This window comes from Mirounga angustirostris, unplaced genomic scaffold (assembly GCF_029215605.1).
Source record: "Mirounga angustirostris isolate CCGP_5_RB_7025 unplaced genomic scaffold, mMirAng1.0.hap1 SCAF_12, whole genome shotgun sequence".
Lineage (NCBI taxonomy): Eukaryota > Metazoa > Chordata > Mammalia > Carnivora > Phocidae > Mirounga > Mirounga angustirostris.
The window spans coordinates 51,971,321-52,115,499 of NW_026991720.1; the positions used below are offsets into that span (position 1 = coordinate 51,971,321).

A 144,179-nucleotide genomic window follows, 5' to 3' on the forward strand; every position below is an offset into this window, starting at 1 on the left:
TGACCTCTTAGGCACATTCTTCTTGTTTTGAGTTAAAATTTAAAAAAAAAATATACCACTAAAGTAATATATTTTTCATGGTTTTGTTTTTGCCTAAGACAAAATTCTCCTGACTCTTCCATTTTAAATAGTCATGTTACATAGAAACAAAGAGTAGATTGGTGGTTGTCAAAGGCTAGAGGCTGGGGAAAACGGGGAGATGCTGGTCAAAGGGTACAAACTTCCAGTTGTAAGATGAATAAGTTCTGGGCCTGTAATGTACAGCAGGGTGACTATAGTTAACAATACTGTATTGTAGTCTTGAAAGTTGCTGAGAGAGTAGATCTCAGATGTTCTCGCCACACACACACACAAAAGGTAACCATGTGAGGTGAAGGATGTGTTAACTAACGTTATTGTGGCAACCATTTCATAATATATGTATATTAAATCATCACATAGTACATCTTGAACTTACACAATCTTATATGTCAACTATATATCAATAAAACTGGAAAAAAATCATCATGTTACCTAGCTAATTTCCAGCTGACTCTAACAGAAATATAGTTGAGCTAAATCTTTCTTAAAGTTCCTTAAATTTAATATTATGGGGAAAATGTTCATGCTTTATAATGTTCAACTGGCATTTTAATAAGCTTATTTGCAAGAAGGTAAATGCATTTTAATAGTTAATATAGAATTGTGCCTACAGATATCAGAGATTAACAAAGATGAGTAGGGAGGGTCTGGAATATGCTGACTTTCATAAAGAAGTTTAAAAACATTTCCCTTTTGAAACAGAATTTTCTCAGGCATTTTCCTGGCACTTTGCTGTTAAAATATAAATGGTTATGTGTAATGGTTAACTGCAGACTGTTATTGTTGGAAATTATTTTTATATGCACAAATTGTGATGGAAAGGAGAGTGGATTGCAAACATAAATTTGTGTTTTGGTTTTATTCTGACTTAGAAGGCAGACTTAACTTAAATTGTCTTCTATATCATCTCACCACCAGAAAAAGGGAAGTGAAGTCAGGCGAAAAATTGCTGGTCTTCTTGCAGAAAGGAAACAAATATGTAAGTATACATAGGCAGCCTTCAGTCTCTCTCTCTACTCAGCCCATCCTATGCACAGTCCTGATTTAGCATTAGTAAAATATTATGATGTCATTCTCCTAAGTCTCAACTCTGGCTGTATGTTAGAACACTTGGAAGGCTTTTAAAATAAACCTATTTCCAGGCCCCACCCTCCAGTTTTCTGGTTTATTTGGTGTGGGTGTGGTTTGTGCATTGGTATTTTTGAAAGGCATCCTAAGTAATTCTAAGGAGCAGACAGGAAGCCACTAGGCAAGAAGACAGAATCTGAACACTTGCATTTGCCTTTAAGGCAAATTTTCTATTACCCCCCGCTCCCGCCCCCCCCCCCCCCAGCTTGTTAAGCGCTGGCCCGCTCAAGTAGCCTCCCATGCCCTATGAATATTACTTGAGCTTCCCCTCTTCTATTCCTTTTTCAGGCATTCCAAGAGTTTCTTCCTCACACATTTTTTTCTGATTCAAATTCCTGCCCATTTTTCAAGATTCAGCTCAGTTTTTACCTTTTCCATGAAGCCTTCCCTGACTGCCTTTGACGAGAGGTCTTGCTCCCTCTTCTGAACTCACAAAGCAGTTATTGTCTAGAAAATCACCATATGCCTTCTCTTCTACTTTAAGTAGATGAATCTCACTTTTTTTTTTTTTAAAGATTTTATTTATTTACTTGACAGAGAGAGAGACAGCGAGAGAGGGAACACAAGCAGGGGGATTGGGAGAGGGAGAAGCAGGCTTCCGGCTGAGCAGGGAGCCCGATGCGGGCGGGGCTCGATCCCAGGACCCTGAGATCATGACCTGAGCCGAAGGCAGACGCTTACCGACTGAGCCACCCAGGCGCCCCTAGAGGGAGAAGCAGGCTTCCCACCAAGCAGGGAGCCCGATGTGGGGCTCCATCCCAGGACTCTGGGATCATGACCTGAGCTGAAGGCAGACGCTTAACGACTGAGCCACCCATCTCACTTTTTATGTTTGTTATCCAGCTACTTACTCTTCTATCTTAGGCTTCTAGCATTACTTTGTATCTTTGACAAGCTTTATGTCTTGCACAGTGGAGGAAGTCAGTTGATATTTCCCCTCCCATCCTCACTTCCACAGGTGTGGTTCAGGCCTTCGTTTCTCCTGGAGTCTTGCCCTGGTCCTACTGTGCCTTTCTGACAGCAAACTCTTTGGCTCTTTAAATCAGGCCAACGCATCAGTAGCTCACATGGCCGAGGGCCAATAAAACTAACTGTATGCTTGTACTCTGATCGTTCTTGCTCTCTTCCTATTTTTTACTCTAGATCACCCATTGGCTTCCTTTTCCCCTCTGTCCCCTCATTCTTCTACTCCCTATTTTGCCAGGACTTGATGGCAAAATTCAGTTTCTCAGGTTTTGACCTCTTGTGTTCTCTAAAATGTCAGAGTATAACATACTTTCTGGATCTTTCTGTCCCTAATTCCTTTGGGCAAACACTTCCCCTGGCCAGGCTCTGGCCCCGCTGACCTAACTTATTCTGCCAGCACCCTGGTCTGATCTGTCAAGATTCCCCTCAAAGAGAACAGACACTCTATACGCTGTCTTTAGGATTCTCACCCTTTGGAAGAGAGCTGATTGAGTTGTCCACAGATTAAAAGCTTCTGTTGGTCCCTCATTGCCTGCAGAATAGGGTCTAAACCTGAGATGTCCAATATGGCAGTGATTTATATCTAGATAAAAAAGTGAGTTTCTGGGGGCGCCTGGGTGGCTCAGGCGTTAAGCGTCTGCCTTCGGCTCAGGTCGTGATCCCAGGGTCCTGGGATCGAGCCCCGCATCGGGCTCCTGCTCGGCGGGAGACCTGCTTCTCCCTCTCCCACTCCCCCTGCTTGTGTTCCCTCTCTCACTGTGTCTCTCTCTGTCAAAAAAAAAAAAAAAAGTGAGTTTCTGATGTCAGAACAATCTGGCTGTGACATCTGTCATCCCCTTGATTGCTAGGGTTGGTTTGGCTGATCTGTCTGGCTGGGTCGGTGTCCCCTTCCTCCCTCACGGTTCCATGTGTTCCCCTCCCAAAGCGGAACATAGGTTGAAGAGGACAGCTTGCCCTGATAGAGGAAGATCATTCTTCCAGTAGCTGCGCTCCCCTGCTAGAACCTACAAACAAGCTCTCAAGGTCCATTTATAAGAGAAGGTAGGGTAGTCAAGCTTCTACGATTCCAGACACATCCCAATGAGGCCCTGCAGGTGGCAGTCTGCCTTTCTTTAAAAAACAAAAAAAATTTCCTCAGCTATGTCATGTTGTAAGTGGCTGATGGCTATCATATCGGACAACACAAAGACAGAACTTTTCCATCATTGCAGAAAGCTCTGTTGAACAGTGTTCTTCTAAATCCCTTAGTGTAGCTCATGAGGCCTTTTACAATCTCATCTCAACCTTGTGCTCTACCTTAATTTTTGGCTGCTACTTACCTTCAGTCCCACCCACTTTCTCAATGTTCCCCAACCCCTCAGTGCCCTTTTATAACTCGATGCCTTTGAACACGCTGTTCCTTTTTACTGAAATGCCCTTTGGCTTTGTTTTCTGGCAAACTCCTATTTACCTTTTAAGATCCAACTCAAACATTACTTTTCTTGTGAAATTCCTTGACCTTCCTAAACACAATAATTTCTTCCTTTGTGTTTCCCTTGCTCATTGAACCTAGCTCTATTGCCCTATCACTGTATTTTGTTATTATTTGCTGATAAATTTGGCTATGCTCTTGGAAAGGAGATGCTGACTGCTCTAATGGTTACCTGAAATTGTTTGCTTGAAGCCTGTTTGATATCAAGTATTTTCTTATGTATGTGCTTGTTATTCATGTATTTGGCATGTTTAAAAAGATCGTTTGGCGCTTGCTTTAAAGTCCTTCCCCCTTCTGGATAAACCCAGAATGACTTCCTGTCTTCCAGGGTGAAGTCCATTTCTCTTCTAATTAATTCTGACTGCACTTGAGACGGATATGATAGGAGGAGTTGACAAGGTCAAAAACAGAGGGACCATATATGTAGGAGCTGGTTCAGATGTGCTCAGGTTCCGGTAGCGACACAAAATATTTAGCATGTGTTTGGGAGAAGAGTAGGGAGGGACTATAGAGAAAATAAAAACAGCCCATGGAACGAAAGTTGGGGAGTTGTGCTTGACTTTTTCCAGGCCAAGGCCAAAAGCAATGTATAGTAAGGTGGGAAGAGGTTTCTATGACCATTTTGCAAAAATGTACATTTTTTTCCCCTCCTGGTATTTATTAAGATTTTAATAAATTCTTGTGACTCGAATTACTGGGAAGTAAATCCTCCTGACCAAGAAATTAAAATATGTTAGTTTATCTTCCGTGATTATGGTTAATATCACTCCGAAAGGCTTATTGTCTTCTGAGACGGCTGTAAATCCTATTGGCTCCGGATCTGAGAGACGCTAACAGATCACTCTTCACTAGCCCTGCCGCAAATCCTACGGTCAATCATTTTCTCTTTGGCGCCCCGACCACGCCCAGGGCTCCGACCACGCCCATCCAAGTCGCCCTCCCGCCCACCTCTTGGCTCCGCCCCAGGCCTAGCAGAGGAAGGTTCTTATTGGTGAAGAAGTTGTTCTGGTCCCGCCTCAGGGCACGGCGATAGGCCGAACCGGAGTGGGGCGGTGGTGGTTGGCTGCCTGGGGACGGGTCCCTAGCCGTGCCTGTCAGAGTGGCTGGCGGCAGTGGCGGCTCTCGGGGCTGGGTTGTCAGTCAGTGAGCAGAGGGGGAAGATGGCTCGCTGGGACCCGTTCTGTTAGGAAGAAGGGGGGCAGGTGGTGCTGCTACTCGGGAGAAAGCAGATCAGCCGCTGTCGCTGTCGCTGCGAGTCAGACAAGTCGAGGTTCTGGAGGTGGAGCTCGGGGAGCCGCTCTGGTGAGTCCGACCGAGCGACCCACGCCGGGCCCCCAGGGTGGCCGGCGACCGATAACTTTTTTGTCAGGGAGGAGCCGGGGCGAGGCGGCGGCGGGGAGGGGACCAGGACTTTGTCCCCGGGGCGGCGCCTTCGTTGGGGGTAACGGCTCCCTCGCGAGGCGCCGCGGGTGGGCGCGAGAAGGCGCTGGGCGCTAGGGGCGTCCGAGGGGCCGGAGCAGCCGGGTTGGTGAGCGGGCTGCGGCCGGCGGCTGCTCGCCCCGAAGTTGGGCGCAGCCCGTTTGCTGCCTGGGCGGCGGCAGCTTTGTGCGCCTGGACTCGGGTCTTTCTCTTCCCCAGCAAGGAGCAGTCCAGACTCCGGGCGTGCCCAGGGTGCAGCCGCCTCGGCCGGACACGCAGCCCCTCTGCGGGGGCCCCCCACCGCCATCCCGCCGCAGCTCATGCTCCGGCCTGGCCTCTCCCACTCCAGGGAGGTTACCGCTATCCGTCTAGTCTAGTGACCAAAATGGTCACCGTCGACCCCCTTCCCCCCTCATTTTTAAAAGCAGCGTTCGCCTGGGTCTTTGGTGTCTCTCGTAGGGCGGTGAGATTCAGAAAGCGGCTACGATTCCTTCCTTGGTTATTACACTGGAGATCCGCTCTTCAGCGCTTGCTCCCTTCTATGAGTTATTCCTCTCCCGAGGCTGATTTTTAACGTACTCGGGAATCGTCGGGGTTTTGTCTGAAAATGGTTGCATTAAAAGACCCCAAGTTTGCACGCTTCAGCAAAACTGCGTATCCGCCCGTCAGCGTGCACAATTGTGCTCTGTACCCCTGAGTTTAGGCATTCCTGAAAGATTTTAATTTTGCCCTAGTGGTTTCATCCTGCACAGGATCGGGTCTCTGATAAATACACTATCACACGCCCGGCAGCGTCCGCGCTCTCCAGGTAGGGGGAGTTTGTTCCACAGGCAGCTAGCTACTAATTTCAGAGACCGTACGATAGGCAGTAGGACCAAGCTGTCCTTTTGCAAATTATTTGTCCTTTGGGTCACACAGTAGTTTTGGGAGCCGATATGCCACCTCTTTGGTTCATGTAACACTTGACAGTTTGAGATTTTCAGCTTTTAAAATCTTATTTGCATAGAGCCATAAGGATCGGCGTAACCTTGAGTCAATGTGATAGACCCAGGAGGGTTGTTTTCCATAAGAACATTTTCCTAACACCCAGACTGGCTGGCCCTCCCTCCGATTTCTAAGCATCTTTTCTTTGGGTTAATACATTTTAAGGTTTACAAGATGAATATTGGTCCCAAACACCTTTTTTTTTTTTTTTTTTTTTTTTTTTGAAGTGCAGGGAAAGGCAAGAAAGAAAAAATTTAGGATCTGCTTGGCCAATAGTAGCTTTAAAGTCATTTATTCAAATAATTCATTTACATAAAGTGGCTAAAGGGAAAACTATCATATATTTAGATTAAAAAATTCTGGATTTGGCTTATTTTATTCTTTTTAGATTTACTATTATTATCATAGAGGGATTATAAAACCTCTTAATTATCAACATTAACAGTACTTGGATATAGACACCCAGATAAGGTGTTGGTTAGGTCAGTATGTTATTCCTGCTATGCTTTCTTTGTTGTGTTTCTATTTTATGAAATCTGACCTTGGTTGCATTTCTTAGAGTGGTGTTGTTTTGACAGAGTTCAAACATACAGTCACCTCTGTTTTATTCAGGATCCTGTTGTGTGATATTTATTTTGTAATGAATATTTAAAATCTTTGAGGGCACCTGGGTGGCTCAGTTGGTTAAACGACTGCCTTCGGCTCAGGTCATGATCCTGGAGTCCCGGGATCGAGTCCCGCATCGGGCTCCCTGCTCAGCAGGGAGTCTGCTTCTCCCTCTGACCCTCCTCCCTCTCATGCTCTCTGTCTCTCATTCTCTCTCTCTCAAATAAATAAATAAAATCTTTAAAAAAAAAATCTTTGAAAAATGTTAGTATCAGTACCATTTGGGGGTATCAAGTTTACATTTTGTAAATAATTGAAATTATGTCAAACATATATTTATTTTGCACTGTCCCAGGCTGAATAAGTTCTAAGGTAGAAATGAGTGTCATAGTTCTTGTCATCAAGAAATTTACTCTCTGATGTACAAGACAGATCAAGTAAGTGTTATAATACCATGTAATAAATGTGAATAGAGATATGCCTAGTGTAGTAAGGGAGCTGCAGAGTAGGAGATGGCTAAATCAGTTTGGATGAGGTAGAGTCAGGAGCACACAGTACAGTTTTGAAATATAATTTAGCCAAGTGCAGGAGGTTAGTAACTTTCCAAGAGGAGAATAAGTGAGAAGGCAAGGAGGCATGAGAAACTATGGCAGTTTAGAGAAGTCATTGTCAATGACAAAGTCAATAATAACATTGACATTAACATGACTTGAATGCAGGGGTTAGATAAGGAAATGGTGGAAGATGAGAATAGTGAGGGTGGTAGAGCTCCAGACCAGGGCATGGTTTCCTTGGCTACAGGGATTGGATTGAAGGTGATGAGTAAGAAGCCATTTAATGAATTTTTGTTTGAGACTCTCACCCTGGCAGAGTGAGGTAGAATCTGATAGGTCTTGTCACCTTTGGGAAGAAAGGAGGAGGAATCAGGACCCTGAGGATTTTACTTGGTTCTAGTAATTGGAAGTGAGGGAAGATGGAGGGAAGATGATAAGTTCTCTTTGGGGTTTTTTGAATTTGAAGAAGCTGTGGAGCGTTCAGGTGAAGATGTCAATTAGATGTTTGGATCCACGGGCATGGAACTTGTAAAGGAAATCAGGATTACAGGGCAGATTGGGGGTTGAATTGAAGCTGTATTGATTTGGTTATACTGAATACAATACAATTGGTCATACTGATTTGGTTATATTGAAATGATTCAGGGAACGCTTTTAGTATGATCAAAGCTGGAGAACAGAGTGATAAAAAGCAGAAATGGGTAGAAAAATAGTGTGAAAGAGAAGAGTAGTAGTTAGAAAGGTAGGAGGAACATTAAGAAAGATGCTAAGGAAGGAGAGAATTTCAAACAGAGATGGAATGGTTCAACAATTTTGATGCTGTAAGAGGTGTCAAGTAAGGAGAGGACTCTAGGGACAAGGGAATTGGTCAGGATTCCAAAGGTGACTTTAACAAGTACAGTTTTTTGTTTTTTTTTTTTTAAAGATTTTATTGATTTGACAGAGAGAGACACAGCGAGAGAGGGAACACAAGCAGGGGGAGTGGGAGAGGGAGAAGCAGGCTTCCCTGCGGAGCAGGGAGCCCGATGCGGGACTTGATCCCAGGATCCTGGGATCATGACCTGAGCTGAAGGCAGACGCTTAATGACTGAGCCACCCTGGCGCCCCACAAGTACAGTTTTAACTGAGTAGAGGTTCAGAGGGCAGTTGTTGGAAGACTGAGAAAGAATGGGTGATGATAAAGTAGACATACTTGAGTGAGGCATTTCAAGAAAACTGAAGAAGGAAGAGAATGATAGCTATAGAGCAGTGGTTCTCATTCCTAGCAGTACATTTACAATTATCTGGGGAGCATTTAAGAATCTTGATCTCCAGGGGAAAGCCCATCCCAATTTGGGGTTGAGGTGGAACCTAGGCATTATATTTATTTCAACAGCTTTGTTGTAATATAATGGGCATGTAATAAACTACATGTATTTAAAGTGTGCAATTTAATGTTTGACATAGGTTTTCATTTGTAAAACTATCACTGCAATCAAAATAACGAACATATCCATCACCTCCAAAAGTTTCCTTATGTCCCTTTGTAATTTCTCCCTCTCATCCTCAGGAAACCACTGATTACTTTTTGTTACTATAGATTAGTTGCACAGGTATATATATTAAAGTTCCCTTATCAAGTTTGAAGTACTCAAAAAAAAATTAGAGAGCATCTTAATATGTGGAAATGGATGCCACTCTGGAAAACTCCTTAAATGGAGGCTGGGACCCCTGGCATCACCATGTAATGCTTTGTCATTTTTTGGAAGGGAGCAGATGGAATTAACAGTTTGACTATTGCTTGTTATTGAGAGCCAAGTACTGCCAGAGTCTTTCTGGTCCTGTTGAAGTTAGGCTGCATGTCTGCACTGAGGAAAGAGAATATTTAACATTTGAAAATCATCTTTATGCTCAGAAGAAATCCTGTTTGCTTGCCCTTTGGATATATGCTTTTTAAATACATTGGAGGATAAAATCATTGCTCTGTCTCCATATGAGACTGAGAAGAGTTGTGATTAGAAGTTGTCAAAGGCCCACACTTTGTATCCTGAGAAAGGTAATATTTATATTCCCCTCCCTCCCTCCCTCCCTCCCTTCCTTTCTTCCTCCCCTCCCCCCCCCCTTCTTTTTCTTTTCTCTTCTTTCTTTCTTTCTTTCTTTCTTTCTTTCTTTCTTTCTTTCTTTCTTTCTTTCTTTCTTTCTTTCTTCTCAGTATTTGGATGTATTTAAAAGTTGAGCTCTGCCAGTTCTGATGTCCAGGGCTATTCTTAACTTTTGATTCTTACCTTTGACAGGGGGCCGAAAGCAGAATGGTTAATTCTAAATATTATTGGACATTGTACTTGATCATAAATAAACGTGGAGCAAAAACTTTTGTCTGATTTCTAAAGTTCTGAAAATTTCTTTCATTGTGATTAGAGTATCAAAGTATGATCTGACCTAGACAGTAGGCATCCCTCATTTTGGTGCAGCCTAAAATCAATGTTAGCATGATTTTAGATACTATTGTTACTATAGTGACAGCAATTTTGTAAACATCCTGTATTTTCCTAATTATTAATTAGGATATAATAACTGTAGGAAATTTGGAAAATTTAGGAATGCATAAATGATAAATAACATTTCTGATGCCTCCACCCAGAGATAATTATTAACACATTAGTGAATATCTTTATAAGTTCTTTTTAATGGGTATTTACTTTTTTTTAACAAAAAGAAACCATACTGTATGTACTATGTTTTTGTTTTTTGTACATGCTGTTTTGTTACTAGCTTATTTTCACTTAATTGAATGAATGCTTATCTGAGTCAATAAAATATTATTTTATGGCAAAACATCATTTTAAATCTATGGTTAATATTCTAGAATATGGATTTACTATCATTTATTTCCATTGTTGAAGATTTAAGCTCTTTCCAGTAATTATGAATGAATAGTATAGCAGTTAGCTTGAGAGATTAATCATTGCCCATATCTTTATTTCCTTATGATAAATTCTGACATCAAAAGATATGCATATTTTAATTATTTTTAATAAATAGTAATAGATTGCTTTCCAGAAAGGCTTAATATTCATTTTTTGGGTTATGCTTGAGAATGCTGGCAGTTTCTCCATTTTCAGCACTATGAATTAAAAAACTGCCATTTGACATGAAAAGTTGTATCTTCTATATTTTTAAATTTCATTGATTATTAGTGACATATATATATGCATATATATATATGTGATTGTTTTCCTAGGATTAGTGATATATGTAGATATATACATATATATGAGTTTTTTCCTAGGCTTTCTATTCTGCTTCATGGGGCTGTTTATTTTTTGCTCCAGTAATTTCAAACAGTCTTAATTTATTGTAACTTTTTAATGTATCTTACTATATGGTTGTGTGAATTCCTCTTATTGTTCTCAAAACATTTTTAGCATTTCTCATATATTTCTTTTTTCAGATTACCTTTAATTCAATTTATTAAGATCTCAAAAAATCCCCAGTGGAATTTCAAATTAATTTTTTTGAGATAGGTGTGATATCTTTACAATATTTTCATCATTTCATTTTATAAAAATTATTTTCTTATTTTTTTATTAAATGAACTCTACCCCAACATTGGGCTTGAACTCACAGTTCTGAGACCAAGAGTCACACGCTCTACTGACTGAGCCAGCCAGGTGCCCCCAAGTCATTTTTAAATGACTCAGTGTTTTATAGTTTTCTTCATGTGGTTCTGCCTATTTTTAAAGTAAGTTTTTGATATTTTAAAAATTGCTATTGCCAATGGAATCTCTCTTCATTGTATTTTAAAGAGGATTGCATCTTCCCAATGGAACACAGAAGTTGGTGATTTAGGTATACTGTTTTCTAACTGATCATTATGAAATTCTTAATTCTATAGTTTTTTTTAAGATTGTTTAAATTTATTTATTTGAGAGAGAGAGAGTACACATCAGTGTGGGGATGAGGAGCAGAAGGAGGGAGAGAGAATCTCAGGCAAACTCCCTGCTGAGCAGGGAGCCAGATGTGGGGCTCCATTCCAGGACCTTGAGATCATGACCTGAGCCGAAGTCAAGAGTTGGATGCTCAACTGACTGAGTCACCCAGGTGCCTCTTAATACTTAGGTTTTTATTGGATTTTGTAATACAGCAGTTATAGCATTTGTAAATGATGATAATTTTGTCTTGCCAATATTTAATCCTTATTTCTTGTTTTACATTAAATTTCTAGAGTAATGTTAAATTATATTAGTGAATAGTGAGCATCTTTGGCTTGTTTCTCATTTGAGTGAGAATTCCTTTAGTGTTTCACAGTTATGTATTCTTTCTGACAACTTTTCATTTTTTAGCATGTTAAAAAAATAGTCTTCCTTAATTCCTTTTTGGAATTGAGATTTAATTGGAAGAAGATACTGAATTTGATCACATACCCTCGTGATGTACGTTGAGGTGATCATATGGTTTTTCTTCTTTTACCTATTGGTTGATGAATTATGGTAGAGGACTTCCTAGTAGATTTCACCAAACAATTGCTGTCTTTGGAGTAAAGGCAACTTGGTAATAGCATACGTCTTTAAAGTAGTGCAAGATTTGATTGCTATGTCAGATTGTCTTTAGTATTCCTCTTATATTATCTTTTTCAGGTTTTAAGTTTCTGAATGTACTAGCTTTGCAAAATAAAAAAAGGGAGAGGGGCACCTGGGTGGCCCAATCAGTTAAGCTTCTGATTCTTGATTTCAGCTCAGGTCATGATCTCAGGGTGGTGAGATCGAGCCCCACATCCAGCTCCCCACTCAGTGGGGAGTCTACTAGAGATTCTCTCCCTCTCCTTCTCCCCCTTCCCCCCATGCATGCTCTCTCTCTCAAATAAATAAATAAATCTTTAAAAAGAGAGAGAGTGAGAGATAGAGAAGCTTTCCATCTTTTTATATGCTCTGACAATTAATCTCTTCCTTAAGGCCTGAAACAGTTTAGCTATAAAAATATCTAGGCCTTTTGGATTGAATACAGTTTATTGAGATTTTCATATGTGCTACTTTCTAAGTACTTTGCATAATTTCATTTAATCTGTGTACAACTTTGAGATATAAGTATTATTATCCTTACTCTACAGATAAAGAAACTGAGACTCAAAGAGGTTAAAATACTTGTTCAAGATCAGCAACTAGTTAGTAGTAGAGAGTTCAAGCTGAATTCCTCTCTGATGCCATAGCTCATGTTTTTAATTAGTACCCTAATTTTTCCTTAATCATACTCTTTCCTTATTCTCAGTTACTGAGAAATAAATTTAATTATTTTATTTGAATGTCTTATTGTTTTCCTTTTTGCCCAATTAATTTCAGTTTTTTGTAACCCTATCATAATTACTACTGGTCTGTTCTATGTGATATCATATTTTAACAAATACATCCAAGTATGGTTATGGTAGAAGATCCCAGAATGGGAATGGGATGATAAATGTATAATGTACTTTATATAATTTACATTTTAATTTATTGGGAATTCAAGGTCAATTTGCATTCCTGAATCCTGTTTGTACCTTGTAAAGAATGTTAAGTGCAACACAGATAAAATTTCCAGAAGTTGGGGAAATAGTACTTTTCCATTTTCGTTTAAATATTTGTCATTATTGAGGCTTGCATCAGGATAACCTTTTAGTAGTAAATGTTAAGTGGTTTTTGTTTGGTGTTTGTTTTCCTGAACAAAGAGTCTTTTGATTAACTGATGAACATTAGTTGCTTTCTCCTATAAATGCATAAGGATTCGTTCAGTTATTTGTACTTGACTTAATGAAAACATTGTATTTGAGTTCTTAAACTGTAACTATGAAAATTATTTGAGGCTTCAGCTATTGGAAAATTTACATTTACTCTTTTATAGAATGATGTTTAGGCTTGGAAATTTGAGAGAATAATGTAAGCCTTAAAAGTGCTTAAATTGGGCAAGCAATTATGAGCTGTATTTTTTTAAAAAGATTTTTTAAAAAAATTTTGAGAGAGAGAGAGAGAGAGCAAGAGCATGAACCATGGGGAAGGGCAGAGGGAGCGGGACAAGCAGACTCCCTGCTGAGCAGGGAGCCCGACATGGGGCTTGATCCCAGGACCCTGGGATCATGACCTGAGCCGAAGGCAGACGCTTAACTGACTGAGCCACCCAGGTGCCCCTTATGAACTCTATTTTAATCTTTTTGAGCTTGCCTGGGTTTTTTTCCCTTTCAAATGTAAAGAATTAATTTAGTTAGGGTGTTGATTCTAATCAACGTACACATCCTGTACTCCCCACCTCTGCCCATGGGGGTATAAAAAGTTGCCAGTCTGACCTCTTTAAACTTTCCAGGTATATATATTCCCTTTTGAACTAAAAGTTCAATGTTCCTGCTGATTCGTTAATCCGTAGATATTACTGTGGTGGATGGAGTGGCAACATAGCCCCCCAAGCAGTACTTAGTAGTGTAGAAGAGGGAGAGACCATTTTGGGAAATTATGAATCTTCAAGTGGGTCCTGATAAGGGAATGGAAGGGAAGGTAGAAGTATTTAGAACTGGGTTGGAGAGAGAAGTGTCTAAGTAGGGAAGGTAGAAATGTGCATATCAAACGGACTGTTCAAGAAGTACAGAAAGTCAGAATGGTTATGTGGGTGATAGAACCAGAATATTGAGGACAGTGAAGTCTTAGAGTTTTGGAAAGGAAGATATTTGTGGCAAGGTTAAAGAGAAAGAATATTGAGAAAAAAAAAAAAACCCAATAGCTTTGTCATTTCTAAGGTGATGGAAAGTATATGATGAGAACCAAATACATACTGTAAAGGGGGTTAAGGAATAAATTGGTGGTGAAATAATTGGAGGCAGTGGCAGTAGATTAGGCTACTAAATCAGAAAGTTAATCGATGAAGAATAAATAAGGATGGAAGTAGCTGGAAAGCATTAGAATCTAATGAAGTCTCCCTCCTGTCCAGCCCTGCAGTCTCACCCCTTTTAGGAACCATAAGCTTCTGAAATGCATTCTCAATTGTCCAATTTATAAATATTTTGTTAGTAATAATTAGAGCTATTATTATTGAGCATCTATGGTGTGCCAGTGCTTTATTTGTATTATTTTTATCCCTAAAACTTCCCTGTGATGTAGACGTTATCAGTCCTTTTCACAGTGGTGACATTGAGATTGGCAAGTTTAAGTATTTTGCTGGAAAGTGAGCACGAGTTTTTTGGACTCTTTGTTGTGCCATGTTGCTTTTTCTATTTATTGAGCTGTGTTAAAACATTAGAGGGGAAGGGTGGAAAAGGACCATAAGGTATGATTACTCTCTGAATAGAAAGGAGTGGAGGAGAAATTTTAGCTATGCTCGCTGTAATTTGTGTTAACTGCATTTTGTATTTAAAATGTTTTATAAAAGGATTCCTTTAAAAATTTTATTTATTTATTTGACAGAGAGACAGAGAGAGAGAAAGAGAGAGAGAGCACAAGCAGGGGAGAGTGGCAGAGGGAGAGGAAGAAGCAGGCTCCCCACTGAGCAAGGAGCCGCATGCAGGGCTCGATCCCAGGATCCTGGGATCATGACCTGAGCTGAAGGCAGACACTTAACCAACTGAGCTACCCAGGCATCCCCCCCCCTTTTTAAAAATATTTGATTTATCTATTTGAGAGAGAGAGCATGTGAGAGCACAAGTAGGGGAGAGGGGCAAAGGCAAAGGGAGAAGCATGGGGCTCCAACCCAGGACCCCAGGATTATGATCTGAGCCAAAGGCAGACACTTAACCAACTGAGCCACTCAGGCGCCCCGAAAGGATTCCTTTCAATAAGCTTCTCTACCATATGTATAACATTTAATTTTTAACAAGTCCCTTTTTTTGGGAAGATGAAGGGCTTTTTTTTTAATCCATATGATGATAGGTTGAGGGGAAAGGAAGTTCAACAGGCCAAGAAAGGTAAGGGTAAAACTTACTCTTTTCACTAACAGAACGTCAGATATGCTTCATAGGTGTGTTTTAGGTAGCACCTCAGGAAGGAAATGGTGTTGAGCTGGTCCCTGAAGTAATCAGGGCAGATACTTTTCATGTCAACAGATTATAAAGCTCCAGAGTTCAGTTATATAATGTGATTTATGGCACTTGGAGTCCATCAGTCAGGAATTGGTTATTGGTGAAAGGGTCCAAATAGGTGTTTAGTTTTCTGTTATAAATCCTTTCTTCAAAAACAATGCATAATTGTGAAAGAAATGCTTAAACTACTTTAGGGATTCTAAACATTCTTACAGGACTTTCAAGTATTTGGGGAGGAACCAAGATAGAAATTTTTGTTGTACTACTTTTAGTTTCATATTCAGTGGCAAAGCAACATCTAAGTTATATTTTGTTATACTCATATAAAACTTAATATTATTGAAAACTTTATTTTTTAAAAATGTATAATTCAGCTTCTGCTAAAACGAAGTGACTGTTAACCCAGTTAATATGAATCAGCATGATCATACTGAACTATTTATTGCTGCTTTGCTCCCTATAATTTTTAAACCAAGATAAACAACTATTTTAATAAGATCTACTGAGTTTCTGACTGAGAAGAATCAAGCAGAATTTTGTAGTACAGTCAAGATCTGTTGGTTTTATTATTATGGCCGTGCTAGTACACATTACCGTCATTAACTGTGCTTACTTGCATTTTCTCTTTGCACCCTCCCTTTGCCCCCATCATTTTTGAATTGAACATCTGAGCCTCTATTGGCAGACTTTATTAATGGTTGAGAGTTTCATTCCAGTTTACGAAAGGGCAGTGACTCACTCTAAGACATCAACTCAACCCACAAGTCAACTGGAATTTGGTTCTCTTAACATTTCTCTCTTCCTTTGTTCCCAACATCAGAGCAGGGAAAACTGCCATTTAGAATGCAAAAAGCTTTAAAGAAATTAAAGTAGAGCTATGCTTTGGAAAGTGTATTTCTGTATGCTATAATTTTGGGGAAAGAGAGAGGAAAAAGGGGCAAATGATAGCAGAATGATTGCAAGATAAAATTTACATTGGGCTTTCTTTCACATTCTTCCCCGTTTCCTCATAACATTTGTTTTTATTTTATTTGCATATACCCTGATTTGCCTTGCTTTATTTCAAAAGGGATTAAAGGACACTCACTCTTGCTATGTTTTAGGTTTAACTTGTCTCCCCTAGTGCACCATGAATCCCTCAAGTCAGGGACTATGTCATAATTCAGTTTTGTAAACCTAGCATCTGGGACATAGTAGACATTCAGTAGTTTATGAATAAATGGATGATATTTAAACACCTCTAGTACAAAAAAAGAGAGTGCGATTACTTGCTACAACCCTAGTTTATAGCAGCTGAATAAACTGCATCATGGGCTGAATCATGTCTCCTGCCCCCTTTTTTATGCGTTGAAGCCCTAATACCCAGGACCTCAGAATGTAACCATAATTGGAGATGGTGTCTTTATAGAGGGAATTAAGGTAAAATGAGGTAATCAGGGTGGGCCCCAATCCAATATTACTGGTGTCCTTATAAGAGGAAATTGGGACAGGACTTGCACAGACTGAAGATGATATGAAAACACAGGGAGAATATGACTACAAGCCAGGGAGGAAGGCCTGGAACAGATCCTTTCCTTATGACTCTCAGTAGGAATCAACCCTGCTGACACCTTGAGCTTGGACTTCTAGCCTCCAGAAAATGTGAGAAAATAAATTTCTTTTGTTTAGGCCACTGTCTGGTACGTTGTTACAGCAACCCTAGCAAACTAATATGGGTGACTTTTCTGCTTGGATGTAGCAAAATCCCAAATAGCCTTAATGTACATATCCCCAAGGAACAGTTTGCAGTGCTCAGTGCCAAAACCTTAAAACTTTTATACACTTCCCCCAGGCAAGACATGGGAGAGAGAAATTTGGATGGCTCAATGGAGAAAGTAATAACTATTCGTCCCTTTTCATTGCCCCCCACAGTACAGCCAATGGCAAACAGCTGGCTGATTCTTTAGTTCAATTGAATTTGTTTGGTTTGGCAAAGAGAAAGTGTTTATGGGGTATTTGTGTTCTTAAGTGTTCAAGGGCCTCTGCCAATAGACCTGGTTGCTTTTTCAAAGTAGAAACTGGAAGAAGAAGACTGAATAAAATACTTTTTAATACAATGTTGATTTGAACTAATTGCTTGTACATAATCTTAGCAACATTACTTTGCCTGTTTTATAATCAATAGGCTCAGAGCAGTGTATCTTTTGGCTCATGCCTATTGCTTTGAAAGTTGCCATACCCTCTGATCATCAACCAATTATACTGAGTTGCCTCAGTTATTTTCAGCATTTTTCACCACATGCTTTAGCCATAAGCTAGATAGATATGCATTTTTTGCCTTTTTAAAAAATTGGACTATATATTAAATAGTGCTGTGTTTAGTCAACTCCCTTATAGTGTTTTGAGATACTTTGCTGAAAGAGAAAAATTTTGAACATATACAAAAGTAGAACACTTGCTCTTTCATCGTTTGGAAGCAGTTATCAGAGTTCTGAGAACAGGGAAAACTAAATTAACTAGTAAACTGTGTGTCACCCTGCTAAAGATGATTTTGCTTAGCATCCCATAATGCTGTGTGTGTCCATCAGTAGTAAATTCTGGCCAATGAGCTATATGTGTATATGTGCTGCCAAAGTGAGCATTGCTATATGCGTAAGTTGAAAGGGGCTCAGGGAAGGAAGTCTCCTTAAAAGAAAGGAGGAGGACATCCTCTTCCCTCCTTAACCTTTTTCCTGGAATGTGAGTAGGATAGCTATGGTTGCCATCTTGAAATGTGAAGTAGCCTTGAGGATGGAAGCAATTTTGCTAGGATAGTAGAACAAAACTGACAGCTGTGCCACCATATCAGCCCTGGTTGCCAGCCTCTTCCCACTCATTTTTAATGAGAAGGAAATAAACTTTATCTTGTTTAAGATTTTACTATAATATGCACTTAATTAGTTTCTAACCAATAAAATCACTTAAATTATAGTAATTAAAATAGTGTGGTAGAGATGCAGGAATAATCAAAAAGATCATTGAAATAGAGTCCAGAAACAGACCCAAGTATGTGACAATTTAATTTATATTAAATGTATCAATTCTTACCTGTGGGAAATGATTGAATAAATGGTGTTGACATAACTGGTTATTCATTTGGGGAGAATAGGTTAGATTCACACTGGGTGTGTATATATATAAAAAATCCAGAAGTATTAATGATTTATCACATAAAAAATAAAACTGTAATAACTCTAGAGGAAAACATTGGAGAACATTTTTATGAAGCAAAATTCAGTATTAATAAAGGAAATGATTATCAGACTTGATTATGTAAAAGCGTAAAACTTTCTATACAGTGAAAATACCAAAAACAAAACTAAAAGACAAAACTGGGAAAATATTTATAACATTTAAAAAAGGTAGTCTGTGATAAGCTCTATAAATACATTTATTTGTTTTTATTTATTGAAAATCAATTTAATTAACATATAGTATATTATTAGTTTCAGAGGTAGGGTTTAGTGATTCATCAGTTGCATATAACCAGCAGTGTTCATTACATCAAGTGCCCTTCTTAATGGCCATCACCCAGTTACCCAATCCCCCCCCACCCAACTCCCCTCCAGCAACCCTCAGTTTGTTTCCCATAGTTCAGGGTCTCTTATGGTTTGTCTCCCTCTCTGATTTCATCTTATTTTATTTTTCCTTCCCTTCCCCTATGTTCATCTGTTTCGTTTCTTAAATTCCACATATGAGTGAAATCATATGGTATTTGTCTTTCTCTGACTGACTTATTTCACTTAGCATAATACCCTCTAGTTCCATCCACATCATTGCAAATGACAAGATTTCATTCTTTTTGATGGCTGAGTAATATTCCATCATCTATATATACCACATCGTCTTTATCCATTCATCAATTGATGGACATCTGGGCTCTTTCCATAGTTTGGCTATTGTGGACATTGCTGCTATAAACATTGGGGTGCATGTGCCTCTTCGAATCACCATGCTCGTATCCTTTGGATAAATACCTAGTAGTGCAATTGCTGGGTTATAGGATAGCTCTGTTTTTAACTTTTGAGGCACCTCCACATTGTTTTCCAGAGTGGTTGTACCAGTTCGCATTCCCACCAACAGTGCAAGAGGGTTCCCCTTTTTCCACATTCTCACCAACACCTGTTGTTTCTTGTATTGTTAATTTTAGCCAGTCTGACAGGTATGAGGTGATAGCTCATTGTAGTTTTGATTTGTATCTCCCTGATGCCAGTGATGTCTGTTTTATGTCTTCCTTGGAGAAATGTCTGTTCATGTCTTTTGCCCATTTCTTGATTGGATTATTTGTTCTTTGGGTGTTGAGTTTGATAAGTTCTTTATAGAGTCTGGATATTAGCCCTTTATCTGATAAGACATTTGCAAATATCTTCTCCCATTCTGTCCATTGTCTTTTGGTTTTGTCGACTGTTTCCATTGCTGGGCAAAAGCTTTTTATCTTGATGAAGTTCCAATAGTTTATTTTTGCTTTTGTTTCCCTTGACTTTGAAGACATGGTTAGCAGGAAGTTGCTGCGGTTGAGGTCACAGAAATTGCTGCCTGTGTTCTCTAGGATTTTGATGGATTCCTTCTCACATTTAGGTCTTCAGCCATTTTGAGTTTATTTTTGTGTATGGTGTAAGGAAATGGTCCAGTTTTCCCAACACCATTTGTTGAAGAGACTGTCTTTTTTTCCATTGGATATTCTTTCCTGCTTTGTCAAAGATGAGGTGACCATAGAGTTGGGGGTCCATTTCTGGGTTCTCTGTTCTGTTCCATTGACCTATATGTCTGTTTTTTTGTGCCAGTACCATACTCTCTTGATGATACAGCTCTGTATTAGAGCTTAAAGTCTGGAATTGTGATGACACCAGGTTTAGTTTTCTTTTCAACATTTCTTTGGCTATTCTGGGTCTTCTCTGGTTCCATACCAATTTTAGGATTGTTTGTTCCAGCTCTGTGAAAAATGTTGATGATATTTTGATAGGGATTGCATTGAATATGTAGATTCATTGGGTGGGGTGGGGGCGTGGAGAGGGGAGGGAGAGGGGTCTTGCCAGGCTTCTGCCTTTTGCTGGGCCCCTGCTCTAACAGTGGTCGCCCTACCATGCCAGGGTTTGTTGTTTATGGCAACACTGAGCAGAAAGCCAGCGCCTAGACTCAAGAGTTTTCAGTCAGCTTTCCTGCTCTGATGCTTGGGAACTCTGCCTCAATCAGGCACCCCTGTTCTTTTTGTGACCCTGGGGATCCTGAGACCACACTGTCCCACCTGGGATTCTGCCCTGCTTAGCCATCCGAGCACCTTTAGGCCAGGGGTGTCTCCAACTGTAGCAGGCTTCTAAAAGTTCTGATTTTGCACTCCACTCCTTATCATACTTTCCAGTAGCATCCTTACGCAAGCTCTCTCCCCCACCCCGGGTTTATATTCTAATATATTGCCCTGGATTCATGTCTCTGCACCTCCTACCTTGCAAAAAGTGGTTGCTTTTCTATTTATAGAATTGCAGTGATTCTTTTCTCAGATCTCCAACTGATTTCACAAGTGTTCAGAATGATGTGATAACTAGCTGAATTCCAGGGACCAGATGAAATGAGTGTCCCCTACTCCTCCACCATCTTAACTCCTCACCTACATATAAATTTAAAGGAAAAAAATAGGCAAAGTATAAGTAGGCAATTCATAGAAGAGGAAATAGAAGTAATAAACATTTGAAAAGATTTTCAAAGAAATGCAAGTGGAAGTCTGCACTGTAGCTTTTTTGGCCCATAAAATTGGCAATAATTTAAAAGATTAATAATATCTACAATTGGTTAGGGTGTAGGGAAATGAGCACTTTCATCTATTCTTAGTGGAAGTATAACATGATATAACCTTTATGGAGGGCAATTAAATTTCAATTACAAGTAACCTTTGATCCAGCATCCTGAGTCTATCCTATAGAAGTACTTGCAGAGATAAAAGAAAGTTTATCACAGCATTGTTTAAATAGTGAAAATTAGAAACAACCATTTTAAAGGACTGGAAAAAAAATTTCAAAATGGGTAATAACCCATAACTTAGTAGATTTAGCTAAAATTGTAATATTCAGAAGTTGTTTTTTTTTTTCCCCGAAAGAGACCAATTTCTCTATATATGTTCTATGGTATATTAGTTATCTGTTGCTGTGTGACAAATTACCCCAAAACTTAGTAGCTTAAAAATAACACAGATTTATTATTCTTGTGATTTTATGGCTTCTGGGTTCAGCTGGGCAGTTCTGCCTCTGTAGAGCTGAAATCAGTTTAGCTGAAATCACTTGTACAGCTGTATTCCTCTGGGAGCTTACATGAGGCTGAAATGCCCAAGATGGCCTCCTCATCTTCCAAGATTTTTCTCCATGTGGCTTCTTAGCCACATGTCTATCCCTGAGCTTTTATAGCATGGTGGCTTCCTTCTAAGAGAAAGTATTTCTAGAGGACATGTCCCAGGTGCAAGAACTTATTAAAACCTCTGCTGGAATCATGCTTGTTAAAGTCCTTTGGCCAAAACAGGTCACATTGCCAAAGCCCAGTATCAATGTGGGCGAGGACTGCATGAAAGTGTAAATAGTAGAAGGGGTTGTTTGTTGAAGGCCATAAATATAGTGGTGATAGTCTACCACACATGGAAAAAATAAAGGTAAAAAGATAAAGTCTTAGTAGAGAGTGATTCCTTTTTTTGGGGGGGTGAAAAAATCAAAACACAAATTGACTATCGTATTATATCAAATTGAATGTAGGTGGAGTTATGAGGATCCAGCTGTGTCCTATTAAAAATAAGACATTAAAGAAATTTATATAAATGTGAAACAAAACCACTCTGCTCAATAACTTTGTAGGAAAATCGTTATATTTATTTATTTATGATTATTTTTTATTTGAGTATAGTTGACACACAATGTAACATTAGTTTCAGGTGTATAACTTAGTGATTTGACAAGTTTATACACTATGCTGTGTTCGCTGCAAGTGTAGCTACCATCTCTCCCTTACATTGCTGTCACAGTATCATTGACTATATTCCTTATGCCGTGCTTTTTATACCCATGATTTATTCATGAAAGAGTGTTATTTTTAATAAAAATATGTTACTATCTTGACATGTACTGGGTTTATTGTAACAAGTGTTTAAAGTTTTGTCATTAAAAATTTCAAATATGATAAGTATCAGTAAATATAACCACCATAGACAAAAGCTGTTTGGGATTCTCAGTAATTTTTAAGAGTAAAGAATTTTCATAACTGTTGCTTATATAGTATATGCATGGAAAAGAATTTGAAATAACACACAATAGTACAACAGTGCTTTCTTATGAAGAGTGGGACAGCAGCAGTGAGAAAGATGACATTTCTTTTAATTATGTGGAAAAGATGTAAGTGTGGCAATTTTTAAAATCTCCGGTATATAAAAATATTAGTGGAGATGGGACATTAATAGTCCACCAAAGTGTTTATAGTTTTTTGTTTGTTTTGTTTTCTTTTTTAATAGAAATTTTATAATTCTTTTAGTTGCATAATAAGCAGAACCCTTGTTTTACCCTCTACATTGCTGATTTTGTATATTTCGGATGCTTTTATCGTGATTCTAGCACTTGTAATTATTCCCCTGGAAAATATAGGGTGCTACCTTGATTCAATTTCCCCCTCATCTGTCTTCCTCACTTCCTTTGCCATCTGGATTACAGACACAGACCATATCTTCCTGTTCTTTGCTACTAGTACAAAGTGATAGACACAGTTTGCATTCTACTCAGTAGGCACTCAGGGCTTATTGAATTATTAATGTTGCAATTTTAATACATAGTAATATTTACTTTTTGCATAAATAAAAATATGCAATAAATTATCCACATGACCTCCCATCCTATGTCTGTTTTTGCCTAGTCTTGTTCTCTTTCTTTGTTCCCTCTCTGGCCCTGCCTGGCCTATAGTCTGGATAAATGGTGTGAGCTAGACAGTAAACAGGGGATGAATAATAAATTTGCCAACTTGAGGTCCTGCTTTACTAAATACATAAAAAAGCATTACTAAGCACCATACTACTTAATAAATATAGTTTATTTATATAGTATCATGAATATTGATATTGTATCATGAATATTGATATTGTATCATGAATATTGATATTGAATGCTTAATGAATGGTATTAAGTTTTATAGTTTGAAATGTTTATACTTATCTCTTAAAATCTGTCAACACAATTTTATAATTTGTGTCTTAGTTATCAGAGTTTCATGGATTTTGATTTACTGAGGTAATACTTGAATCATTTAGTATATACTATATATTTTGTTAAAGATGCTACGCACATTTTGGAAAATCTTCAAATATGGGGGCGCTAACTGCTTCATATTTTGGAAAATCTTATTTTAGCCAATAATTGCTCTTATAGACTTCTATCCAATACTAAATGTAAAATCATTTAATTTGTGATACTTTTATTTTTAATGAAATGCATAACATATTAATGGACTATTCAGAATTCTTATAAAATTCTAGTAAGAGATTTTCTGAGCCAAGATCAATCAGTTAATCGCTAAAGCAATCCATCAGATGATGCTGTTGTGGCTCACAGGTACAGTGCCATAGTCCTCTTCTGACAGTTTGCTTTGCCAACCCATATACTTCATCAGCATGGGCCCTGAGTTTTTCCTGGGTAGGTTTTAACAAGTACAGAAGTAAAAGGAAGATATGGTAGAGAGGAAAAGAATAGGCAAGGACATGAAGGTTGGAATGGCATGATGTATTTTGGAGAAGAGCAATAAGTAAAATTTAGATAAGTAAATTACGGCTGTATTATAAGGGGAGCTTGAGGTGGAAGATCTGATAGAAATGATGTGGAAGAGTGTCATAGTATGTTTCTGGAGAAAAGCAGTGTTTTAGGAAGATTAGTCTGGTGGTAATGTGCATTGTACACTGGAGAAGACACAGAATCAGGAAGGCTGTGTGAACTGAGTATACTGAGGCAATACAGCCTCTGACTGAGGGTGTGGCTGTAGAGATGAAGAGCAGATGGTAAATTTGACAGACATATGAAGGATGAAGTGTATTCCTTTTTTTTTTTTTTTTAAAGATTTTATTTATTTACTTGAGAGAGAGAATGAGATAGAGCATGAGAGGGGGGAGGGTCAGAGGGAGAAGCAGACTCCCTGCTGAGCAGGGAGCCCAATGAGGGACTCGATCCCGGGACTCCAGGATCATGACCTGAGAGCGAAGGCAGTCGCTTAACCAACTGAGCCACCCAGGCGCCCTGAAGTGTATTCCTTTATTCAACAAATATTTATTAAATACTTATGTATATATTTATACTTCTGATATCTGGATTGAACTTTGCTGATAACTACACCACATTTTATTTATTTATTTATTTATTTATTTGAGAGAGAGTGAGAGTGAGAGAGATCAGAGAAGGAGAGGGAGAAGCAGACTCCCTGCCGAGCAAGGAGCCCGATGCAGGGCTTCATCCCAGGACCCTGGGATCATGACCTGAGTTGAAGGCAGACGTTTAACCGACTGAGCCACCCAGGCACCTCAACACCACATTTTAAACTTTAAAATTATGTACATTGGTGGTGAAGTTCTTAACATTTCTCTTTTCTGGTGATTTGTAATTTAAAAAAATTTTTTTATTTTTATTTTTTTTAATTAAAGATTTATTTATTTATTTATTTGAGAGAGAGAGTGAGAGAGAGAAAGAGCACAAGACGGGGGAGCGGGAGAGGGAGAAGCAGACTCCCTGCTGAGCAGGGAGCCCAATGCGGGACTCGATCCCGGGACTCCAGGGTCATGACCTGAGCCGAAGGCAGTCACTTAACCAACTGAGCCACCCAGGTGCCCTTTTTTTTTTTTTTAAAGATAATTTTTTTTTTTATTTTTAAGTAGGCTCCATGCCCAGCGTGGAGCCCAGTGCAGGGCTTGAACTCATGACCCTGAGATTGAGACCTGAGCTGACATCAAGAGTTGGATGCTTAACTGACTGAGGCACCCAGGTGCCCCTCGTGATTTGTAATTTTAAAAATAATTACCTTTATAGACCTTTTTAAAATAAATAGTAAACATTTTTTTCCTAATCTTCCAAAATAATTTGTACTTTGTTTGATTAAATACATTGGAAGGCAGCTACTTGATATATCTGGCAAGGAAATGGACCTTTCTTAATGAGAGTGCTTTATTTTTTAAAAAAATTTTAGAAGATTTTTTATTTACTTTTTTGAGAGAGAGAGAGAGCGCGCACAAGCAGGGGGAGGGGCAGAGGGAGAGAGAGGGGAAGGTGACTCCCCACTGAGCCAGAGCCTGATGTGGACCCCAAGATCATGACCTGAGCCAAAGTCAGTTGCTTAACCGACTGAGCCACCCAGGCACCCTGAGAGTGCTTTATTTTTTGAAAAATCTTACATTAATATTTGTGAATGATTAAGAATGTTCTAGTGCTTACAAAAGTCCTTTCTTTACAGTCTTGTAATGCCAGCATCACTTTGTGCCATACTTTTAATATCTTGTGGGTCTGATTTCCACATCAAGTAATACTTAAAGTAGGTTGTTAGTTTAAAAAAAGCTGGAAAGTTCTTTAAGTTCAAGGTCATTTTCTCTGGTAAAGCCAATAACATGAAATGTATATGTATCCACTCAAAGAGCCAAATTAATTATCCTTATAATATAAAAGAACATTTTCTTTAAGTAATATAGATAATACATAATAGTTTGCATGTTGGAATATAAATATAAGGGCATTATGAGGCAATGGAGGTAAATCATCATGTTATAAATAGTTTACTTCTTAGTTTGCTGATGGGAAAGTCAGACTTGAAAATTTAAACTTGCTGGTGTTGTCTCCATTTACAACAAGCAAAAATACTTTTGTCGAATTACCTTTGTAACTTTAAAGTTACTGCCTACATCACTGCTTTTATTTTTCTCTCCGTTAGCTCCCAATGGAAGCCTGGGCTTTCAGTGATTCCATTCCTTTGGAATTAAATTGTTTTCTATTTTGTCTTCCTGAACATTCATCAGATTCTTTGTTGTAATTCTTATATACTTGTATTGCTTTTCTCTTTGATATTTCTCCTGTTTTCTATTTCAGAGATTTCTATTTCATTGGCCCAATTGGAACCTTTCTCAGCCTAGACCCCTATTTCTTCTCTATACTAAACATTAAAAAAGGCTTTTCACCATGAATATTTACTTAGTTTTGGGCCTCCTATACTTAGCCTATGTCCACTTTGGGAAAAGTCATTTATTGTTATTGCACTCATAATTACTTCATACATGGGTAGCTTTACAATGATCTCTAGCCCTGATTCCTTACTTTTTCTTTAGTACAAAATTCCTTGCATTCAGGATGACTTATTGCATACCATAATGTCAGCTACCATCGAGGGCTAATTAATAAGGTAAATATTATATTAAAAACTCAGAGTAGAATTCAGGGCCCAAACTAGTAAGGATTCAAAAGTTTGTTCATTTATTCATTCAATGGGCAAATATTTATGAACCTGTTATGTGAGAGCCAATTTAAAAAGGCCAATTGTAACTTAGATTTTTAAGAATTGATTGGGTCAGTATGAAAAAGGTCTTGGGGTTTAGCTAACTCTAAGCATAAAATGAACTCTTTCTGTGAGACTTGATTGCTAAGGAAAGTTAAAAAATTTGAGGCTTTCCTGATTAAAATGTTGTGCCTCATATTCAGTTAGATTTCTCCTGGGATATTATATTTATAGTAGATACTAGATATGTTTACTGTTTCTACCCATGCACAGCCCCTTCTAGATAAATCTGTATCTACATGAGTCTATATCATTGATCTCAACCCATTGGACCCAGGGGAGGTATCTGTTCCACAGATGGCCAATCCCTAGGCTGGCTAGTGAGTTGTAGTCAGGATCAAAGTAAGGATCTGGCGCAATCAGAGATTTATCTAAAGAATTTAGATTTTGGAAATTGAGAAATATACAGGTTTGGGTGCAAAGGAGAGTGTGAGCCTGGAGCAGAAAGATCATGATAGTTAGGACTAGAATAGCCATAATGGACCATAGGCAGGATGAGTAAGTTAGGAAGCCATTCAGCAAATAAAGAATGGCACTGAGAAAATCAGAGAAATGAAAATAGACTGATTGCCTTTAGAAGATAAGGATTTAAGTTATAATTTCTAGTTTTAGGTTCAATTTCCTTAAGCCCCTTTTGTGCTACAGTTCTGACCCTTGGATTTCTGCAGGATTCCTTTTTTTTAAACTAGCATCCAAATAGCCTTGACTAAGATAACGTGCAATTTATTGACAAATTAGATTTCTTTTAGGTAAGAGCAGGCAAGATGGTGAGATCTCTGGGAACCCCATCACTGAGATATGAGCACTTTTTTTTTTTTTTTAAAGATTCCATTTATTTATTTGACACAGAGAGACACAGCGAGAGAGGGAACACAAGCAGGGGGAATGGGAGAGGGAGAAGCAGGCTTCCTGCAGAGCAGGGAGCCTGACGTGGGGCTCGATCCCAGAACCCCGGGATCATGACCCGAGCCATAGGCAGATGCCCAACGACTGAGCCACCCAGGTGCCCTGAGATATGAGCACTTCTTTTTGACATTAACATAACACTTGCCTCAGTGGTTCAACATTATTTTTAAGTGTTCTGTTTTATGCTGTGGTTTGTGATGGGTTTTATGACCTCTGGCTTTCTGACAGAGTGAAAATGTGTTTCTTGGTAGTTTTATTATACAGTTACCATTTCTGTAGTCTTTATCTTTCCGCCCACCTTTTATAGAATGGTAGAGTTTATAAGCTCTCAGTATTTAGGATTATTCAGTTTAAAGGCATTTTACATAGAATTGTGCTCTGAATTTTGCCATCAAATTAATGAAAATTATGCCTTTGGAAAATAGCAACACTATGAAACTAACCTATATTAATCCTATGCTTTGAGATATGGGTATTGGACATACGGGTTTTGTGGTCTTCTATATATATCCCTATCTGACATTAAGATAGTACATTATCTGAAAATGTCTAACAATATAATAACATTTTACTAAACTTTCTTTTGAATAATTTATATATGGATGTGGGATGAGCAGGGACTTTAAGACTCTTTTAGATTATCCCCTAATTTTCTTTTTTTTTTTAAAGATTTTTTAATTTACTCATTTGAGAGACAGTAGGAGTGAGAACATTAGCGGGGGTGGGTTAGAGGGAGAGAGTGAAGCAGATACCCTGCTGAGCATGGAGCCTGATGTGGGGCTGGATCCCAGGACCCCGAGATCATGACCTGAGCTGAAGGCAGACACTTAACCGACTGAGCCACCCAGGTGCTCCTATCCCCTAATTTTCATGAGAGTTTTACTTAAAAATTTCTAGACAGATGAAAGATCTATCACTGTCTTAAAGAATTTTGGAAATTTTATGTTTTCTCTCAGGAGCCTATTTTATTTTGAAGTTCTCAATAATAAGAGTTATTAATTAGTCTGCCAACCTGAATATACCTTAGTGTGTCATTTGACTTTAAAAATTTATATTATATTAATTGTCTCAAAATTTGCAAATATCTTACACTATAAAGCAGAAAATCAGGTGGAAACCTCATTTTTCTTAACTGAAAGTTTCAATGGAATCATTGACATCTCAGGAAAATTTTGAGGTGCTCGCATCAGGATATGTGCAAAATAAGATTGTTTATACCTAATGAATAAAAGTAAATTTTTAGTATAGTGGCAACTGTGATAGTTATTATGATATATTGGTTTCATTGATTAAGCATAGCATTTATGATAGGGTGATTATTAGTCAGTGAGTTTTGTTTCTCCAAACTTTGAATTCTAGCTAACCAGTGCACAATATCTGCCATTATTAACAATAGGATCAGGCAAAAAAGTATACATACGTGGCATATAATCACATTTATTGAACATTCATAGGTTATGTCCTACTTACAATAGATTTTACTACCGTAAAAATGTAATTTCAGAGAAAAATCTAATTCCTTGATGGCAGGAACCATGTTTTGATCAACCTAATATTCTCTGATAGGAGTTGCACTAAAAAGGCATACCCTAAATGTTTGATTAAGACAGTATTTTGGTTACTCATTGCTGCCTAACAAACCATCCTCAAACTTAATGTGTTCAAACAGCAAATATTTTTTACATCTCACAAATCTGAGGTTGACTAAATTTAACTTGGCAGGTCTTCTGCTCTATGTTGTCAGCTGAAGCTGCAGTCATCTGGAGACTTGACTTGGCTGGAATGTGCAAAATGGCCAATCACATGGCTGGTACTTTGTGCAAACTCTCAGCTGGTGGCTTAGCAGTGGCCTCTGTTCTTTTCCGCGTAGACTTTCATGGTAGTTTGGGCTTCTTACAGTGTGGTGGCCTGATTCCAACTGCATGAAAGTGGAAGGGGCATGTTTCTTAAGGCCTATCCTCAAAGTTTTACAGTATTTGTTCATTGCATTCTTTTAGTCAAAGCAACTCATAGGGCCAGTCCAGATACCAAATTGGTTGTTGACAAATAGTTTTTTTCTAACTTCTGTTATTTCAGTTCAATCAAATATCCTTTCCCTAGATAAAATATTCTCTTGAAGTCCTAGAGGATTTGAGAAGAACAGGAAGATGGAAATAGGAAATGAGAAGAGGGATTGCTATATTTCTTCTAATTGTCCTAGTTTTTCCAACAGAAACAAACTGAAGAGTCTGATCTCCTTTTGAAGATTTATTTATTTATTTATTTATTTAGAGACAGTGAGTGGGGGAAGGGGCAGAGGGAGAGGGAGAGAAATCCCCAAGCAGATTCTCTGCTCAGCGTGGAGCCTGACAGCCCTGTCCCAGGACTCAAAGATCATGATCTGAGCTGAAACCAAGAGTTGGCCGCTCAACTGACTGAGCCACCCAGGCACCCCTGAACATCTACTTTCAATTCTTTGGGGTATATTCCTGGGAGTGGAATTGCTAGATCATTTGGTAATTCTGTGTTTAAATTTTTAAGAATTGCTAAACTGTTTTCCATAGTGGCTAAATCTTTTTACTTTCCCTCGGGCAGTGTACAAGGGTTATAATTCCTCTACATGCTTGCCAACACTTGTTATTTTACTTTTTGAAAGAAAAGTTGTTATGGCATATTTGAAAGTTGCTAAGAGAGTAGATCTTAAAAGTTCTCATGTTACAAAAATTTTTTTCGTAGCTACTAATGGTGATGGATGTTAACTAGATTTATTGCAGTGATCATTTCACAATATATACAAATATTGAGTGATTATGTTGTATACCTGAAACGAATATAATGTTATATGTCAGTTATACCTCAAAAAATTATTCTTTTTTGTCCTCATGGGTAGGAAGTGGTGTCTCATTGTGGTTTTGATTTGCATTTCCCCAAAGACTAAAGATAGTGAGCATCTTTTCTTAGACTTGTTGGCCATTTGTATATTCTATTTAGAGAAATGTCTATTCAGCTCCCTTTCCATTTTTAAATTTGGTTGTATGCCTTTTTTCTTATTGTTGTTGTTGAGTTGTAAGAGTTCTTTATATATTCTGGACACTAGATCTTTATCTGATACATGATTTGCAAATATTTTCTCTCATTCTTGGGGTTGTCTTTTCACTTTTTGATAATGCCCTTTGATGCACAAAAATTTTAAATTTTGATGAAGTCTGTTCTTTTCTTTGGTTGCTCTTACTTTTAGTGTCATATATAAGTTATTACCAAAAACAAGATAATGAAAATTAACCCCAGTGTTTTCTTCCAAGAACTTTACAGTTTTAGCTTTTATATTTATTTTTGTAAATAAATATACTTATATATATACTTTTATATATACGTATCTCCATTCCCAACAGCTTCCTTCCCAGGCTTTTTTTTTTTTTTTTTTAAAGATTTTATTTATTTGAGAGAGAGACAGAGAGACAGCACACACTATCAGGTGCCCCCCCTTCCCAGGCTTTTCAGTCTGGCTGTTGCTTGTCCTGACTGTTATCTCTAGTTCCAGGCTGCTATGGCCCAACGCTTTTGCCTTTAAATGCTTCCAGCATATGCCACCCAGGAAGCTGCCCTAGCCCAGGAGATATCACCATATATTGGGCAAAACAAAGGCAACCCTTTGCACCAGTCTTTTAAGGAGCCACCAGAGAGGTTGAAGCTGTTATAGTTCTTTGAGAATAAGATCTCTATTGCTTTCTGTGTCACTAGCAACCTGTACCAAGAATTCAGGCTTCTCTGTCTTCATGGCCACTGCTGATCTGAGAAGTTTGGAATTGAAGATGAGCAATTTAAAATGTCCCAGTGCTTGCTTACCACAATGCAGCAGCTTCCTTCTTCACCAATCTTTCCCCAGTCTTACAGGTTTTTGACTAGATTAGAGAGTTCTACAAGAGTTGATTTGACAGTTTTTGGCAGTGTATTAGTTGTTTTTATGGAGAGATAGAGCTCTGAAATTCTCTACTCCTCCATTTTTGGTGACATTATTTCTGTACTATTTTTTGCAATTTCCTATAAATCTATGAGTATTTCAAAATAAGAAGTTTTAAAAATTATCCTAATTCCCTGACCTCCTAAGGGAACAAGCCATGATAAGCTCATAGAAAAATAGTCTTTGTGGTTGTGTGCAGACATTAGTTATAGAAAGTATTTTCTTCTAAATAATTTGGCTTAGAATATGACAGCAACAGAGGAATTGAAAGAAAGAGGTAGAGATTATTACCCTAATTTGAAGATCTCTAAATTTTAGTGTAATCCTTTCTTGAGTCCCTAGTTTTTATCGTATTCACCTCTCATTTTGGTGAGATCAGTGTCAGTTTTCTTTGTATTAATTCAGACATCACCTGGCTGATACCCTTTTGTGGATGTTGAAGAGGTAGGTATCATATGGTAGAGTGGAATTTGAAGGATATTTTATCAATATCTTCTATATTGAAAGAGGAGGGTAAATAGATATGAATAGCAAGTAAGGCAGATACAATTAGGATTTAATTTGAACCTAGCTTGGGGCGCCTGGGTGGCACAGTTGGTTGAGTGGGGGACTCTTAGTTTTGGCTCAGGTCGTGATCTCAGGGTCATGAGATTGAGCCCCATGTGGGGTTCTGCACTCAGCACAATCTGCTTAACTCTCTCTCTCTGCCCCTTCCCCCACCCCCAGATGCGCACGCACTCTCTCTCTCTCAAATAAATAAATAAATAAATCTTTAAAAAAGAACTCAGCTGGGCACCTGGGTGGCTCAGTTGGTTAAGTGTCTGCCTTCAGCTCAGGTCATGATCCCAGGGTCCTGGGATTAAGTCCGGCATCAGGCTCCCTGCTCAGCGAGGAGCCTGCTTCTCCCTCTCCCTCTGCCCCTCCCCCTGCTCATGCTCTCTCTCTCTGTCAAATAAATAAAATGTTAAAAAAAATAAATAAATAAAAAGAACCCAGCTTAATTACTTTTCATTAGTGGTTATTGACTTTTTTTAAAATTACTGATTCTCTTCTCCTTTAACACTTGCCACTTCTTTGTAGAGAATAAAGTAAAAATCTATAGTTATGCATTTTGGAATTAGCTTTCAAATTTTTGGTTCAGGTTGGAGTCAAGAAATCTGAGCAATTTTGAAAACTTGTTAAACTTGCTTAACTAATACGTGTCAGCTTTATTATATTGACATTAGGTATAAAATACCTATGCAAGAGTTTGCAGTATATGTAAATAGGGGCCATTTATTAACTTAAGAGATCTTTCTGGAATATCTCCTATCTGATAGGTACTGGATTAGGTGCTGAGAATAGAATGTGGGCAAAACCAGATTTAGTTCCTGCTCTTAAAACACAGTACAGCGGGCGCCTGGGTGGCTCAGTTGGTTAAGCGACTGCCTTCGGCTCAGGTCATGATCCTGGAGTCCCTGGATCGAGTCCCGCATTGGGCTCCCTGCTCGGCAGGGAGTCTGCTTCTCCCTCTGACCCTCCCCCCTCTCATGTGCTCTCTCTCTCATTCTCTCTCTCAAATAAATAAATAAATAAATCTTAAAAAAAAAAAAACACAGTACAGGGCACCTGGTTGGCTCAGTCATTTAAGCTTCTGTCTTCGGCTCAGGTCATGATCCCAGGGTCCTGCGATCCAGCCCCGTGTCGGGTTCCCTGTTCTGGGGGAGCCTGCTTTTCCCCCTCCTTCTGAGGCAATCCCTGCTTGTGCTTGTTCTCTCTCTCTCTCAAATAAATCTTTAAAAAAACAAAACAAAACAAAACAAAAACAGTACAATCTCTGCTTGGTATATTATTCCCCCATGTAGCAAAAATAGACTGCCCATTAAATCTCTCCAGCAACAGTTTATTTCTTGCCTATGTTACCTGTAGGTGATTGTTGATTAGTTGTCACTTTGTCTACATGTCTCTCATTCCAGGATAAGGAAGTAGCCCTTATCTGGGACATTTGGGTGTCCCCTCACTCTCTACACTCTAGCCACACGGATTTCTTTCTTTTCTTTGAACAAGCCCAGTGATGCATTCTCTAGGGCCTTTCCTACAAGATTCAGTTTGCCTGGCACACTACACACCACACCACACCTTCTCATCCTAGTTAACTCATACTTAGTTAAATCTCAGCTGAAGTTGTCAGTTACTTAGGGAAACTTTTACTGACCCCCAAGTCTATGTCAGCCTACACTAATTCAAAGTGATCAGCCAGTAATTGAATTGATTACTAGAACAAAAGTCAACACTCTTTAGAGGATTATAACAGAAACCAGAATCTTTATAATTTATCGTCCATAATGTCCGGTTTATAATCAAAGTTCATAGTCATGCAAAGGAGAAGGAAAATGAAACTCAGGAAAAATGAACAGTCAATAGATATCAACTCCAAGATGGTTCATAAATTGGACTTAGCGGAGAAAGGTTTTAAAGCAGCTATTATAAATATGCTCAAAAATTAAAATAATGTTTAAGGAGTTAAAGGAAAATAAGACCTTAATGAATTAATAGATAGGGAATATCAGAAAAAAATGGAAAGTGAAAAAGAAAACGAAATGGAAATCCTAGGTCTGAGGGGTAAATAAATACATGAAAAATTCCTTGTATGAATGTGAGGGTGATCTAGTTGTGACATCTATCACCCTATTGATTAGTAGGCTTGATTTGGCTTATCTGGCAGGCTAGGCAGTGTCCCCTTCTCCCTCACTGCTCCATGTGCATCCCTCACAAAGCTGTGTGCTCTGTCGAAGAGGACGACCTTCCCCGATGGTGGAAGACCATTCTTCTGTCAAGGGTATACGAGTAGCTAAGTTCCCCTGCTAGAACCTCCAAATAAGCTCTCAAGGTCCATTTGTAGGAGAACATAGGGTAGTCAAGTTTCCAAGACTCCAGACACATCCAAATGAGGTGCTGCATGTGGCAGTCTGCCTTTCTTTAAAAAAGAGAAAGAAAGAAAGAAAGAAGAAAGGAAAAGAAAAAAGGAAAAGAAAAAAATTTCCCGTATGAACTTAACAGCAGATTGGAGATAGCAGAATAAAGAGTACACATCAGTAGAAATTATCCAATCTAAGAAACACAGAAAAAAAAGATTGAAGGAAAATGAACAGAGCCTCTAGGATCAGTGGGAAAATACCAGTCTTACATATGTATAATTGGAGCCCCAGAAGAGGAGAGTGACAATGATAGGAAGCATATTTGAAGATGTAATGGATGGGATTTTCTCAAATTTGATCAAAAACATCAATTTACTGATCTAAGGAACTCAGCTAGCCCCAAGCAGAATAAACTTAAAGAAAAACACACATAAGGGGGCGTCTGGGTGGCTCAGTCAGTTAGGTGTCCACCTTCAGCTCAGGTCATGATCCCAGAGTCCTGGGATCGAGTCCCCAGTTGGGCTCAATGGGGAGTCTGCTTCTCCCTCTGCCTCCCCCCTGCTTGTGCTCTCTCTCACTCTTGCTATCTCTCTCACAAATAAATAAATAAAATCTTAAAAAAAAAGAAAAAGAAAAACACACATAGGCTTATCATAGCTAAACTGCTGAAAACCAAAAATAAAGAGAAATGTTGATAGGAATCTATTTCAGATGTTCCATGGCACCCACATGTTAGATGATTCACTGGAACTCAAGGACTCAGAGGCAGTTATACCTGCTGTGCTCTACTACAGTGAAAGTATATAAAGCTGGATCAGTAAAGGGAAAAAGATGTATCAGCTAGATGTTAGAGTCAGAAGGAAACCAGGCATAAGCTTTCAAAGTCCTCCCTCCTGGTGGTCGCATAGGATGATACACTTTTTTCTCCTGCACTGAATTCTAGCAACACATACAAAGTGTTTGTCCCCAACTCACCAAAATTTACACAAAAAGAAATAGAAAATTTTAAATAGCTCTACATCTATTAAAGAAATTGAATTCTTTGAGTAGGAATGATGTTTTAGATAGGACACTGAAAATACTAACCATGAAAGAAAAAAAAATGACAAATTGGACTTCATTATAATTAAAACCTTCTGCTATTTAAAAATACCATTAAGAAAATTAGCAGTGCCTGAGTGGCTCAGTTGTTAAGCGTCTGCCTTTGACTCAGGTCATGATCCCAGGGTCCTGGGATTGAGCCCCAAATCGGGCTCCATGCTCAGCGGGAGACCTGCTTCTCCCCCTCACACTCCCCCTGCTTGTGTTCCCTCTCTCACTGTCTCTCTCTCTGTCAAATAAATAAATAAAATCTTAAAAAAAAAAAGAAAAAGAAAATTAAAAGAGAAGTCACAAACCAGGAGAAAATATTTGCAAAATAAATATGAATTCATTATCTATTAAGAACCCTTAAAACTCAGTAAGACATATAACCCGAATAACAAAGGGCCAACAACCTGTAAAAACACTTCACAAAAGAAGATAAATGAATGGCCAATAGGTACGTGAAAAGATATTCAACATTAGTCATCCTAGAACTGTATACTGAAACTATGAAATACTACTGCATACTCACTAGAACAGTTAAAATTTTAAAACCAAATATTGAGGAAGATTAGAGGTATTGAAAATCTTATAGATTGTTGCTGGAAATATAAAATGGTAGAGCTAATTTTTAGTTTGGTACAGTTGGCTGTTGGTGGTGTTGTGTATATGTATATGAAGATAAAACATTGTTACTATATGACCTAGCAATTCTACTCATAGGTGTTTTATTTACCATAAATAAAAATGTGCCCACAAGATTTGTATACAAATTGTTCCAGTTACTATTGCTGCATAACTACTGCAAATTTAGTAACATAAATAACGCCATTTTATCCTGCTCATGGATTCTATAGTTAAGAATTTGAGAAAAGGCAGATGAAGATGACTTGTCTCTTTTCCTCAATGTCTGTGGCCTTAGCTGAGAGGGCCCAAAGGCTAGGGATGACTGGGGGCTGGAATTATCTGAAGACTTGCTCATTCTTAAGTCTGCTGGTTGATGCTGACTGTTAGCTGGGACTCAGTAAGATTGTCAGTGGAGAACACCTGCATGTGACTTTTCATGTTAGTCCTTGGGCATTTTCATAATACAGTGGATAGGTTTCAAGAAATGGTCCCCAGAGAATCAGGTGCAAATTGTATCACCTGGTATGACCTAGCCATAGTACCAAGCTTACTTACATTCAAAGGGAGGTTACATTGATTCCACTTCTTGATGAAAGGTGTGTCCAAGTTATCTTGTAAGGAGATTATGTTGTGGTTATCTTCAGAGAATACAGTCTGCCACATGAATGTTTATAGCATCTTGATTCATAATAGCCCCAAACTGGAAGTAATCCATATGTCCATCAACAGGTAAATAGGTAAAATTTTGTGGTATATTCATACAAGTCAGCAATAAGAAAGAACAAGCTTTTGATACACTCAACAGCATGAATAAATCTCAAAAACATGCTGAGAAGATGAAGCCAGAAGCACATGTACATAGTATATTATTCCATTTGTACGAAGCTCTTGTGCACGCCAAAGTAATCTATAGTGATAGAAATCAAACCAGTAGTTGCCTGGAATAGGGGGTTGGAGGATTGACTGGAAAGGATGGATACATAGAACTGAACACTTAAAATGTATACATTTTATTGTATATAAATTATACCTCAAAGTTGATTTTAAAAGCTAAAAAAAAACTGTAAGGGCAGGTAGGAATTAGAAACAAGCATACAGCTCTTTTGAGGAGTTTTAATGTAAGAACAGAGATGTGAAAACAGCTGAAGAGGAAATGAGGTAGAGAGGGAGAAATTTAGGGAGAGGAGGCTTGTTACAGTGATTTTGTTAGGTAGGCAAGAGAGGATGCTTGTAGTGCATTATTCAAAGGATTGGCCTCTGATAGGATCATGGACAATTCATTTGTAGTTAACAGAAGGGAAGATGGAGTGTAAAGGTACAGATGCTTTTAGGTAGGTAGAAATTTGGGAATTTGTGGAAGTTGTCTTCTGATTGTTCAGTGAGGTAGGAATTAAGATTATCAGCTGAGAGTAAGAATGGGAAGAAGGTTTTAGACTAAGTTTTAAGTATCAGGTAGAGTGTGTGAAACAATTAAGTAGGAGACTGGGAAAGTGAATAGCCTGCAGGGGAACTGCATGATTGCCAGGCAACAGTAAGGGTCTACTTAAGGTTCTTGGTCATAACTTTTAAGTGTTGTTTTAGTTATTTTTTCCACTTTGTTCAGCTGCATGGTTGCTGACATGCACCAGGTGAAGAGTTGGATTTTACCAGGCTTGTATTTTTGCCAAAGAAATAAAACAAGGGCAAAGTAGTTGAGGGAGTATATTCAAAATGGTGATTAGAATTGACTAAAGAATTTGAAATGGGCAAGGAGAGAAAGGAGAATATTGGGAAGTGACATTAGTCCTGGTATGGTCAAAAGGTTTTGGGGTCTGAGTGCCTAAAAAGATGTGTTGAAAAGATAGAAGAGGTCAGAGTCAGCAGGAGTAATGACAAGGGCTAGGGCAGTGGTTTCTCAAAGTATCATATAGGGACCTTTGGGGGTCCCTAAGGTCCTTTCATGTAGTCTACAAGCTTAAAACCATTTTCATCATAATATTAGGACTTTTATTTGTCTTTTTCACTCCCATTAATGAGTATACAGTGGTGCTTTCCAGAGGCTACATGATGACTAATGGGATATATGCTTATAAGTTCTTATGTTTTAAAAATTTGTTTTATTTTTGAATATAGTAAATATCAATAGATATTAACCTACATAAATAAAAAGCTGTTTCAGAGCCTCAATAATTTTTGAAAATAATTTTATGAACAATTTTAGATTTATAAAAAAATTGCAAACATAGTACAAGAGTATCCCCATATATCCCACATCCAGGTTCAGTTTCTCTTAATGTCATTTTAGGATTGTGCGTTTGTCATTACTAATTACATTGCTATTAACTAAATTCCAGACTTTATTAGGATCTCACTAGTTTTTTTATTACTGTCCTTTTACTTCTAGGATCTGATCCAGGATACCATATTGTATTCAGTTGTCATGTCACCTTAGTCTCTCTGGTCTATAACAGTCTCGCAGTCTTTTTCTGTTTTTTTATGACCTTGTTATTCTTGAGGAGTACAGATCAGATATTTTGTAGAACATCCCTCAAATGTTTCTCTAATGTCTTCTCATTATTATACTGGGTTTATAGGTTTTTGGGAAGAATACCACAGGGGTAAAGTGCCCTTCTCATCATATCATATCAGGGGTACATGATATTCACATGACATCACGGGTGAGGTGAATCTTGATCAAGTCAGTGTTTGCCAGATTTCTCCATTATAAAGTTACTATTTTCCCCTTTCCATACTCTATTCTTTGGAAACAAATCACTAGGTCCAACCCATTCTCAATAGGGAGACAGGGACTAAACTCCTCCTGGATATATCATTTGGAATTCTTCTGTGAGGAAGACTTGTCTCTTGCTCTCTAAATTTTGTTTGTTTGTTTATTTATTTATTTCAGTGTGAACTCATGTATGTTTATTTTATACTTTGGGTAATAATTCAGTACTACATTATTTGTTATGTTGCTCAAGTTGTTTCGGCTTTAGCCATTGCATGTTCTTTCAGGTTGGTTTAATATCTTAAAGTGTAAAGTGGCCCTGACCAAGTGTTTGAGAATAGCTGGTCTAGGTCATGATCATAGGATTGAATAGCTGAGGCAGGGAAAAAGACAATGTGGTTGGAAGAGATTTTTAGGAATTAAGAATTCAGGGCGTGAGAAAATAACCACCAAGAATTTAAATTACTATTTATTTATTTATTCACTTATTTATTTATGAGAGAAAGAAAGCACAAGCAGGAGAGGCAGAGGGAGAAGGAGTGAGAAACTCAAGCAGACTCCTCGCTGAGTGCAGAGCCCGACTCGGGGCTCGATCTCATGCCCCTGAGATCATGACCCCAGCCAAACCAGGAGTCAGATGCTTAACCAACTGTGCCACCCAGGCACCCCAATCACCAGAATTTAAATAGGAGTAGTTTGAAAGAGGGACAGTGAGCCAGAGCTAAAGTCATTTAGAAATGAAGGGGAGGTGGTGGGGGATTTGATTGATAGATGACAGCTACATGAGTTTCAAAGCAATGTTGGGTGGATGGTTTGAAAAGAGAGAGGAAGAATGATTTGAAATGATAATAAGGAGGAAGGAGGACACTTACTTTACCTCCAGGCTAAGTGGTTACTTCTGGGGCTATGTGAGGAAAAGCAGTCACCGTGAGAAGATCACAGGGAAAACTGTCTTCAGAGAAGAACTGGGTTTCATATTAGAACAAGAGAAAAAGACATTCAGAGAATTGTTGAGGACATAGAGGATTTTGCTGCTAACAGATTGTCAGTTTCAGAAGGCACAGTGAAAAAACCTCCTTCCAGAATTTGGATGGGATAGGAGATGAGGGTAAAATAGAGAGTGTGTAAGAGTTATGAAGATTAGTGTATGAGGGCTGAGTGTAACCTGGAGCTGTAGTTTCTTGTGGTGCCCGACATAAACAGGGATCAGAGATGAAGGGAATGGTGACTTTGGTCTTGGTAGACCTGAAGCAGATAGTGGTGGTGAGGCTGTGAAAGTTTCAAGGGTAGGGAGCTATTTTTAAGCCTTTCTTTTGAGCTCTGCAGAAGAAGGCAAAGAGGTACGGGCAGGGACAATTTTACTTGAGCTTGAATGCATGCTAAATAAGTGAGTATTCAGATTAACTCAGCTATGCAATTGAGGGCTCCCATATGATCTCTGTAAAGTGGAAGATAAGAGCCCTGGGGCTGTCTGGTGTTACTATTGTATAATATACACACAGAAAAATGCACAAATCAGTGTGGAGTTTGGTGAATTTTCACCCAATGAACACACCTGTGTAACCGGCCCCTACATCAAGAAGCAGAATATTACTAGAACCCAAAAAAGTAACTCCCTCAAGGGCAACCATTATCCTAACTTTCAACACAATTTATTAATTTTGCCTGTTATTGAAGTATATGCAAATGTAATTATAGAGTATACACTCTTTTTCTGCCTCCTTTTCCTCAACATTGTGATATTGATATAATTATAGTTTATTGTCATTGTTGTATAGAACTCCATGTACAGTGTGCCATAATTTATCCATTCTACTCTTGATGAACATTTGCTTTGTTTCTACTTTTTAACTATTTACAAAACCTGTTGCTATGCAAATTCTTAAGCACATCTTTCAGAAAACATATATCCATGTTTCTGTATGGTATATTTTTTATGGGTGGAATTGCTGGGTCTATGGCACATGAATGTGTTCAAGTTTAGAAGATATTGCCAAAGCATTTTCCAAGATATTGTACCAGTTTATATCCACACCAGCATGTATGAATATTCCGTTTGCTCCGTACCTTTTTCAATGCTTGGTATTATTTGCCATTCATTCTAGCCACACTTGCAAGTGTGTGTGTGTGTGTGTGTGTGTGTGTATGGTATTTAATTGTGGGTTTTAATTGACTAACAATGTTGAACACCTTTCATATGTTAGGTTTCCATTTGGGTAAGTTTTTCCTATTGGGATTGTCTGCCTTTTTCTTACTAATGTGAGTTCTGTGTATGTTTTGGATATGAAGCTCTTGTCAGATATATGAAATGCAAATATCTTTTCTGACCCTGTGGCTTTGCCTTTTCATTCTCTTAATGGTAACTTTTGATGAATAAAAGTTCTTCCTTCCCCCTCCCCCCAGCTTTATTGAGGTATGATTGACAAATAAAAGTTGTATATATTTAAGGTATAAATGATGGTTTGATATGCCACAATCAAGCTCATTAATATATCCATCACCTTACATAGTTATCTTTGTGTGTGTGTGTGGTGAGAACACTTAAGATCTACTCTCTCAGCAAATTTCAAGTATATGTTTTCAACTGTAGTTACCATGCTGTATTTACATTAGATTTCCAGAACTTATTCATCTTATGACTGAAAGTTTATACCTTTTGACTAACATCTCCCCATTGCCCCTACGTCCCAGCCCCTGGAAACCACCCTTTTACTCTCTGTTAACTATGAGTTTGACTCTTTTAGATTCTACATATAAGTGAGATCTTGCAGTATTTGTCTTTCTGTGTCTGGCTTATTTCACTTAGCATAATATCCTCTAGGTTCATCCATGTTGTCACAAATGGCAGAATTGCCTTCTTTTTAAGGCTGAATAATATTCTGTTGTGTGCTACATTTTCTTTATCCATTCATCTGTTGGCAGATAGAAGTTCTTACTTTTAATGAAGTCCAATTTATTTTTTTAACTGTCTTATGATTAGTGCTTTTGTGCCTCTTGTTTAAGAAACCTTAGCATACTCCAAGGTTATGAAGGTATTCTCTTATGTTTTCTTCCAAATGCTTTTTTACCTTTTTCACTTAAATCTATGGATCCATGGAACTGATTTTTGCACATGGTGTGAACTAGTAGGTCGTGGTTCTTTCCCCACCTTCCACCCCAGTCGCTGTCCATTGACTTAGCGTCATTTAATTTATTTTATTTTATTTATTTATTTATTTGAGACAGAGAGAATGAGAGACAGAGAGCATGAGAGGGAGGACGGTCAGAGGGAGAAGCAGACTCCCTGCCGAGCAGGGAGCCCGATGTGGGACTCGATCCTGGGACTCCAGGATCATGACCTGAGCCGAAGGCAGTCGCTTAACCAACTGAGCCACCCAGGCGCCCGTCATTTAATTTAAAGACTGTTCTTTCCCTACTGAATTACAGTGTCACTTTCATCATAAATCAGGTGACTAATATATCTGTAAGTCTGTTTCTGGCTACTCCGTTTCTTTTCTTTTTTTTTTTTTTGGCCCCTATGATAATACCACACTGGCTGAACTACTATGATGTTTGGTAAGTTTTGTAGTAAATCTTGATATTTAGAAGTTCAAGTCCTGTAGCTCTGCTGTTCTTCAAGATTGCTTTGACTATTCTTGATCCTTTGCACATCCCTCTTGATTCCTTTTAACCTTTTAAAAATTAGTCTTAATTTTAACTAGGGAATTATTTTGAATTTTTGTAAAAATGTTACCTTCCCCAGTTCTCTGTAATTTGATGTAGCATGGTTTTGTGATAATTTTCTGTCCTACTAGATAAAAAATGGATAAGTTAAAAAAAGAAACTCTTCTTTGCATTTATATTTACTTTGCTTCATTTTGCTTCACAAATAAGTATAATACAACAAGATAAACATAAGTAGATCCAGGGGCACCTGGGTGGCTCAGTTGGTTAAGTGCCTGACTTTGGCTCAGGTCATGATCTCAGGGTCCTAGGATCAAGCCCCGCATCAGGCTCCACTCAGCCTAGGAATCTGTTTGTCCCTCTCCCTGTTCCTCCGTCTTTACCACCCCCTCCCCCACCAACTCATGCTCTCTCTCTCTCTCTCAAATAAATAAATAAATAAATAAAATTTTTAAAAGTAGATCCAGGCAGAAAGAAAATAAGAATAAGTATAATATGAAACAAGAAAAAGGATTAATTCAGGCCTGCTTTTTTGTGTATAGAGTTAGGACAGAAACTGTGACTCCCATTTTATTAGAATCGAAGCAAAGAGAATCAGTTACTCTAAAGGAGAGGTTTTTCCTAGTGGTGAAAACTGAATATGTGAATTTTCTCCTCTTTTGGATTTTATTTATTTATTTATTAAAAAAAATTTTTTTTTAAGATTTTATTTGCGAGAGAGAGAACGAGAGACAGAGAGCATGAGAGGGAGGAGGGTCAGAGGGAGAAGCAGACTCCCTGCCGAGCAGGGAGCCCGATGTGGGACTCGATCCTGGGACTCCAGGATCATGACCTGAGCCGAAGGCAGTTGCTTAACCAACTGAGCCACCCAGGCACCCTCCTCTTTTGGATTTTAAAGGTGGTAACATGTGATCTAGCAGGATTTTCAGTAACATTTGGGACACAGTTCCAAAGCCCAGTTTATTTGAATGGACAGTTCTATAAAATCAGTAGTATGGTACACATATGTGTTTTTGATGGTTTGACTTGACTCAAGGATAAAATTTGGATTAAAAAATAAATGGGCTATTTTCTATTCTAAAAAAATAACACGCATATCTCTCAATTCTTAATGAATGAATGAAAATGTGTGTGTGTATACACATATTTTTCTTAACCATGGTTTTATTTTTTTCTTCATTTTTTTAACCATGTTTTTAGAGTATATTCTTTGGCAAGAACCTGTGTTGTTCATTAAGACATATCTGTATGCCTTGATAGTCAGCTGAGCAGAGGCTATATGAGTTGATATTCTTCAATAATAACATTGGATAGTATTAAAACTTACTGCCAGGTACTGTAATAAGTGCTTTTATTTGCATTTTTTAATTTAATCCTCACAATAACCCCCTGAAAGCAGGTGCTGTGGCTATCTGTATTTCACAGATGAAAAAAGTAAGGTAAATAAGTTGCCCAAGGTTATACTACAAATAAGTAATAGAATCAGGATTCCATTTCTGGCAATTATGCCTTCTTTCTACTACACTATAAAGCTGATGAAAATTAAGAAGCCCAATGCAGGATTTGTGGCTGAGTTAGGAGGTTAGTAAATTCAGATAGAGCTAAGGTTTTCCTTCAAGAAACAGTTTTTAGGTCTCCTCTCATACAGATGAATGAAGAAAATTACATTGTACGTTCACAAAAATTTTGTTTGAGATAAATTTGTTTGCATTTTCTTTAGCTTCCTTTTTTTTTTATTTTTACTTAACTAAATCCCAGTCTTCTGAATAACTGTTGTTGAATATGATCATTATCTTGAATATTATCATTTTCATTCTTTATAAGTATTAAGCTTTCAGGGAACCAAGTGGCTTGTCTAAATAGATTGTAAAGAATCAAAATATAAGCAAATTGAATTCTTAAATGCTTTCTAAAAGTCAATTTTGTAGCATGTCTTTTTATATTTTTACAGTTTTAAAATATTTTCTGCAATTTTCTTGCGAAGCATGATATTTTGGAATTATTTCATTGAAACTAGGGGAAAGTGTTCAGTAGGTTTTGCAGCTGGCAGTCCTAAAAGCTGAATGAAAATTGCAGAGCCAATTTCACTATGTTATGGTATTTATGCTTTTATTAAAATTCTTGCTTTTGAATGCTTGTTTGTGCACAATGTTTTGAAATGAGCCTCGTAATTTATGTTTGAAACTGCTTTAATTTCACAACTAAGAAGTAACTAAATTTTACAGGATTAGTTCTATTCATAGTAATCTGACTATAATATATATTCAAAATTTTAACATTTTCCTATGTTAACTTTCAGGTCGAAGGTCTAGAACAGATGTGGAAAGATGTTCACTTCAGAGAAAGGGGCTGTGGAGGAATGGTTGTCAGAGTTTAAGGTAATATTTACTGTTTCAATATAATAATTATATTCCAAAGCAGTTTTGCTTGGGGTTTAAATCCCAGTGGCTCTTTTTAAATTTTTATTTTACTATAATTTTATAATTTTTGTTTTTTTATGACTGAAAGGCTAAGTATCTATGGAAGCAGAAATATATTCCAATAAATCTTAATAAGGAATTATTAACACATAGTAATTCTTTCCAGGAAATAAATTCCTTTTTTCTCCCAAGTGATTAAAAGAGTTTGTTTTCTCCTTTTCATAGCAACCCCACAAAGAATGGTTAAAGTTTCTGAATGCTAATGTTACCCTCTCCAGCCATCAAGGACTGTGTTGAAATGTTTCTCCCAATTTGGAGGGCAATGGGAGTGGGTATGATCAACAATGGGAGAAGATGGGAAGATATTTGCCCACCTTTCTACCAATGGATCCATCTTTAACTGGCTTTCTTTCTTGTGAACTTTTCTCTACAATAGCTAAAATTGTCTTCTTTTTTTGCAGGGGGGTGCAGAGGGAAAGGGAAGGAGAGAGAGAACTTTAAGCAGGCTCCATGCCCAGTGAGGAGCCTGACAGGGAGCTCTATTTTACAACCCTGAGATCATGACTGAGCTAATATCAAGAGTCGAACCCTTAACCAACTGAGCCACCCAGGGACCCCTAAAATTGTATTCTTTAACCAGTTAATTACCTTCTCCTTGTCCTCTAGGTCTTGTTACACATAATTATGTGAAATTCATGATCATGAACCATAGGAATGAAGGGTTTGGGCTGCAACTGTCACTTTTTGGTCCAGCCTAATCAGCCCACAACTTTCAGGGACAAATGTATAGTCTGACAAAGTCAGACTTACTGGCTTGTTTCAAAGAGGGAGACTACACAACAGGCACTGTATGGGTATCTCACCAAACAAAGGAAAAGATAAAATTATAGGATTTGGAGGAAAGGTGAAGTTTAGATGAAATTTAAATGAAGCAGTATTTTTATGGGCTCAAAACAAAGCAGAGCTGTGTGTAATGGAGTTAAAATCTGGTGTGGACTTCAAAGTGGACCCAGGGTCATGTTGTCTTGGAAACTACAAAGTTAACATCTATGTAGAATGTTGTGCTCAGAAACCCCTTATCTGAAGCTCTGGCTCTGCACCTTGGTTGGAAATCAAGCCTGCTTCTCTGTGTCAAGGTGACTTAGATCCTCCAGGCAAGAGTGGGATGTTTCATTCTTTCTGATATATGTTTATACAGCCAAGTTTTTGATATCTGTGATTTTAGATAACAAGACTTCTCAGTGAATAAGAATACAGTTAGTCACTCAAAAAGGGAGGTTGTTCTGAAACTTCAGCTGGAGTGTGTCCTTGAGAGAAGCAATGTTTCCTGTTAATTTTGCAGCTGGCCTTATCAGTCATTATTATCTCATCCTGACAAATGGCTGGGCAGATTTTCACTTTGTCAGTTATTATAGTCATGAGTTGAGTATCCTTCTACAGATCCTCTAAGTCATCAAAAAGTGATATAGAATCTTATAAAAGTGTACTGTATATAGTGCCTTCTACATATTTTAATAATTTGATTAAACATTCTGCATATGTTGTTTTTGTAAGTGTTTGAGGTGTTTTTAAGCTTTTTTTTTTGCTTCAGCAGTGTTTAACATGGTTCATTCTATCATGATTTTTTTAAAAAAATATTTTATTTATTTATTTGAGAGAAAGAGAGAGCACAAAAGGGGAGAGGAGTAGAGGGAGAAGCAGACTCCCCTCTGAGCAAGGAGCCGGACATGGGACTCGATCCCAGGACCCTGGGATCATGACCTGAGCCGAAGGCAGACTCTTCACCGATTGAGCCACCCAGGCGCCCCATCATGATTTTTTTGACAGGTTGATGGAAATTGTCGAGTTTAAGAGTTGAGTACTACTTCTAGGGCATTGTTATGTTTAATAGTGAGGTAAAATTTGCAAAAACAATTATAGCCAGCCAGTTAGCCATTTTTTAGTATGGGAGTTGTGGAAAGAGGGCATGTTAAAGGATGGGGGAAGGGGCAACTATTAAGGCAAATAATTGAAAATCATGACTGATTCCCTTACCTTCTTGTCTGTTTGTTTATTCCCTTTCTCTCCTGGCTTGGATATGTAGCACCCTAGCAGTGTAGCAGTGAAGGGTAAGGGGGCAGTGCAGTAAGTAGTATGGGCAAAAATATGCCCTAGTGTTTGAGGAAGTGGGTAGTTGCAGAGGTGACATGCAGAAGACTCAACTAGAGTGGTTACATTGGTAGGTTGGCTACTTTGAGTAAATAAGTAAATACATGGAGGATGATAATGGGAGTTAAGTTTCTCTGTGTCCGAGAAAGGAATTAGAAACATGGAATGAGGAAAGCAAGAAAGAATGCTAAGGTGTTCATTAGAATTGAAAGAATCAGTATGAACTCATGGATTTAAATATATATCTGATTAAGTTATACATGTAAAACTGTACATACATGTATCCATATATTTCCCAGCTTTATTCCCTGGGAGGGCCGAGGAATAATGACACCCTGGTAGTAATGAGTACACCATGCACCCAGATCTTGTTTTCTAAATGCCGTCTTCCACTAAAAGAAACTGGGATGTGAATAAAGTATTATCTAAATAATATTTTAGCAATATAACATATATTATGTGGGTAGCACTATTTTATCAAAATTTTTATAAGATTAAGTCAAGGATAAGGAAACTTTTCCATTGGGAGAAGGGGAGTGAAATCCTGGGCCACATGAATTAAAAAATAATTTAATTTTTTTCTAGCCCCCCAAGATTAAATTTACCCAATTTTCTTCTTCTTTTTTTTTTAAGATTTTATTTATTTGAGAGAGAGCATGTGCTGGGGGAGGGGCAAAGGGAGAGGAAGAAGCAGGCTTCCTGATGAGCAGGAAGCCCATCCTGCGGCTTGATCCCAGGGCCCTGGGATCATGACCTGAGCCAAAGGCAGATGCTTAATCCAGGCACCCCCTAAATCTGCCCAATTTTCAATCAATTTAATATAATGAATGTTTTAAATTATTGTTAAGTCTACATTATAGCTAAAGAGAAGATATTTTCTATTCCTTGTTTAATTTGGTAAATATTCCTGAAAATTATTTTGAGTGTTATTCAGAATTGTGTTAATATGTGTTGAATTCAATTCAGCTCTGTTTATGTTTGATAAAGAGATTAAGTTTATCAGGCAAAATCAGCAGCATATTAAGGCTAATAGAAAGTAGAAAAGTGCTTGAGAACATATCTTTTAAGTACTTTTAAAATTAGAGTATCTTGTCTTTTGAAATGATTTGTGATGTTAGTTACATGTTTTGGCTAAAATAATTAAGAAAGGAAGTTTGGATGCATATATATATATATATATATATATATATATATATATACATAATATATATAGAGAGAGAGATTGAGGGAGAGAAGTGGGTAGGGGAAGCCTCTGTTTCGTTGTTTAATTTGGTAACCATGGTGCTATTAAGCCTATAAAATCATCAGATTGACAAAGTAGTTCAAGCACATAGGGACTCAGAAACCCTTTGATGTAGTCATAATTATTCTGCTAGGTGGTTTTATGATATTGGAAAAATCACATTAACTTTTTTAGGTTTCAATATCCTCATCAGAAAGAGTGAAGTGGGTGGTCTGTGAAGATGATTTTAGTTCTACATTGTTCCGTGGTTGCAGTCTGAACTCCCAACCCTATAACTTCATTCACCATGCTCACAAATGCACAAAGACAACACAATTTGTTGTGTGCAAAAAATTTTTTTTTTTGCCTTTGGAAAAACTATTCGTATCTACTCTAGCTGTGGGCCCTCATTAGTATTCTCTTCATATACCAACAAAGTGATTAGACTTGAGACTTCATTATTTTAAGATTTCATTAATAGTTCAGTTTCTATCTTTTTTTCAAGATCTTTTTCAAGATTTATTTACTTATGTTAGAGAGAAAGTGAGCATGAGTGGGGGGAGGGGCGGAGGGAGAGAGGGAGAAGCAGAGTCCTGGCTGAGCAGGGAGCCCGATGGGGGCTAGACCCCAAGACCCTGAGATCATGACCTGAGCCGAAACCAAGAGTCAGATGCTCAACCAACTGACCACCCAGGTGCCCCTAGATTTTATTTATTTATTCATTTGAGAGAGAGAGAGAGAGCGCCCATGTGCATGAGCGGGGGGAGGGGCAGAGGGGGAGGGAGAGGGAGAGAGAGAATTTCTTAAGCAGACTCTGTGGGTGTGCAGAGCTGGACAAAGGGCTCAATCCCAGGACCCTGAGATCATGAGATGAGCTGAAACCAAGAGCTGGCTGCTCAACCAACTGAGCCACCCAGGCATCCCTCAGTTTCTATCTTTTCAAAGATGTATTTGTAAAGTATTATCTTTCAGATTGTATTGTGTTTTTCTTAATGTTTTGTGTAGATTTATCTAGCAGATTTCTAGACTCCTAATTTTTTCAATTTTCTGGTAATCACTGAATCTTAAAATCTAATATATGTATGATATTGAATAGAATTGTTTTATTTGTCGGTTCTCTATCCATCTGTCTGTCTTCATTAATTCTCTTCTACCCAACCCATATCACCTCCTTACATTTTTAAAAAGCCATCTGCCAAATGATACTTTAGTATGAAGCATTTGCCTTCTTCAAATTTTGCCAAGACTAATTTCCCATTATTATTATTATTATTATTATTTTTGTCTCCAGTTCTGCCTTCTGAAAAGTTAGAAAGCTTAGCTGGTATTTAAGAAGGCCAGTGCCTTTGAACTAGTACAGTGCAAGAAAATGTAAAGGTTTGCTCTAATAGTATTTAAATCCATGAGGCTCTGTTAGATCTTAAGTTTTTCAAAGCACTGTTCATAAACACAGCAATTATATTTTCTCCCCTTCTATAGACAAAAGTGTCTTTTCCCACATTTGCAAAATGAAATAATGACAGAATTCTGCACTAATTTTTAGAAGACCCTTCCTCAAATTTAGCAGCATAGTGTCCTAGGCCCAGGTATTTTCAGAGAAGAGCTATTCTTTTGCCTTCAGGCTGTTTCACAGAAAATATTTCACCTCATGAGGGTTAATTGGTACATAAACTGAAAATTGTAATTCACATTTTAAAAAAGATTTCATTTATTTATGTGAGAGAGAGAGAGAGACAGATAGTGACAGAGATAGTATGAGAGAGCACGAGTGGGGAGGAAAGAGAGGAGGCTTCCCGCTGAGCAGGGAGCCCATCCCGGGGCTCCATCCCAGGACCCTGGGATCATGACCTGAGCTGAAGGCAGACGCTTAACCAACTGAGCCCCCCAAGCACCCCTGTAATTCATATTTTTAATGAATGTTACGGTTTTAGCCTACATAGTATATGTAATATTATAATAATCTTTCTATTCACTAATCATTTTTTTAAGATTTATATTTCAATTCACTTAGTTTTAAATTTTCTAGTTAGACACACACACAAACACACACCCACACACACACACGTAATAGTGTGTTTTATATATAAGTCAGGTTCATTTCCATTCAGGGAGTTAAAAATCTGTTGTTTATTTGACCATAATTCCCCTTTATATAAATTCCCCTAGTCTTAGGTTACTCTTGATCAAATAATGGAAATGAAATGTTGCCTGGAGATCTTTTGTTACATGCTTTTGAAATATTGAAGAATGCCCTAATCTCCTCTTTAGTAAGCAGTTGCAATGAAACTTTTTTTTTTACTCTGGAGAATGGTGGAAGTTTTCCAGATAGTTCACATTTACTTACCATTCTGGTAAATGAAACTATCTTATTGACTTAAAAAAAGAATCTATTCAATTATATATCTTACGATGAAATGTGACCTATTTTTAAAGAATCTACTGAAGTGTAAACAGTGGCAGTGTTTATTTCTTATTGTGTTCATCTCTAATAAATCCCTTCAGCAAAGGTTTGAGTATGAGGCCTTATGCTGAGTGCCATGGATGGAGAGATGATAAGATAGTTCTTGCCCTTAAGGAGCTCATGGTAAAGTAAAAATGAATCATATATCCTTAGCATAAACATTTATGCTGTTTAATTTTCTGTGTCTGTTTATGCACATGTACACCTATGTACATTAACCATAACTGTTTTAAATTACGAAATACTAGGAGATGGGACATGTAAGAAATAGTGTATATCTTGGAATGACTGTTAGCAATATCTTGAGATATTATATCTACTGCAGGATTAATATTTGTTGATTGAAGTAATTTGCATGAGAAAAAATAATGAGTTGGAGACAGATATTAAGGAAGGGATATACTCTAGAAGGGTATGTTTTTATCATTTGTTATAATGAAGTGTTTTGTTTTTGGTTGGTTTTTTTTTTTTCAGATTTCCCTACTACTTTTACCCAAAACTGTCTGACTGGAGTTTTATCTCTGGTCATGGTGTCTTTTCTGAATGGATGGTGCTGGCAAGCTGTCCATATTTTAAGTGGCATTAGGAAAACTAGTTTGTTGGTAGTGTGGCTCTCTTTTTCTCCAGTTCTGAGAAGTCTAAAATTTGCCCCCAATTCCTAACTTAATAGTCACTATATGTAACTCAGGAGTTACTTTGATAGATGATCTGTGGCTTTAAGGTTTGAAATGTTATTCGATCCTTATACAACATGTTTATTAAGAAATAAGATCAATACCATTAATGAGATTTGTAACTTATATAATGCTACAAAAAATATGTATCTGGCTTTACACATGGTTTGTATCCTATTTCTAACCTGAAAGTTGAAATGTTAATGTTAATTTGTATCCCTGTTGATGATAAGAAAATTAAATATATTTTTTGTTGAGATATAATTCACATGACATAAAATTCATTGTTTTAGAGGGAAAATATAGTGGGTTTTGGTATAGCCACAATGTTGTGCAACTAACACCAGCATCTGATTCCATCACACCAGAAAGAAACTCCATACCTATTAGTCACTCACAATTCCCCCTCCCCCCAATCTCTGGCAACAACTGATCTACTTTCTGTTTATGGGTTTGCTTATTCAGGACATTTCATAAAAATAAAATCTTTTTTTTTTTAATTTGTTTAGACACTACCAGAAACATCTTTATCAAATTATGCCACAAATTTGAAAGACAAGAGTTCTTTAGTCTCATCTCTGTATAAAGTTATCCAGGAGCCACAAAGTGAGGTAAGTACTCTTACAGTTTATTATGCTAGTAGCATTCAGTTGATTGATTTTTAATTTTTTATTGTGAAATATAATATATATATAAAAGAGTAAGAAAAACTATATGTTTAAAGAACTTTAATATATATTATGGATTGTTTATCTGATTACATTTGAGAAATGGGTGGAGGGGTAAGAGTAGAATACTGTATGTTCAAAAATGGTAGAGTGAAAAAAAGAACTATAATAAAATGAACTTCACTGTACCATCTCCTAGGCCAAGAAATAGAATTATTACCATATTCTAAAAGCCATCTCTGAATATGTTCCTCCTCTTATTCTATCTGTTTGTCTGTCTGTTTCTCTGTCTATCTTGTTAGAGGTAGCCTACAAAGTCAGGGCCATTATATGTATTGATTGATACAACAAATATTTGTTTGCTCATTATGAACCAGCTTCAATGCTAGGCAATAGAAATTCAAAGATAAGTAACACATGGTCTTTATCCTGCAAGGAGAAAGGGAGAGAAAATAAGTAAATACATGCATTCAAGGCAATGCCTAGATGGATATGCACAATTCCAGGTATGCAAGGTGAAAGGACATTGCAAATAGTTGGGTTAGTATATGGAGGCCTGAGAAAATGCAAGACATTTAAGGAATGGCAAGTAGTTTGGTCCAGCTGGTGTTTCTCTGTCCTTCTTTTCTCTTGCCCACGTCTCCTTTTCTTTTTTTTAGGAAGAAAATTTAGTTTGAAGGTGATAACATAATCTATACTCCAGATTCTGGTGTTTACAAACCCCACCATTCATAGTAGAAATAGAAAAGGATTGGAAATAGTGTGGAAAGTAAAAGGCATGGTATTTGGAAAAAAGTGAATAGGCTAATGCAATAGTAAACAAGAGAATAAGACTGGTACTGAACTGAAGCTGGAAAGATTGGTTTAGGCTGTAACCATGGTGAGCCTTGAATTCCATCATAAGCAGTTTAGACTCTTTTTTGCACTGAAGGCATGACTTGATCAGATTATTGTTTCAGGAAGTTGGCTATGTGGAGAATAGATTGGAGAATGGAAAAATTGAAAGCAACAGATGCTAGGACAATAGCCTAGGAGGGAGCTCCTAGGAGAATGGAAAGAGGTGGAGTAGAGGGGAGCGCGATATGAGGTGTGTAGTTTTTTTGGTATCTAAGTTTGGTAGATCACATGACAGCTCTAACACCACTAATGTTATTATTTGGTGGTAAAATAACTTATATCCTGAGTCCGGTCCTATGTAGATCTTTGTGCCTTTTGGATGAAGCTCTCAAAACTATAGTCTATTGTTATTTGACTAGTTAACCTCTTTGGGAAGGGGTTCCAGAAAAACCCAGCTTCTACTGATTATGCTATAGAGTGCATCATGATTTTTACAGGCTGAAGAAAAGACTAGGGATGAAATTGACAAGCCCAAAACTTTACCTGGAATAACTGAATAAAACAATCATATTTTGCTTCTCCCTTCCTACTCTCGAAAGCTTTTTAATTTGTGTAGTATGTGTAGGAAGCTTGTTTTCTTGAAGGGTGTTGATTTTTAAAGTATTTGGGTGGAAGGTATTTTAAAGTTTTACATGTTTGAGAATTATTTCACCAAATAGAATAAGTATAGGTATATGCTTTATTTTTTTAAACAAATTAAATCTTGTTTCTAATTTACTGTTTAGTATTTAGTATTTTGAAAGTCTTAAAAGTTATCCTGTGATGAAGGGTGTTTTAACAAGCCTACTTTGGATGTAGTTTGTAAGGTAAATTTCTGATAGACTAGTTTGGTTCATAGCATTTCTTTTATTCAAAGTGAATACAGCTCTCGTGGTTCAGAACAGTATTTCTCAAAGTATTTGTGGTGAAGGACCGGTTTTTTTAAAAATTTCAGTCTGGGGCGCCTGGGTGGCTCAGTTGGTTAAGCGACTGCCTTTGGCTCAGGTCATGATCCCGGAGTCCCGGGATCGAGTCCCGCATCAGGCTCCCTGCTCAGCAGGGAGTCTGCTTCTCCCTCTCCCGCTCCCCCCTCTTGTGCTCTTTCTCTCTCTCACTCTCTCTCTCAAATAAATAAATAAAATCTTAAAAAAAAAAAAATTTCAGTCTGTCACAGACCAATATGTGTACTTAATGCACATGATGAACGTGCAAATCACATCATATGTGAAGTACCACATGAATTTGATAACCCCTAACTGATCTGTACTATATCCTGTTCAGTAAGTCTGCTGATTACCCACTTGGATGTTGCAGCAATATCAAGTTGCTGTAAATGTTTCTAAATGTTTCCAGTTTCTGTATTTACATTGTTGGGCACTGGTAACATTTGTGGATAGTCTTTGGTCCATGGACCACACTTTTAGAAACACTAGTTTAGGAAGTTTTGCATGTAAGTTTGTTTTATGTTTTTAGCTTGATTCATGTGTTAAAGACACTGTGTATTCTGTATTCTTAAAACACAACTCAATCTTGGGGCGCCTGGGTGGCTCAGTCGTTAAGCGTCTGCCTTTGGCTCAGGTCATGATCCCAGGATTCTGAGATCGAGCTCCGCATTGGGCTCCCTGCTCAGCCAGGAAGCCTGCTTCTCCCTCTCCCACTCCCCCTGCTTGTGTTCCCCCTCTCGCTGTCTTTCTCTCTGTCAAATAAATAAATAAAAATCTTAAAAAAAAAAAAAAGCACAACTCAATTCTTAAAAAATATATTTAGAAGTGCTTCTAAAATATAACTGTGTAAAGACTTTAATATCATAACCCTCCTTTTTCTCTTTAGAATATTTTGTATCTTAATTTGGTGATATTCCTAAAATGTTGATATTATCCATTGTCTTTTGGCATTTTTGAAATTTGGGACATGGTTTGGTTGTTACTTGGAAGTTCAGCAAATTTGTTATTTGGATTTTATTAATAGTACTTTTTCATTATTCAGTTTATTTCATTTAATAAGCATTTATTGAGCCCATACAATGTGCCAGAAATCACTTAGAAATGTAACAGTGAACAAAATAGACTAAATTCTTGATCTTCTGGATTAGAAGTATTCTTGTATTCTGGTAGGTGAGATAGACATTAAGCAAAACCTAAATGTATAGTATAGTGTTGGTTGGTGATAAAACTATGAAGAAAAATAAAGTGGAGTAGGGGGGGAGTATGTATTGAGATTCAGAAGGTATTGAATGAATTAGGGGGAAAAATAAAGCTAGGGGCAAGAGTTTTCCAGGAGAGGGAATAGTAAATGCCAAGACCCTGAGATAGAAAATGTGTGGTATGTTCAAGAAATTGTAGAGGCAGTTTATAGGTACAATGCAGTTTGCTTGACTTGTCCTTTTAATTGACTGTAACTTTAAGACAGGCGTATGATTAGAGGCTAACAGAGCTCAAGTGTGTTATGAAACCAGCTGTTTGTGAAAGAGCCACATAAAGTCTCTTTGGTATTCTAGGCATAGGGAGCCCAGAGTATGGAGAGGTCATTCAGTGGGTACTGGCACCTAAATAGTGGTGTCCTTCCAACTTTTCTGTATCTTTTTCCTACCTATGTTCCTCAGTAAAGTTCAATGTAAAACAATTAACTTGCAATATTTTCTTGTAAATTTATGCAAACTTAACTCTTCCCCAACTTCTATCCCTGCTTTAGTCATTCAAAGGCAATTTTATGTCACATTTCTCTCTTAGGATAAAGACTTCTTATTTACAAATGGATTTTTGTAAAAGTTTATTTGTAACTTACTTGTTTTAGAATCCAGAATGTATTTTAGAATGGAAAGAAGGTACATGATTAGGTTCTCATTAGACCCATAAAAAACTCATTTAATACCTGAAAATATATTTAAGAAGCAGTTCTCTCTTAACAGTACTGTAAAATCTACCCACCAAATATGTCAATGAGAAAAAACATACAAAAATTCAAATCAAACACTAGTAACACAACATGTTCTAATGCTCCATTGTTTGTCTCAAATATATTCAAATTAGATAAGTCAAATACTGCCTGTATTTCCTACGTGATATATTTTTCATTGCTTTTCTGATATTTTTCAGGTATGTTTGTAAAGGAGTCAAAACATGTTAGCTCCAGTTCTGACCTCTGTGAGCTGCGTAATTTTGGCCATAGTAGATAGCCTCTTTGTCTCAATTTCCTTATGTAAGAAGTATGGATAATGATATTCTACCCTACAATGGTGTGGGAATTGAACGGTTCAAGTACTTTGAAAGTACTTGGCAAGTTATAAAACACCACACAGATACTGGTATTTCTCTCTCTTGGTTTGACATGCATAATGTCATCTAACCTTATCATAACATAATGATTTCTCCACCCCTTTGAAGCTGTCTTCATTTGGTTCTGTTTTCATAAAGCAAAAGCTCTTCTAATTTTTTTTAATTTTGGATTTTAAATTGGTTATACGACCTTTTGAGGGTGTTTTGATTAAAACTGATTATGTTTCAGGAAGACTATTGAATAAATTTTCAACATAAGATTTCATAATTTCGCAAATACTTGTTAACTTATTATCAATTGATTTAACCAAAGTTTTCCCAGGTATTTAAAGATTAGGGTTGTTATACAACAATACAAGATTGCTGACATTGGTCCACAAAAAAATTTTTAAGACTCTACTCTGAAAGCCGACCATTTCCCTGCCAGTTTTTCTTTTTTCCTACCACCCCTAACCCAGTTATTCCAAATTCCTACTTTAAAAACAGCTCTTGTTATCTGTGAATGGGGTTACTTTGCCTCTAGCCATCCACTTTCCTATTACCCTTGCCATGCCACAGTAGACATCTGTTGCCCTCTGACAACCATTATGGGAGTGAAAAAAATATTCCTTAGCTGTCAGAAGTTAGATAATTTTTCTCTTTTCTTTTTTTTTTTTTTAAGATTTTATTTATTTATTTGACAGAGAGAGACACAGCAAGAAGATGGGACACAAGCAGGAGGAGTGGGGAGGGAGAAGCAGGCCTCCCACAGAGCAGGGAGCCTGACTCAGGGCTCGATTCCAGGACCCTGGGATCACGACCTGAGCCAAATGCAAATGCTTAACAACTGAGTCACCCAGGCGCCCAGAAGTTAGATAATTTTTCAATAGGAAAGCCTAGTTTGGCTTAATGTTTATTGAAGTGTAACTTTTACTACACCTTGTATAAATAATACTGACTTTAATTATAACCAGTATACTTTACATATTTAGCATGTTTGAAATCAGAACATCCACTGTACATTAGTTTCTTTTTATTACAATTACTGGAAGTAGAAAATTTGTTTAGTAAGTTGACTTAAATCTATTGCCTAAGTTAGTGAAGTAAATGAACTCTAGTTCATTGAAAATATAACAGCCTGATGTCTTAAAAAATTAGTACCCTGTGAATCTCTTCACATATTTATGACTTGTGTGTGATCATTATATATGCTTAAAGATAATACTTACGTGTAAGAGTCTCTTATGTTAACTTTCTGATTGAAAAAAAATGTCTATGATATAGATACAGTTATCTCTATTAACTGGGTAATACTGGCCTGTGGTGGGAGAGGAAAAGGTTATAGATAACTCCAGATTTTGTTTCAAATAAAATGATCATGGTTACAATAGGGATCTAGATCTAGAGGTGCTGTAATTATTCAGCTATTTCACACACATTGCTGTCGGATGCTGCCTAATTATAAGCTCAGGAGGGTGAAGTGATGATAACTACCTAGGATTCCCATTTCAATTTCTCCAACCCTGTAGGTAATCATGTATATATTGGCATGTTTTATCAGGAAGATAGCTATTTTAATAAGTTAAAAAGATATGGTATAAATAACAGTACCACTTTAGAGTTATAGATTATTTTAAAGTTTACAGGTGCTTCCAAATACATTTATTTTGAACTGTTTGGCCTTCCAGTAGAAGTAAACTTTCAAAGGTTTGCTAAATAGCTTAGCAGTGAATAGTTTTGCTTCCAAAAAAATAAAAACATTTATATATTTCAGTAATTACCAACCAGGGAAAACCATTTTTATTTCATATGTCAGTGTCATTCAAATACAGTCTAATCCTTGAATTAACACTTTGTCTTTTTTCCAGTTGCTAGAACCTGTCTGTCACCAGCTCTTTGAATTCTATCGCAGTGGAGAAGAGCAGTTGCTTCGATTTACACTGCAGTTTCTTCCAGAATTGATTTGGTGCTACCTTGCGGTCTCAGCCAGCAGAAATGTGCATAGCAGTGGATGTATTGAAGCTCTTCTTCTAGGGGTTTACAATTTGGTTTGTATTTAATGCAGTTAACAAATGTTTGCCGAGAGCAAATATATAACTTTTTCAGCAAAAGTGAATACATAATATCAACTACTTTTATTTTAGTAAAGCTAATATTTGTTTTTCATACATCAAATGGTACATAGCTCATTCTCCTAAAAAATAACTTTATGGAGGTTGAAAGCCATACAGGCATACATATAATTATGTAAATATACCTTTTTGGATTGGTTGAAAACTGAAAATCAGACCATTTTGGTTCTTTTATAGAGGTATCTAAAAATATCAGTGTTGAATTTAAAATTTTTCAAATTTAAAATCTATTGTCTATAAATGTCTTTTAGTGACCTTCACAAAAAACTTGGGAGAAAAGATCTAGTCTGATAGATACCACTAATAATTTCATAAAATCTGAACTGTCTCCAGAATTCATACCATTGATTTAACAGATAGTTTTGATTACTCTTTGTATATTGATGAGTATGGTATTCTAGATATTTAAGGTCTGTACTTTTTAAAAAGGAAAAGAAATTTAAGGGCCTTTTCTTGACATATATCATAACTATGTTAATTGATTTAGAAAATGTAACTTTTTACATAAGGAAAACCAGTGATTATTAAGACACTACACATCTCTATTTCAACTATCCTATGTTACTTATATTTTATTTTATTTTATTTTATTTTTTAATTTATTTATTCATTTGAGAGAGTGAAAATGAGAGAGAGTACATGAGAGGGGGCAGGGTCAGAGGGAGAAGCAGGCTCCTCGCCGAGCAGGGAGCCCGATGCAGGACTCGATCCCGGGACTCCAGGATCATGACCTGAGCCGAAGGCAGTTGCTTAACCAACTGAGCCACCCAGGCGCCCATATGTTACTTATATTTTAAAGAGGAAGGTTAACTCCTGGTATTTATAAATAATTGATAATTGATTATCATAGTTAATGATTTTAGTTGACTTTAAAATTTCTTTCCTTTCAGGTCATTTTTTTAGACTAACAGTTTATAGTTAGCTTTTAAACTTATGTGTAAAAAATAAATATTTTAAGATTTTTTTTCACTTTTATAGGAAATAGTTGACAAACAGGGACATAGCAAAGTATTGAGTTTTACGATTCCATCTTTATCCAAACCATCTGTATATCATGAAGTAAGTGACATTTTATCAAGGTAAATATTTTGGTTCTAAGATTTGAAGTTGCTATAAATTAGGGTCTGGTTATTTAGATCCCCCCAAAGTTTATTAATTTATTAGTACCTGAAAAAGTATAAAACACCAGGCAAGGTATTTACTATTCCCAAAGTGAAATGAGAAATCAGAATCATAAAACTTTAAAATCTGATTGTTTAAGAAATCTATTGAAAATACTCATTTTGAAATATTTTTCTCTCCTTCTGATCGATAAAACTAGTCTAATATTTTTGTATGTGACAATTATGTATTTCTGGGGTAGAACTTTTTTAAGTTCTTATTTTAATTCCAGTATAGTTTACATACAGTGTTATGTGTGTACAATATAGTGATTCAACAATTCCATACATTATCCAGTATTGGTGTAGAATTTTTGAAGTTAAACTAATTTTATTTCCACTTGTGGTTTGGTTTTTAATTAATTGTTAAATCTTTGAGCAGAAAATTTAGTACACAGTCACAATATTTTTAAGATATATGATGTTCATGGCAATCGTTCTTAGTGGTTTATATATTCTTAATATCACATTTTCAATAGAATGGCTTTTTCTTCTTTATTCAAATGTCTCTAGCCTTCCAGCATTGGGTCCATGGCTCTGACTGAGAGTGCACTATCCCAGCATGGTTTGTCAAAAGTTGTGTACAGTGGACCTCACCCCCAAAGGGAGATGCTGACAGCACAGAATAGGTATACTGTGGAGACATAACCTACTATCCTACTATCCCTGCTGATTTTTTAAAAAATTATTTCGGTAGATTTATAAATAATGTTTAATGAGCTGTATGTAACACTTAAAAAATATTTGGTCATTTTATACAAGAGAAAAACACATTTTCACGATTTGTTACTTTATACTTCGATTCAGATGTTATCTGGAACATTGAATTTTTAAGATAATTTTCAGATGACTGTGATTTGAGAAGTCTTTTTTTTTTTCTTTTTAGTTTTGTATTGTTATTGATATGGTTATATTGTATGGGTCTATTCTAGAACATAATATCTTTACATAATGCCTGCCTAATTATGGTTGACTTCTTAGAATTCTAAAGATTTGTAAATATTCTTTTGGTTTGTCTTTAGGTTTGAAGTATTAACATTCCTTTTGTTGTGTTACAATGCTGCCTTAACCTACATGCCCAGTGTTTCTCTTCAATCATTGTGTCAAATTTGTTCAAGGTAAATAAAAATTCAAATGTTTTTAATATTGAAATATATGAATCTAGGATTGCTGGTTTGTTACACATCTAAGTTACTCTTGTTTTGTTTAATCATTTGTTTAAAACATTCAAGAAGTTAATCTGAAGCTCAGCCTAGCCAACATATAGAAAGCTCCCAATAAATGACCGTTCTAAAAAACATAATGAAGAGGGTAAAGCTGAATAACATTTCAATGGAATATTTAATCAGAAAAGAATCATACTATATAATTAAAAGGTTGGAATTGTTATGACCTTTTGATTTTTGGCATGTGGTTGGTTTCCATTTTGTTTGTTTTTATTTATTTTTATTGTGCTCTAATTCGGTACCAAGAAACAAGTAAGAGATACTGTTTTTAAACTCTCCTTGTTAAAAAAAAAAATTGAGCCAAGAGGTTTTTAAATAAATTACGATAGTCTCCTAGGTATACTATAAAAACATTTAAAAATTGTGATTTAAACAGGTATTTAATGATAGTATATATAGTATGATTCCAGCATTGACTGAGTATGACCAGAATATTAATAATACTTATGTCTAATTGGTGGAATTATGGTTCATTTTCATTTTTTTCCTGTGTGATTTTTTTGTCATTCTTTAAATTTTCTATGATGAACATATTACCTTTGAAAAAAAGAAAACAAAACAGAAGACAGAGAAAATGCCTTTGGTAATACAAGTAAATTAAGGGGAAGGTGGAATTAAGAGGCTTTTAGAATAATTTAGATTTGGGCAACTTATTTAGAAGATGGAACTTTGGAAAGTTAGTAAGAGGGAGGGTATCTAGAGCGATACATAGAAATTAAATCAAAACAAAACAAAGGGAAAAGCAGAAATTGATATTAATAGGATAGAAAACCATGCAGGACCAGAGAGAGAAAGGAATTAACAAGGCAGGAGGCTTGTTAGAGAAATAGAGAAGTGGAGAAGTGGAGAATCTTTCAAATGATTCCTGAATTAGAATTTAGTTATATTTCCTAGACCTTGGAAGATGGCACCAATGTGCCATCCCTCCCATTTACTGAATCTTTCTAACATGTTTCTTATTTTAAATCCTTTAAAGGCAGAGGTGTCCAGAGTGTTGAATTTCACAAATCTGTAAAATTTCAAAAAATTTAGAGTGGGTGGGGTATCTACATAACATTGCCAACTTTTTATTTGTCAAGTTATCATATTATAAAATACCGTGAACATTATTTAACAAAAGGGAGACTATTTTTATTTATTTATTTATTTGAGAGAGTGAGAGAGAGAGCGCAAGAGGGGGAAGGGTTAGAGGGAGAGGCAGACTCCCCGCCGAGCAGGGAGCCTGATGTGGGACTCGATCCCAGGACTCCGGGATCATGACCTGAGCCAAAGGCAGTCGCTTAACCAACTGAGCCACCCAGGCGCCCTAAAAGGGAGACTATTTTAACACCAAAAGAGGTATGTGGTGGGGGAGTAGAAGTGAGGGACAACAATTTATAAGTTAAAAATGGGACGTTTAGCTTTTCTTGTTTCTTATTTCACTATGGTCCAGTGAAAACTTTGTTATGGACTAAAATGAGTGTGAGGACCAGCCCTTCATAAACATTTATTTAAGGAGTAACTTGATGCAGCAACTCTTACTGTAGAACTTAAAACACACTACAAAGCCCAGGTTTTACTCTAAAGCAGTGTCTTACATGGTAGGACCCAGGAATAATGTTCTAATACATTTGAAGTTCTAATGTTTTAATATAGATAGATGTTCTAATACAACCTCCTAAATAAGAATGACTATTGATGTTTTCATGAAACTACTGATGGAAAAGTTAGGAAAGAACATGTGTCACTGGTTTCTGTCCTGTGTGACTCCTATGGACTGCCCTCTAATATAATTACGTTCACATTCTTGATAGAAAGTTACTAATATACCAGTTTTAACTAACCAGGGGAACTGGGTTATCCTTCAAAAACACAAGTAATATCTGGTTTTAAAAACAAAGAGAAATACAGATTGAAAACTAGCTATAGGATTTTGGCCAAGGAAGATTTTAGTAGAGACATTAGATTAATTCTATGCCAAGGAAAAATTGAAAAAAAGAAATTTTATTGTTCACCAGCTGTAAGAAAACAAGGGAGGAAAGAGATCTAAGTAATTCAAAAGACTTAAGCTGTTTAAGTAATGCTAACTCTTAAGCCACAGAAGGTGATAGAAGAGGAACTCCTTCAAATCTGTCTTTATTTTTTTTCAACAGAGAGAGACAGCGAGAGAGGGAACACAAGTAGGGGGAGTGGGAGAGGGAGAAGCAGGCTTCCTGCTGAGCAGGGAGCCCGATGTGGGGCTCGATCCCAGGACCCTGGGATCATGACCTGAGCCGAAGGCAGACGCTTAATGACTGAGCCACCTAGGTGCCCCATTCATGTCTTTTTTAGTTTGCTTTTTTTTTTTTTTGATTCTCTATTACTGTATTCTCAATGGCTTAAAATCTAGTTATTCATTTCTCTTAATTCCTGCTTTCCTTAATCATTTATCAAATATTCTAATTAAGATATTTTGTACATTTTTAAAACTAATAGAAAAGAATTAGAAAACACTTGTATCTAATCAAGCAAAGCCTAGTCTGTATCTATGGAAAGAAAACTGATTACAGAACTGTGATCACAAGTAAGTTATAAATGGTTATGATAGTTAAAGAACAAGAGCTTCTGATGATCTTAGTCCTATTGCAGGTTTTCCTGCAGAATCAAGTCATCACACTGTCTTATGGCTAATCCAGCCTTTTGGCCACATGGCAGTTGTGTTAGTTTGCTGCTCGATTTGGTTGTTGATGACTATACCAAAATGATTGACCAGATCATCTAGGAGAAAGGATACATAATTACAACCAGAAAAATTTCATGGAATATTTGAGTTAGATTCAGGGACAAATGTATTTCATTCTTTAACTTTCCGATTGTAATGAATTGTGGAAGTAGTTAAAACAATCTTGGACACTTCCCACCCTCCACCCATACATACACATCCATTCTACTCAGCAAAAATCTGTTTGGTTGCTTTAAGCTTTGCTTCCCTGATTCAGACTTATGGCCAGCTTGATAGCTGTTTTCCTCCTGTACGGCGTATACAGACCACTTGAAGAAGAGACCTAAAAAGAAGCAAGAATTAGACTGAATGAGTTTTAGTCAATAAGTTTTTATTTTTGCTAGTAGTAAACATTATATATGGCCCTCCTAAAAGAAATATAACCACCAATACTGCAAATAAGCTTTGCTAGTGTATACTGAAGTTCTCTAGACTGTGGGAAATCATTTTCTTTTTTTACTGTTAACTTCTCTTTTAATACAAGGCTATTTAATAATAGATGGCTTATCTTGCCTTTTGTTGTGGAATATAAATTTTAAAGATGAAACTGTACTAAGCTAGTAAGTTAAATTCTTTCCCATTGTCTAAGGGAATCTCTTGATTTTATTTACCTGGTGAGTCATCCAGTTGACTGACTTGGATATGTACTACTATGGATTCTTGATCAGTGTATTTGGTCTTGTGTACCTATAGTGAAACCCTGCCCCTTTCCTCACTACTAAATCAGCCTTCCTGACCACCTAAACAGATTTCTTCTAATCTGTCTATTAAGGGTACCCTTTGTGCAATTAAACCATTCTGTGGATTAATTCTCCTGACTGATAAAACTATATATTTATATTATATTTTACATATAATATATATCAATATATTATATATGTATATATATACACTTAACACAGTGTATGCCACCTTGTCGTCATCCAATAAATGACAGCTATTATATATTGTATACTAATGATGAACACACATGTTCACTATGGATGCATAACATCTTTTTTTTTCTTACCTGTTTGCTACTACTACCAAGAGTTCTAGAGCATATCTTAAACTAGATCATTCCTTGTTGAAAGAACCTATAGTTGACTTCTCATTTCTTCTTATTTTGTTTGTAAATTTTTTTTTTTTTTACCAAGCTAAATCTTCTCCATCCTTTACAACCCAATTAAAATAATCTCTTATCTTCCAACTTGAGCACAATTTCTGTGTGTGGTATTCTCTTGAGGAAGTGATAGAAGATTCAGGCTTTATTAAGCTCCTAATTTCAAAAAGCAAAAGCAAGAGAACAGAAAAGTGCCCATTACTGTATAGGCAATTATTCAATTTTCTTTTTTCTTCCTACTTCCCTATTTTCTAATCACCTAAACTTCTCCTTACCTTCCCTCTCCTCACTGCTTAAAAAGCAGAGCAGAAAAGGAAGAAGATTTGAAATTGTTTTGTTTTATTTCATATCTGTATCTGTTACCTAGATAGATAGGAAGTAGAACTGGACCAAATTTTAAATATTTCTCAAGTTAAAAGTTAGAAAAGCATTTTTTCCCCTTTTTTCCGGCTAGTTTTTACTTCCTGTCTGTTGGTCTGGTAATAGTTAATCTATTTTCTTTTCTAGTTTAGGTTCTGGTATATTCATGAATAAATACTCTCTCCAGTTAGCCTCACTGGAATTGTGCCTTCCAATTATTTTGTGATTTGTAACTCAAAATATTTTGACAACAATCTCAAAAGTTTACTTTTAGGCTGGGAATGAGACAGTCTTTTAACAGAGAATGAGAATCATGGTGAGAGTTTATCTCACTTAAAAATTGATACTTAGAACTTCTCCCAGAAATGTATTTACAAAATATGCCTTCCAAAAGGATTTTTATTTTAATGTGGCTTATGGATTTGGGAAACATCTATATGTGACCAAAGGTCAATTTAATACAGAAATAGGACTTAAACCACTCAACTGCTCTTTTGTAGGATTGAGTCCCTATGTTTGAATTTGTAAAGCAAAATAGAGAACTTCAAGGATACTCCTTTGATGAACAGAGGAGTCAGGCAGTCATGGGGCATTGATATTCTTATTTTGTCTTGCATTTTATTTAAACTCAATAAAGGATCTCTGAGAAAAGAATATCCTTAAATAGAGAGATCAGAGAACTGAAGAGTAAATCAGAGAATTCTTGATTATTGAAAGGAATGGAGAAAAGAGGGTCAAGAGGCACTATTATCAGTTAATGATGCAGCTGGATAGGACTAGATTATTTTGGGTCTCAGCTCAAATGTCACTTCCTTGGAGAAGCCTTCCATGACCATCTTTCTAAAGTAGTACCTTCTTACCCCAGTTTATTTTCTATTAGCATTTATAACACTATAATTACCTGGTTTGTTCATTTGGGTATATAATCTGTCAACTGCTGGAACTTCATGAGGTCCGGAACTTTGATGTTTTGTTCCCTGCAGTGTCCTCAGAGTTTGGAGAAGTGCCTGGCGTATGGTAGAAACCTAGTAACTATTTGTTGAGTGAATGAAAAATAGATGATCTGTTCCACTTCAGATTTATGATCCATCAAGTACAACTAACATTAAAGGAAATAATTCGGTTTTTGCTTTTTAAAAGTCTTACATTGATAAATGCAAAATTCCTGCAGTCAATTGCCACAAATATGTAAAGTTCTAGTAGTTATAAAAAACTAACTGCTATGGTCTGAATGTTTGTGTCCCCCCAAAATTCGTATGTTGAAATCTTTTTTTTTAAAGATTTTATTTATTTATTTGAGAGAGAGAGAGAATGAGAAAGAGAGAGAGAGCATGAGGAGGGGAGGGTCAGAGGTAGAAGCAGACTCCCCACTGAGTAGGGAGCCTGATGTGGGACTCGATCCCAGGACTCCATGATCATGACCTGAGCCAAAGGCAGTCGCTTAACCAACTGAACCACCCAGGCACCCCATATGTTGAAATCTTAATGCCTAGTGTTATGGTATTAGGGTGGTATTAGGAGGTGCTCTCATAGCCAAGAGATGCCACAAAGTTCCCTTGTTCCTTCTGCCATTGAGGATACAACGGAAAGTCTATAACCCTAAAGAGGGGGCCCCCCCGTTTGTTTTATTTTGTTATAGCTGTCTGAAGGACTAAGACTAATCGTTTGCATTTCTGAATAAAGGTTTTAGTACAGCCTCTAACAGATGACTGCTTATTTCCTTATGGGTAGCTAGTAGAGAAAGTCAGAGAACCTGGAATCTTGTTTCCCTTGTGAATCTGGCAAGTGTGCTGGTGTTTGAGAGAATTGTCTCTCTAGTTCTTACCTAAAGTAAATTTAAAAGTTGATTGACAATTCTAGATCTATGGCGAAGTTGGATTTAAAAAAAAATTGTGTACTAACAGCAATAACTTATTTTTCTGTCCATATCCTCTATCCTGCATCCTGTACTTATTTCCTGATTTCTAAACCCATATATCTGATCCAGTAGCCATCTCTATCAAGATGTCCCACAGACACCTTGTAAAAGTTAGAACTCCTTCTGCAACTAACTGATACCTACATAAAACCAGATTATACCAAAGGGAAATTTTTTTGGCTCTTTTTACCTGGGAAGAGCAGGGATGGCACTGGCCCCAGTATCAACTAGATCCAAAAGCTCAATTGTTATCTGGATGTTCTCTCCCAACTCTCATCTCATCTTCTTCATCTGTTGGCATTGTACTTTTTTCTGTAAGTAGGTTTCCGCCGTGTGATAAGAACAGTGACCACAAGCAGCCAAAAACTTACATTATCTACCTTTAATGAACTCAGAAGAAAGAACCTCTTTCCCAGTTTTACTGTGAAAAACCAGGCAGCAAAAACACTTTGATGTTGCCAGCCTGAGGCTTCTACAAACCCATCTGGGGTCATGTTTGTTAGTGTTATTGGAAGAGTACTTAAATATTGGTTTAAATATTGGTTTGGTTCTTAAAGATAAATAATGGTAACTTAAATGATATTTCTTTTTCTTTCACATAAAAATCCAAGCTGGTAGATGGTCTGGGGGTAGATTGGCTCTGTTTCTAAGGTGTTCAGGCTCCTTTTTTGTTGAGATTCTCCCATTCCCTAGGATGGTACCCTTGTCTGTATGGTGATGGATCACTATTTTTAATCTGCTTTCCATATCCTACAAGCAGGGAGAAAGAGAGAGTGGAAGGCATGCAACTGCTTTTAAGCTAGCAGTTACAGCTAGCAGACTGGTGTCCAGAACTAGTTACATGGTCACCCTTAGATGCAAGGAAGGCCAGGAAATGTGATCTCTAGTAGATAGCCATTGTTCTAGTTAAAATTGGTTGGGGAGAGTGGAGAAGAGGTACCTTATATATGTTATTAAATGGAAGAAGGGAAAAATAGTTGTTAGGGTATTGACCTCTTGTCACAGGTAATTTTGTTATTTTATTTATAGCACAATCACATGATTATACTTGACGACATAGGAGAAGACTATTTCCTAAAGGTAAGAGGGATAGAGGTGCTATTAATAGAAGACGTTGGTGGCAGCGGGAGAGGTCATGGCAGACAAAAGTAACATCTATACCTTCAAATCAACATATCAGAAACTTAGTGTCTTCCAAAACAGTGTGTCTTATTTGTCCAAGTTCATTTAATACCACTACCATCCAGCCAGCTATCCAAACTAAATGTGGTAATAATTATACACTCCTCTTGTTTCTTCAGTCTCACCCATGATTATACTTCCTAGGTGGGACTTTCTCCTTCTTCCCACAATTACTTCTTTAGTTCTCCCCACAGTTACTTCATCTCCCCCATGGGATATTTCGACAGTCTCCCCTCCAGTTTCAGTACACTGTTCCCATGTAGCCTGAGTGATACTATCAAAAGACCAATCTGATCATGTCACTACCTTGTTCAAACAACAAAACAAAAACATTCAGTTACTTTCCATTGCCTGCATGATAAAACCTTGCAAGTTATAAGATACTCCATAATCTGACCCCTAATTAGCTTCTCTGTTATTTTCTAGTGTCCGAGCATTCTATCCTACTATTATTGTCCCAGTTTCCTTGGTGTCATGCTGTTTTATCCTTCTCTGTTTTTTCCCATTCCTCTATTTTCACCAGGAAGCCTTCTCTGACCACCTACTTCTTCCACTAGAGTTTACCACTCTCTCCTTTTGCTACCTCTGTAACTTATTCATTGCAGATACTTGTTTACTACAGTCTCCATGATTAGAGTGTGCACCCCTGAGGGAACTACATCTTTCATCTATATTCCTAGTGTCTGACACATTATAAATCTTTAAAAATATTTACTGAATGAATAAATGAATTAATTGAAAAAATCCTATCTTTTATATATTGGCTCTCTGTTACTTACTACCATCTCTATCATAAATGTATATATGGTGTAAGAAAATAAAAATTTTTCTGAGTTTCCTTTTTTAGATAATAAGAGGAGTTTCTGGTCGAGTTTGGATATAAGTATTTGTAATATGAAACAAAATTCAAGTTGGTTTTATTTCATATACAGTTAATTTTTTTTCAGTGTTTATTTTAGTCATCTCAGGCTGCCCTAACAAAATACCATAGGCTAGGTAGCTTAAACAATAGATGTTTATTTCTTACACTTCTGGCTGAACAATCTAAGGTCAGGTAACCAGCAGATTCGATTCCTGGTGAAGGCCCTCCTCCTGGCTTACAGGAAACTGCCTTCCTCCGTATGTCCTTCACATGGCAGAGAGTGAGTTCTGGTCTCTCTTCCTCTTTGAATAAGGGCACCAAACCCACCATGGAGGCTCCCATCCTTGTGACCTCATTTAGACCGAGGGTCCCACCACCAAATATCATCGTATTAGGGCTTCAGCATATGAACTTGGGGGGAAACACAAATATTCAGTCCATAAATATCCCTGCTCCTTTTCACTCTTGGTTCTAAAGAGTTCTAAGATCTTCTCAATATGAAATGAATTTTTATTTTTGCTTTAAAGTTACTTTGAATTAATGATATTCTCAAGGGTCTTTTTTTTGAAATGGTCTGTGGTATACTTGTATGTTTAAATGAAGGCTTAGATTCAGTCTATTGACCAGTACTATATTAAGTGAAGGTTTATTATATCAACCACAACACATTATGAGAAAACAACTTTTTCCTAGTTTTACTAAAATTAGAAACTTATTATTTTAAAAGCAGTGCATGTTGATCATAGAAAATTTAGAAAATATATATAAAGAAGAAAATAAGTCTATAATCTCACTCTATGACTTTGTATATGATCTTTTTGTTGTGGCAAACAACATTTACCTATTTGTTTATTACAAAATGGGAGTGGGTTTCATGCTTTATTCTGTACAGTTTTTCTCCCCCTGCCATCTAAACATCATGTTTAATTGTTTCATAGTATTCCCTGAATTATTTATATAATTGGTCCTCTGTGTTGGACTTTTAGGTGGCTTCCTATTTACTATAGTAAATACACCTTAACGTTAGTACTCCTTAAATATCCTTCACTATAATAAATACTTTGAATTTCAGTTGTGTTCGTGGTAGTTTCTTTTAAAAAAACTAGTAAGATCTGATCTATTGGTCTTTCTTTAGGATTCTACCTTTGATGTCATGTTTAAACTTGCAAAGAATATGTAGTGATTTGCTTATGTTTTATTTCTTTTTAACATTAAAAATTTCAATCTATCTGAAATTTATTATGATGTATTATATGGGGCTTGAGTCTAATTTTAGAGTATTTTCTTGGAGCCTGCAATTTGTGTCAAGAACTTTGTTAGCAATAGAAGATCATATCATAGATCTATTTATGATAAATAATACCAAGTTTCATATAATGGGTTTTATGGTAACTATAAATTATTAATTATTGAATTGACTGAAATTAGTGAAGCAACTCTGAGAATCTGGTTCACTTACTATATAGTAATATACCTCTAGCTTTATACATTTTGTTCCCCAGTTTCACTGACTCAGGAAAATGTTACAGGCAAATGTTCTGTTTGGAAAGATTCTGTGTTTCATAGCTGTTAGGTTTGTATGAGAGCATACCTAGTACATTATTGGCTTATAAATGTTAAAAAATAGGGCGCCTGGGTGGCTCAGTTGGTTAAGCGACTGCCTTTGGCTCGGGTCATGATCCCGGAGTCCCGGGATCAAGTCCCACATCGGGCTCCCTCCTCAGCGAGGAGCCTGCTTCTCCCTCTGACCCTCCCCCCTCTCATGTACTCTCTCTCTCTCTCTCATTCTCGCTCTCTCAAATAAATAAATAAATCTTAAAAAAAAAATAAAAAATAAATGTTAAAAAATAAATTACCTAAATTTTTACCAATTTTACAAATATATTTATTTTGTTTTTTCTAGAATCTGTGTTTGTGGCTATCCCCGACAACATGTAAGAAAATACAAAGGTATAAGTAGCAGGATACCAGTTTCTTCAGGATTCATGGTGCAAATGTTAACAGGGATTTATTTTGCCTTGTAAGTTTATTTAATATACAAAGTAAATCTTTGATCTCTTTGAAATATCATAGTCTGTTGTTTTATTGTTATTATATTATAAACTTGTTGGATAGACAATCAGCATATTTTTGTGAAAATATGAATCAAGATTTTTTTTTTTAAAGATTTTATTTATTCATTTGAAAGAGCGACAGAGAGTGTAAGCAGGGGGAGGGGTAGCGGGAGAGGGACAAGCAGACTCCCTGCTGAGCAGGGAGTCTGACACAGGGCTTGATTCCAGGACCTTGAGATCATGACCTAAGCCAAAGTCAGACACTTAACTGACTGAGCCACCCAGGCACCCCGAATATGAATCTAGATCTTGCTAATAGTTTTATTACTTAAAATATATCTCTTAATGTTCTGAAGAATTTGTTACCAACTAAAACATTTTATCTTTCTTTAACTCAAGGACAGAATGAAAATTAGCAACACCCACATATACTCAGTTTCTTTCTTCATTACTTTTTTTTTTTTGCTGTAATTTCCAAATAGTTTTTTTTCCCCAATAAAGACCTTTTTCCATTTCCAGAAATTTTAACTCTTGAAAAAATCTTAGAGCCTCTTTGATCACAAGTAGCTTATTATTAATTATTAATTTCTAATATTAATGCTCAGTCTTACTTAATGCCTTAGATACTAGTATTTTTCTTTGAACCCTATCTTCTACTACACATATCTTATTATACTTTGCATTATATTCATTTGATACCTTAATTTTTCTTAGTAGATTGTAAGCTTCTTGACTGAAGGTAGAATTTATAATCTTTGGACTAAATATGGCCTGCTGCCTATTTTCTTAAAAGTTTTATTAAAATACACTTACACCAGTTTACATACTGCCTATGGCTGATTTTGTGCTACAGTGACAGAGATGAGTAGTTGCAATAGAGATTGTATGGCCCACAAGCCTAAAATATTTATTACCTAGCCCTTTAAGAAAAAAATTTATTGACCCTCATGTTAGACCATTAATATTGTCCTGCAGCTCTTGGATGCTCTGATCTGTTTTATTTTCTGTCTTTATTGCTTTGTGTTTCAGATTTAGTAATTTCTGTTGACCTATCTTCACATTCATTCATTCTTTTCTTGATGATGTTGGGTCTATTAATGAGCCCACTGACAGGGTTCTTCATTTCTGTTACTGTGTTTTATTTCTAGTCTTTTCATTTGACTCTTTCTTATGGTTCCCAACTCTCTGCTGAAATCACCATCTGTTCATACATGTTTTCCATCTTTTCCACTAGAGCTTTTAATATTTTAATCATAATTATTTTAATTTCCCTGATAACTATAAAATCTGGATCATTTCTGAATTTGGTTCTATTGTTCTTTGTCTCTTGACAGTGGGTTGCTTTCTTCTTGCTTTTTGTGTGCCTTGTAAAATTTGATTGATTATCATTTTGTTCATGGATAGAACAGTAGTGGCTGAGGTAAATATTATTTATGCCTGGAAATGGCACGCCTCTTTTCTTCTAGGCTTCTAGTGGAGTTATTATAGGCAGGAGTGAGCTGAGGTTGGATTTTGTGGTTGCTATGGTTACTTTCATGGTACCGCCTACTTCAGATTCCTCTCATGGTACCTGGCAGTTAGGGTGTAAGCTGGACTGCTGGAGGGTTTTTCTCAATATTCTTGTTCCTTCTCTGCTTTTAGCTTTCCCTGTGTGTCTGCACCAAAGAAACAGTCTTTCTACATGTTCTTTTCCCCTCCTTCAGCAATAGAGTGCCGTTGCTTGTTTCTGAATGTGTACTGGCCTGGGTGGGGGCTTGGGGGGAGTGGTGTTCTCTGTTGTCCTGGTCAGCATCACTTATAAGCAGGACCTATATCCCTGTATCTGGGGTTGGGGGAAGAGGGTAGCTTTTCAGTGGTCCTGTCCCTCCTCCAGTGGTAAGAGACCTTTAGTGGTCTCAACATAGGACAGTTTCCTGATCCTTTGCCACAGGTAGAGGTTTTTTTTTTTTTCTTTTTCTTTCCCTCACAGCCACAGTCAGTTTTCACCTCTGCCCTTGGGGTGAGAGGGTTTGCTGCTCTTTCCCCAAAGGCTTTAAAACTTATTTCACATGAGAAAAAGGTCTGGCTGGATCATCAGGCCTTTCTTGCTCAGGTGGCTGCTCTTCTCCTTCAGGCCTGAACTACCAAGAGCAGCTTTCTCTGGTCCCTCGCCTTGCCCCCAGTTTTTCTTATGAGTGCCTAGAGGAGGTTTGTGGAAAAGAACTTGTAACTGGGTGTGAGCTTCCCTTTGTATCTGTTCCTAGAGATTCTATACACTCATGCTGGTCCATACTGGGCTTTTAGCAGTTTAAACGCTTAGCTGAAGTCTTCTTACCTGCTTGCATTGTGGTCTATCTCTCTTTAGAGGCATCTGTCTGCCCTTAGGTTTCAGGTTACTTGGCTGCGTTGTGATTTTAGTTCCTTGCTGGATTAATGGAAAGCTATGATTTTATAGATTATCTGACTTTATTTTTAGGGTGGGAGCAATGCTCTTTCCATTTTTTAGGACTCATTTGCACTCTCGATATAATTCATTTCTTTATTTTTGTTGGCAGATGACCAAGACATTATTTCTTTGTCCATTTTTATCATTTACCTAGTTTTTAGACCTTGGTCTTATCTTTGAAAATTAATATACATACACACTTTTTCCCCCAATATCTGATATTTGCAACATATATCATGTACACTTCCTAATGACTGTCAGAATGCAAAGACGTAACTATTTAAGATACTGTAAGCCACAGTAGTTGTAAATTCTCATTAAAAACTGTGGGAGTTACAGAATAATTTGACCATAAAGTGTTCTGAACATTATTCTAAGGTATATAATTTATTATGCTCCGACTTGCTTTAAAAGTGTAGAAGGCTTTGAAATTGCCTCACTTTTTTGATATCTGGTCTATAAATAGACATGTTCTTTAGAGAAGAAATATGTATCTATAGAATTTTCTTTGCTGTTAATAGGCTTTCAGATACAATTGAAAGGAATTCAAAGATATAAAAATATGTTTTTAAGGAGGGTGGAATGCTAATGTGATCTATTACTTTACTCAGTAAACAGCTTCTCATTGTATTTTGTTCAAATATATAGAATTAATTGAAAATAATATTACTTTCTTTATTTAATTTTACAGTTATAATGGAGAATGGGATCTAGCTCAAAAAGCATTGGATGACATTATATACAGAGCTCAGCTAGAATTATATCCAGAGCCATTGCTGGTAGGTGCCTCACTTGTTTATGTAATAAAATTTCTCAATTTAGAACTATAAATTGAGAAGTAGCCATTCATAGTGTATTAGTGTCATTAAACTCAGTGATTCATGCTTCTGTTGTACTAGGAAAATTTTATGCTTGAAAAGGTGTATATAATTTGAGAATTTCATTAAGCTAACTTCTTAGATACCTGATAATAGTCTTTTAAACTTGTAAGAATGTTCTTCTTAACATGATAGAGCTGCATTTATTAATTAGCATTAGGCAAGGGGCGCCTGGGTGGCTCAGCTGGTTAATTAGCATTAGGCATTTGGAAACATAAGTTCAATATTTTGGAATTTTAAATTTCATCATTTACATATTATTTTTAACTATAGTTTCCTTCTGAGCTCTTACTCCTTATTCTAGAAGATTTATATATCATCCTATGAAATACCTTGGAAAAGTATTCTTCTTAAAAACCTGTTAAAATTTGGCATTTTGTTTTATGTAAGGGTGTAACACATCTGTTAATACCCATCTTAAACCATATATTTTTTTTCTTAGGTGGCTAATGCCATAAAGGCTTCATTGCCTCATGGTGCCATGAAATCTAGTAAGGAGGGTACAAGGTGTATTCAAGTTGAAATCACACCAACTTCCTCTAGAATATCAAGAAATGCAGTAACCAGCATGTCAATAAGAGGTCACAGGTGGAAAAGACATGGTAAGAAATAAAAAAGTCTTCAAATTAGAGGATTATTGATTCTATCACATTTTTGTCTTTACCTTCAGTGCTATACCTTCTAATTTAGTAAATAACATTGTGGTGGCATGGAAGAAAGAGCTGTTGGATCACCTTTAATTCCTAAATTATTATCCACAAGTGATAAGCAGTAAGGCAAATATAGCCCCTTATGTTACATATATGAATGAAAATTTATTTAAACATTGTGTTGGTTTTTAAATTTTACTTCAATAGAATAGGAGAGTAGGAAAATGCATGTTAAAATTATTCACACATGGGTTTCTATTCAAAACTATTTGCAAATATTCTTTAGTGTTTCTTATTTCTCAACTAACTCTTTGGCAAGTAAACTTGCATATTGAAGTAGAACAACTAATAGGGACTTTGACATTTTTTTTTCTACTTCCTGGTCAAGAATGCCATTGTATTGATGGCAACTCTAGCTAGGCCTTTCTATTTCCTGGATGTTAATTTTCTTCCAGGACTGTTTGTTTTAATATTCCTCCTTGACTGCTTCATTTTATTACTGAAAAATTCCACAGGAAATTAATTTTATTTATCATGGCCTTCTCAATGCTTTCCCACTTCTCTCCCTTTCTTATAATTTATTATTTTAATTTAATTTCTTACTCTTTTTATAACTCCTCTCCTACCTACAAGTGTTATTGTAGTGGCAAGATCAGTGTAAGTTACTATCGCCTCCCTCAGAAGGTAATCAGTTATAGGACAAGAAGCAAAAAACCACTGCCCCAAGCAAACACATATATTACTCTATTTTCTTCTTCCTGTAAACTATGTTGAAAATGTAGCTCCTTTTGGTATATTTGATTTCAGTTGTCTCTATGGTCTCTGCAGAGAAAATGCAAAAGTGAGAATATTATTCATGGTGAAAGAGAAAGTTGATGATGAGAACATTGTTCCTACTTAAGAATTCTAAGAAATAATATGTCACAAGGGAATGATGATAGAAAGTTCCAGCTTAACCAATAAGCGTTTTCAGTCATTTTATTTTTTAAAGAAGTGTGACAATTCTTGAAATTTCTTTAGGAAGGCATAAAAGAGGTGGTAATGTTTGCCATTAGCAAGGCAAATGATGCTACGATTTAAAACATACAGAGTCTAAACATACTTTAGTTTCTTCAGTGAAAACTATGCTACTGAATGGGACTAGATTATAGGTCAAAAGTCATTTAATTAGTATGGTGGCATCCTAGAGATCAGTTTTCTGTTTTGGCATTAAGAGGTGAAAATAGGCACAAAGGCAATGAACCAGATCATATAGGTCACTGTGGCCATAATTGCTCCCAAATGCCTACAGAAAATGCAAGAATGAATTTTAATTCATTTTCCACATTCCCTTCTTGCTCCTTAGGTGATTGTGTGGGGAATTAGAAAAAAATATAGAGGTTCTGCAGTTAAAAATGTGAAATATTGAAATTTGATTGTATTTGGGCATGTGTGTGTGAGAAAGAGGTGTGCATATGTGTCCATGCATGCATTTAACAGAACAAGATGTTTACCCTGCAGTAAAATAGAAGCAATTTTCTAGAAATATTTTATAGGAATAAATTACCAAAATAAGAGCGAAGACTACTTGAATATGTTTTATCTATTAGATTCTTACATATCTTCCAGATTCCATTTTGGCTACCACTTGAGGGATTGGTCCTGTGTTTTAAGGCTATAGCCTCATTAAAGTAATCTTCCTTATCACCTATCCCCTTACACTCATTCCACCCTTCAAAACTCTAACACTTGGGCAACTCTATGGTGACAAAAAAAGTCACAGATGAGGATTTAGAAGAGAATGAACTATAAAAAAGCAAGTCAGGTTCATGGAACAGATGCAGAATATGGCTTACCTTGTTTACCAGTCTTCCGTAGTGTGAATTCCCTTTATCCAATGACCAAAATACTCCTACTCTAAGATACTTATTTATCTCCACAGGTAGGTTGCATTCTCCCTTTTTACAGTAGTCTTGGTTTTCCTAACCAGAGTATTTTTCACTGTTACCTGTCCTGTTGAATTAAAAACTATTGTTTTCCATCTTTGTGATGCTGATTCCTACTTTGAACACCTTATTTATTCTGAGCTCTCTAACCAACACTGGCTTCTTGTGGGGAAGATAGGTAACTTTGTGATAGCTGTTAAATATATAGACAATTCTCAAATTATAATGGATTTTTAAATTTGTTTATATATAAATTATATTTATTCCATTTATATATCAATTATATAAATTTTAACAAAATTTAATTTATACATTAATTTTTGCAGAAACAATTTTTTTTTTTTTTTTTTTTTTTTTTCAGAAACAATGTTAAAGGGTTTGTAGATTCCAGGGTGACCCACAAAAGCCTTTCATCCCATAATGTTTCTGAAGCATAGGATATAGGTTTAGTTTATGACTGTGTGAAAACTGTTTCTTGATTTGATGAACCTCTACATTGTTTCCTGTTCCACCTATATCCTTACCACTCCCTTACTACACCAACCCTCCCAGGAGTAAGGATTTCTTCCCAGACGCTGAACTGTATCACACAGTAGGAAAATGGAATATGCAACTTTAAGACAGTGATAATGAGAGCTGGGGAAGGAGAAGGGACAGGAAACATGAACTTTAAGGAATATTCCTTTTTTCCCCTTGTCTCTTTCTTTGTTATTGCCAGTTGCCAGGAAAGAAGAAAGCTATTGGTCCTTTTTTCTTTCCTTGGGTCTCTCTCCTTTTTCTTTTCTTTTTTCTTGTATTTATGTCTTTTTTAAATATTGAGATATAATTGACATACATTATATTAGTTTTGGGTGTACAACATGATTTAATATATGTATATATTGCAAAATGATTACTACTCTAGCGTCTACCAAGTCTAGTTAACATCCATTGCCACACATAGTTACACATTTTTTTTGTGATGAGAACTTTTAAGATCTACCCTCTTAGCAACTTTCAAATATACAGTATAGTATTATTAACTCTAATCACCTTATATCCTAACATCCCCAGGAGTTACTTATTTTATAACTGGAGGTTTATACCTGTTGACTATCTTCACCCATTTTGCTCACCACACCCTGCCCCCAACCCCTGCCTCTGGCAACCACTAATCTGTTGTCTGTATCAATGAGCTTGGTTTGTTTGTTTGTGTTCTACATATAAGTGAGATCATATGGTATTTGTCTTACTCTGATTCATTTCTTTTTTTTAATATTTTATTTATTTATTTGACAGAGAGAGACAGCAAGACAGGGAACACAAGCAGGGGGAGTGAGAGAGGGAGAAGCAGGCTCCCCGCAGAGCAGGGAGCCCGATGCGGGGCTTGATCCCAGGACCCTGGGACCATGACCTGAGCCGAAGGCAGACACTTAACGACTGAGCCACCCAGGCGCCCCTCTGATTCATTTCTCTTAGCATAATGCACTCAAGGTCATCCATGTTACTGCAAATGACAGGATGTCCTTTTTTATGGCAGCATAATATTTCATTGTATATATGGCACATTTTCTTCATCCATCAATGATAGACATTTAGGTTGCTTCCATATTTATGCCTATTTATTGCCTGTCTCCTTTTTTCTCCTTTTTCTAGCCTATCTGGGGAGAAGAGGGAGAGGAGTAAAAGAGGCTCTCCCATGGAAGCAGCCAAGCAGAACTTTTTTTATTTTCTTTCCATTTCTTTTTATTATTAAAGAATATAGATAATTAAGCCATATGAACATATTAGTATGTTTGCATATCTGAATCACCCAAAATTACCCATGCTAACAAATACATTAAATTGAACTAATTAATCACATATATTCTTTTATTTGTAGCAGAAAAAACTTATCTTTACAGCAAAAGTTAATTGATATTTTAGTGATTTTAAAACTAATTTGGAACAGTTTTTATTTCTTACATTAAAATTTTTTTTCTGAGCTCTTCTAGAATGTATCACAGATCTGCCATTCTTTTAAGTCAAGAATTATCCAAAGTTTATATTTTAATAGAAAGTATTCTTTTGGAAGGTAAAAAACTAATAGCTTTAACACTTCCACTCATGTCAGAACATATATTCCTTGCCATGGTCTTATTACTATTGAATAACAACCCAAATTTCTAGGATTGTATTTTGATCAGTTTAATTGCTTGGCCCTGTATTTATTATATGATAATAATAGTAGACTTTATTTTTTAGAGCAGTTTTAGGCTCACAGCAAAACTGAATGGAAAGTACAATACCCATATACCCTCTGACCTCTCCCCCCAATACACACATATATCATCCTCCACTATCAACACTCTGCACCAGAGAGTTACATTTGTAAGGCCCTGTAATTTTAATTTTGACCACACAATGTATCCTCATATCAACTAAAGAGGGTGGCTTTTAAAGAAAAGCTGGTTTCTACTGAGATACTAATTTAGAGACATGTTTGACAATTAGTATTTTTGCGTAATTTTCCCCACTTCTCACTTGATTATCTTAATATTGTACTGACATGGCTTAACTTAATGGTGTGTTTTCAAACTTTTTAAACTTTGTGTATAAATTTCTGAGAAAAGTTTAATGACTTTATGATTCCATGCCAATACAAATGGAAAATGAAATTACAATGTAGAACTGCTGCTTTTGACTTTTAAGGGTCATAATTTCAGAATTAGTAGTTTTATTTATATATTGCTGATTCTTTTAAGCATACCATGTTTCACTTATTGTATATTTTTTAAACCTAGATTTTCAGACCACCTAGAGATTGAGGGGTATTTAGAAGTCATAATTTGAAGGTAAAATGCAACTAGGAAAGGATAATAATAGAATAAACATTTAAAAAGCATTAAGGTAAGGGAGGAATGAGTAGATTATGACCAGAGCAAGAATCAAAATGAAAATTCCAATAAGAAAAAGAAGATAAAATGAGGTAATTTGTTAATTTTTAAAATTAATAACAAAAATGCAATTCTATTAAAAATAAACAGAAATAGCTAAAAGGAAAACAGAAAATATTTCTCTACAATTATGCTTCAGTTCTATAGTCATTCTTAAATATTACTTCTAAAAGCTATCTTCATCATCTACCATTTCAGCTATAGCCCTTTTTCTTAAATCCTTGAACGATTGTCTACCACTTCAAGGTTCTATTATGCAATCTATACTTACTTATTTCCTTGTACTTTTTCCATTCCCTCTCCTCTTCCAGAGCAAATTTAATTGCTATTTTTTTTTTGTCTCCCCACCACTACCACTATTATGACTCATTCTTCCTCTACTTTAAAAAAAAATTACCTATACTTGGAACAAGGTAACCAACTTTTCTCCTTTCTTTTAAATACTCGAAATACCACTCCTTTGTTCTGTAAAATCCCCTAATTAAGTTATGGTTGCAAATAATGAATGCTTATAATTTTTGCCAACTGGTTATCTAATAAAAGGCTTATCTAGTGAAATCCCAATTCTTTATTACTGCTTACCATTCTTTCTACCTGAGCATTTATTTGTGAGATAATGAGGCAAGTAAATGAAAAGCATTTGGTATGCTTTAAAGTATTTATTACATAAAGGCTGATTGTTAACTCATTAAGAACTATTTAATTTGTTTTATTAGCTATACCGTAATTGTATTCTTGATAAGCTTTCATTAGCTAGCTTGCTATTTGAATGATTCTGTGATTGAGCTTTTTCATAAAACACTGTTTTTGAAATGTATAGTTTGGATTTTCTCAATTTGAGATAAACATTTAGTTTAAGTTAGTATCAGACACAAAAGTATAAATGTGTTCTATAATAGTAACAATCAATTAGTGATTTTTTGGTAATTTTTGTAGCCCTGAAGTGTAGTACCCTAATCTGACATTTATATTACCATTACAATCAGGATTTTTTAGAAGGTTGTTTTAATACCTATTGTCTCACTTAATCCCAAAATAACATGAAAATAGAATAGATTGAACTTGTATTTCTCACTTATGTATTGTTACAACTGTTTGCAACAGGTAGGTATCAATAATAAGAACAACATTTATAAACTAGATCCTTTGAATTTTGCCCTACTTTTGGTCCTGGCATTGTTAAATGGTTTATTTTTATAACATTATATTTCAATACTTTGACTTAGGGGATCCAAGAGTACAAAGTTTTAAGTAGTGAAAAAAACTAAAAATAAGAGCTACACATATTTTTAAGTCTTCAACTCAATACAAAATAAGTACCCTGAGAATTTTAGAGTATTTAATTAATTACATGAAATGTTTAAGTGAAAAATCAAATAAAATAGTTTACATAGATTAAATCTAAAGAAAGTGAAGTTTCATGGTGTTATAGCAATTTTATTGCATTTTCAGCATTAAGTTTCTATTTAAAGGATGCCGTGATATTTAAATAAATTTAAATGATTACAACAAAGTTCAGAGACCTGTGATTATATTATTTTAAAAATGATGAAAAATATTTATTTTAATTTGCTTAGGTGGTTTAATACTAACTTATTAGATAAGAAAAGAAAATCAACAGTAAAAAGATGCAGTTCATGTTGGAAAATAATTTATTGATTTAAAAATCATTGATTATTGATTTAGAAAATGTTAATAAATTTATATTACATAATAACATATTGATGAAACAACATTACTAACTTTCTAACTGTTGAACAAATCTGAATAATTATAAGAGGTATATTTCAGTTAAATATTTTAGAAAATAATTATATGTAAATATTTCAAAACACATAAGGTAGTCTTTTCCTAGATTCTGCAGATGAATGTCGTAAGTCTTGAGATGGAACATTTATTTTGTGAATCTGATTTTATGACTTTATGAGAAAAGTGTTTAGTTGAGAAACAAAATTACTAATAGTTGTAAAAGCATTTTGAAAAACACAGAAATCATAATTTTAAACTCAGTGTGGCAAACTTTAAAAAATTGGCTGTTGGAATTTCACATCTGCAAATAGAAATGCATAATACTTATGTTTTTATTTTAAAAGTTGTCTTACTTGTTAAGGAAATTTAGAAAAAAGTATCTGGCAGTTTTATAAAAAGGTTTAAATGTTTTTAGTATCATTTTGAGAAGCTCTGTTATTTTCAGATTCTAAAATGCTATTTGAGGAACAAATTTTCCTTTCCCAATATAGATGGTAGAACATTTGGACCAAAACTAAGCATTTCCTTCTGACCAAAGTTAGCATTGCATGAATTTTACCTAGCACTCTTGATATGGAACTTTATACTCATGGAAGACAAAATAAAATAGGAAATACTAGATGACTCAAAGAAAAAGGACATATTAACCAGCACTAAAATATCACATTGTCCAATTGATACATATAAACATTAAAGAGGAAAGTCTCAGAATCTTGGCTTAGCCAACTTTAGAAGAAAACAAAACAAAACAAACTTAGTTTATTTCTAGGTAAAATAAAGTAAAATACTTTTCTACATAGAGAAGCAAAATATTTCAGATTATTGATCTTATGAGGCAAAAACACTTATTTATAAATTATTGTGTTCTACATTTTTTTTAAAGGAGGTCTTACATTAAAGAAGAGTTTTTGCTATAGTTAAGGAATTTATTATTATTTATTGTTACTTATCATTGAGCACTACCCTTCCCCCTGCTCCCCAACCACCACCTTTGTAGGAGCATTTGTTACATGTTGCACACAGAAGAAGAAATAAGCTTTTGTAGATAGTTTTGTAATAAGCTGTTTTTGGTCTGACTGTGAGGATCTTTAATCATTATGAAGGATTCACCAGCTCCAGCAGCATCCATATGTTGCAAATCTCAAAAGGATTTTTTTTTTTAACTTGAGACTTAATAAAGATGACAAAAGAAGTTGTTGAGAGTGACTGAATCCACCTCAATAAGAACTGTATCATTTTTTACATACACAACAAAAGCTAAAGACTTGACTGATCTTTACTTAAGGAAACTGGGTATAGCTTCTAACCAGTATGTTTTATAAATAAAACACTCTAGTCCATATTGTGTTTTTCTTCGTGCCCCAAGCTGCTGTTTTCTTACCTGGAAAGTCTACTTCTGGCTTCAGGACTTGTATTTCTAAGTCTTAGTGTTTGTTAAAGTTCTTGCTCAGAGTGCAGCCCTTTAACTTGGGGGTCCGTCCTTTGTGTTTCTAATCCAGCTTTGATTTCCTCTGATCTACCTTGCAAATTACTGGCCCAGGCTGTAGATTGTTACAGTGCTGCTGTTTTTTTCTAAGTCAGGACACACTTCATGCTCAGTATTTTGTGTTACACAAATATGATTTCTGTTGATAAGAAGTGCTAATAAAATACACACAGTTTATCTGCGTACCTCTCATTGGCTGTCCATTGCAATCAGAACAAAAGCCAAGCTCCATACTTGGGCATAGGTGCCCTAATGATATGATATCTCGCCTATCACTTTGACCCCACTTGAAGACCTCTCTCACCTTTCCTTTTAACCCTTCAACACACTGAGCCATTTCCATTTTAGGGGCTTTGTCCTAGCAATTTGAGATAATTGAGCTGAGATTTGAATGATCAGAAGGTGACAGTCTTCTCCCACATCATTTGTAGCCAGTGCTTTATCGTCATTCAGATCGCAGCTCAAATGCCCCTTCCTCAAAGAGGTCTCCCCAGACCACCCATCTAAAATAGACTTTCTCCCTTACCATGCTTCTTACTCTTTCCCATTATACTTATTTCCTTCATTGCATTTTCCACTATCTAAAATTCTGTTGTTTCCTTAATTCCCATACTGGAGTGTAAACTCTGTGAGGGCAGGGTCTTTGTCTGTCTGGTTGGCCATTGTATCCCCAGCACCTAAAACACTGTCTGGCACATAATAGGTGCTCAATAAATAGGAGTTGAATGCATGAGTGAGTGAGTGAATGATAAAGAAATTTATAATATAGACTGAGCAATTCATTCCTCTTTTTTTGAAAAACAGTGTAACAACATAATAGTAAACTGGGTAGAGGGATATTCACTTATAATCACAGTACTTAAAGAATTATCATTTTACAGGTTTTTCCCATATGTGTATGTATTTTTCATAGTTGTGCTCTATTTAAAATTTTTTGATGTTTTATTTTTGTTCAGTTAATGTTGTCAAACATTTTCCTAAGTTCTCCTAGTAAGTCCAGTTGTTTTAAAGGCTACATAGTACCACATTGAGTTGATATTCCATTGTTCACTTAACCATTTCCTTAATATGCCAAATAATTTGTTTCTAACTTTTTGCTATTATAGATAACACTGCAATGAATAGCTTAATGAATATATATAGCATTTTTATTCTACTGAATAGGATAAATTATAAACATAAACTGGATTAAAAGGTATGAAGTTGTTCAGATATATTATGACATTTTAAATATTTATATCTTACAAATTGTAAAATAATGTGTATCACTTTCTTTTCTTTTAGAGTTTACTCTGAAATACTTTTCATAATGTCAAAATTGTATGATGCAGACATTTAAGGATTAGATTAATTTTTTTAAAGCTTTGGCTTATTTTATTAATTTCACAAAGGAATTTGTAAGTGCCTTATATCATAACCAGATTCCTTTAGATTTACCAAGTAGTCTTTCAGAGCTGTGTAAATTCTATGAATAAATAAATTATTCCTTTATTAAGTTTCACTTTTAGTAAATAAGGTAGCCATAAAAGGAAAAAAAAAAAGCTATAGCTAGAATAAGGAGTTTCATGAGTGATGTAATGGAATAGATATTTGGGATTATAAAATTACATATGAGGGAAATCACAACTTTTCATGATCAGTTTTAATGATATTTGCAATTTGTTTTATCTTTTTTTTTTTTCTCAAAGCCAGAAGAAATTTTATAGGGAGAAATGATTTGAGTGCCTTTAAGAAACAATTTGGAAATGTCTATTTAAAAAGTATTCTTTACCTCTCCTAATTTCTCTGTGTGGAGAGGTTACCTGTTTATAGAGGTCACACAAATAAAATATTCTCTGAGACGTTTCTCTTTGGATCTTTTTTGAACTTTTCGAACTATTTGAAGTCAAATGTAAGTATTGTTTTTTATAGGTATAGAACAATCATGACACCTTTTGCATAGATTTAAGTTCGAGGCTTTTGAACAGATTCTATTTTCTTATACATTTATATTCTCTTACAACATCTCCTCTATAATTTTCTTAAAGAAAGATTAACTTTTTCTCCTTAGCTATGTTATCCAGAGGATAGCATAATAAAAGAACTGTAGATTTATATATATATAGGGCATTATTAAGCATTTTACCAAACCTGCATTTAGAGGTGGCTACTTTGCTTTTCTAAAACAAAGAGACTTTATTTTCTCTGCCATCTAAAAATTATTATTAGCATAAGCTGTATATTATTTTTTTCCTTTTTACCTAGTCAAGTAACACATACCCAGATTACCTTTCTCATGTCTTCTCCATGTTTTCTCATCTTCACTTATTTTAATAACTTTACCATGTAACGGGAAATTCATTTAATTTATCAGACAAATTTTTATTGGGCACCTACTATATGCAAACTACTTTTTCAGGTATTAGGTATGCAAGAATGACCAGAAAATCCCTGCCCTTGTGGAACTTACGTCTAGTGGACAAGATAGAGAAATAATTGTAGTTTAGAGAGTGATTAAGAGCCAAGAAGAAATAAGGTAGGGAAGAGAGTTTATGAAATATGGAGGATATTGAAACTTGATGGGATGATCAGAGAGGGTTTCACTGAGAAGGAAATTTTTGAGGAAAAAAACCTGAAAGAAGTAAGGAGGTGAGCCATGTAGGTAGCTATGTGGGGGAGAGTATTCCAGGCCTAGGGAATAGTAAGACTGGTAAGAAGGTGTGTGTAGGAAGATTGGGTCACATATAGGGGAAGAAGTTGGAGAAATAATAGGAGACCAAGATCATGTAACAAATGTTTGAGTTATATAGTTATCTTTATTCTGTAATTTTCCTGAGAATTATATTTGTTCTTTCTAGCTCTATACAGAATCACATGCTTTTCTTTTTATAAATTTACCTTAATAGCTTAAAAATTTGCCATTTTTACCATTTTTGAGAGTGATAACATACATAAATTAGTCAAAAATTTGTGCTTGTGGTGGGGTGCCTGGGTGGCTCAGTCGTTAAGCATCTGCCTTCAGCTCAGGTCATGATCCCAGGGTCCTGGGATCGAGCCCCACATCGGGCTCCCTGCTCAGCAGGAAGCCTGCTTCTCCCTCTCCCACTCCCCCTGCTTGTGTTCCCTCTCTCACTGTCTCTCTCTCTGTCAAATAAATAAAAAAAAAAAATCTTAAAAAAAAAAATGTGCTTGTGGAAAAACACATAATCTCATTTTTCTGCTTGCCATTTATTTTTATAATTTAAAAAAATTTAATATCATTGTTTTGGGGGCTGCAGATCTTGACTAGTATCCCAGTACATGTGACTGGCAAATCCCATTGTCTAGTGCTGCTTTATATATTATTCCTCTTGTCATTTTCTAGTTTTTCTTGCAAAATTTTCATCATTGCAGCACCATTTTAAATTAATAATTTTCACTAGTGTCTTTTTAAAACTAAACCCAATTTAAAAAAGTAAAAAAACTAACCTCGAGAGTTATTGACCTGTTTAGGTTTTCTTGGAGACTTTTATCTGCTCTTTCTCTCTATTCAGCCAAAATAAATTATTTGCTTTCTATGAAAAGACCAGGAATCTAAACAAACAAGTTAAACCTAATTGAAGGATGTCAGAGTATATTTAACTCAAAGGACTTTATGAATTGAAGAGTTAGACTCTGTAATATGTTAGAATGGACATTTGAAGTAAAAAGATTTTGCTGTTTAGCCCATCCACTGAATAGTTGTTAGCTCTTTCTGAACTTCAGTTTCCTTGTCTGTAAATGGGAGTCAAATTGCCTACTTCAGAGAATATAATTGAAGAATATATACGAATGCTTTAAAAAAACTGTTTAGTACCATTCAGTGTAAGTAGTGTTGTTTTCTATTCTATTAGGCCACCTATGCTTATCTTTTATGTTCATTGGCTTTGTTATGTCTGGATAATTTCCACGGCTTATAATTTTTTTTGGACTAGATGGTCCCTTTAGTAGATCTTTTGTGAAACTGCTTCTGTGAGGTAAACGGACAAGTCTTGCTTGTCACCCAACAATGCCATGGTGATTTTACTCTCAGTTCCAGTGGCCTCTGGCATTCATCTCAGTTAGATATTTACTTGCCCTCACTTTGAAGATAGCTGTTAGCAAGGGGAAATAGGCTTTTTGGAACTTTTTAATCTCATTAAACCTCTGTTAGAGGTGATACTACCTCACCAACATCCTTTGGCCTATTTAGGAAGTAAACGTTTCATTTAAAGAACCTTCAGCCAAAGGTTTATGAAACACTAAGTAAATGGGAAATTATTATACTAGCACATTGACCCACCAGCCCAGGGCAACGTGAAGCTTTGGGGGCCTCCTGAAGTGCATATTGCTGCTGGGTATGGAGGACCCAGGGCATTCATAATTTTTGCTTTAATTAAAGTTTTCAAAATTTGAAAGAATTCGAGTAGAGCAGTGGCTCCCAAACTTTGCAGCACATTAGTCACTGGGATCTTTTAAAAGTCCCGATGTCTAGGTCATACCTCATACCAATTAAATCAGAATGTCTAGGGTGAGAGCCAGGTATCAGTAGTTCTTAAAGATTCCCAGGTGATACCAATGTGTAGCAAAGCTTGGGAAGCCCTTAGGAGGATGTGGCTCTGGCCTCTTTCTTTTACTACCTATTCACATGCTTAGCACCATGAGTGAGAGCTTTATAATCCTATCATGAGAAACATTTGAAAATAGTAGGTAATGTCTCTCAAGCAGATTTGTGTTCTACATTTTTTAAGATATATACTGTTTTACATAGTCTTATGTTGTTTTGAACCTTAATTTTCATTATTGACCCATGGTAGATATATTCATGTTATTTTTCCCATTATTACAGATATTTCCTTGTCAATTTTAAATAAAACCATGCTTTGTGATTTAAGATACAGAACAAAATAGCTATAAGTATTAACTAGTTAGGAGTTTCATTCCTTTGTTTTGATTATAATAGCTGCTTTCAGAATAAAGGACCAACAGCCAAGTTGTTTTTCCAAGTCCATTATTACTTTTCTCCAGTTTAGTAATGAACTGTTGGTATAAGCTGGCCTAAATTTATGGTATGAGTATGAATCTGAAGGGATAGACTATTTCATTGTGTCACAGCTGCATTAATATTTGCTAATACACACAATGATCGGTGTGTGAGACAAAAACTGTACTTGCAGCAGCACGAACTGTGATACTATGAGTGAATAATCATTTTCCCATTATCATACTTCCTTAAGTCAGCCTCAGTGTAATCTAATAAAAAAATAGAATTTTAAGTGTGCAAGGGGAATTCTTAAGTGTCTTGGTTCCTGATGTTGACAAAAGCTAGAGTTTTGGCTGTACATCCTGGAACATTTGCCCAAGGCTTGACCTAAGTTCAAATGGTCACAGTGTTATCTGAAAAAACAATAGAAATTCTATTTTGATTGGTAAAAAATTTCTGTTTCATGGTCCATGTCAAATATGTGTGTGAAAAAATGCAGAACATGAATTGATGCTCTGTGAGTTTTTTCATTGTCATTTAAAATTAAAGAACACCACCCTACTGTCTCCAGTGCTGTCAGAGTGATGTAAATTATGGAAATTACTACAGTGCAGATATCTGGCTTAATTCATAACATTCAGTCATCCAGTTTTTGTTTTGGATCTTTGGTTTCTCTTGTTTTGCATTTTTGTTTTGTTTTGTTTTCAGCCATCATTTTGTCTTATCATCTTCAATTCTAGAGCAACCTGACAACAGTAATGATACTACTGAATTGGGCATCCTTGTCATTCCTGAGATTAGTGTCACAAATGTGGCCGGAGAGAGAACCGGGAATGGGGAAAAAGGCAGAACACTAGGAGAGATTGATGCTCAGCATATACAGGGTGTGCAGGAAACAGCCACAGATCCTAGAACTGAGAGCAAAGGCTTGCCAGAGATCAGGAGGCAAAAATCTGTAAGAAAAATGATGGAGGATGGAATAAACTCACCTGGCAGAGTGCAGTTTTAGCAGAGCACTTTCTAGCTGCCCTCCAAGGTATCTCATGGCAAAGGGCCACTGCTGCATGTCTTAAGCAACAGTTGCACAGTCACAAAAATTTTGCATGTCATCTAATAATCAAAATGCATGAATTATGCACCACAATTTCTCAATGATCTAATGCTCTTTGGAATGGTCATACCTGTATTTTCTCTGAGTAAATTGTTATGAAAACTAAGGCAGAAAATTACTTCCAAAATAATTTTCTGCTAATGTTTTGAGATCTGAAATTATTTTTTTATCTTTGCATTTTTGCCATCTTTGATGTAAAGGATAATGTATATAGAATTTTAACAAGTTTGAGCTCGTGTTAGGGTCTTTTTTTTTTTTTTAATCTAAGTAAAATAATCTGGAACGTAGAATGCAACCTTTAAAAAAAATCTTTAAAATATCTTAATATCATTTTTTTTTTATAGTTACTTGGTAAGAGCTTTGATTTTATACTGCTTTGCTACTGGGGGAGAGTTTACCCATAGTTTTTCTGTGTGGTATTTTTCCTAATTATTTCTGATCTTTTGCATGAATAGTAAGAGAATTCTTTCTAAAAACACGGGTCGGGGGGGGCTGGTTTATGGCATGCTTTTTGTTGAATACACTCTAAATTACTCTTATTTAGTTACAAGGAACTATTTTTCTATTTTATGGAATGTTTTGATTTATCCTTTAATTTTGGTCTATAATCAGTTGCTTTATGTAATTATGCTAAAGTTTAAAGTATCACTGATTTGCTATTAACCATGAAACAAGAATTATTTAAAATACTTCATATTAATTAATCTTTATTATTTCTTTGTTTAGGAAATGCGGAATTAACAGGTCAAGAAGAACTGATGGAGATATCTGAAGTTGACGAGGGATTTTATTCCAGGGCTGCGTCTAGTACCAGCCAGTCGGGTTTATCAAACAGTAGTAACAATTCTAGTAACAAGACAAGTGTAGGAAAGACTCAGAGACGGTCAGCAGGAAGCAAAACTGGAGGAAAAGAAAAAGAAACTACAGGGGAGTCTTGCAAAGATCACTTTGCCCGAAAACAAACTCAAAGAGCCCAGAGTGAGAATCTTGAGCTTCTCTCTTTGAAGAGACTGACGTTAACTACCAGCCAATCTCTGCCTAAACCTTGTAGCCATGGTTTGGCTAAGACTGCCGCAACTGTGTTCAGTAAATCCTTTGAACAAGTCAGTGGTGTCACAGTCCCACATAACCCATCATCTGCTGTTGGCTGTGGGCCTGGGACAGATGCCAATAGGTTTTCTGCTTGTAGTCTCCAAGAAGAAAAGCTTATTTACGTTTCTGAAAGGACTGAACTTCCAGTGAAGCATCAATCAGGTCAGCAGAGACCTCCTAGTATTAGCATTACTCTGTCCACAGATTAATTTGTAATAGTTTTCTCACCTAACCAGCAAATCTAGAGAGACAACTTTGCTTCTTTATGACAGTGCCCAGGGTCTGTCATCCCTATTCCAGACAGGAGCCCTGATGTCTCAAATTCTGAAGGCTACCTTGACTTTATGAAGGGAATAATATGTAGGTTGCAGTAAGTTGAAATATGGTTTTGTTATTTCTTGGGTGTATTTTCCCCCTTGATTTTAGTCTTTTTTTCTTTCTTATTTGTTTCTGTTGCCCTAAGATTGTCAGTGTAACAATACATTTTGGCAGGTTGTCTGATCAGATTGGTTACATCTCATGAGAGGTTGTGAGTTCTTATTTTTTAATAACTCCTACTTTGGTAGTTGTATGTTTGGCCTTCAGAGTCAAAGGGAATCTCCATGTATGGGAACTGTTTCTGAAAGAAGGAGGCAGAGGTGCAGCTCCGGGAAGTCTCCAGCTGACGTGCAGCATGGCAGTCTGAAAAACAGGCACGTGAGAAAACAAAAATGATGTGTATGAAAAGTGTCTGATAAAAATGTTTGTAATCAGATTAGATTATCCTTGAGATTAGTGAAATTGTTGATATAAAGCACTGGAAAATGCCTTCTAACTCAGTACCTAGACTATTCTATAATTCCAGGGACTGGGTAGAGGAATTTCTGTTGTTATCTTTGGAACATTTTTATATCAAAAATCAGATTGCTAGTAGATGTGTTGTTTTGAAGTATTTGATCTGGATTTAGCAAGTGAAAATCCCCTTCAGTTCCTAAAATGTAATAGGCTATGAAGCTCATTTACCCTGCTGCTTGACTTTGGAAACCCTAGGTAGTTTGGTTTCTTATAATTCAAAGCACACATCATTGAAGACTTCCTGGAAATCATTGTAAATTGTGCAACACAGCTCTCAAGATACCAGTGTCAACCATATAATACTGAATTGTTTGTCGGCAAATGAAGGATATTAGGTAAATTTTTCATCTATAAAATGTCATGAAAGAAAATATAGAGAAATATGGACAAAGGACATTTATACATTAACTAATTTAGGTTATTTATGTTTGTGTTCTTAAATTTAGAATTATAAAATGTGAAAAAAATTCAATTCTTTTTGTGAACAGGCCTAATTTAAATATTCTTGTAATGATAGAATAATCAATGTAGTTGCCCCCAACCAAAAAATAAAAATGAAAAAGGCAATATGGCAGAAGCTAAACAAACTTGTTTGTAGCTACGGAGAACTACGTGACCTCTAGATAGACGTAAAAGTTTGGCGTTTGCTAGTGGTAGTTGTTTTGGCTATTGAGGTTCCCTGTAAATCAAGTATACTTAACTAATAATGCAGAGGGAGGGAGAGAAAGCAAGGCTGAGGATGAGAGTAAGTTGACTGGGAAGGAAGGCCTAGGGAGCAGTCCCCTCTTTGTCTCTTGCACTGTTATTACACAGTGGCTTCCTTATTTGCCGTCCCTCGCTGTGGTCACACAGAACATGCTAGTTTTCCTTTTGTGCCTGCTTATGCAGAGCTCAAATGTGAGAAATTCGTATGTCCTGAGGAGTGCTAAAGCATACACTATAAATGCAATTTTTACTGTAACTGCTTTGGCTACCATTTTAAATCTAATTCTTCAAAAAACATGAACTAGTTTTCATTCATTAACTCTGACTAGAATATGGTTTTTAATATAAGTGAATTTGAGTTTTTTAGTTCCAGTAATAGAAATGGAATAAGATCTATTGGCATAAATTGTAGTAGAAAAAAAAAAAGACAACCAGACAGTGAAAGTTGATATTGTATTAATTTAACAGGAATCCTGTGTACATTTAAAATATTTTAAAATGTCACTGTGAATTTCCTATTGTCTTTTTGTAGTTCTTTAACGAAGAATTTCCCCTAGGCATGTAGCTACTAACAGTATTAATAGTCTTAAGAACTACTTTAGAAGATTGGCATTTTAAGCAAGTTAAGGTGCTTAGGAAACTTGTAGAAAAAGTTTGAGGAAACAGTTGACACAAATGAGAGATCAGATTTTAATCATCAGCTGCTATAATGGATCTTCATTTTGGTATTATTCTAGATCATTGCTACTCCTATAGTCTGAGGACCAGTATATAGCATTGGCATCAGTAGGCATCTTGTTAAAAATGTAGAACTTCAGAGCCACCTTTGATCTACTGAATCATAACCTGCATTTTAACAAGATCCTCAAGTGATTTTTATGCACATTAAAGTTTGAGAAGAGAGTATTAAAGTACAAACAAATTACTTACCTAGTATTTAGAATTCTCAGTGGTCTCACAACCCTAGATCAAATATGTTAGATAATAAATATTATAATCTTCATTGTTTTTAACAGCTAATGAATTTTTTTTTTTTAAAGATTTTATTTATTTATTTGACAGAGAGAGACACAGCGAGAGAGGGAACACAAGCAGGGGGAGTGGGAGAGGGAGAAGCAGGCTTCCTGCTGAGCAGGGAGCCCGATGCGGGGCTCGATCCCAGGACCTTGGGATCGTGACCTGAGCCGAAGGCAGACGCTTAACGACTGAGCCACCCAGGTGCCCCAACAGCTAATGAATTTTTAATAGTGTCTGTAACACTTATTAGATCCTCTAATTCTACATTTTTAATGATTTTTCATTTTTACAATAAAAATATAACATTTTGTATTTTTCTTGTTAACTATAAATGGAATCAGAGCTGTGGATGCCTACAATTTTAGGTGTGAAAGGGGTACCATCCTTTTATACAATGCACAACAAATCTGCATGTGTATATTCTTCTAAAAACTCTGAAGGCTTACTCAGTGGAGTGGATCTGAATTTATGGTTCAAATAATTTGCACCAGTTGATTTTCTGGGGTGTGAAGTTATGTTAACAGTAAAATTATTTATAGGACCTTTGATACTGTTTCAAATAAGGATTATACATTTGAAAATTTTTATAGCAATTATAAATATTGGATAATGCTAACTTCGGTAGCAATTACAATGATCCCTATTGCTCTCTTCCCACTCATCTCTCCAGATTGAGTTGGAGTCACGTTTGTAGGTTGTTTTCTCATGAAGATCCTGATGTAGCCATTTGGTCACAGATCTCCTATATATCCAGAATAATACCCTTTACCACAAGAAGGATTCTACGCAAAATGGGTCCTTGTACCCCGTACTTCAAAGGATCTGAACAGAAATTGTAGTTCTATTCCACATTTTAGGCCATTAGAGGTTCTTGAAATTACCCAACCTCTCACTCTTCAAATACCCAACTACCTGAGGTATTCTAATGAAGCTGGGTCCCAGCATTTGCCTTTGGATTGAAGTGGGGGAGAGAAACAAAGTAGACTTTTCAAGAGGACCCAGGACAAGTGAGCACCCCGGATTCCCTTGTACACCACCATGGAACTTTTTAAGGCAGGTCTGTAGACTTGAAGGTTATAAATCCTCAGTCCTTAAATGATGACACAATTTGCTTTGAATAAGCAATATTTCATTGCCCTTTTCAATTATGAAGCAACTGCTTAGCAAACATTATTCACATAAAAACAAAAAGTTGAATTAGAGGGAAATATATTTTTTAAACAAAATAGATAAAAATGATCTGAGTTCTAAGGGGTTTTGCCGATTTTGGAAGAATAAAATTAAAATGTTAAAACCTTTACATTTAAATTATAGAGAAAAAAAAGTACTCTGAAACATAGTTTTAAACAAATATTTAAAATAAGGCTGTTTAACATTTGAGTTTATAGGCACAATAAATTTACACTTTATTAAAGGGAAGCACATCAAGGAATCTTTATGGTAAATAATGTGACTGAAAAAAATATTTTTAAAAAAGCCATTAAAAAGAAGAATAATTTGATGGGTACATAAATTAGCATTGTAGATAGAAATTAATGTATAATAAATAGTGTATTCCCAATCTTTGGGTGAAAAATAAAAACTCTCTGTTTCTTTAATTAGCATGAATTTATACTTTTAGATTAGTTGCTTAGTAAAATTATACTTAACACTTTGAGTTATTCACGTTTGTTTAATTTGTTAAATTCTTTATCAGAAAAATACATAGTCTTCTGTACTTTGTAATTTGTGCGTATCTAAAGAGACTAGCAGTGAACATTTTGGAAGATGTTTTTGTGTTTTTTTATAGTAGATTTCTAGAGTACCTGTGTCTTGACGTGAAGTTTCTCTTAGTAAACTCGAGATCTTATTTTGCATACCTTTGCTTCCTCTTATGTGGAGTTTTTTTGTGTACCTCTTATCTTCTAATCATGTAGTGATACTCATCTTTTCATAGTAAATATACTTGTTTCTAATTGTATTCCTAGAGTTTACATTCCTAAGAATAAACTATGACTTTGCATATTTTTATGTGCTCTCTACCTTTTTAAGGCCATGGAAATAAACTGGAGTTTAGTTTTTTGAAGTTTTGTGTATTTGTGTAAATGTCCATATGCAATACTTTATACAACAGTGTTGCCTCTTGTTTTATTGAAATAAAAACTGAAAAAATGTCCAGATCATTTTACTCATTAAAAAAATCATCATAAATTTTTGCAAAAGTCATGATGTGGAGGAAGAAAGTAAAGGCAGAAGACTTAGGTGAGTTGAGCCATTGAGAACTTTTGGGAGTAAGCCATAGGGCAATGACATCTCATTTCTGGCTTTGTTTTACCTGGCCCAGGGATAGGAAGTGTAATAGGTCCATTGGTGTCCATTCAAAAGAAAAGGAGCTCCATGGGTCATGAGCCATTGACGCATTATTTATCATAGTAGAAGCACAGGCAAATTTAGATAACAATGCTATGCCCTTTTATCTTTAATATGAGTCTTTATCTTTTCAGCGCAGAGATTTTATACCCCTAGTTCTTAGCATTGGACTTTTTGCACAGTGGGTATTGAGACATTTAAGGAATGAGTGTGTTCGGTTGATACTAGTCTTGGGAAAGAATGAAGGATAGCATCTCCAAAATATTAATATATTACTCTAGGAAATCTCTGTGACATAACTTGAATTGCTTTACTGTGTGTGCTTAGAAACAAGATCCTCTTAGAAACTTGAAGAGAAATTCCTGGTGTGTAGTTGATTGTATATTTGGATAATTCCATTTTATCTAAGGAGCTAAGTAATTTGGGAAATATTTTCTGAACTACTATTAGAAGAGTATTCATAGAGAACCACAACAGTGATTTTGTGAGCAGTATGTTAGCCCTATGAAACATACACTCTTGTAGTGACTTTAGTAATCCCAATAAATGGTTGACTCACCTCATAGAATCTATGGTAATACCAACATAATTATTTTGTAATTATTAAGAAAGGCTTTTACAAACAATTCTATTCATTTGCTAATTTTCCGTGCATTGTTACTGTGGTGGTGGTGGTTATACATAGCTAAAATATGTAGTGAAAATTATAATCTCATTTAATTTTCAATTCTATCAAATGAGTAGAATCCCCATTTTACAAAAGAGGAAACTGAAGCTCTGGGGGCAGGCAACTTGCCCAAAGTCACCTAGCTGCTGGGTGGCAAAGCCAGGGCTTGAACACACGTCTTATGACTCTCACTTTCCTTTTATATTACTTGGTAAAAGGAGGTACTAAGTAGATACTACATAGTGGACATATATTTGAAATTCATCCATCCCATCTGTTTATAGGTGATAGAGTTAAGTTTCAGTGTAAAAATAAAAGTTTTCCAAAAGTAAATTATGATGTTTTGTAGAACTTTAGATAATTGTGTTTCAGTGGTATACTGAGTGCTGGTTATTCTATTAAAGACATGATAAAAAAACAAATTAAGATTTTATTTGTTTTTTTACCTGCCAGATAGATAAAGATGAAAAAGGTTGATACTAGTATCATATATGCGTGGGAAAACATTAGTCTCCAAGATAATTGGCAGGACAATTAATGTAACTAAGTTGGTGAGCAATTCAGCAAGATCTATCAAATTTTAAAGTGCACATACCCTCTGACCTAGCAATCCTACTCTTCTATGTCTATTCCATTCTTTATATTCTACAGATATTTTAGCATAAATGTGTGAAGGTATTCATTGCAGCATTGCTTATAATAGCAAAAAAAAAAAAAAAAAAAAAAAAGCAAGCTAAATGACCATTAATGAGGCCTGGATAAATTATGGTAATGCATATAGTGAAATATCATGTAGCTATTAAAAATAATGCAGATCTGTATGTGATGATTCAGAAAGATTATATAATATAATGTTCCCTGAAAAAATCATGTCATATATATATATATATATATATATATATATATATATATATACACACACACACATATATATATATATGTATGTGTATGATCCCATTTCCGTAAGAAGTGTGCGGAACATTTAATATGGGTATTATTTTTGTATGATATATTTCTATATGCGTATATAGTATATATATATAACGTATATACGTATATATAATATGTATATAATACATGTGTGTATATGTATAATATATAATATATAATATATACATGTACACAAACATATGTTTGCTGCTTTGCAGGGAGGAAAGCATTATTTTTCTAAGCATGATCTAAATATAGCCTGCACTAGGAAAAAACTGGTGCTTTTTAAAATAGAGATTCCTGGACCTTGTGCTAATCCCCCTAAATCAGAATCACTGTGAAGCATGAAACATGGAAACCTATATTTCTTACAAGTTCCTCAGTTAATTCTCATATGAACTTAATATTTGGCCTAGTAGCTGATAGCAATGAGTTGATTATTTTTGTGTGTCTGGTAGTAGTTTGTAGTTAGAAAAGACAGACTTCTTTTTAAAAAATAATTAATTGAGGTATAATTGACATATAATGTTATAGTAGTTTCATCTGTAACATAATGATTAAATACTTGTATATATTGAGAGATGGTCATCACAAGTCTAGTTAACATCCATCACCATACATAGTTATAATATTTTTCTTCTCTTGTGATAAGAACTCTTAAGATTTACTCTGTAAGCAACTTCCAAATATGGAGTAGAGTATTATTAAGTATAGTCATCATGCTGTGCATTACATCCCCAGGGCTTATTTCTTTTATAACTGGAAGTTTGTAACTTTTGACCCCCTTTACCCACTTTGCCCACCCTCTCTCATCCGCATCATCTGACTTAACTTCACCTAGCATAATATCCTCATGGTCCATCCATGTTACTGCAAATGGCAAGATTCCCTTCTTTTTATGGCTGGATAATAGTCCATTGTTGACCACAGTTGACCCTTGAACAACACAGGTTTGAACTGAATGGGTCTACTATATGCAGACTTTTGTCCATAAATATAGTGCTGTAAATGTATTTTTCTTCCTTATGATTTCCTTAATATTTTCTTTTCTGTAGCGTATTTTGTTGTAAGAATACAGCACATAATACATATAACATACAAACTATGTGTTAATTGACTGTTTATGTTATTGGTAAGACTTGTAGCCCACAATAGGCTAAATTTGGGGGAATTCAAAAGTGATACATGGATTTTCAACTGCATGGGGGGTCACTACCCTTAACCCCCGCATTGTTCAAGAGTCAACTGTATACATTTTCTTTATCCATTCATCCATCAATGGACACTTAGGTTGTTTCAGAAAGGACAAACTTCTTGAAGAGATCTTGTTAATAAAGCAAAACTAAGTATGAAAACTTACTGCAGTAGGAGAGTGCACTCCCTTGATGTGCTTAGCTGTGTCTCAGATCCAGAAAATTAGATACTAGAAGTTTGGGATCTATGCTCAAATGGTTTAAGGCGTATCTGTCGAGAGAGGAAACTGATCAGATTTGACTAAGTTAATGAAATGGTTTAGGATTCATGGACACAGCAAGCAAGGGCCTTGAAGAGTCTTGACAAACTGTTGTTTGATAAATGAGCTGTATGCCCAGGTAAGCAAATTATTGTCTCCATCCTATCAGAATTTCTTTATGCAAACAAAAAACTAGAGACTGTTTCTGTTTGGTTTTTTGTTTGCTTTGTTTACAATCCTATCTTTCCTAGGCAGAGATTTCCTGGAATAAACAACTAAATCATATTGACACAGGTGAGCTAAAGTCTTACCTAAGTCATATTGACACTGATGGTTTCAGGTCTGTTTCTCTTCCTATTCAAAGATCATAAGTCAATATTATAAATAGAGCATATTGATAATATCTCTTAGTGACTTCTTATGGTTCTACTGAAAATTTCAAAGATTTCTTCTGAAGCTTCTTGACGCCTATATCACACTTGGTTCCTACTTGATAAGTGCTCTAACATAATCCACATCGCAATATATTGTGATTATCTTTCCATACTCTCTTCCACACTAGATGATTGCCCTGTGTGTTAGTTTAGTATAATACCTATTACATAGTAGTAAATAAAGATTTATTTTACTAAAAAGAATGTGAATCCAATCCAGGAAATGGGTGGCAAATAGGAGATCTGTGACGTTCCTCTTCCATTCAAGAGAAGTCAGGGAAACTCCTTTGACTCCAATGTACATCCACACAGAGATAAAGGTGAAAGGTGTAAAACCTGACTACTTTGCTTCTTTAAAGTGTATCTGCATAAAAGTTTTTTGAGAAGCAAATTATGATACATCATGGTTTGTTTTGTTTTGTTTTACTCAAAGTAATGAATAGCATGAAGATTTTCTGGGCTAGCATTTGAAATTTTTTTTTCCTTCTATCATATTCTTTTCTGTGTATCTATGGTGTACGTGAGTGATATCTATACTCTTCAGAAAATAAAGTAGGAAAGACCTAACTTCAACACAATAAATCCTCACTTCTTGTTTCATTTGCTTCCTTTTATAGAAGCTACAAATATATTTAATTTTTGTATCCCAGGTCCACTACTGCCTAATGAAGGTTTGCAGTACCTTTATCTTAAAACTTTTACTCTCTTTATTTAGCTGAGATGCTTCTACTTCTATCTTGCTCCCCATGCTATAATTTTTACTAACATTTTCTTCTCCAAATCTCCTAAAATATAACCCTGAGAAACAACATGTCACCACTTCCTCTTCTGTTTCAATTTTGCTCTAGTGTAGAATCTTGTTTAAATATCCATTTACATCCATCAAGTTGAATTTAATGAGGCAGGGTGTCTGAAAGGAGAAAACAAATGAGCAAGTAAGCAAACCCATGAGCTATATTTATAATAGGAGAGAATACTATATTTCCCAGTTCACTGAGGAGGAAGAAACTGAGCCTGGTTATACAGTACTGCAGAGTGTGCTGGTACTAGCTAGAAGTAGACAGTGGTACTACAACTCAATGATGGTATGGAGGGCAGCAAGGAAAGGAACTCTTTATGGTGAGAATAAATCTAAGCAGTATTTCTTGTCTGCTTTGCACCGAAGGTGAGATTTCTAGGTGTACAGCATCTTATGACTCATAGTTGGTGAAGGACATGGAAGTAGTAAGCTAGGAAGAGGAATGATAAAATTTGGGAGCGAAATATATAGTTGGACTTCTCAAAGTTGTCTCAGATTGTAAGAATAATTGTTTTCCACATAAATACTGAACAAAGGCCCTGTTGTGAAGGAGATGCTAAATAATCAGATGGTCAAGTTGATTCTGAAGATGTTGGCAGATCTTTTTCTGATATCCCAGTTCTTGTTCAACCAACTTATGAACAAATTGGCTATCCTAGAAAGATGGAGGCTATACATGGACTTCAAAAATCCGGCCCTCCTTTCATCAAGGCTACCCTGATTACTGCCACTGCTAAGAGCCCAGTCTGTAAGCAGGAGGGACCAAGCCTTAGATGTCATGCCCTAAGGTGAGCAAATAGTTGGCTAGCACCAGGTTGATGATATTAAATCTCTTTCTTCATGAAGAGGCAGCTATTTTTCCTCATAGAATGGGCAATGTGAATCTGGATTTAGATTTGTCTTCCCTATATGCTGTGCTTCTATGTGCAATGCTAAACACCCTATTCACCATCATGATTTTCCTCAAAATGTTGCATTTAAGGAGCTTATTTTATAGTGTAAGAAATAAGGTAGAGGAGGAATTCCAGTAATGGCAAACTATGCCCATCAAAATCCCCATGGGCAACTAGATAATCTGAAAATAATCTTTTTAAAATATAAAAATCTAGAAAGGCAATCCCACTAGGGCCACGTCTTACCTGGAGTTGTTGGCTGATTCTAGAAGAGGCACTTAATGGGATAAACAGTGTTTTTACTACCTCTGCGAGGAGAGGAAGATAAAACTTAAATACTAGTGCCTGCCAAGTCATGGGAGAGAGCTTGGGTTCCCATTCTTGGGTTCCAGACCCCAGAAAGCTCCACCAGAGAAGTAAAAGTGAATTGAAGATACGCTCACCCCCCTACACATGTACACAGGGACTTCAGTGAAGCCTCAAATCATCCTAGTTCCTGAAATTAGATTAAAGTAACCCTTTAGGTGCCCAGTGAAAAACAAATGAATACTCCATGGTGGAAAAAAAAACTTCATCATTGTAAGCCTCAAATTCTACAATTTTTCAAATTAAATTTCCAGCAGAGAAGGAGAAATAACCAGACACTTGTGCGGCACATCACCACTCAATGATAACAGCTGTGACGTGGATAACATCATTTAAAACCAGTGTTTGAAGCCATCAAAGAACTTTTAGACAAACAGGACTCTAAGAGCCAAAATCCCGGAGAGAGGGTGTGCAAAAAAGAATTAACACAGCAGGCCTGAGACACTATTCTTAGAAGGCCCTACTTGTAAGGGTGGACTTCGCTGGCATCTGGGAACTTGGATTATGAGAATGTTCCTACCATTCCTTAACTGATAAGTAGCTTACTATGTATAGACTATATAAACAGGATAGCTTATGCAGAACACCCACTTTCCTTCTGGGAGTCTGTAGTTATGATATGTGCTAGGCAAAAGGTGCCTATGACCAGCTTCCAATACAAACCTTGGGCAATAAATCTAATGAGTGTCTCTGGCAGACAACATTTCACATGTGTTGTCACAATTCAGTACTGGAGAAATTAACCACATCCTGCGTGATTCCACAGGAAAAGGATTCTTAGATTCTCCCATGACTTTTCCCTTTGCTGATTTTGCTTTGTATTGCTTTGCTATAATAAACAAGCCATGAGTATGACTGTATGCTGAGCCCTGTGAGTCCTTCTTCTCAATCATTGAACTTGTGAGTTGTCCTGGGGATTTGCAGCACAGTAATCAGAGAAGTGAGCAAACATTCTGCAGCTAGTTCTTCCTTTTGGGATTGCCAGTTTTTGACACAAATCTGAGTAGAAGGCCCAAGAAGAAAGTTACTGCTAAGAATCAGAGAGGCAAACAAACTATGGCAACCACACAAGACTGGAGAGACAAAAAGTTTAGGGTCACTTAGCCAACCAGCATTTGGGAGACCTAAGATCCCAATAAAGCAGGAAGGTTCAGAGAAATGAGTCTGACACTGTGCTGATTTTCCCCTTGCGTATTTCTGAATTCTTGGATTGTTCAGAGCAGAAGGATTTTAAAAAACAAACAAGAAGGCAGAAATCTGAAAGTCAAAGCAAAGATTTTTTTAAATGTATATTGCATCCTGGTATTGAAGAGGCAAAAACTGGATTTCAGGACCTATCAAGAGAGGCCCTAGAACATACCCCAGAATCTCATTTAAGAACTCTGAGCATTACACCATAAGAACAGGAGAGAATCTGAGTAAATTGAACCTTATAAAATCGCAACCTAGTTTCACATCCACTGAATTATAGATTGGATTAATGTGATCTGCCTACACTGTCTTCCTCGCAGGGAATAGGGTGATCCCTTTCTGTAGGAAGATAACATCCAGAGACTGTACAGTGTATCATAAAATACCTAGTATTAAGTAAAAATTACAAAGAATGCCAAACAACAGAACCATGAGGAAAAACAGGCAATAAAACTGGATCCACAGATGATCTGGTTATTAGGGTTATCAGAGATGGACTTAAAGATAGCTTTGATTAATGAGTCAAGATGGAGAATTTCATGAGAATCTGTTTTTTAAAAAGTCAATTGGAAATTCTACAACTGAAAAATGCAAAGTCTAAAATTAAGAACTCAAGGGTGCCTGGGTGGCTCAGTTGTTAAGCATCTGCCTTTGGCTCAGGTCATGATCCCAGGGTCCTCGGATCGAGCCCCACATCGGGCTCCCTGCTCCGCGGGAAGCCTGCTTCTCCCTCTCCCACTCCCCCTGCTTGTGTTCCCTCTCTTGTTGTGTCTCTCTCTGTCAAATAAATAAATAAAATCCTTAAAAAAATAAATAAAATAAAATTAAGAACTCAATATATATGCTTAAGCAGATTGGAGAATGTATTAAAACAACCCATTCTAAACAAAAGGGGGAGATTGTTAGACTTGATTAAAAAAAAAAATGAAAATATATGGTGACTACAGAGATAAGCTTTAGATTCAAAGACACAAAAAGGTTCAAAATAAAATGATCCAAAAAGATATACCACACAAATAGAAACCATAAGAATGGTTATACTAATATCAAACAATTAGATGTTAAAACAACAACAAAATGTTATGAGAGATAAAGAAATCATTTTATAATGATGAAAGTGTCAATCCCTAATGAAGCTATAACAGTTATAAACATATGCACTAACAACAAAACCCAAAAAAACATGAAGTAAAAACTGGCAGAATTGAAAGGAGAAATAGACAATAATAGTTGGTGCCCTTCAATACCCCACTTTCTTTTTTCTTATTTATTTATTTTAATTCAAGTGTAATTAACATACTGTTTTATATTAGTTTTGGGTGTATTCGATAGTTCACTTTCTTTTTTTTTTTTTTTTAAGATTTTATTTTTTTTTATTTGACACAGAGAGACACAGCGAGAGAGGGAACACAAGCAGGGGGTGTGGGAGAGGGAGAAACAGACTTCCCTGCAGACCAGGGAGCCCGATGCCAGGCTCGTTCCCAGGACCCTGGGATCATGACCTGAGCCGAAGGCAGACACTTAAGGACTGAGCCACCCAGGCACCCCTCAATAGTTCACTTTCAATAATGGATATAATGATGAGGCAGAAGATCAACAAGAATTTGCCCTAGTAATTCAATATTGGTGTATTAATTTCCTAGAGCTGCTATAACAAATTACCAAAAATTTTGTAGCTTAAAACAACAGAAATTTGACTTCCAGAGGACCCTAAGCTACCTTGTCTCACAGATACAACTAGATAACAACCACATCAGTGTAAATAACCCAGAAAATGCCCTGAAGACAGGCACAACAAATTCCACAACTGAATGTAGAGAAGAGGCCACATTGAGAGGGTAGGAGGGGTAGAGATGTGGTAGGGAGCTAAATGGCCAAGGCTGCTGAGAGGGGAGAGAAACAGACCAGGGAGCTTGCATGGGGAAGACGAATCCCCATAACATTTGGCTTTGAAAACCAGAGGGGCCAAATTTTGTTGAGTTTTTACAACCAGCAGGACTTAAAGCCTGGAACTTTAAAAATCAGCGAGCTCTATTCTAAGAGTGCCTGGAAGGTGATAGAATACAGTCCCTGCCCTTCAAGAGACAGCACAACAGCCTGTGGAGAAATAGCATAGAAGCAGCAGTTTGAAAGAATGCCTGGGGCATATGGGAAGGAGTTAGTTACTCATATTGGAGTGTGTCCCAGAGGGACACATCTCTGGGAGACTCCTCCAGGAACAAAGGACATGGCAGGTGCCATTTCCCTCCCCAACCCCCAGCATAAACACATAGCCACCTGTGGGAACCAGTGCAGTCAGTACAGGCATTCATTACCTAACTTGCTTACCCTATGTCCTGCCCCTTCCACAGGTCCCCTCCCCAAGAAGACTGGCACAAACCTTGCCAACACTGCACATCTTAACTGGGTGCTTTACAGAGCCTTGGTCCCAGTGGTGGCTTCTGTTCACATCCTGTGGAAGACTGGCTCCCACATTGTTAAAACTGATTACCCTCCTGGGCGCCTGGGTGGCTCAGTTGGTTAAGTGACTGCCTTCGGCTCAGGTCATGATCCTGGAGTCCCGGGATCGAGTCCCACATCGGGCTCCCTGCTCGGCAGGGAGCCTGCTTCTCCCTCTGACCCTCCCCCCTCTCATGTGCTCTCTGTCTCTCTCATTCTCTCTGTCTCAAGTAAATAAATAAAATCTTTAAAACAAAACAAAACAAAACAAAACTGATCACCCTCCTGCATGTGCCTGGCATAGTGGTCCCAGCTGGCCCCAGTTGAGGCGGAGGCTGCTTGTCAACTGTGGAAAAGAACCAAAATGCACCTTGTTAAAACTGTGCAGCCTGTCCACTACTTTTAAGAGCAGGAGTTACAGCTGTCTTTCCTAATACTCAGAAATAGATACAGAGAGTTAGACAAAATGAGGAGACAGAGGGATCAGTCCCAAATGAAATATCAGGACAAAACCACAGCAAGAGACCTAAGAGAAATAGAGATCAATAATATATCTGATAGAGAATTTAAAGTGATAGTCTTAAAGATACTCACTGGGTTTGAGAAAAGAGTGGAGGACATCAGTGAGACCTTAACAAAGAGAGAAAGAAGAACCAATCAGAGATGAAGAGCACAAAAATTGAAATTAAAAATACACGAGATGGAATGAATAGTAGACTTGAGGAAGCAGAAGAACGAACCTGTGATCTGCAGGACAGAGTAATGGAAAGTGATCAAGTTGAGTAGGGGAGAGAAAAAAAATTATGCAAAATGAGAATAGAGTTAGGGAACTCAGTGACCCCATCAAGTGTAATAACATCCACACTATAGAGATCTCAGAAGGAGAGAGAAAAGGGGGCACACAATTTCTTTGAAGAAATAATAGCTGAAAACTTCCCAAATCTGGGGAAGGAAACAGAAATTCAGATCCAGGAGGCACAGAGATCCCCCAACAAAATCAACCCAAGGAGCACCACACTAAGACATAGTAATTTAAATGGCCTAAAGTAGGGATGAAGAGAATTTTAAAAGCAGCAAGAGGAAAGAAGGCAGTTACGTAAAAGGGAAAGCCCATAAGGCTATCAGTGGATTTTTCAGCAGAAACTTTGCAGGCAAGAAGAGAGTGAAACGATATATTCAAAGGGCTGAAAGAAAAAAAGTCTGCAGCCAAGAATACTCTATCCAGCAAGGCTGTCATTCAGAATAGGAGAGATAAAGAGCTTCCCAGATAAACAAAAATTAAAGGAGTTCATGACCACTAAACCAGCCCTCCAGAAAAATGTTAAAGGGGACTCTTTAAGTGGAAAGGAAAGACCATAAGTAAAAGTAAGAAAAGTAGAAAGCACAAAATCAGTAAGAATAAGTATATCTGTAAAAATCAGTCAGGGGACTCACAAAATAAAAAGATGTAAAGCATGACACACTATACCTAAAACATGGGGAGGAAAGGAGTAAACAATGGGTTCCAACTTAAGCAGCCATCAACTTAATATAGACTGCCATGTGCAGAAGATGTTATATACAAACCTAATGGTAACCACAAATCAAAAACCAGTAATAGATATGCAAAAGATAAAGAGAAAGGAATCCAAGTATATCACTAAAGAAAGTCAACTTACGGTGAGAGAACAGTGCAAGGGGAGAAAGGAACAGAAGACCCACAAAAACAAACACAAATAACAAAAATGTCAGTAATACACACCTATCAATAACTGCTTTGAATATAAATGGACTAAATGCTCCAATCAAAAGACAGAGGGTGATGGATTGGATTAAAAAACAAGACTCATCTATATGCTGCCTACAAGAGACTCATTTCAGACCTCAAGACACATGCAGATTGAAAGTAGAGGGACGGAGAAACATTTATCATGCCAATGGATGTGAAAAACACCAGGGGAGCAATACTTATATCAGACAAACTAGACTTTAAAACAAAGACTGTAATAAGAGACAAGAAGGACACTATATAATAACAAAGGGGACAAAGCAACAAGAAGATATAACAATTGTAAATATTTATGTACCTAACATGAAAGTACCCAAATACATAAAACAGTTTATAACACACATAAAAGAAGTCATTGATAGTAATACAATAATAGTAGGGGCCTTTAACACCCCACTTACACCAAATGGGCAGATCATCTAAACAGAAAATCAACAAGGAAACAGTGACTTTGAAAGACACACTGGACCAGATGGATTCACCAAATATATTCAGAATGTTCCATCCTAAAACAGAAGAATAAACATTATTTTCAAGTGCACATGAAACATTCTCCAGAATAGATCACATATCAGGCCACAAAACAAGTCTCAACAAATTCAACAAGATTTAAGTCATACCATGCATCTTTTCTGACCACAACACTATGAACTCAAAGTCTACCACAAGAAAAAACCTGGAAAGAGCATAAACACATGGAGGTTAAATAACATGCTACTAGACAATCAATGGGTCAACCGAGAAATCAAAAAAGTTAAAAAATACGTGGAGACAAATGAAAATGAAAACACAAGCGTCCAAAATCTTTGGGATGCAGCAAAAGCAGTACTAACAGGGAAGTTTACAGCAATACAGGCCTACCTCAAGAAGCAAGAAAAACAGTGAACAACTTAACCTTACACCTAAAGGAGCTAGAAAAAGAACAACAAACAAAACCCAAAACCAGCAGAAGGAAGGAAATAAAGATTAGAGCAGAAATAAATTATATAGAACCTAAAAAAATAATAGAACAGATCAATGAAACCAGGAGCTAGTTCTTTGAAAAGATCAACAAAATTGTAAACTTCTAGCCAGACTCACAGAGAGAGAGAGAGAGAGAGGACTCCGATAAACAAAATCACAAATGAAAGAGGAGAAAGAACACCACCACAGAAATACAGAGGATTATAAGAGACTATTATGAAAAATTATATGCCAACAAATTGGAAAAACAGAGCTTTTCTCCTAAGGTCAGGAACAAGACAAGGAAGTCCACTCTCACCACTTTTATTCAACATAATACTGGAAGGTCTGCCATAGGAATCAGACAACAAGAAGAAATAAAAGTCATCCAAAGCGGTAAGGAAGAAGGAAAACTTTCACTTTGCGGATGACATTCTATATATAGAAAACCCAGAAGACTCCACCAAAAAACTACTAGAACTGACAAATGAATTCGGTAAGGTTGCAGGATACAAAATCAATGTACAGAAATTTGTCGCATTTCTATACACTAATAATGAAATAGCAGAAAGAGAAATTAAGGAAACAATCCCATTTACAACTGCACCAAAAATAATAAAGTACCTAGGAATAAACTTAACCAAGGAGGTGAAAGACCTATACCCTGAAAACTAGAAACACTGATGAAAGAAATTGAACACAAAGAAATGGAAAAATATCCCATGCTCATAGATCAGAAGAACAAATATTGTTAAAATATCCATACTACCCCAAGCAATCAACAGATTTAATGCAATCCCAACACCAACAGCATTTTTCACGGAACTAGGACAAATATTCCAAAAACTTGTAAGGAAAAACAAAAGACCCTGAATAGCCAAAGTGATCTTAAAAAAAGGAAAGCAAAGTTGGAGGTATCACAATTCCAGGCTTCAATTTATATTACAAAGCTGTAGTAATCAAAACAGTATGGTAGTGACACAAAAATAGACATATAGATCGATGGAACAGAATAGAAAGCCCAGAAATAAACCCATTTTTATATGGTCAATCAATCTCGGACAAAGGAGACAAGAATTGTATATTTCAGATTGTATCTCTGCATTTATCTTACTTTGAGTTTATTGAGTTTCTTGGATATGTAGGTTAATGTTTTTTCAACATATTTAGTACATTTTTAGCCATTATTTCTTTAATTTTTTTTTCTGCCTTCACTTTTTTTCTCTCTGGTACTCTCATTACTAGAAAGTGTACTTAAAGGTGTCTCATTTTTTGGCACTCTTAATGTTTTTCATTTTATTTTTCTGTTCTTCTGATTGTACAATCTCTATCAATCTATCTTCAAGTGTGCTGATTTTTTTTTTTTTGCCAATTCAAATCTATCATTGAGTTTCTCTAATGACTCTTCATTTCAGTTATTCTATTTTTCAATTCCAGAATTTCCATTTGGTTCTTTTTTTATAATTTCTCTTTATTGATATTCTGTATTTGATGGAACATTGTCATCACAAATTCCTTTACTTCTTTATGCATCATTACCTTGAATTCTCTGAATATATTTATAAGGGATACTTTGAAATCATTGTCTGTTAATCTGACATCTGGTCTCTCACAGGCAGTTTCTTTTGTTTCTGTGTGTGGCCCATAGTTTCCTGTTTCTTTCTCAATATTTTTTTTGAAAACTGGACATTTTAGGTAATATTTTGTGGCTATGGATTCTGATTTCCCTCCCCTCCTCTGGGGCTTATTTTTGTTGTTATTTATTGGTGGTGGTGGTGTGTTGTGTATATGTGTGTATGAGACTTGGCTAGATTATTTTAGTAAGGTCTGTTTTTTCTGACTGTGTGGTATCAGTCTTTGGAGGGCACTGCCTTTGGCATGCACACAGTCCCTCTGGAAGCCAGGGGCCTGAAGCCTCCACTATTTTTTTTTTTTTTTAAGATTTTATTTATTGGGCGCCTGGGTGGCTCAGTTGGTTAAGCGACTGCCTTCGGCTCAGGTCATGATCCTGGAGTCCCTGGATCGAGTCCCGCATCGGGCTCCTTGCTCGGCGGGGAGCCTGCTTCTCCCTCTGACCCTCCCCCCTCTCATGTGCTCTCTCTCTCTCATTCTCTCTGTCTCAAATAAATAAATAAAATCTTTAAAAAAAAAAAAGATTTTATTTATTTATTTGACAGAGAGAGACACAGCGAGAGAGGGAATGCAAGCAGGGGGAGTGGGAGAGGGAGAAGCAGGCTTCCTGCTGAGCAGGAGCCCGATGCAGGGCTCCATCCCAAGACCCTGGGATCATGACCTGAGCTGAAGGCAGATGCTTAACGACTGAGCCACCCAGGCACCCCTGAAGCCTCCACTATTAACCACATTGTTAGACTATCCAGGGTGCTCTAAGGCCCAAGGGTAAACAAAGATACCCTTGTTAGGGCATTTCAAGGGCTTAGAGCTCACCGCCCAGGAGCTCAGGGCAAAGGCCAGACCTCTCTTTGGGTAAGGTCAATTCTTTACTACCCTGGGCATGAAGATTCCGTGCTGGTGGGAATGCAGGGTGTATTTGAGGGTGGAAAGGTGGCTAGTGACAGGTTAGAGAATTACTGATGCAGTGACAAATGGAGAGGGGGTAAATGCCATTAACACAAGACATAGATGAAAAACATGCATGGAATTAACCAGCATATTTAGGGAATGTGCTTTTTTATCATTACTCCTCTCAACATAGTGCCAGGAAGACCACAATAGAGATATAATAAAACCAAAATCATAAGCAAAAGAAAAGCTAAGTTATGTCTGTGTGCTGGAGCATTGGGGTGTATGTTTCACAACAGTGCCATACCAGAATACCTAACCAAGGAAAGCTACTTAAATTGAGCATAAAAGGAATTTACAGCAAAAAGTTACAGCAATGGGCATTAAAGCTTTTGTTATCTAAAATCTAGCCAAATCCTCCAAAAGAAATTTGTCAAATGGACCTTTGTGCTACCCACTATACCCCCATTTTTCATCTTAAGCTATTTCTGAGTTTTAAATTATTAAAAAACAAAATTTTAGACTCAAAATTGGGGGCAAGAAAGATCTTAAAGCTCATTTAAGTCCAATTTTTATTTTAAAGGTAGCACTCAAACTGCCTGCGTAAGAATCTTCTGGGCAGATTTCCCAGCCTCATCCACAAAGATTCTGGTTCAGCAGATGCGAGGGGCTGGGAGTGGAGCACGGGAATCTGCATTTTCATAAGCATGTCATTCTGGATCTACCTATGTGTCCTTCAAAATGTTTTGCACACACAATTACTTCCTCATGATGATTTGTTTAGATAAGCCCCAGGAAAGCATTTGTTTCAGTGAAGTATCTGACACCTAGAAAGCCCTCAATAAATGTTTTTCAAATAGTTAAGTCTCCTAACAGATCCCTAGATTCAAGGATTTAGATGGAAGGGCTAAGGGTTTCTGTATTGAGGCCACCTGGACAGACTCAGGTAATGAGCCAGCCTCAGCCAGTCTCTGCCTAGATGTCAGCAGGTGGTAATACTTTTTTGGGTTATTTTTTACTTTTGTTTCATAATAAAAGTTTATTTTTACAAACCCAGGCATGTCTTACCTAAACTGAATAAGGAGATGAGGGAAGTTTCCTCACCTCTCCTGGACAACCTTGTTCTTTGTTGGGAGCTTAGACTAGACTTGGATAGGTGATTGACTTGCAAACTAAATGTGAGAACCATTGCTTTAGAGCAATGCATCACATACAGTTAAACAAAACCAAGTTAAATGACTTGTCCAGGGTTATATCAATACTTTGAACATACTGATTCAAATTATTACCTGTATAGTCCTCTAAGTGGAATTACCATCTTAAAGACATTAGTTCTTCTATGGCTTTTTGCTAGGTAGATTTTCTGAATGATAAAAAAAAAAAATTGCTTTGCTCCAAATTATGCATTACATGTAGGTGTTAGCAACTACGCGTTCCTCCGCTGCCGTGCTTCCAATCTTAAGCTTTAAATCACTTTTAATTTTTTAAAAAAGATTTATTTATTTCAGTGTGTGAGAGAGAGAAGGGGGAGGGGCAGAGGAAGAGGGGGAGAGAAACTCAAGCAGACTCCGTCTAAGTGCAGAGCCTGACTTGGGGCTTGATCTTACCTGAGATAGACTTGAGCCAAAACCAAGAGTCGGGCATTTAACCAACTGTGTCATCCAGGCGCCTCTAATTTATTTTTAATTTTTAATAGATGTGTAATTGTGCCCTAGAACGTCCATTTCCTTATTAAAGAAATCCAGCAAGACTGTGCATTTTTCATTTTGGTAAGTTGATGTCTGCAAGTCTGCATGTGTAAATGGTTTGTCCATGTTGACTGTAAATCAGGTAGAATAAGATACTAATATTATACATTTGAAATTGCTGCTCAATAATTTGGGTAGTTGGGCGCCTGGGTGGCTCAACTGGTTAAGCAACTGCCTTCGGCTCAGGTCATGATCCTGGAGTCCCAGGATTGAGTCCCACATCGGGCTCCCCGCTCAGCGGGGAATCTGCTTCTCCCTCTGACCCTCCCCCCTCTCATGTGCTCTCTCTCTCTCTCAAATAAATAAATAAAATCTTTAAAAAATAATAATAATTTGGATAGTGAACTTTTATCAATAGTTTATTACACATTTCTCTCTGACTTTCCTTTAATATTGTATACTTTTGCAAAAATTTTGCATTTTATATATATATCTGAAAATGGCCTCCATTTTGTCATGTATTGGTCTTCCATAGCTGAGATAAATATACCAGTCAATTTTTTCCCCTAGATTTAAAAATAATAAGCACTGAGTTATATATAAGACTGATAAATCACTGACCTCTACCTCTGAAACTAATAACATATTTTATGTTAATTAATTGAATTTAAATTTAAAAAATTTTAAAAAATAAAAATAATGTTCAATGTTTAATGCTAGCCTATTTGGAATTCTTTTCAAATTTTGATGTATTAAAAAAATCTTATTCCTCCTCTTGAATTATCTCTGCCCTACACTGCCTCTTTGTTTACAGTAATATGTGAATTTTCTCTTCTTTACTAAGGAGTCAGTGGAGATGGAAACATTAATTGATCTGAGTCAATGAGTATCAATGTCATTCTGGAAAAAAAGGATGCCAGCATTAAGATTATGATGATGATATTGCTATTACTACTACTACCATGATTATTAATCATCATCATAATCATCATCAAATCATAATGGTGCCATATGATAGCCTTGTTCACTATTCTTTCCAGATAAATTTCACTGTTAATTTGTCAAGAGAGTGGGCTGGAGAGTATAAGTGGTATTTAATCTAATTTAGTAAACATGTTAATATTTTGCTTAGCTTTCTTAGACAGGAACAAGTCATATGTCTTCATAAATTTATCTTTCCCCCCTCTATTAGAATTTTGTATTTTCCTATAAATAAATCCCTTCTATTAGATGGTGAGATTATTAATCAGATTAAAGAAGACCTCCATAACTAATATATTTCATTTTTATTGAATAATATGTAGAAATGAAACATGTTTGATACCCTATGTGAAAAGCCAGAATACATACTGCCATGTAAAAAATATATCTGCATTTGGGAAAGATTAGAAAGAATTATATGAAATAAAGATTTAGGAGATTATGGTAATTTTTTCCTTTTGGGCAAATTCCCTTTAATGATATTATTAAATTCCTATGAGAAGAAATTAAATATGATGACTTTTATAAAATATTTTCTTTTAAAATATGACTTAAACCCTTTTCCTCTTGAAAGCCTGTTGAAGCCTGCTCTATTTCACTTTGCATTCCAGAAATAAGCACTATGAGGTCCCAAAGACAAATTCTTTTTCATTTTCAATTACTAAGTTTTCTTTAGGATTTGGAATTTTTACATCCTCTATGTTACTGATCTTACCATGTTATTTATTTTCTTGCTTTGGTTTTATCAGCTTTAATATTGTATTTATAGTATTCTGGTAGCTGTGTATTTCTAGGTAGTAATAAACTTGTTAGAGTATAAGACAATTATATTCTCCTAATTTTTCTTCTAAGACTTTATAATAAAAATTTCATATTTTAGAAATGTTGATTCCTAGGATTGACGACTCTTAATATTTATGTTCACATTATATATATTGCACATATAAATTATATTTCTCCTGTTTTAACTCTCTTTTGTATTTGCTTCTTCTTCTTTCATTAATTCGTTCTTCAACAAATATTAATGCAGGAGTTAATTTTACTGACTGGTATTTTCTTTTTCTCTTCTCGTTATTTGAGTTAATGGGTTTTTTAATTAATTATTTTTTGGCAGAATCAACTATTGGTGTTATTAATTTTAGTTTTCCTTCTCCTCAGAATATGTTTATTCTGTATTACTATTTCCCTTTTCCTACTTTCTCTTGGCTTGTTATTTAGTTTGTTTTCTTTCTCAAACTAAAGTAAAAACTCAGTTGATGTTTCTCTTTTTATTTCTTAGTACTGGAAACCTCTAGAACAATACAATTTTCCATAATGTTCTGCTTCTGCAATATCCCATAAATTTTGACATAATGCATTTGTGTATTATTTTGTAATTTAGCTAAGCATTAGGAAAACATACAGAAATATACTTCTATTTGAACACTTTTTTAAAAAAACAGATTTTATTTTTAAGTAATTTCTATACCCAATGTGAGGCTCAAACTCATAACCCCAAGATTAAGAGTCACACGCTCTACTGACTGAGCACCTGGGTTGGACACTTTTAAATTCTACTGTTGCTGTATATCATTTTGTTGTGATCTGAGTATGTGGTTTGCAGAATTTCTGCCTTTGTGCATTTCCTAGTTATGTCATTGTTCCCCAAAGTATGGCTACTTTTTGTGAAAAACCCACAGTAACTTGAAAAGAATATGTTTTCTTGCCTTATCATTAAGTATTTTTTTATGAACTGGGTTATTACTACCTAATGTATTATCTTATTCAACTTTTAATTTTTAAGCAAACATTTGTCTATGTGTGTGTTCTGTCATATTCTTTTTTAATTGAAGTATAGTTGACACACAATATTACATTAGTTGCAGGAATACAACATAGTGATTGAGGTTTTTAAGTATATTTTTATTTTCATTTATTTTTGCACTTCAGGCACGTTCTAGTTTATGTTTTTTGTTGCTATATTGTTTGGGATATATAATATCAATATGGTTAGGTTTTCTCTTTTTATTTTTTTTCAAGTTTTTATTTAAATTCCAGTAAGTTAACATACAGTGTAGTATTGTTTCAGGTGTAGAATTTGGTGATTCTCACTTACATACAATACTTGGTGCTCATCACAAGTGCCCTCCTTAATGCCCATCACCCATTTAACCCATCCCCCCCACCCACCTCCCCTCCAACAACCCTCAGTTTGTTCTCTATAGTTAAGACTCTGTTTCTTGGTTTGCCTCTCTTTTCTATCCCCTCTCTTTTTAATATACGTTATACAATCATATAGGGAGCTTGTTTACTTCACAATGCTTTTTGGTAAGAAATCTGCTCTATTCACTGTCATAATAGTAATCCCTACTTTTCTTGTATCAAAAAAATTCAATTTTCTTCATATTCAATTTAGATCATCCTAATTTTTAGTTCCTCTTTGTATTTTTGTTTGTAAGATGTCCTTTAAAAGCATCAGATTTATTGGATTTCCTTTTTAATCCAGATATTTATCTTTTTTTTAATTGAAGTATAGTTGACACACAATGTTAACATTAGTTGCAGGAATACAACATAATGATTTGAGAATTCTATACATTATGTTCTGCTCACCTCAAGTGTAGTTACCATCTGTCACCATACAATGTTATTACAATACCACTGGCATATTGTACCTTCTATCCATGTGACTTACTCACTCTATTACTGGAAGCCTGTATCTCCCACTCTCCTTCACCTATTTTGCCCATCCCCCACCCCTCTTCCCTCTGGCAACCATCAGTTTGTTTTCTGTATTTATAGGCCTGTGTCTGATGTTTGTTTTGGTTTTTTAGGTTCTACATATAAGTGATATATGGTATTTATCTTTCTCTGACTTATTTCCCTTAGCATAATACTCTCTAGGTCCATCCACGTTATTCCAAATGGCAAGATCTTAGTCTTTTTATAGCTAGTAATATTCCATTGTATATATACACGACATCTTTTTTTTTTTTTTTTTTTTTTTTGAGAGAGAGAGAGCAGAAGAGAGGGGCAGAAGGAGAGGGAGAGAGAATCATAAGAAGACTCTATGCTGAGTGCACAGCCTGATGGGGGACCTGAGATTATGACCTGAGCTGAAACCAGGAGTAGGGTGATTAACCGACTATGCCACTCAGGTGCTCCAATCCATTCATCTGGGTGTGAAATATTTTTTTAAAAGGAAGCTTAGCCAAATCACATTTCTTATTTTAATCAATTCCTTTGCATTCACATTATTCCATTTCTACAGAAGCTTAAATATTGTTACTACACGGGTTTTTTTTTCCCCTTAAAGGAAAACTAAACAAGTTTTCTTGTACCTCTTTAAAATGTACCCCTTTAAAATGTACCCCTCCTGGAATGCCTGGCTTGCTCAGTGGGTACAGCATGGGACTTGGATCTTGGGGTTGTGAGTTTGACTCCCATGTTGGTTATAGAAATTACTTAAAAATAAAAATAAAAAAATCTAAAAAAAAAATGTATCTCTCCCTCCAATTCCATCAGGAGTCAATACTAATCTGCTTTCTGTCACTAAAGATTAGTTTCCATTTTCTAGAATTATATAAATGGAATCATAAAGTACATGCTTTTCTGGCATCTTTCATTCAGCATAATTGTTTTGGGATTCATCCATGTTATGATAGGGAGTAAATAGTTTATCCTTTTTGTAGTTAAGATAGCTAAATAGTAGTCCAGTGTATGGATATATCACAATTTGTTTATCCATTCACCTGTTGATGGACATTTGGGTTGTTTCCAGTTTTTGTATATTACAAATAAAGTTGATATGAATATTTGTATGCAAGTGTTTATGTGAATATATGTTTTCGTTTCTCTTGGGTATATGCATAGAAGTGTGTCTTAGTCTGTTTGGGCTGCTATAATGAAATACCACAGACTGGGTAGTTGATAAAACAATAGAAAATTATTTCTCATAGACCTGGTGGCTGGAAGTCTGAGATCAGGATGCCCCATGGTTAGGTGAGGGACTTCTTCAGGGTTTCAGGATTCTCATTGTGTCTTCACATGGTGGAAGGGTCTTGGGAGCTCTGTGGCATCTCTTTTATAAGAACACTACTATTATTCATGAGGGCTTCACCTTTATGACCTAATCACCTTTCATTGGCCCCACCTCCTAATACTATCACATCAGGCATTGCGATTTCAACATATGAATGGGGGCGGCAGGGGAGATACACAAACATCTAGACCATAGCTGAATGGTATTTGCTGGGTTGTATGGTAACTCTATGATTAACCTTTTGAGAAATCACCAAACTGTTTTCTATAGTGGATGCACCATTTTACACACCTTCCAGTGGTTTATGAGAGTTGCAATTACTTCACCTTCTTACCAACACTTGTTATTGCCTGTTTTTTTTTTTTCTTTTTAAATTCTAGCCATGCTAGTTTATGTGAAACAACATCTTGCTATGGTTTTGATTTGCAGTTCCCTAATGACTAATGATATTGAGCAACTTTTTATGTGCTTAATGGCCTTAATCTTCTTTGGTTGTTGAAGTACAATTTATTTTTTCCCTTTATGATCCATATTTTAGTATTTCTATCTAAGAAACATTGTTTATCCTGAGGTAAAAAAAGATTTTCTCCTCTGTTTTCATCTAGGAGTTTTATAGACTTAGGTTTTACATTTATGTTTGGTGATACAGTTTGACTTAATTTTGTGTGTGATTTGAAGAAAGAGTTCATGTTTATTTTTCTCCATATAGATATACAATTGTTCCAGTACCATCTGTTGAAAAGATTTTCCTTATCCCATTGAATTATTTTGGCACTTAAAAAAATCAGCTAACCATATATGTATGGTTCTATTTCTAGACTGTATTCTGTTCCATTGGTCTCTATACTATGTCTTTGCCAATAGCAAACTGTCTTGATGACTGTTGCTCAGAGCTTCTCAACCTCAGCACTATTACAATTTTGGCTCCAATAATGCTTTGTGGAAGAGGTAAGAGTTATCCTGTGCATTGTAGGATGTTTAACAGCATTTCTGGCCTTTATCCAGTGCTCTGCACCCACTGTAGACAGCATATAGATGGATCATGTTCTTTTATTCACTCTGCCAATCTTTGTCTTCTAATTGGCATGTTTACACCATTTACATTTAATGGAATTACTGATATATTGGGGCCTAAGTCTGCCATTCTATTTGTTTTCTATCAGTTTCCTCTGTTTTTGTTCGTTTCCTTTTTTTTTCTAACTTAGTCTGAGTTGCTTAAACATTGTTTTAGAATTCACCACATTTTAAAAAAAATTCTGTTTTCTTTCAAACCTATTTTTGTCTTTTTGCTTAAAGTATGCCTTCTGTGGGGAGCATACAGTTGAGTCTTGCTTTCTTATTCACTCTTACAATCTTTGCCTTTTACATGATGTGTTTAGATCATACATCTGATATAATTATTCATATGGTTAGATTTAATTCTACAATTTCAATATTTCATCTTTTGTAGCCTCTGTTTCTTGTTCTTCTGTTCCCACACTTTTGCTTTTTAAAAAGTTTTCTTAGTATTCCATTTTAATTTATCTGCTGGTATTTAGTGTCTATTGCCACTATACCTCTCATTCCCATTTTGTTGTTTATTTTGGTTAGGAGTGCCCTTTAGGACAAAGTGTACAAAACTGGCCTATGGTAGATAATAATTATAATCTATTAATGAGTGGCTGAATAATGAATGAATGCATAGAAGTAGCTGTTTTCTGACTGAAAAATAAAATTTGATAAAAGATCAGTTCAAATTTATCCTAGAGGATCAGAATTTCTTCCAATGAGATTATTTTACCATAAAGGAGACAATCGTAATTAAAACAAAACAGAAAAAACCCTTAATTTGTGTCATTGGGTTGTTTCCTTTCCCATTTTTAAAGGAAGGTAGATGTCATAAACAACGTTACTTGTGAGTTTGTTTTAAAAAGGCCACATAGCCTTTTATTTATCTTTTATTTCATATGTTTTGGTACAATATGGATATACTTGAGAAAATAAGCTTAATTGGGGGGGAAGAATTAGCATTTGCAAAGTTTAATTAAATATAAAATGCTTGACTTGTGAAAACGAGGCCTCTGGTTTTGAAAACACATTTCCTACTTTCTTCTCTAGTGGGAGCTTGCAGCTCTTTATTAATGATGATTGAATTATAAATTCTCTAGGGCAGAGACTGTATTTTCTATTTCATTAACAATTTATGTGTTCAGAGAGACAGGTTGTTCAGCCTTAGGATGGTTTATAATTTAATAAATGCATACACAGGCATTATCTTACTGAATTTCCTTACCTTTCCAAGGAAGTATTCGAGGAAAATTCTCCCACTTTAGGGATAGGGAAGCTGAGTCTCAACAATGAATGAAAAATTTAAATCCACATGACTTGTATTGATCTAGTTGAGACTGAGATTTGCTCCTCAGCCCAGTGCTCTTTCCTCTACACCAGCATCCTCAGGCCACCCCTCCCCCCTTTGCAAACTTCCCTGGAGTTGGGCTGCTACAATTTGCGTGGAGACCCTCCTGCCACCTAAGTGTTTCCCAGAGCAACAGCATGGGCAGTTTGGGTAGGAGATCATTTACCATGTAGGGCTTTCTTATTTAGCTTTGCTAGACCTCACCCACTAAGTGCCAACACTGTCCCCCTGTCATTGTGACATGCAGAAATGCCCCCCCCACATCACCAGATGCCCCCTGGGAAGCAATACTGTTCCAGAACTCTCCACCAGGCTGCTTCTCTGCTGTCATAAATGGCAGGACTGGCAACCACAATGAATAAAAATAGCCTTGACAAAGCATTTTGAACATCTTTGACCAAACACATATACCCTCCTGTATGCAAGGCTGCTCTAGGACACCGGAGGACACGTTTAGAGGGGATGAAGAGTATTTGAAATCCCTCAAGCAAAGGGAGTGCCAAAGATAGAAAAGGAGCTACCAGTTGGGGTCGAGGAATCACCCCAAAATAATCCTGATAATGACAACAATAATGCTGACGTTGAGTTATTGCTGTGTGCTGGCGCTATGGTGAGCCACTTACATGTATTATCTGATTTCGTTCTTCCAACAGTGCCACACAGTTGTTGCTACCAATATCCTCATCTTATAGATTAGTGGGCTACCATCATCTCTGGCCGTAGCCATTACTATAACCTCCTTTCTGGTCTTTCTGCTTCCATGGTTACTCCCATGTAGCACATTCTCCGCAAAATCAATCTGAGCCTTTTTTTTTTTTAAGATTTTATTTATTTATTTGCGAGAGAGAATGAGAGACAGAGAACATGAGAAGGAGGAGGGTCAGAGGGAGAAGCACACTCCCCGCTGAGCAGGGAGCCCGATGCGGGACTCAATCCCGGGACTCCAGGATCATGACCTTAACCGACTGAGCCACCCAGGCGCCCCAATCTGAGCCATTTTTATAACATGAAATCAGATCATGTCAGTCCTCTGTTAAAACTCTCCAGCTACTTCTTGACACAATAAAATCTGAAGTCCCACAGCAGCCCATGGGCACGTATGCCCTGCCCCACACCCCTCCCTGTCCTCACCTCCTGCTCTGCCTCACAGGGACCTCACTCCGGCCATACTAGCTCCTTCTCCAAAGCTTTGTTCCCGTCTGCAGTTGCTGTTCTATCCCCAAGATAAGCCCTCCCTTACTGCATTTAGACTCTGACCTAACCTCAGCCCCAACAGAGCCCTTTTCTGATGGCTTTCTCTAAAATTGCCTCCCTTCTTCACTCTCTTGCCTTCGTCCTGCTTTACTCTTTCTTCTTCACGGCTCTTGGTGCCACTTGACATTATATTAACTGCTTCTTTATCCATCTGCTCATTGTTTTTCCTTTCATAAGAATGAGAGCTTAGTAAGTGGGGCTTTGTCTTGCTCAACTTTTAGGAAATTATTTGGCATATGGTAACTCAATATTGGTTGACTACGTGTGGCTTAGAGAAGTCAAGTCGACTGCAAGATAGTCAGAGCTAATCAGGGGTAGATTTACACTGTGAACTCCCAGAATGTCAGAGAAGACTCTTCTTTGGGAAGCAAAAAAACTACAGATGGCAGAGAAATTTAGGATGGGAGATGGGAACAGAACAAGGTCTTTCTTCTCCTCTCTGCCAGGGAATATTCAGAGGAAACTTTTTTTTTTTTTAAAGTCTGTGCAATAACCAAATAGAATTGTACAAAAGGCAAAACTAAGGCGCAGATACTTTCAGAGACTTCAAGTCAGGAGTCTGCAGGTAAACTGAAACTAAAGTCCGTTTCTCTTTCTGGGCTGTGCATTTTGTTAGATAGCTGTGTGCTTTAGCCTTGCTGCTTAATTGTTATATGAAAGGAATGCATGCAACTGGCAGCTGTGTGCCCTTAAAACTGCTCTATAGGGGTCGTTTTGAACAAATTAATTCAGGCTTAGTTCAAAAATAACCAAACCAGAATTGTAGTCTGCCCATTAATTTTTGCTTTGTTCTATTGCTTTAGAGTTATATTCAATTTATGAATTTTTCTCTTCCAGTTCTTGGCATTGTATCTTTTTGTCCCTTTCTCCTTCTATACCATAATCCCTATGTTGAATACTTAAAAAAATTTTTTTTAATTTTACAAATTTTTAAATGGTTTATCTTTTTGGCTAGGGGGAAGCAAGGGAAATCGACAGAATAGATCCTCAAGTGATGTGGATTCAGTTTCTTGCTGGAATTTGCAAAGCCGATTTAAATATGATCTTAGTTGTCAGAAGATTGCTTTTAAAATGTAGAAATTCAAGAAGACAGCCTCTGAGAATGCAAATTTTGAAGAACTTGGAATCTTTTTCATTTCAAATATAATATTAACCACAGAGATCATCTGGCTGGATATCACAGAGTACAACATAAGGAAATCAAAATAATAAAAACAGCCTCTCTACCTTGCTGGTGTTCGGTGCTATCTTTGCCCCACACTGTCTCCTGCATATTACTGTTTAGAGAAATAGCAGTGTGCATGAGAGATCTAAAAGTTAGAATATTAAATCACAATGACTAGCTCATAAGCAATGAATGGACTTCAGCAGACACAATACGAGGACTTGCAATATGGAAATGATGCTTTTTGGGGTTGTTTGCCTCACTGTTGGGGGCAAAACAAAGTTTATGTGAGAGGAACAAAGTGATAAGAATGCCTGAAAGTCACATAGTGTTCAAGACAAAAGTGAAGAGCAGTTCATAGGGAGGGTTAAAGGCCTAAGGAAAACCTTTGACCTGAGGTGACCCACACACCGGTGGGATTCCGGGGTCTGGGCTTCCAGAGGGATGACCTGGTGGGCTTCAGCACCGGTGGGACTGTTTGCAGAGCTTTTACATTTCTATCATTTCCCCAAGACCTCTGGAGATGTCTTGGCAAGATAGCATTTACACATAAATGCCTCAAATAGAACTAAATTTTAACAGAGACTGATACTGTGGAAAGGGTTGCAAATGAATAAAAATGAGGAAGAAGTAACATTAGACCTGTTATTTAATTTCACATATTCATCTTCCCATCATACCTAGAATGCTCTACTTAGTCACAATGGAAATGAATTGTAATTCTAAAGAAATTATTAAATACACACACACACACAATATAAGCATGCATTTTTAAGTATCTAAAATGAAATTTGTTTTCAGTAATTCAAATAGTTTCACTTAGAAGGGAAACATCAAGATTCAGTCAGTCAGGGGGGCGGAGCAAGATGGCGGAGGAGTAGGAGACCTGGATTTCGTCTCCTCTCAGGAATTCAGCTGGATAGGGATCAAACCATTCTGAACACCTACAAACCCAACAGGAGATCGAAGAAAAGAAGAGCAACAACTCTCTCATCACAAAAGCGACCACTTTCTGGAAGGTAGGACGTGCGGAGAAGTGAATCCGAGGCGATATTCGGGAGGATAGACGGCGGGGGAGGGGCCTCCGTCGGCCGCTTCTGGCAAGTGATAGAACCACGGAGCACAAAATCGGAACTTTTAAAAGTCTGCTCCGCCGAGGGCCGTCACTCTGGTGGCTAAGCGGGGGGTGGAACCCTCCGGGACAGTGTGGTCTCAGGACCCTCGGGGTCGCAGAAAGACCGGGGGTGCCTGAGTGTGGCCGAGCTCCCAGGGATCGGAGCAGGGAAGCCGGCTGCAGAGGCGGAGCCCAGGCGCGGGCTCTCAGCTCGGGGTGGCCATAAACCGTGATCCGCAGCACAGTCGGGCCCCTGCTCCTCCAGCAGGGACCCAACAAGCGGCAGATCCAGGGAGACTCACCTTCCTCCCCCGGGAGGAGCCGCGCGGGAGGGCACCGCAGGGATCTGCTGGGTTTGGAGACTCCACCCGGGGTCGGGGGCCAGAGATAGAAATGCTCGGTCACAGGCCGGGCGAGCACGGAGTGCGGCCGGAGACCAGGGAGACGGGAGTGACTGACGGCTTTTCTCTGGGGGCTCACTGAGGAGCGGGGCCCCGAGTTCTCGGCTCCTCCGGGGCAGAGATTGGGAGGCTGCCATCTTCACTCTCCGCCTCCAAAGCTGTACGGAAAGCTCGCAGGGAACAAAAGCCCCGGAGAGCAAACCCGGGCAGATTACTTAGCCGGGAGGGGGCAAGGGCGGGGCAATTCCGCCTCCGGCAGAGACATTTGGAAACCACGGCAACAGGCCCCTCCCCAGAAGATCAGCGAGAACAGCCGGCCAAGACCAAGTTTACCGATCAATGAGAACGGCAGAACTCCAGCGCTAGGGGAATACTGCACATAGAATTCATGGCTTTTTTACCATGATTCTTTAGTCTTTCAAAGTTAATTTTTTTTTAACTGTCTTGTCTTTTGTTTTGTTTTGTTTTTGAATTTTTCTTTTTCCCTTTTTCAACCAACATCTTATCAATCCCTTTTTTAAAAAATCTTTTTTATTTTTCATTTTTAGAGTCATATTCTATCCCTTCATAGTAGTTACCCTTATTTTTGGTATATATATATAAGTTGTCCTCTCTTTAAAATTTTGAGATACAGTTTCTTCTAACAGATCAAAATATACCCTAAATCTCTAGTGTATTGCTTTGTTCTAGTCTCCTGTCTGGTTACATTCTCTCCCTCCTTTTTTTTTTTTAAATCCTCTTCTTTCTTTTTTCAACCAACTTCTTATCAATTCCTTTTATAAAATCTTTTATAATTTTCATCTTTACAGTCATATTCCATCCCTTCATTGTATTAACCCTTATTTTTGTACATATATAAGTTTTTCTTTCTTTAAAATTTTGGGAGTCACTTTCTTCTAACAGACCAAAATATACCCAAAATCTACTGTGTGGCACTGATCTATGCACCAGCCTGATCATTTTTGATCATATTCTGTTTTGGTTTTGTTTTTATCTTTTTCTTCTTTTTTTTTTCTTTTTCTTTTTTCTTTCTTTCCCTTTCTATTCCCCCGGTTTCAGGTCTTTTCTGATTTATTTAGTATATATTTTCTGGGGACGTTGTTACCCTGTTAGCATTTTGTTCTCTCATTAATCTATTCTCCTCTGGACAAAATGACAAGATGGAAAAAATCACCTCAACAAAAAGAACAAGAGGCAGTACCGACTGCCAGGGACCTAATCAACACGGACATTAGTATGATGTCGGAACTAGAGTTCAGAATGATGATTTTTTTTTTTAAGATTTTATTTATTTATTCATGAGAGGCAGAGGGAGAAGCAGGCTCCTTGATGCAGGACTCGATCCCAGGACCCTGAGATAATGACCTGAGCCAAAGGCAGACGCTTAACCATCTGAGCCACCCAGGTGCCCCAGAATGATGATTTTAAAGACCAGCTGGGCTTGAACAAAGCATGGAAGTTATTAAATAAACTGGAGATATAAAAGAATTAAAATCTAACCAAAGAATTAAAATCTAACCAAATCTTCCAAAGCATGGAAGTTTTTAAATAAACTGGAGAAATAAAAGAATTAAAATCTAACCAAGTTGAAATTAAAAAGGCTATTAATGAGGTGCAATCCAAAATGGAGGCTCTAACTGCTAGGATAAATGAGGCAGAAGAGAGAATTAGTGATATAGAAGACCAAATGATGGAATATAAAGAAGCTAAGGAAAAGAGAGATAAACAACTACTGGATCACGAGGGCAGAATTCGAGAGAGAAGCGATACCATAAGACAAAACAACATTAGAATAATTGGGATCCCAGAAGAAGAAGAAAGAGAGAGAGGGGCAGAAGGCATATTGGAGCAAATTATAGCAAAGAACTTCCCTAATTTGGGGAAGGAAACAGGCACCAAAATCCAGGCAGCACAGAGAACCCCTCTCAAAATCAATAAAAATAGGTCAACACCCTGACATCTAATAGTAAAACTTACAAGTCTCAGATACAAAGAGAAAATCCTGAAAGCAGCTCGGGAGAAGAGATCTGTAACCTACAATGGTAGAAACATTAGATTGGCAACAGACCTATCCACAGAGACCCGGCAGGCCAGAAAGGACTGGCATGATATATTCAGAGCACTAAATGAGAAAAATACGCAGCCAAGAATACTATATCCAGCTAGGCTGTCATTGAAAATTGAAGGAGAGATAAAAAGCTTCCAGGACAAACAAAAACTAAAGGAATTTGCAAACACAAAACCAACCCTACAAGAAATATTGAAAGGGGTCCTCTAAGCAAAGAGAGACCCTAAAAGTAACATAGACCAGAAAGGAACAGAGACAATATACAGTAACAGTCACCTTACAGGCAATACAATGGCACTAAATTCATCTCTGTCAATAGTTCCCCTGAATGTAAATAGGCTAAATGCCCCAATCAAAAGACACAGGCTAGAGGCACCTGGGTGGCTCAGATGGTTGAGCATCTGCCTTCGACTCAGGTCAGGATCTCAGGATCCTGGGATTGAGCCCCATGTTGGGCTCCCAGCTCAGTGGGGAGTCTGTTTCTTCTGCTCCCTCTACCTCCCCACCTGCTTATGCTCTCTCTCTCCCTGTCTCTGTATCTCTCAAATGAATAAATTAAAAAAAAAAGACACAGGCTATCAGATTGGATAAAAAAATAAGACCCATAGATATGCTATCTGCAAGAGACTCATTTTAGACCCAAAGACAGCCCCAGAGTGAAAGTGAAGGCGTGGAAAACCATTTACCATGCTAATGGACACCAAAAGAAAGCTGGGGTGGCAATCCTTATACCAGACAAATTAGATTTTAAACCAAAGACTGTAATAAGAGATGAGGAACGACACTATATCCTACTTAAAGGGTCTATCCAACAAGAAGATCTAACAATTGTAAATATCTATGCCCCTAACATGGGAGCAGCCAATTATATAAGGCAATTAATAACAAAAGCAAAGAAACACATCGACAACAATACAATAATAGTGGGGGACTTTAACACCCCCCTCACTGAAATGGACAGATCATCTAAGCAAAAGATCAACAAGGAAATAAAGACTTTAAATGACACACTGGACCAAATGGACTTCACAGATATATTCAGAACATTCCATCCCAAAGCAACAGAATACACATTCTTCTCTAGTGCACATGGAACATTTTCCAGAATAGATCACATCCTAGGCCACAAATCAGGTCTCAACCGGTACCAAAAGATTGGGATCATTCCCTGCCTATTTTCAGACCCCAATGCTTTGAAACTAGAACTCAATCACAAGAGGAAAGTCAGAAAGAACTCAAATACATGGAGGCTAAAGAGCATCCTACTAAAGAATGAATGGGTCAACCAGGAAATTAAAGAAGAATAAAAAAAATCATGGAAACCAATGAAAATGAAAACACAACTGTTCAAAATCTTTGGGATGCAGCAAAGGTGGTCCTAAGAGGAAACTATATAGCAATACAAGCCTTTCTCAAGAAACAAGAAAGGTCTCAAGTACACAACCTAACCCTACACCTAAAGGAGCTGGAGAAAGAACAGCAAAGAAAGCCTAAACCCAGCAGGAGAAGAGAAATAATAAAGATCAGAGCAGAAATCAATGAAATAGAAACCAAAAGAACAGTAGGACAGATCAATGAAACTAGGAGCTGGTTCTTTGAAAGAATTAACAAGATTGATAAACTCCTGGCCAGACTTATCAAAAAGAAAAGAGAAATGACCCAAATCAACAAAATCATGAATGAAAGAGGAGAGATCACAACCAACACCAAAGAAATACAAACAATTATAAGAACATATTATGAGCAACTCTATGCCAGCAAATTAGATAACCTGGAAGAAATGGATGCATTCCTAGAGATGTATCAACTACCAAAACTGAAGCAGGAAGAAATAGAAAACCTGAACAGACCTATAACCACTAAGGAAATTGAAGCAGTCATCAAAAATCTCCCAACAAACAAAAGCCCAGGGCCAGATGGCTTCCCAGGGGAATTCTACCAAACATTTATTTATTTATTTATTTATTTAATTTTTTTTTTTAAAGATTTTATTTATTTATTTGACAGAGAGAGACATAGTGAGAGCAGGAACAAGCAGGGGGAGTGGGAGAGGGAGAAGCAGGCTTCCCGCGGAGCAGGGAGCCCGATGTGGGACTCGATCCCAGGACCCTGGGATCATGACCTGAGCCGAAGGCAGACGCTTAATGACTGAGCCACCCAGGCGCCCTCTACCAAACATTTAAAGAAGAATTAATACCCATCCTTCTGAAACTGTTCCAAAAAATAGAAATGGAAGGAAAACTTCCAAACTCATTTTGTGAGGCCACCACTACCTGATCCCCAAACCAGACAAAGACCCCATCAAAAAGGAGAATTACAGACCAATATCCTTGATGAACATGGATGCACAAATTCTCACCAAAATAGTAGCCAATAGGATCCAACAGTACATTAAAAGGATTATTCACCACAACCAAGTGGGATTTATCCCTGGGCTTCAAGGTTGGTTCAACATCTGCAAATCAATCAATGTGATACAATACATTAATCAAAGAAAGAACAAGAACCATGTGATCCTCTCAATAGATGCAGAAAAAACATGTGACAAAGTACAGCATCCTTTCTTGATCAAAACTCTTCAGAGCTAGGGATAGATACCTCAATATCATAAAAGCCATCTATGAAAAACCCACAGCGAATATCATTTGCAATGGGGAAAAATTGAGAGCTTCCCCCCTAAGGTCAGGAACACGGCAGGGATGTCCACTATTACCACTGCTATTCAACGTAGTACTAGAAGTCCTAGCCACAGCAATCACACAAGAAACAGAAATCAAAGGCATCCAAATCGGCAAAGAAGTCCAACTCTCACTCTTTGCAGATGATAGGATACTTTATGTGGAAAACCCAAAAGACTCCACCCCAAAACTGCTAGAACTCATACAGGAATTCAGTAAAGTGGCAGGATATAAAATCAATGCAGAGAAATCAGTGGCATTCCTATACACCAACAAGACAGAAGAAAGAGAAATTATGGAATCGATCCCATTTACAATTGCACCCAAAACCGTAAGATACCTAGGAATAAATCTAACCAAAGAGGTAAAGGATCTGTACTCAGAAAACTATAAAATACTCATGAAAGAAATTGAGGAAGACACAAAGAAATTGAAAAATGTTCCATGCTCATGGACTGGAAGAACAAATATTGTGAAGATGTCAATGCTACCTAGAGCAATCTACACATTCAGTGCAATCCCCCTCAAAATACCATCCACTTTTTTCAAAGAAATGGAACAAATAATCCTAAAATTTGTATGGAACCAGAAAAGACCCCGCATAGCCAGAGGAATGTTGAAAAGGAAAAGCAAAGCTGGCGGCATCACAATTCCGGACTTCCAGCTCTATTACAAAGCTGTCATCATCAAGACAGTATGGTACTGGCACAAAAACAGACACATAGATCAATGGAACAGAATAAAGAGCCCAGAAATGGACCCTCAACTCTATGGTCAGCTCATCTTTGATAAAGCAGGAAAGAATGTCCAATGGAAAAAAGACCGTCTCTTCAACAAATGGTGTTGGGAAAATTGGACAGCCACATGCAGAAGAATGAAACTGGACCATTTCCTTACACCACACACAAAAATAAACTCCAAATGGTTGAAAGACCTAAATGTGAGATAGGAGTCCATCAAAATCCTAAAGGAGAACACAGGCAGCAACCTCTTCGACCTCAGCCACAGCAACTTCTTCTTAGGAACATCGCCAAAGGCAAGGGAAGCAAGGGCAAAAATGAACTATTGGGACTTCATCAAGATAAAAGCTTTTGCACAGCAAAAGAAACAGTCAACAAAACCAAAAGACAACCGACAGAATGGGAGAAGATATTTGCAAATGACATATCAGATAAAGGGCTAGTATCCAAAATCTATAAAGAACTTCTTAAACTGAACACGCAAAGAACAAATGATCCAATCAAGAAATGGGCAGAAGACACAAACAGACATTTTTCCAAAGAAGACATCCAAAGGCCAACAGACACATGAAAAAGTGCTCCACATCGCTTGGCATCAGGGAAATCCAAATCGAAACCTCAATGAGGTATCACCTCACACCAGTCAGAATGGCTAAAATTAACAAGTCAGGAAACAACAGATGTTGGCAGGGATACGGAGAAAGGGGAACCCTCCTACACTGTTGGTGGGAATGCAAGCTGGTGCAGCCGCTCTGGAAAACAGTATGAAGGTTCCTCAAAAAGTTGAAAATAGAGGTACCCTATGACCCAGCAATTGCACTACTGGGTATTTACCCCAAAGATACAAAAGTAGGGATCCAAAGGGGTATGTGCACCCCGATGTTTATAGCAGCAATGTCCACAACATTCAAACTGTGGAAAGAGCCAAGATGTCCATTGACAGATGAATGGATAAAGAAGAGGTGGTATATATATACAATGGAATATTATGCAGCCATCAAAAGGAATGAAATCTTGCCATTTGCAACAACGTGGATGGAACTGGAGGGTATTATGCTGAGCGAAATAAGTCAATTAGAGAAAGACATGTATCATATGACCTCACTGACATGAGGAATTCTTAATCTCAGGAAACAAACTGAGGGTTGCTGGAGTGGTGGGGGGTGGGAGGGATAGATTGGCTGGTGATAGACATGGGGGAGGGTATGTTCTCTGGTGAGCGCTGTGAATTGTGCAAGACTGTTGAATCACAGATCTGTACCTCTGAAACAAATAATACATTATATGTTAAAAAAGAAAAGAAGAAGAAGAAGATAGCAGGAGGGGAAGAATGAAGGGGGGAAATCGGAGGGGGAGATGAACCATGAGAGACAATGGACTCTGAAAAACAAACTGAGGGTTCTAGAGGGGAGGGGGGGTGGGAGGATGGGTTGGCCTTGTGATGGGTCTTAAAGAGGGCACATTCTGCATGGATCACTGGGTGTTATATGCAAATAATGAATCATGGAACACTGCATCAAAAACTAATGATGTATGGTGATGAACATAACATAATAATAAAAAAAAAGAAAAGAGATTAAGCCAGTCAGAGCTTTTTCTGACATGAAGTTGATATGAATGGAATGGTTTCTCAGAAAAGGAGTGAATGTTATACATATGAAATATTTTTGAGAGTTTCAGTCTAACACAGACATAGTAGTTTTAATGACTGCTTTTTAAAGTCCCAAGTATTTTTGCCAAAGTATCCATATAATCCGTTTTTTAAAAAAGATTTTATTGAGAGAGAGAGAGCGAGCAGGAGCACAAATGAGGGGAGGGGCAGCAGGAGAGGGAGAGAGAGAATCCCAAGCAGACTCCCCGCGGAGATCGGAGCCTGATAGGGGGGCTCGATTTCATGACCCCAAGATCATGACCTCAGCTGAAATCAAGAGTCTGAGGCTTAACTGACTGAGCCGCCCAGGAGCCCCCGTATAATCCCGTTTTAATGTGCTGATAATTAAACTTGTTTTTAGTTTACATAAAAGATTATTTACAGCTTGCAGTCCATTCTATCTTGCTGAAGTATAGGCAGATAGCAATTTCATTCTCTGATGTTAGCCCTCAAGTTTTGAGAATGAAAAGAGATGTCGGAGAAACTTAGAGAATAATGAATTTCCATTTATTGACAGGGCAACGTGGGGAGATTTGCGGTGCTTCACCCCTAAATATCTTCAACTCCCTTTTACCTGATAGTGTTTGAAATATACGATTAAAGACAAAATTTTAAGAAACGTTGTTTCCTCCAGGGACCCTCTTCTACATCGGCACTCCTGTGGCAGGTGTAGGGTAAGCCTCCATTCCCAGGGCTGGGAGATGAGGGTGCATGTACGTGTGTCATCCTTTTCTTTGTGGTCCAGGCCAAGGACCCTGGGAAGGAGCGCCGTAATGACTGGTCTTCTGGATCCAGGGGCAGTGGGAGGGAACAGAGGGAGGTCACTGCAAGGGAAAAGGGGCTACAAAAAACTATCCAGATATGAGACTACTTTACAGCTTTGTCTAAAACTGGCCTTGATCTCTGCAGGCTCTAAACTTGTGAATAGTGCGGGGAGGCTGGGGGATGGTGGGGGGAGTTGGGGGAAGGGAAGTTTTGCTTAGCTTTTCATGGATTCATGTTTATTTAGCTTTCTGTGGAAAAAAAAAATGAGGGCTTATTCCAGTGCTCATTTAACTAAAACTCTATTTGACGCAGGGAGTCTAAGGACTGGAGACTAAGAAATGAATTCTTTAGTCAACTAGAGAACCAGATGGGGTTGACAGGTTTTGTGCTTTGTCTCTCTAACTCCATTGACTGATCCTGGGAATAAATAATAAATAATAAATAAATAACTCCAAGGCTGATCCTGGGAATAAAATAAGAAATAAGTTCCAGAGACCCCAGTCTTGGAGTTCTGGGGCTACATGTAGGGAGTGGGGATGTGGTTTTGGGGGATGTGAGCTGGTCCAAAAGAATATTGGAGTGGTGGGGAGCAAAGGAGTGGAACTTAGCTTCCCTGAGGGCTCAGCACCAGGGCGTGTGGGGCAGGTCATACTAAGGACACCCCAAGTCTTTACAACCTACCCTAGTTCAGAGGATAAAGGGAAAAAGATAGGTGATAGTTTGCTGAGTCTTTCTCTCCCACTCATCCAACACTGCAGCCCTCATATTCAACCTCCTCACACACTCCAAATGTTATCACTGCTCATCCAGGCCATAATAGGTCCCAGTTTTCTGTTTTCTGGTGAAATATAATATTTTTTGGTTTTAATAATGATACTTGCTTTATACAGTCCAGAAACCCTGATAGTAATAAAATGGTTATTGTCAACCATCCCTCTCTTCTCTACTGGTTTAAAACATTGATGGTTGGGTTGAAGGGAACCTCATTAAAAAGACATGCTGACAAGCAGCTCTTAAGGTCTCATCTAAACTATCCGGCAGGAAAGTATCTTGGTGATGGATTGGAGAGCAAGAGAATTGCTCCATAATGCAGACACCCTTCAGGTGAGGAACAGGCACTGGCTAAGATTTTGGAAGCACAGAGGCTAACGATCTTGGTTCTTTGTTTTAATCTCCACACCACCGCACATGGGGTTCGTTACCTGTTGACTAAATGAAGAAACCTTTTTGGGGCACTCAAATCATCCCTTTTAGTACTCACTTCCCCAAACCTGCCTCTCACATCCTAATTTCATCCCCAATAAACAGCCCAGATGCAAACACTTTCAACAAAATTCTACCAGACTAATTTGCGTATGCATGACTACTCAAAAATATCTTGACTCCTGTGATGTCAAACAAAGCCCACATACCATTGAATACCATGTGTTCATTAAAAGAATGAGGGAAACCAGACTTCAGTTTAGGAACGGACCTAACTTTGTGGAAAGCATATATCTATTTGCAGGAAGAACATCTTCAGAAATCATCAGCTTTTGCCCACTCCCGCAACTTTCCTCATTCTGATACTGGAAGAAATAGTTTTTCTGTCCCAGTGCCCCAAACCCTGATGATTGTAGCTGTACTGGAAATTAGAACCCATGTCATTCAATTCTCTCATTTGATAGATAAGGGGCCTGAAATTCAGGGTGCCTTAATGATTATGTTAAGGTCTCACTTCTAGTTAGAAGTACTCGAACCAAAGAACAAATCTCCAGACTCTCAAGCTCGGGTCATATCTCCCACAAAGAACAGACAGAAGAGGGCAAGAGATGGGCTGTCATCAGAACTATTAAAGCAATCCATTCAGTTATTAGGAATAGACACACACTGAGAAGAGTGAAAAAGTTAGAGCGATTTATATGTGCTAACATGGAAACATCTCTAGACATTATTGGATGAAAAAAGCAGTTGCCAAATGGTACATAGAGTATGAATCCATTTATGTGAACCAAAATGAATAGTGTATTTTCTATAGACAAAAATCTGAAGGATGTATTCCACCCTGATAACAGTTACTTACCTCTGGGGAGGGCCCTAGAAGCATATCTGTATCTGTATTGTTTGAATTTTTCTGAGGAGAAACTAGGGAGTAATTACTTAAAAATTAATTCCAAAGAGTAAAACTACATTTTTTTGTTCTACTCTATGTCACCCTGATGGCTTTGTTTCTACCACTATGGATCATACTCAGAGGGACTCATTTTGTTACCTTAATCCCAGTGGAATGCCTAGGTTAATCCCAAAGTTTTGAAGGGGGGGTGGTCTGACATGGCGGGGACAGGAAGGAGAGAATGTGGGTTTAATTTTATTTTCTTCAAAACTACTCATTACCTTCTCCCTCCTGATGATTGCCATTATACACCTTTACCTCAGGTCAGACCAACTCCTTAAACATAATGATGATGATGATTGAATAATGCAAATCCCGCTAATAATAAATGACAATAGCTCTGCTCTTTTGAACACGAATGCTACCCCAGATACTCTTCTGTGCACCTTCATGCATTATCATTCTTTTTTTAATCTTTATCACCACTCTGAGGTAAGTATTATTATTATCCCCATTTTAGAGGTGAGAAACTGAGGCTTGAAGAAATCAGTGAGCCGGACTGCCGCCACCTGGCTGGTGAGTGGAGGAGGCTGGACCGGAACCCGGATTGTTGGACTTGAGTCCGTGCTTGGCCACAGGTGTCAGCATTTCTTGTGCTTGGAAAAACGCCGACCGCCAGTGTCTGCGGGAGGAGTGCGTCCAGGTTGGAAAATTTAACTGGTCTGAACTAGAATGTGCTTGCCTTTGGAGAGATCTTCTGTGCAGTCTGGCTCCCCGTTGCTTCCTCCTTGGGATCCTTTGAGCCTTTCAATTTGAGGTTTCAGTCGCCGCTGGGTTACTACATCAAGTGCATGATTCTATCCGCCAGTGTGTACTGAGGGGAAAAATCTTCTCCTCTGGAGAGTAAAATCTCATCTGCTGTCATGTACAAGCCTCACAACAATTTCTCCGTTGCCAACTCCTCTTACTTAAAACATCAGCAATAAAAAACGTCTTTGCAAAGAGCGAAGGGCTGGCTTCCTGGGGGTCAGTGAATAACCCTCTTGCCTCCTTTTTAAACTATTGAGTGTGTTTATGTCAGTTTTGTTCCTTAAAGGTTTGAAAAGCCAGAAAGTGGTAAATTTTGAAATGATTTTTATAGTTTCTGTGGAGAAAGGTACTTCTCAAGAAGCGGGTCGTCTTCTGCTAAATAAGGAACCATTTTTCTCCCCCCTCCCCCGACTTCTGTCCAAACTTTGGGAATTATTTCCTTCTTTCTCTACTGGTCCAAGGCATTTCTAATTCATCATGGACAATTTGCGGTAAGTCACAGGCGTCTTTGTTTAAATATATACGGATACACTGATGCATGTACTATGTGTGTGTATTGCTACCATATTACATTTGCAAATACAGCAAATGGGCTCGTGTCTCCAGTGGCCACTCTGTGCCTGGCTCTGGGCCAGGACCTGGGATGGGGCGGCGAATAGAGTGGGCTCGAGCCCTGCCCTCATGGGGTCTAGGTCACACCCTGCCAGCCTGCAGGACTTTGGCTCTGCTGAGCTCTCCAGTTACCAGGACGACAGCACTTTCAGAGGGCCAAAGAGTTTTGACAAATGTGTGATACCATATACGTTTCTACAAGCAAAGCCATTTATTTTAGGCTGAAGCATTTGCAGCAAAATTCAAATAATTTTTCTGGAACGTGCCGATTGAATTTTTTTTTAATTTTTTTTTAAAGATTTTATTTATTTGATAGAGAGAATGAGAGAGAGAGAGAGAGAACATGAGAGGGGGTAGGGTCAGAGGGAGAAGCAGACTCTCCGCTGAGCAGGGAGCCTGATGCGGGACTCGATCCTGGGACTCCAGGATCATGACTTGAGCCGAAGGCAGTTGCCCAAGCAACTGAGCCACCCAGGCGCCCCGGATTGAATGTTTTATGATATGTTTTTGGCTTTCTTTGGTAGAACATTTATAAAGTAAAAACTTTGTTATCTTAGATTTCTCAACTGACTGTTCACCATTAACTATAACAAGCTGTATGGACTAAGCATGGAGGCAGGCTCCAGAATCAGAGCCTATCTGAGAGAAATATTTTAGATCATCACTGAAGTGAAACAGAGCCTCAAGGCTACCCGATGCTCTGAGGTCTTGGAACTGAAAAAGCACAAGAAAAGTTTTTGTTGGGCCACAGCGGCTACTAAATGTTACCCAAAGAACCAGAAACCTGCCCAATCCTACCCTTCTCTACCCAAAAGGAAGGACTGATTCTGAAATTCTCATTAAAAAATGGAATGCTTTTGGTTAGGTTGGCATTGCTGTTGGAAAGAGGGTCAATCAACCTTAGGAGGACTAGCTCCAAACTTGGGCTTGGCTTTAACCATCAGTAGGATTCATCTGTGTGAGGCCTGGCCAGCAGTTTGCTGAGGGAATGAGGCACCACAGACAGGCATCAATGCCTCAAAGCCTGGGGGGAGAAAGGTCTGGAGAACCACAGCCCTGAGGGGTGCTCTCTAGCAAGGAGGTGATCTGCAGACCTTTTACCACTTAACTCTGCAGGGGCCCAGCTCTTGGTTGCTTCTAAGTGATTTATGACATATTTCAAAGTGAAACTAAAACTTCCTTCTTTAAGAATGTTAACGAATGTTAATGCATCTTGTCCCAGGTTCCTGCATGTGTCTACAGGGATGTTTTGGACATCTCTTGTCCTTGTCCAAGCTGAGGTAGGAGAGGTGGTGGTGTCTGCTCCTCCCAGTGCGGTGGGCCCCCGTCGGAGCACGTTGTGCTGGGAGATCACAGGTGGCAGAAACTGCTGGCCTCTCTTTCGACAGCCCGAAGGGAACATTTGCACCTCTAGCACTTTCTGCACAAAGCGGTCCGGGGTAGCAATGCCCGTGTGGGCTTCAGAAGCTCTTCCCGGCCCTGCGTTGTAATTTACCTTTCTACAAGGCCTCTGCGAGCCTAGGGAAAGATCCAAACCTTCCTGCTGTCTCTGTTCAGTAAGCAAAATGTTTTAAGTTTTAGAAATTCCTTTTTTTTTTTTTAAACTCTATTTAGAAGTAAAATAGTCATTGGCAGAAGCAAACATTTGCTCTTGCGGATATGTGTTCGTGAAAAAGTATCAAAGCATTTCTTTATGATTTGCATCAGTTATACCAAGCTTCGTAGATTTGCCCTTTTGAAAAATTAAAGTTGGAAAAATCATGTGTTAAAGGAGGACAAATTACTTACACCATGTTCCTGAGTTGAATGGCAGCACAATGTAGTCAAACAGCTTTAGCCATTTTTTGTGTGTGACAAATTCATGAATCTCTGATTACAGCTGGCTGAATGTTTCCTCCCAAATAACTGGTCTTGAGCATTACTAATAAGCCTCTGCCAACAGCAACTGCTATGACTTTATTCATATGCAATAAAGCCCTGATAATAGATTATGCAATTAACTTTCTGCCATTGAAATAAATGAAATATTAATGGTTTAAAAGAATCCAGTTGGAATTAAGTTAAAGCACATTAACTTCTTCCAGTTTATGACCACATTGTACTAGTTTAAATGTATTTTTCATTATTTGGAATTTTTTTCTTGCAGCACATAGTAATGGTGGGAGAATTAAATGACACTGAAAATTCTAGAGAGGAGGGGAAACAGATTAAAACTGCAAGCACCAGACAAATGAAGAAAGAGAAGAGTTGTTTGGGTAAGTCTCTGGTTAGATGTTCCCTTAGTAAGCTCTGGGGCAGAAAGGGGGAGCGTTGCTTCAGGGGGTGGGGGGAATAGGGATACTGCAACGGTCACATTATTATTCTGAAATTGCATAGTTCCTCTGAGCCATAGTGGTTTCAGTCAAAATGGGAGGTTAAGAAAATAAGCAAAGATAATCAAGTAACATTTGTCCTTTTACATAAGTGTTCTACAAAAATCTCAATTGATTTCACTAATTTAAAAGTCACAAAACAATTAGCTTTGCTTTCCCATCTCTCTCTTCCAGAGTGTGGGTGCATCTTAATTTTTCCTAATCATGTTATAAAGAGTGTTGATATTTCTTTTTTTTTTTTTTAATATTTTATTTATTTATTTGAGAGAGAGAGAATGAGAGAGAGCACATGAGAGGGGGGAGGGCCAGAGGGAGAAGCAGACTCCCTGCCAAGCAGGGAGCCCGATGCGGGACTCGATCCAGGGACTCCAGGATCACGACCTGAGCCGAAGGCAGTCGCTTAACCAACTGAGCCACCCAGGCGCCCCCAAGAGTGTTGATATTTCAAATACACAATTAGTGTTATAATTACCATCATTGTGGGTAAAAAAAAAAAACTCCTGTCCATTTTTTACAGTTACATGTAAACTGTAGAGTGGATGTGTAGGGTCATTTGGGGAGGAGGGGGCTAAAGTTAGGTCCCCAAACTGGAGAAGCTTGCCTTGCAGAGAGGACACTTTACTCCACACTAAATGTTCTAGTCCTTTGCCTTGCTAATTCAGAAGAGCATTAGTTCACCAGGAGCTCAATCCCAAATAAGTTTCCGAATGGGAATTCTTAGAACACTTTTGGCTAAGGTTTTTAGGTGATTGGTTATAGTCTCCAGAGCTTTATTCACATCTTCTTAGGCTTTATTCACATCTCCTGGGCTTGGAAGCCATAACGGGCTGGACAGTGAAACTTTGTTTTTACAAGAGGAGGAAGTGGTAAATCTTTTTTTTTCTTTTTCTTTTTTTTCTCAACAACAAAATTTAGTGGTAGATGATCATTCTTGTTTTCTTTTTTTTTATTCTTATGTTAATCCCCATGTAAATCTTTTTTATTTAAAGACGAAAAAGTAAGACAAAATCCCAATTTCCACTTGTACTATTTATTTTTTTTAAAGATTTATTTATTTATTTGAGAGAGAGAGAGCACGTGAGCGAGTGGGGGGAAAGGCAGAGGGAGAGGGAGAGAATCTCAAGCAGACTCTGGGCTGAGCGTGGATCCTGACGCGGGGCTCTGTCGCAAGACTCTGAGATCATGACCTGAGCTGAAACCAAGAGTCTGATGCATAACCGCTTAACTGACTGAGCCACTCAGATGCCCCCACTTGTACCATCTAAATGGAAGTTTTCTCCAACTACAAGAAGAAAATAGCAGAAACTAAATATGGATTAGCTCTCAGATGATATCACAGAATTGGTAATATTTTTAGGAGGGATAATGGTATTGTCCTCATGTAGGAAAATGTGCTTATTTTTAGGAGATATATGCTGAAGGGGTAAAGTGTTATGATGTTATAAAAACTTATTTTCAATATATATTGAAGATACACAAGTGATAAAGCAAATGTGGTAAATATTAGTAGTAGTTAAATTTAGATACCTGTATACGGGCAGTCATTGAACCTGTAATTAAAGGTCTGTGTATCAGTTGGAAATGTTTCCGGCTGCTCATAAAAGAAAACTCAACTGACAAAGGCTTAAACTTTAAGAACATTTATCCCTTACTGAATCAGAACTCCAGAAGTCATCCCTTCAGGGTTGCTCCAGCAACTCAGCGATGGCAGCAAGATCCCACCTGCCTGTCTGCCTTGTGACCCTCCACCAGCTGGTTTCTGACACTGTCACTTCATGATGGCGAGGAAGCTGCCGAGGCTCTAGGCATCACAACCACATTCAAAGGCAAGGGGGTGGGTAGGAAACAGCAAATGCAAGCTCTCTTCTTGCCCTTGCCTCTTTGATCAGAATACAGAATCTTTCCCAAAAGCCTCCCCCAGAAACTTCAGCGTAGAGCTCAGTGGCTGGAACAGTCAGAGAGCATCCTAGCTACAGGGAGTCTGGGAAGCGGCATCGCAGTGAGTGACTTCATCCATTGTGATTCACCCCCTTGGCTATGGATGCACTGTCTCCCTGAACAAAACTGATGTACTGTAAACAGGAAAAAAGGGAAAATGGCAGCAACTTTCTATTTGTTAAACCGATGCCCTTTTTCTCTAGAGGGAAAAGTGCTCTGTTTGAGTAGGTAACAGAAAAGATTTTAGATGAAAGTAAAACTACAACTCCCTCTTCACTCTAGCTTGTTGCTGTTTAAGAGACTTCAGGTTTCTTATCTTTCTGCCCGTGGTCTCTTCAGCCCACTGCGATAGAAACATTTTAACCACACATGAAAACTATCTTTCGTTTCACTTTCAGGTTTGATAAGAAATTTCAATGCACAGTTTACTTTTAAAAGTTATTCTCATTGGATAGACACTCTGCAGCAGAACAGAATATCTACTGCTCATTGTATTATTAGCCAGAGTTGACCCAGTGTCCCCTCTACAGGGCAGGCCCTGTAATAGGTGGGCCCCATGTTTTCTCGTTCATGAGGGAAGGATGTGTCTGGCTGTTATGAGAAGTCCCAATTGAGTCTGAGTTATCAGACTTAAGAAAGAAAGAGAAAACTGAAATCTTTCAGCAGCTGTTCTAATTTCTACTTTCTCCCCAGTCTGTGTGAGGCCAATATAATAGGATATTCTTGACATCTGGGTTCTTCAAATGGAAGCCCATTTATTGATCATAGCAAATAACAGTCATAAGTAGAGTTCCCTCCTGTCCCCTTCCCTATCCCTTCGTACAAGAGTTAGCTTTCTTTTTAGGAAGGATGGGCACACTCATGTAAATGCATTGGAATGAATTCCCAGACCAGTGATAGCCATCTAACCATCCCTGGGATCAATCGTAATGCATCCTTGGAAGGTGCAGAATTGCAGGGCTTGGGCTCAGAAGGCCTTTTAGTGTCTAGAAGTCTCTCACCACTATAATGGCTCATTTGTCTGATGACTTAGCATTTGATATTGATGGCTGGCACTGTGCTTAAGTATACCATGGCGGGCTGTCCCATTTCTGGGTATTCTCTGCCACGTGACTGTGACATTGACTGCTACACGAGGGTTCTGCTGCAGGGCTGGCTTAGAGCAAGCCCAAGAGCACTCGTCTCAACTATGTCAACCAGGCCTACCAGGCGCCCTGACTCAGGGATCTTATGGGGGCTGCACCTGTAGCCTGTGGCTTGCCTGTCCCCCTGTAGTGACCCCTTGGAGCTGTCCTGTCTCTGATAGAAGCCATGAGACTGTTATACCTCCAAAGTTAGATTTAACCCATGGAATAGATATTTTAAGTGATTTGCCCCAATCTTTTATATGTAATATTTCCTTTTAATTTAACCTTAATATAATATGAATATATAACTTTTTAAAAAATATTTATTTATTTATTTATTTATTTATTTATTTATTTATTTATTCATGAGAGTCAGAGAGAGAGAGAGAGGCAGAGGCAGAGGGAGAAGCAGGCTCCCCACCTAGCAGGAAGCCTGATGCGGGACTCGATCCCAGGACCCTGGGATCATGACCTGAGCCAAAGGCAGATGCTTAACCATCTGAGCCACCCAGGTGCCCCAATATATAACTTTTTAAATAAGGGTTGATATCCCAGAGAGGAGAGGAGAGAGGTATGGTGAGGAGTTGACTTTGCTGGGAGCAGACAGGACCTCATAGGAACAGCAAGGAAGGCAGAGCACAGGTGTGAACAGGTGTGGTGGTGGGAACTGGAGGAAGTCCTCTTCCACCCCCTTTGTATCTTTAGTAACATAGGAAGCAAGATCACCAGCTCACAGTGAGGGTGGGAAGGAGTTCAGGAAAAAGAAGTCAGGAGAGTGGGAAAGGACCAACTCATGGTTAGTGATTTGAATTTGAAGTGAGATCAACCAGGCACGGGTAATATACCACTGCACAGATTCTGTCTCCTGGCTGGGCCAGATGGAAGATAAGCAAACATTCCAGAGAATTCCTGATGTGAGGTCAGCTCCCATGAAGTTCTTGCTACCAGCTGGGGGCTGTGGGGCTGGCCTAGAAAAGGCTGTAGGACCAGCCAGAGACCTTGCTCTTCAAATGCAGTTCCTGTCACTGGAAGATTTGTCCAGTGCTGGGGTGGGATATGGACAGCAAAATCCTGGTGCCTCAGGCATTGCTGAGGGGCTGAAGGACTGGGATGACCCTGGGGAGAGGCCACAGGGCTAGTGGTCTCTAAGGTGTGAAGGACCAAGGTACTAGTCTTCCTGCTGTGGGTGGGTGGCCGGGTAGTGCTCCTGTGTCAGGGGATGGTGTGTTCAGCTTTGATGCCCTTCCTCAGCGCCTTATGCTGCCTTTGGGTTCCAGAGGGCCTCTGAGGTGACCTATCACAGTTCCTCCATGACTGGCTTGTGGGGTGACTCTATGGCACCCAGCCCCATCTAACATGAAACTCATCAGAGTGGGTTATAATTCATTGTCTATTATCTCATCCCTAAATAACAGAAGAGTAAGAACTCTTTTTTACCACTTTGTCCCCAGTGCAAAATACCTGAAAGACAGCAGATGCTCATTAAGTTTTGAATGCATGAATACATAAAAGAGGGCAAGTATGCAGGTGAGCGGGAATAGAGGTGGAATCCCTGCCGCTGTACCAGGGATATTCTGGGTGACGGTTGCAAAGAGAGATCTGAGTTGGTGGTAGTGTCTATAGAAAATACAGCAATGCAGGCAGGTAGGGGTTGGTGGGAGTTCAACAGAGCTCTCTGAAACAAAGAAGACACACTGCAGGTTGCAGGAGGAGACCACGGAGACTGGGCTGTCCGTGGCTGGCCTCAGATGGGGATCAGGCACCATTTTGATTAGAGTGTCAGAAAGGCCAGATTGAGGAGGGATGGTCAAGATGGGCAGAAGGGAAGCGGAGAGGGTTCCTGGATGAACAGCTGAGACAGGCTCCAGCCCCCAGCTCTGTGGGTATAGTGGGTGTGTTTAAAAGGCCAGAGATGAAGCCCCCTGCAGCTGAGAATCCACAGAGGGGCACAGTTGACGATTCACCCCTCCTCCCTGTTCTTTCTGGGAAGGAGGGAGCCTCCCTTTGGACTGCTCCATCCTCCCTACTTCCTACTCTTTCATGCTTTGTACCCCAACCTCTGCATTTTCCTGTTTGCAGTTATGCTTTCTCTTTTCTCCAGACTCTCGTGCCCATGTTTCCCCCAACTTAGAAAGCTATCTCCACCCTCAAACCTCCTCATGAGCTCAACTCCCACTTGGCACTCAGATTTTGCTCAGAAGTGACATCCACTCAAAGCCACTGTGCTGCCTTCCCAGCTGGAGTGGCTGCCATTCCCATTCTCCTCCATTACACCCGGGGCTACTGGCTTTAAAGCGGGGATTGCAGTGTAAAGGCTCGCTTCCTTCTCTGCCTCCATCTCTGGACCTGAGAAAAGGGATGTGGCCGAATATCCCCCTAGTGGTCACTCAGGGGAATGAAGGCTGCTCTGAAAAACAAAACAGAAGCCCTGAGAATCCCCTAACGTGTTTAGTAAAACCATGTGCTTTTCCATTGCCTGTATTTTCCATTTAGCTCTGGGCTATGCTCTCAAAGCAAGTTCACACTAAACAGGATTTTACTTTCTCTGAGTTAACGGCCAGATGTTATTTAAAGAAATATATATATACATATTACTACTTAGTAATGTTTATCATTTGGATATATGTGTTTGAGGAGCAACTTTGATCTACCTCATGAGTCCAAGATTTTTGATTTATGTAAGCTGTGCCTTGTCAATATGGGTAAGATCATTCAAATTGAAAATTAATGTATTTTGAATGGTTAAGAGAACTGGAATAGGCCATTAGAATGTCTCAAAATATCTGATACAAGATGCCTGTATATTTTTGTTAAAAAGTGTTTTGAATTACCAACTAGAGCACATAGAGAGGAAAGTGCATAAAACATACATGTGTAAGGAATGCTTATAATAAATAATTATAAAGTGAATACATGAAACCACCACCCAAGTCAAAAACTAGGGTGGAGCCTAAGATTAGTCCCTCAGGGAGTCCTTCCCAATCACATTCCTTTCTCACCAACGAGAAATAGGTCTGAATCTAACTTTTCCTTGCTCTTCGGTGTGGTTTTACCATGGCTGTAGGCATCCCTAAATGAGATAGTTGGGTTTAGTTCAAATTTGGTTTGAGCATTCTGTAAATGTAATCCTACCATATATACTCTATTGTGTCTTCTTTTGTTCAACATTATTTTTGTAATATCCATATTGTTACAATTAGCCCTGGGTTGGTGCCTTTCATTGCCATATAGTATTTCACTGTATAATAAACCACAAGTTATTTTATTAATTTTTTCCAAGGAACCAAATTTTGGCTTTATTAAGCCTTTTTATTGTACTTGCATTTTTCTAGTTCATTAATTTCTGCTCTTATATTTATTATTACTTTTCTTCTATTTTCTTTGGGCTTAATTTGCTGTTCCTTTTCTAACATCTAAATATAAATACTTAGCTCATCAAATTCAGCCTTTCTTTTCTAATATCTGTATTTAAGACTACATTTCTCTTTAAGCAGCATTTCAGCTGCATCTGACAAATTTTGATGTGCTTTGTTAGAAATATAATGTCCTTTGTGATTGCTGGCTTGACCAATGGATTATTTTTAAATATATTTTAAAATTTACAAACAGATGAGGAATTTCTGATTTTTTTCTTATTGACTTTTAGCTTAATTGCCTTGAGGTCAGAGAATGTCTTCTGTGTGGTTCAATACCTTGAAGTTAAGATTTGTTATACGATCCATTAGGTGGCCAGTTCCTACAAATGTTTCATGTGCTTTAAAAGTATGTGTATTCTGATATTGCTGGGTATGGTGTTTTTTCTATAACTTTTAAGTAGAATACACACACACACACTATATTTTTCTTGTTCAATCAGTTACCAAGAGGCAGGTTGTGAGTTATAATTTCCCACAATGGTTGTCTTTTTCTTCTTTTAATTCTACGCATTTTTGAGTCCTATATTTTGAGTCCTTGTTATTAAGTACCTACAAAACTGGAATTTTTATATCTTCCTAATGGATTGAGCCTTTGTTATTATGAAGTGATCCTTTTTATTTTAAGCAATGCTCTTTTTTTTCCCCTTTAAACTCTACTTTGTCTGATACTAATTTAGTGACAAGAATTTTTTTTTTTTTGGTTAGTATTGGCATAGTATATCATTAATCATCTTTTCAATCTGATTTTTTTTGTTTTACTGTGTTTCTTGTAAATAGCATCTAGTTGTATTTTGTTTTATTTTATTTTTAAAGGTTTATTTTTATTTATTTTAGAGAGGGGCAGGGAGGGATAGAAGGAGAGGGAGAGAGAGTCCTAAGCAGACTCCGCACTGAGCTCAGAGATCTATGCAGGGCTCGTCCCACGACGCTGAGATCACGACCTGAGCTGAAACCAAGAGTCAGACGCTCAACTGACTGAGCCACACAGGTGCCCCTCTAGTTGTATTTTAAAATCCAGTTTGTTAGTCTTTATCCTTTAACTGGAACATTTAAATTCATTTACATTTAATGATAACTAGCTATATATTTAGGCTAAATATACCATGTTGTTTTGTGTTTTCTATTTGTCTGGCTCATTATGGCTTTTTCTTCTTTTTCATCTCCTATTCTTACCATTCCCCACCCCCCAATTTGTCTTTCTCTGTCCTATTGTGGATTTTTCTTTCCACATATCTACAGTTAACTGATTTTTCTTTAGTTATATATCTTTATATATAGTTTCTTTAGTTCTATATAGTTTTTTAGTTCAGTTTTTTAGTTTCTTTAGTTTATATA

At 37.1% G+C, this 144,179-nt stretch overlaps 1 protein-coding gene across 2 annotated transcripts; it reads left to right on the forward strand.

Moving 5' to 3' along the window:
- Positions 1-4,744: 4,744 nt before the first annotated feature.
- Positions 4,745-94,958, forward strand: HYCC1 (hyccin PI4KA lipid kinase complex subunit 1). Of its 2 annotated transcripts, XM_045864582.3 has the most exons (12): positions 4,745-4,948; positions 44,899-44,977; positions 52,034-52,135; positions 58,191-58,370; positions 59,433-59,513; positions 60,128-60,243; positions 60,637-60,732; positions 70,908-71,024; positions 74,175-74,262; positions 74,804-74,963; positions 88,787-89,082; positions 89,884-90,057. In XM_045864582.3, the coding sequence occupies exons 2-11, from the start codon at positions 44,927-44,929 to the stop codon at positions 89,053-89,055; spliced, it is 1,260 nt and encodes a 419-aa protein (XP_045720538.1). In that variant the 5' UTR covers positions 4,745-4,948; positions 44,899-44,926; the 3' UTR covers positions 89,056-89,082; positions 89,884-90,057. The 2 variants fall into 2 exon arrangements, with proteins under 2 accessions (XP_045720538.1, XP_045720537.1); XM_045864581.3 differs by lacking the exon at positions 88,787-89,082 and having other exon boundaries at positions 89,884-94,958.
- The last annotated feature ends 49,221 nt before the right edge of the window (positions 94,959-144,179 follow it).

Coding starts and splice junctions, on each gene's coding strand:
- HYCC1 (XM_045864581.3), top strand. CDS start 44,927: ATGTTCACTTCAGAGAAAGGGGCTGTGGAGGAATGGTTGTCAGAGTTT. Junction 58,371..59,432: donor TTCTAGGGGTTTACAATTTG/GTTTGTATTTAA, acceptor TCACTTTTATAG/GAAATAGTTGACAAACAGGG. Junction 60,244..60,636: donor ATGCTGACAGCACAGAATAG/GTATACTGTGGA, acceptor GTTTGTCTTTAG/GTTTGAAGTATTAACATTCC.